General features: G+C 41.7%; 2 protein-coding genes and 1 long non-coding RNA gene across 10 annotated transcripts; 2 read left to right on the top strand and 1 right to left on the bottom strand.

Annotated features, from left to right (window-relative positions):
* Window positions 1-8527: 8527 nt before the first annotated feature.
* Window positions 8528-16370, top strand: FAM217A (family with sequence similarity 217 member A). Its single transcript, XM_060023820.1, is given in 7 exon segments — window positions 8528-8537; window positions 8861-9033; window positions 11292-11376; window positions 11544-11557; window positions 12186-12260; window positions 12357-12424; window positions 14786-16370. Coding segments are annotated over 7 exon segments (1641 nt in total). The 3' UTR covers window positions 16002-16370.
* Window positions 16371-20103: 3733 nt separating this feature from the next.
* Window positions 20104-61296, bottom strand: PRP4K (pre-mRNA processing factor kinase PRP4K). 8 transcript variants are annotated; one of them, XR_009521017.1, is made up of 19 exons: window positions 60677-61296; window positions 52311-53510; window positions 49431-49607; window positions 40957-41112; window positions 39552-39633; window positions 38028-38238; window positions 34925-34998; window positions 33615-33705; window positions 32748-32895; window positions 30912-31049; window positions 30136-30289; window positions 27538-27652; window positions 26831-26982; window positions 25451-25537; window positions 24014-24145; window positions 23455-23500; window positions 22851-22937; window positions 22024-22068; window positions 20105-20341 (listed from the first exon to the last, which is right to left on the bottom strand). XR_009521017.1 is itself a non-coding variant. In XM_060023710.1 (16 exons), exons 1-15 carry the CDS (start codon window positions 60901-60903, stop codon window positions 24047-24049), a joined length of 3111 nt encoding a protein of 1036 aa, XP_059879693.1. In that variant the 5' UTR covers window positions 60904-61296; the 3' UTR covers window positions 23249-23500; window positions 24014-24046. The 8 variants fall into 8 exon arrangements, 3 of the variants coding, with proteins under 3 accessions (XP_059879693.1, XP_059879692.1, XP_059879690.1); XR_009521015.2 differs by having other exon boundaries at window positions 20104-20341; window positions 22024-22593; window positions 23455-24752; window positions 60677-61294; XR_009521018.2 differs by lacking the exon at window positions 23455-23500.
* A 2095-nt stretch (window positions 61297-63391) lies between these two features.
* LOC138414193 (uncharacterized) lies at window positions 63392-84967 on the top strand. The gene is made up of 3 exons (XR_011246630.1): window positions 63392-63500; window positions 77628-77726; window positions 84776-84967. It is a non-coding gene; the product is annotated as an uncharacterized lncRNA (long non-coding RNA).
* Window positions 84968-103127: the final 18160 nt, after the last annotated feature.

The raw sequence follows: 103127 nt of genomic DNA, 5'->3' as shown, positions 1-103127 counted from the left end.
CAGCCTATAGTCTCAACCTAAGCAGGTTGATTACTTGCTAAAACAAAACCATCAACATTCTCCAGATAATTCAACAAAACTCAGGCTCCAGGCAACATAATATTCAGTGTCCATGATACAATCCAAAATTACCGACATACAAAAGACCATGAACATGTGGACACTAAGGTGAAAAAAGACAACACACGTCAATCCCGAGATGACCTAGATGTTGGAATTGTCCCACAAAGACTTTAAAGCAGTTCTCATAACTGTGCTCCACAAGGTAAAGAAAAACACACTTGAAATGATTAAAACTACATGAATTCTCATCAGAGAAACAAACTACACACAAAAAAAAGAACCAAATAAAATATTTAGAACTGAAAATCTGAAATTTAAAAATAATTCTCTAGGGAATCCCATGGTATTCCAGTGGTTAGGATTCAGCACTTTCACTGTGGTGGCCCGGGTTTGATCCCACAAGCTGCATGATGTGGCAAAAAAAAAAAAAAAAATTCTCTGGAGGGACTCTAGCAGAATGTAGATGACAAAGGAGTCAAAGAACCTAGAAGATAAATCAACAGAAACTAAGCAATGTGAAGTACAGAGAGAAAAAAATACTAGGAAAAATAAATAATCAAGAGTGACATCAGCAAGATGTTGGAAGTTTCAGGTCCTCATCGCCCAACAGAAACATCAAATAATCAACTACAGAAACCCGTCAGACATCTACAGCAAACAAGTGAATGTCCAATCAAGAAATAAGTTACATTAAAAATGATAGGAGATTTTGTGACATTTTTACTCACTCTTGCCCCACCTACTCCCCTGCATGATGTGGTTGGAAGGAATTAGTCTGCTTCCCACCTCCTTCTCTTGGGATGGAAGGAACAGACTGGAACTTGTTTGCAACATGCTGGCCTGTCTGGGTTGCCTGAGGGATTGGTTGCTGTCTTGCCTGACTCAAAGTTCAGACGGAAACATTGGCATAGTTTGGGTCCTGGGCTAGAAGCCACAGAAGGCACTGAAACACGTGAAAAGTACAAGCTGATTGCACACCTGTGGATGCAGAGAAAGAGATTACAAGCAGAGGAAGACAATAGAGCATTTAAGACCCTGAGAAGAAGCTGGAATGAGACTCTTTGGGAAGACATTTAAAAGCAGTTGGGGGGTGGGGGGGCAGGATTAAAAAAAACAAAACCAAAAATTAAACCTATACACAGGCTCAGACAGGAATCATGCCCAGTTAAACCTGAAAAGGCCTGGGCTGGTCTCAAGACTCATGGGCCCACCATTTCAAGGTCTTGCACAGCGGTGTGCAAGCACTGGGAGAGGTGGCTGTTCTTTCAAATGCAGTTTTCAAGAAAAGGTCATAAGGCATGCCAAGAAACAGGGAAACGTGACCCATTCAAAGGAACAAAATCTCCACAAATAGTCCATGAAGAAACACAGGCATGAGACTTCCGAGAAAAGGACTTTAAAACAACTGTCAAATATGTTCAAAAGAGCTAAAGGAAAACACGGGCAAAGAGCTAAAGGAAATCAGGAAAACACTGTGTGACAAAATAATACTAACAAAGAGATGGAAATTATTTTTTTTAATTAATTTTGAAGATGAAAATTACAAGAACTGAATTGAAAAATTCACTAGAGGGGTTCACCAGCAGACTCAAACAGGAAAAAGAAAGCATCAGCACACTTAAAGACATTTGAAATTATTGAGTTTGAGGAGCAAAAAGAAGAAAGAACAAAAGTGAGCAGAGACTAAGGGACTTATGGGGCACCGTCAAGCGACCAGTGTGCACACAATGGGAATTCCAGGAGGAGGAGAGACAGCGGGACAGAGCAATATATTTGAAGAAATAATGGCTAAAAACATAACACAGTTTGAGGAAAGACATGATATACAATGCAAAAAGCTCAATGAACTGTAAGTAGGATAAACACAAGGAGACCCGCACTGAGACACATTATAATCAAACCTGTCAAAGACAAAGCATGAATCTTGAAAGCAGAAAGAGAAAAGCAACTCATCACACACAAGGGATCCCCAATGAGATGAGCAGATTTCTCAGCAGCCAGGAGGGAACGGAATGATGTGTTGAAAGTGCTGAAAGAACAAAAACAATTGTCACCTGCTAACTCTACATCTGGCAAATAGTGTTCTTCAAAAATGAGGGAGAAATTTCAGACATTCCTACACAAAATCTGGGGGAGTTCATTACCACTAGATGTGCCCTGCAAGAAATGCTAAAGGGAGTCCAAGTTGAAATGAAAGGATGCTAGATACTAAGTCAAAGCCACATGAAAATATAAAGTTCTCCAGCAAAGGTAAATACATGCACACAAATATAAAACTATTATTGTAATTTTGCTTTGTAACCTCACTTTTTATTTTCTACAGGATTTAAAAGACAAATGCTTAAGATATAATTATAAATCTATGTTAATGGGTATATAATATATAAAGATGTAATCTGTGACATCAATAACAAATGGAAAGGGCTTCCCTGGTGGCGCAGTGGTTGGGAGTCCGCCTGCCGATGCAGGGGACACGGGTTCGTGCCCCGGTCCAGGAGGATCCCGCATGCCACGGAGCGGCTGGGCCCGTGGGCCGTGGCCGCTGAGCCTGCGCATCCGGAGCCTGTGCTCCGCAACGGGAGAGGCCACAGCAGTGAGAGGTCCGCGTACGGCAAAAAAATTAAAAAAAATAACAAATGGAGATGCAGAGCTGTAAATCAGTAGTTTTTGTATGCAGTTAAGTTGGTAAAAGTTTAAGACAGATCATCATGATTTTAGGATGTTGTCTGTAACCCCCATGGTAACCACAAAGAAAATATCCATAGAAAATACCCAAAAAGAAATGAGGAGGGAATCAAAATGTGTCAACACAAAAATATCAACTCAACTCAAAGGAAAGTAGTAATGGAGGAAATGAGGGACAAAAAAGTGATATAAGACATACGGGAAACAAGATGGCAAAAGTAAGTGCTTCCCTATTGATAATTAAATATATTAAACTCTCCAATCAAAAAACACAGATTGACAGGATTAAAAAATCAAGGTTCAACTATATGCTGCCTATAAGAGTCTCACTTTAGATCTAGCGACATGCATAAGTTAAAAGTGAAAGGATGAAAAAAAGATATTCTATACAAATAGTAACCAAAAGAGAGGAGGATGGCTCTTATTTTAGACAAAATAGACTCAAAAGCTGTTATAAGATATGGACATAATATCATGATAAAAGGGTCAAGACAGCAAGAAGATATAACAATTATAAACATTTACACACTAATATTAGAACTCCAATATATATAAGGAAACTGACAGAATTGAAGGGAGAAACAGCCTACAATAATAGTAGGAGACTTCAATACCCCACTTTCAATAGTGGATAGAAAATCAGACAGAAGATCAATAAGGAAATAGAGAACTTGGACAACACCATAGATCCCTTGGACCTAACCGATGTGTACAGAACACTCCACCCAACTACAACAGAATACACATTTTTCTCAAGTGCACATGGAACATTAACCAGGAAAGATCATATGTTTGGCCACAGAACAAGTGTTAATAAATTTTTTTTTTTTTTTGCGGTACGCGGGCCTCTCACTGCTGTGGCCTCTCCCGTTGCGGAGCACAGGCTCCGGACGCGCAGGCTCAGCGGCCATGGCTCACGGGCCCAGCCGCTCTGCGACACGTGGGATCTTCCCGGACTGGGACACGAACCCGTGTGCCCCGCATCGTCAGGCGGACTCTCAACCACTGCGCCACCAGGGAAGCCCTAAATTTAAAAAGAGTAAAATCATATATCTTTTTCCAATTACAATGGAATTAAACTAGAAATCAACAGCAGAAGGAAAACTGGAAAATCCACAAATATACGGCAATTAAACAACACACCTTTAAACCACCAATGAGTCAAAGGGGAAATTAGAATATATCGTGAAACAAATGAAATAAAAACACAACATACCAAAACTTGTGGGATAAAGTCAAATCAGTGCTAAGTGGAAATTTTATAGCTGTACGTGCTTACGTTTAAAAGAAGAAATCTTGTAGACTAGGTGTAAAGCCGAAGTTCTGCCACTCATATGATACCATCCTAGGTCCTGGTCATGCTTGGGGTGGGCTGGTGCTTCCCAACTCATGCAGCATAAAAGCCCTACAGCTCGGTGGTTGGGTCCCTAAGAATTCCTCTCCAGCCCTGCTAGGTCTCTGCTCACTGACCTGGAATGCGATGGCCCGTGGGGAACCCACGCACCTGCTCCAGTCTCCATGAGTTTTCTCCCAATGAGGGCTCTTGCAAACACGGGGAGGTGTGCAAACGGGACTCATGTGCTTTTATACAGAGCAATGCTTGTTTTCACACTCACCGTATATGCCAAAGACAACATTAAGTCATTTTTTAGCTTTTTAAGGCATAAAGAGGGTTTGTGGTCACCCTATCCATCTCTAAATATGCCTGCATAGGACAAAAATTAGGCACCTACCTGACAACTTGGTTGACACTGGAGGCTCCTTTGTGTTTTTATTCCACACATGGCATTTCTTCCACCCCTGATTTGCATTGTTGTTGACTTTTCTTCTCCACAGGGGCATACTGCTTGGTTTGGGGGTCAGATTAATCTCTTTGGGAAATCGATGTCTTTCTAAGATCCTTTCTAAGCCAGAGAATTCAGAATTCTCACCTAGTAGTAGAACAATCATTAATACAATTCAATGTTCCTTTCCATCTTTGCACAGCAAAGATGCCATTAATTTGAGAAAGACTGTTTGTGCCACTTAATTGCTATTGAGGTCTCTGCCATTTCTTCATTCCAAAAATATCAGTGAGCAACATTTAGACCGTAGCCTGGTTCTAGACATCTAATAGATGCACAGCAAGAAATGAGTGAATGAACGAACAAAGCAGGTGTGCTCGTACTACCACAGGTACTGAAGGTCATTGGTGTAATCTCTGCATGATTCTCAAACGAATGGTAAGTAACTGGACTACTATTTTTATCTTCAGCGATATTAACCACACTCTGCATTGACATCACATCCACTGCTTCACACTGACCTCAGTTGGCCCCTAACCAAATCGCCCTTCCGTAGTGACCCAAAGAGCTTGTGCCAGGATGTAGTCCAGTACTCTACTTCCTTCCTTCATTAAAACCATCTTCTCCAAAAAGAAGAAAGGGAGGGAGGGAAGGAGAAAGAGGGAGACAGAGAGAAGGAGATAGGAAGGGAAGGAGGAAGGGAGGGAGGGAAGGAGAAGGGGAGTCAGTTGAACCACGCAGGGTGTTTAGTGACATAGCTGAGTTATCTTGTAGTGTAAGCTTGTTATCTCTTTGCCAACTGGTGACAATTTGAGAAGCGAAAGCCAGTTTGCAGGCAGTGCTATGAGCATCTCTGCAATCCATTTGGGTGCATAGAAAATAAGCTGTTACACACCTACCGTAGGAAGAGAAGCTGAGTCTCAGAGAGACTCAGGGGGACCCTGCATTGGATTAGGAATTAGATCAGTGCTTGTCCGGCCCCCATTATTTCTCAGGCTGAATCCCTGAAGGTCCCTCCTAGGTAGGGTAATTGACAGAGACCTAAGGGACAAAGAATTGGCTCAAGGGACCATAGGCATTCGGACTAAATGGTTTAATGACTTGATGAATAGATTGATCCTTAGAGGCCAGAAAAACCACTCCAAGTGAGCCAAGGGCAGGCCTGGAGTATGGAGCTCCTGCCCAGTGGGTGAAGGCCAGGGCTCTTGGTAGCAGTTTATTAGCTCAGTGACCACACAGCTGGGCTGCCCAGCAGCTCCCACAGGCTTGCCCGAACAATAGGAAGAGCATAGGGTTTGCTTTGGTTGTCAGAACTTCACATCTAATGAAATGGACAGCAGTCTACACGGCAGGAACACTACCAGTTGCTAAAGACGTATCAATATTCGTGTCTACACTGGGAGGCTAAGAGAACAAACTCTAAATCAACATTTAACTGGAATATCACTGGGAAATCAAAACCCAATTCTCCAACCTCACATAAATGCACACTGTATTTTCGATTTTAAAATTGCATTTTAGTTACAAAAATTAAAGACACATGAAAAGATTTCCACTGGAATAAATAAAATCAAACTTAAAGAAGTAGACATAGTGTAAAAAATTAATGAACAGAAGCCTCAGTTAAATAGAGCCGAGAGACCAGCAGGGGGAGCTCTCACCCCTGCATTCAGAGCTGAGCCCAACCAGAAAGAAGAAAGATTCCCTTCTTTCCTGCTAGGACTCAACCACAGACTCTTTGTTTACTATTTTTGTTGCCCTCCTAACTTCTTCTCCCCTCTATAAGATGTTATCCTTCCCATGCCATGTGGAGACTTGCCGGTGGTTCACCAAGGTTGCAGGCCCCAAATTGCGGTTCTCTTCTGATCCTGAATAAACCCGTCTTTGCTGGAGAAATCCCAGGCGGTCCTTTGGGTTCAAGTCAACAGCAGAGGGAACATCTTCCTCCCTCCCCTCTCTGGCCTTCCTCAGAGGTAGGCACCACCCTGAATTTGCTGTGTCTCCTTCTGGAGCTCTTTTCTATGCATTTATATACGTATTTGTATTTACATAGTCTTCTTTTGGCAAAAATGGAATCATTGTTCCTTATTCTGCAGCTTATTAAAACTCTGTAGTGTGTTTTACAGATATTTTAATGTCAACTTTCTTTTTTTTTTTTTTGCGGTACCCGGGCCTCTCACTATTGTGGCCTCTCCCGTTGCGGAGCACAGGCTCCGGACGCGCAGGCTCAGCGGCCATGGCTCACGGGCCCAGCCGCTCCGCGGCATGTGGGATCCTCCCGGACTGGGGCACGAACCCGCATCCCCTGCATCGGCAGGCGGACTCTCAACCACTGCGCCACCAGGGAAGCCCCCTGCTTCATCTTTTTAGCCTTGCCACCAGCATCAGCCTTCTTGGCTGCAGGTTTTTTCTCCTTAGTATCTGGCTTCTCAGCCTTTTCACCCGCCATCTTGCAAGATGGAACAGAGCCCAGCACAGTTTTAAAGTGACGGGGATACAGCAGTGAACGAGACGCGCAGGCCCCTGCCCTCATGGAGTCATATTCTGCTGGGAAGAGACAGACAACAAAGAAGCAAACAAGATGGTGAGGAGTCCAGGGAAGAAAGAAAGATGGGGGTTCTGAAATGCAGTAAAGTGCATGGGAAGGGCTTCTTTATTTTTTTGTGTTTTACCCACATAATTTTATTTCAAATATTTATAAATTTGAAGAGCACTGCTTAAGGGCTTCTTTAAAGTGGAGTCAGGGAAGGCTTTTCTGAGAAGAAAATGGAAATGGGGGACACACTTAGGGGCTGGGGGTGGAGGCGGGAGTCAGAGATCTGAGAAACCCTTGAAATGGTGGTGAGCATCTGGTGCATCTGCATTTTTCTCCAAGGATCCCTCCCCCCAGATATTAAGAACCAGTGCATTCAGCTGCTTAATGAGGCTTTAGGGGGTTGAGTCCAGAGCTGGGTGTTACACGCACAGAATGCATTAGTACCACCCCCATTTCTGGCTCAAATGTCAGTGCTTTGTCGTATAATCGAATCTGGACTCATGAGGACCCGCCCAGAGGCGGGCTTGCGCTCAGCTGGGACACCTTCCTGCTCTCACGTCAGTTATGGGGACACTGCATGTTGGCAGCGTGGACAGCACTGGACACACAGCCCGGCCTGATGGCGCGGGGGCGGAATCGGGATCAGGGTCGTGGCCCGGCGTAGTCAGGGCCGGGGTCGGGGGCGAGGTTGGGCTCAAGGTCGGGGACAGGGCCGGAGTCTAGGACCCGGGTACGGCGAGGGGGCGGGGGCGGGGCCAGGGGCGGGGGGTCAGGGGACGGGCTAGGGGCGGGGCCGTGGGTGGGGTCGAGGTCGGGGGTCAGAGGTCGGGGATCAGGGGTCGGGGTCGCGGCCCCGCCGGCCGCGTTCCGCCCTGTGTCCTTTCTGCAGGCGGGCCGAGTCGGAGGCTGTGCACGCGGAGCGGCCGGGGCCTCGGGGCAGCAGCGCCCGCGGAGACGCCGCCGTGGACGAGCCGGTGGCCAGCGGCGCCGAGCGGTAAGAGGCCGAGCGGTAAGAGGCGGCCCGGCCCGCACCTGCGGGACGCCCACCCCCCAGCCCCGCCCCGGGTCCCCGTCACAGAGGCCGGGCCACGCACTCACCCCGCACACCCCGCGGCGCCGCCGCATCCCCAGCGCCCGCGCGCGCCTCCCTCCCGGTCCTTCCGCCCGGGCGCGGCGCAGGTGGATCGGTTCTTACTGATGCAGAGCGTCCCTGAGCTGCGTTCTCCGCGTCTTCAGGACCCACCCTTCCTCTAGGGGACAAACAGTTGTAAACGACTAGGAAAGACACTGAGTACTGCGGTGGCTTCAGTTTGTGGTTTTTTTGCAGATACCCATGCCCTAAGCAATAACTTAATCCGTTTAAGCAACGCCTTAAAGATTGCTTCACTTGTTTTATGACACTGTAGTTCTCGGAGACTTATGCCTTAAACAGGAGCGGGCCTTTTGGTACCTCTGAGGCATGTGGGAGTGTCGGCTGTGCCCGTGTGTAAGCTTAATCCTGCTTTCAAACGGAGCACCTGGCTTAAATCATTAAAAGCAGAGTTCGTGACCCCGTGTTTTAATTCCAGATAATTCATACTTTTTCTAATTTGTGTTTTATCGTCCTGTCTGAAAATGTCTCCCTTCTCACTTCAGACCTTCACTTCCTCCTCTTCTGTCATTTAGACCTTCCTCCTTGCGTTTTCTGTGGCCCCGTATTTGTCTGATCGCCTCTGGCTTCCAGTTAATTTCCTGTTGCTACCCCGCCTCGCCCCACAGGCCCTCTCTCCCGCGTTCTGAGCTTTCTCCTGAGCTCCTTTGCATGCGGAGCCCAAGTTCACGCGCTCTTTGAAATCAGCCTCGTGCCGTACCCTCAGCCTGCCTGTCCCACACCTGTGCAGGATTGTGAGGAAACAGAGAAGCGGGACGGGGGGAAGAAATGGTGAGGACAGCGGCCCCAGGCTGCGCGCGTCCGTCTCCCGAGAGGTACGGCAGCTGCCCGGGAAGCAGCGTCGGAGGATACCGAATGGAAATTTTTCTTTTTTTTTTTATTTTAAATTTTTATCCTATATTGGAGTATAGTTGGTTGACAATGTTGTGTTAGTTTCAGGTGTACAGCAGAGTGACTCAGTTATACATAAACATCTTTTCTTTTTCAAATTCTTTTCCCATTTAGGTTATTACTGAGTGTTGAGTAGAGTTCCCTGAAAATTTTTATGTCTTTTAACAAAGGAAAAGCTAACCAGCTTCTTTGTAAATCTCCAAACATTTCTCTTTTTAAAAAAATTTATTTATTTATTTATTTTTGGCTGCGTTGGGTCTTCGTTGCTGCGCGCGGGCTTTCTCTAGTTGTGGCGATGGGTGGCTGCTCTTCGTTGCGGCGCGCAGGCTTCTCATTGCGGTGACTTCTCTTGTTGCGGAGCACGGGCTCTAGGCGCTCAGGCTTCAGTAGTTGTGGCACACGGGCTCAGTAGTTGTGGCATACGGGTTCAGTAGTTGTGGCACATGGGCTTAGTTGCTCCGCGGCATGTGGGATCTTCCTGGCCCAGGGCTCGAACCGTGTCCCCTGCATCGGCGGGTGGATTCTTAACCACTGCGCCACCAGGGAAGTCCTCCAAGCATTTCTAATTGCAGTTGGATTTGGTGAAACATGCCACCTTGAACCGTCGGGCAATGCTCACCTTTTAAATTTTCTCACACGTGTTTTGTGAAAAATATTGGTAAGGCAGGTGGATATCAAATAGTAGAACCAATGCCCACCCTGTAGGCAGTTTGCAGTCTGGCTGACTTCATGGACTACTGACAGCCTTCCTTACTGGCTGACGAATTTCGTTACTTTTATTCTATGACCTCAACAGCATGGTTTTCATCACCTCCCCTTTATTATGTTAAGGTAAGGCTATTTCTCTCACAGGTTATTTTGTACCTTAGGGAACCAGGATTACAGAGCTGAGAGAAGCTTGAGAATCTGTCAGGAGGCTTTAAAAATACAAATATCTGGGGCTTCCCTGGTGGCGCAGTGGTTGAGAGTCTGTCTGCCGATGCAGGGGACACGGGTTCGTGCCCCGGTCCGGGAAGATCCCACATGCCTCAGAGCGGCTGGGCCCGTGAGCCATGGCCACTGAGCCTGCGCGTCTGGAGCCTGTGCTCCGCAACGGGAGAGGCCACAACAGTGAGAGGCCCGCGTACCGCAAAAAAAAAAACCCACAAATATCTGGCCTCATCTTACTGAATCAGAATCTGTGTCAGTTTCTTCAACTATTATTTTTAAAGAGCTCCCTTGGCAATTCTCAAGCAGAGACTAGATCCAATGCATGTTATCTCAGAGAGCAGAGAATTTTATTAATTTTATTTTTCATGAAAACCTCCAGAGAAAGATAATCTGCAGCCCACATTGCAATGTTCAGCTCTCCTTCCTGTCGAGAGATGACTTCCCTGTGGATCAATTAAATCCTCCTCCTGTACTTAAGCTTATTTGTCCCTGTTTCTCCTTAGTGCAGAGATAATACCTAGTACTACCTGCTTGGAGTTTGGTTTGCAAAGGATTTTCTCATTTGAGATTTAAAAAAAAAAAAAACTGAGTTCATCCCTCAAAGATCACTTTTTAAAATTAACTGCTCACCTTTTCACTTTCCCTTTCCAGGATAAATGATCACATCCCTCTCCCGCACGCACCCCACGCTTCTCCCGCATACCACTCAGCACAGTGTCTGGAACATAAATCCTCAATAGGTCCTGTACCTGTCCTTATTCATTTTTTGCCTTAAAAAATATTTCCTAAGTGTTTCTCAGCATCTGGAGTCTAGAATGAGAGGTGGGCTGGTCAGTGTTGAGTATGTGAGAATCTTGTTCGGTTGATGGAAAGACTTTTATACTCTTTCAGGTCTGATACTCAGACATATGAACTCTGGTGACTGTGCCCTTGTGACCTGGACATTTCATCATACTTTTTAAATCACAAGTTTTGAAAACTTGTGTGCCATTATTTTAACAAAATGTGAATGAAATCATAAATTCTTATAAAAGCCTTTCATTTCCTAAGAGGTGTTATCCAGCTGATGATAGTTGGATGAGAACATTGCCCACTCCTCACAAATGCTGAGTGTCCTTTATAGGAGGGAGGGGGCCGGTCATGGAACTTTGTGCCTTTTGTTATATTTTAACCAAGGGACTTGTACAATTATGTATTTGAGCTTTTAAATTTTTCTTACATTAAGTGTATCCTAAAACAAATATTGTTTTAGAACTTATCTCACTGGAATTTGGATACAGAAGTACCTGTTCCTGAAAATAAAAATCTCCCACCTGGAAGGGATGGTGCCACAGGTGGTAAGAAATCCTCGATGTGTCTATTTATATTTATACTTATAAATATATGAAAATTTATATTCTAATTTATAATATGAACAACCACTCATATTAAAGGGGGCTTGTTTTGAATATCACCAGTTTTATGTACCTATTAATTGTCTTTTTTTTCATACACATTCTTTCAGACAAAATGAACAAGGTAAGGATAGGTATTTGGTTTTAAGTAATTCACAAAACATTATTTTAACATTACCATGTATGCTCCTTAAATAAAATTTCTTTCCTCAAAGTTAAACTTTAAATTTTTATTTCTATAAAGTTCTTCAAACAAGTCAAAGCCTTTATTTACTATTTTACAAGGCTGCAAATTGGTCATTAAATATCTTACTATATTACTTTTTTTCAACATAACAGTGTTATAAATGGAAATTAACATTGTAGCGAAGATAATGCTTTCCAGTCACTGCCAAAAGGGAAGTGGTCTCAGCCCTTAAGATATCTTGAAGCAGCTGAAATGGTTATATTTTGTTTTGAAGTAGTGAAAAAAATGAATCTTTCGTTTACTTTTTTTGATCAAAAATAAAACAGTTAATAAAATAAAGACAATCTTAATGATAGTCAAGGCTTATTAGTTAACACTGTTTAGTTGATGTTTATAAACAGATTATACTAATTCCTACTGAGGTCAGTAAAAACCGTTTATATGGATATGAGGGAGTATTATAGGACTTTACTATATATTGCTTGGTTAGAACAAGAACTATACATTCTTAGAACAAGAGTCGGGAACAGAGATGTCATGTGTTTAAAAGTCTGCTGCTTTATAGAACCAGTTGGAAGTTCCAGTAGAGCAACTTATGCTGGAACTTACTTTGTCAGAGCATGCTCCCAAAAGAACACAGGTAGGGTTTTATTCATCACACTCTGAAAGTATTATTTTTTTTAAAAAGTCATGCAGTTACTGACTAAAATGTTGTCCGTAGTTTTCCTGTTCTTAGAATAGTAAACAAGGGATATTCCAGGTATGGCGTTATCCTCTCAACAAAGGAAGTGCTACGGAGAACACGTGAGAGAGCATTTCTGTTTGTAAACCCCTAAATGACTGAGATAAATCCAAGTACAGATGAGTTAACTGCTCAGCTGAAGTACGAGGCCAAAAAACAAACAGAAGGAAAGAAGCATTGTGTGCAAGTAGTGGGAAGTTATAGCGACGCTCCCTAAAATAGGACTTGGCTGGCAGACAGCACAGTATGTGGTGAAGAGGTGACTGGGCCTTTACCAGGAGGGTCTAGATGGAGAGAGCTTGGACTTCCCGTTCGAGTGAAAAGGAACCGTAATAGGAAAGTAATAATTCACGTGCCAGGAATGATTTTCGTTCCTTACGCGTATTAACTCATTTAACCCTCAGGACAGTCCCGCAAGGGAGGTGCCGTTGTCATTGTCCCTGTTTTACGGGTGAGGACATGGAAGCAGGTGACAGGTACCAGATGGTTGGACCAGAATGTGAAGGCTTGGTTCACGCTCTCACACCCCCTTCCCTGCTTCAGTCCCTTCCTGGGATTTGAATTCTTACTTTTTGCTCTTAAACTTTGGTGTGTGTGAGAACCAGCTAGAAGCCTTCTTCAAAACGCAGGTTACTGTTATTGGGAAATTAACATGTATGGAGCACCGCCGAAATTAACATGTATCGAGCACCGCCGGATGTTGCTTTTACATAGCGTATTATTTAATGGGGATGCTGAGTTGCGTTCCTCTCTTTTGTCAACACAGTTTTAACAACCGTGTGGCTCCCTTGACAGCCGCTGTCTCTTCAGCTGAGGATTCTCCCCTGTGTGGCTCGGGACACAGCTCACCTAGCGCTAGCATTGAGGGGAGAACCAAGAGGCGCGAAGGGGACTGTAGTGACTCATGTCCTGGGGATGCGGGTGGTGATGGGGGGAGGAAGCCTGCTTTAAGAGAAGGAACTCAAAGGAAGAGGTCAAGGGACGTGAGAGGACGTAAATGAGTCGGCAGAGCGCAGGGGTTGGAGACGTGAATGTGGGACCCAATGCCAGGGTTTAATCCCAGCTCCACCACCTACGAGATGAGCGACCTCAGCCAGTCTGGGCCTCAGTTCCCTCATCTGTCAAAGGTAGAGAATGAAACTGCCGACCTCATGGGGCTGTTGTCAGGACTAAACAGAATCACGCGTTTGGGGGGTGTTCGTGATTGATACTGGGGAGGCCTGGTGATGGTGCAGAGTTGGAAGCTTGGGGTCAGTGAGACATTTTACTACTGAGATGTTTCTCCTCAATATGCTGTCAACAAGGAAAGGATAAAAGTCACCATAGCTTTCATTTAGTGTTTAACAATTTGCAAAGTACATTCATATAATTGTCTGCTTCTTAGAGCACCTCCAGGGTGGGTGTTATAATTTCCATTTTGTTCGTTGGTGGCAAAGCGGTTCAAGCCTACGTCTTCCGCATCCAGATTCCAAGCTGTTTGTTTTTAACTGTGCTACATGGATTGTGTCTGTTATCAATTATAGATTTAAGGTGATTTTCCTGTGATTTTCAGAGGCAAGTCAGTAAAGCTGTAGTATTTATTAGCTAACTAAATAAATTTTTATTATTTTCTGTACTTTTCAAAATCCTTCAAGGCTGCTTTGTTGTCTTTAGTGTAAATTGGCTTTAAAAGCAGCAGGAAGATAATGGGGCTATAAATATGTCAGTTAACGCATCAGATCTTTCCATGGCAGTATTTCTAGTAAGCTTTAAACAAATACTAACTGTAAACTCAGTATTCTGTGGCCTGGCGTTTTTGCAGTTTTCATTTGAATATAATACCTAGAAGTATTAGTCCTAAAATAAAAGAGCACAATCAGATGAAAATTCCAATAGACTCTCTCTGGGATCATTTTTGTTTGATAGACATTGGTTTGCTTCCTTTTTTGATAGAATAATTTTTTAAAAACCACAGTGGCTAAAGTAGAAGCCCTTCTTAAGTAACCGAACTAAGAAGTTTCCTTTTATCTGATTCTGGGTAAATAAACATTTCACTATAATTTCAGTTGGAGTTGGATAGCCTCCTTTTCAGGCATCATAGTTGAACGTACAATATATCACAGGCAAATAGCTATAATTAGACACTTTCAGCCTAGTGGCCATTCATAGCCAGTTAGCCATTTGTAGGTATAATGATCTAGTCACCTGTGCATGTACAAAGGGATGCCCAGTTACTGTTTTAATCTGTACTTTAAAAAATGTATATAGCTGTATATAATTAGAGCATATTTGAAAATTAACATGTTTCTGTTATAGATAGATACGCATATGCCATTGGGAACCAGACATTAGCTAGTCTTCGATAAGGTTTCTTATTCATTATCATTTTAATAGCATTTTAATTCTAGACAACCAACCATTCATTAAATAAATCATTTTTTAAGGGATTTCAAAAAATCTTCAGTGGAAACTGGCTGTAATGTGACCAGTAATCGCATAAGGCTCTTCGCTGTGAACCACTCACTAACAAGTGCTTCAGTGGACAAGCCAGTTGGCTCCTACCCTGCCCTGCAGACGCCATTAAGTCACTGCTGGCCTTATGCTGATGGAGACTTTTTTAAGGACAGAAATGAGCCTCATATTAATTTATGCTCAACTCTAGGAAACAACAGTGGCGAACTTTTAACTGCGCCAAATTGGAATCTGAAGTATGGAAACAGCAGTGTGGAAGAAAATTTAACAGATGAAAGTGATTTATCAGAAAATGAAAAAGCAAACGATACTTTACTCAGCTATTTTAAAAAGATGGACCTGAACTTAAAGCCAGAAACAATAGAAAATGTTGAAGACTCTTTCACAGAAGAACCAAGTGAAGTATTTCCATATCCTGATTTTCTTCCCCCTCCGTTCAATACCCTGGACTTGCACAAATTAGCCATCTCAAAATCTGAAAATTGGAAAATGACAGTGGAGCCTCTAGACAGCTCTCTGGAACATTTGGTAGCTTGTTTACTGGACTTAGAGAGATTGCAGCGCATGACTATTCAAAGAGAACGGCCGAGACTGCAGACTTCCTTCTGTGCTCCCTTAGCCACCGAACGACCCTCTTCCTCCAAAGCTGTACCCAGAATGAGACAGCCCAGACCTTCCGACTCTGGGGGTCTTCAGACAACTTGTGTAGAGAAAAGTCACGAGGAAAGGAAAACCAATTCTGGTTCTTGCAAGCTTGGATACAATGCTCCCAAGTGGAATTGCAGCCGTGCTGGGAAATACAAGTGGAACTCTAGACCAGCTCTGAAAACCTCACCCGCCACAAAACAGGTGATTGCAGCTTACGACGACTTTAAGAACCCCAAGGTCTCCATTTTAAACCCACGCGGAGAACTGTCAGAAGAGCCTGCTCCTGCCGAGACAGCTCGGGTGCTGGTCAAAATGCTCTCAACCAGATGCCTGCCACCAAAGTCTCCTACACCAGTCTCACCTGTACCTCTGTCTTTTCCTGAAAATCAGAGGGAAGAAATTAAGGCACCACCAAGGACCGGAAAGAAACTTTACCGAAAAGACATGGTACCGAACAGACCATTCTATATTCAGAAGCTAAACTGTTAATCACCTTCGTTGATAGCTAAGGATAAATGCTCACCCATCGACCAAAAATAACTTTTCTTTCCTGCATCTCAACGTGAGCAAGTCTATTCCAAGAAGCCTGGCAAAAATATGGTTCCTCATTCCGAGGTACAGGTGTTACACACACACACACACACACACACAATTCCTGAATGTGCTGTGGAGTGGAACTTGTGACAGTCGCAGCTGAGATGTCTACATATAAACCAGGGGCTTCCCTGATGACATATTTGAGTCTCTTACATGTTATGTTTCAAAGGAATGTTTCACTTGGAAAACCATTCTATTCAAGATGGTTCTTTTGTTGTGATTGTTTCCCAGTGTGATTCCATCATCAATAAATGGCATAATAGACTTATCGCTGGTACAATTATTCTTTTATTCTGTTCTATTAAACAATCATAAGAGTCAGTGATTTTTTTCTTTTTTTAATTGAAGTAGAGTTGATTTACCGTGTTGTGTTAGTCTCAGGTGCACAGGAAAGTGATTCAGTTATATATGTATATTTTTTTCAGATTCTTTTCCATTATTACAAGATATTGAATATAGTTCCCTGTGCTATACATTAGGTCTTTGTTGTGTATCTGTTTTATATATAGTAGTGTGTATCTGTTAATCCCAAACTCCTAATTTATCCCTTCCCCTTTGGTAAACCATAAGTTTGTTTTCTGTGTCTGTTTATGTTTTGCAAATAAGTTCATTTGCATCATTTTTTAAGATTCCACATATAAGTAACATCATGTAGTATTTGTCTCTCTCAGTGATTTTGTTTTCCTCCACTGGTACCCTTTCTTCTTTCCCTTCCCATCTCGACAAATCTCCTTTGTCTGTCATTTTGAGCTAAACTTTGGGTATTTGCTTGGCCATTAAAAGCTAAAGAAGTTGCTATTTTGTTAAATTAACGTACAAGATCCTCTAGGTCCTCCCATGAATCCTTAGAAACTTTCCCTTCCCCAGGCCCTTTGTCATATACAGGAAAGCAAGATCATTTCTCTTTGGGGCCTAGCTACAGGTTCAGGCTTGAAACAACCCGCTTCCCTCAGATCTAATAGTTTTAGGATATTGAAGAAAAATGGGAGAAGGCCACTGTCCACAGAGCAGCCCAAATCCCTCAGTTCGTGGGATTTTTCCCCAAGGCTCTTTGTTGCTGGAAGTGTTCATCTTGGTTAGATAAAGCTCAGACAGCCAGAGCTTAACTCATTAACCGGTGAAAAAGGGAAACCATGCAGCTGACACACTTCACTGTACTTAAGAGTCAGGGAAACAAAAAAGGAGAGTCCTGGTTTCTCCCGGAGGCCTACGGAAACAGATCTTTGGGAGTCGGGCCCAGGGATCCACTTTGCAGAAGAAGGCATCTCAGGTGATCTTATTGCAGGTGGTTCTTGGAACGACATACTTGAAAAACACTGTAAAGGGGAAAACGCGATGTAACACGCATGGATCAGAGTTTGGATATTTTGGGGGGTAGTGGGCTTTGGTTTTGGTGGATGGTTAGTGAGTTCAAATTAGTTTTTATTTAACGTTAAAACACACACACACATGATTAAAACTTCAAACATTACCAAAAGGGAAAGGCTTCTTCCCACCCCCAAACTCCTCCCCGGCACTAAGGCAGTCAGTATTAAGCTTCTGTATATCATCCCCCGAAATAAGATGGAATATTCGAGTTAGGGATGGGTGAGATGATTTAAGGGACCATTGAAATAAATGTTGAAGAGGCAACTTGTTTGAAACAAGAGGTAGCTTGTTTCCTCTATTCTGTCGTTAGGAAAAGAACAAGGCTCAAATAGTATTTAGAGGCAGGGGTCAGAGTATGCTTAGCTTTTAGGTTAATTTCAAAGAAATAGTATTTAGAGGCAGGGGTCAGAGTATGCTTAGCTTTTAGGTTAATTTCAAAGAACGTTCTGGAACCTCATCAACAGCAGTAACAAATAAACTTAGTTGTTCAGGATCCCTTATTATAATAGACTTTTACCTAAATCCCATATAATGAGCGTCTTTAGCCAAATGGCCTAACATCCCATTCACAGACTGTAACACAGACATGGACTTGTACTTCCACTCAGTTCCAACCTGCAATGACCTTCCTCGTTTCCTCCACCAGCTCTCTTTACTCCTGCCTACAGTTCTGAGTCCTGAACCTTACGTACCAGCCCTTTGTATCCATTCTCATTTTCTTCTTTCTTTACGTGTTTCGATTTTTAGCCCCTCACCTGTAGAGCTGGAATGAGCTAATTCTTCCTTGTAATCCCTTCAGGAAGGGACATGCATTTTGTCCACTGCTGCAGCCCGGTCACTGCTTGGCAGGTGGTAGACATCCTTTAAGGCGTTTGACTGGAGTGGACTTCACCCATCACAGAGGACTGTGACGTTCGCAAAGCAGCTTCAAGCACTCGCTCCCAGGCTCCGCCGCCGCTAACAGCCCCAGCTCCTCAGGCAGGTTCCCTAACCTCTCTGTTCTTCACTTACCCAATTTGTAAAGCGAGTAGGATACCTTTTATCTCATATAATCACGTGAGATCAAGTGAATTAAGTGCCTGGCAAACTCAGGCACGTCATCAGGGAGAGTAGGAAGGGCACAGGAGGGCAGAGCAGTTGGAGTGGGCTGCCCCGGCACTGGACTGTCACCAGATTAAGTGACAGCTCACGATAGACCGTCAGCGTCCCACTTCTCGGGAGGCACGTGCCGGGCACTGGGGACCTGTAATGTCTTAGAGGTAGGTAATGGCAAATTTCTCATTGGGAACATAACCAGACTGTTTTATTTAGGATGCCATTGGACCTAAAAAAATAAAAAGAAAGTAACAACTGAAACACCTACCAGATAGCTTTCAGTTAAGAGTCCCAAATTGCTCTAAATGTAGTTATGTAAAAGCTGTTAGCAGCACGGCTAAGACTTCAATTATGCGGCAAAGGGACTAGTAATTATATAACATGTCTGGAGCACTTGGTTAAAACAGAGTTGCTGGGATTGGATTCTCTTTCCGGTGTTTAAACCGAGGCCCTAGAACGAGGCACCGCGTACAACGATGGGGGAAAACAGGCAACACATAGAAACCGGTGAGGAGAAAAACTCACCACGGAGCGGGGGGGTTGATGTGTAGTTATCAACAAATTCAAGACATTTTGCTACTTCCCAGACCTGCTGGAAGTCAACTTCTACCACTGTTTTTGCAGAAACAGTTGGCAGTTTGCAACAGACATGTACAAAGTAACCCTGCTCAGGAAATTCTAGTTAACTCTGGCTTTCTGGCTTGCTCGTGGATCCCACGTTCAGCCTCCAGCACTGACACTTCTTGGCTCCTTTCCGGGTCTTAACTGAGGTAGAGTCTGAGTTTCTCATCCGTAGACGAAAGCCCGTGCTGAAAGTTGCCATCAACCTAAATCCACCCTGCATACTACTTCCCCTGATAAAAACAGGATCTCATGACCCCTGCCCATCACTTTGGATAGATGACTACGTAGCTCTTCGTCCTGTACCAGGCCGCACAGGAAACACACCCGGGGCTTTGACAAGAAGGCTCTCCAGAGCCGCTGCCACTCAGCCCATCACTCCAACCACCACGACCTGGCCAGCCACCGCTGGCAGGGGCTCCAGCTGGATCGGACGTGCTCTACAAAGCCAGCCTGGGCCTCTGGCCTCCGCCCTCCGGTCCTGTTTTGCGTGTGCCGAAGGTTCACACGACCTCCCTGTTCCTCTTAAGTATTTCATCACTGTTCTGTTTAAAGAAAATAAAGAATGGGCAGAAGCGGACAGGGGTCCAATACTCGTCAGGCTTCCCTGCCTGCAATGAACTGACTGATTTAAGTCATTACAGGAAGGGGTCATCCCGTTACGCATCGTTTCTATCCCTAGGAAAAGGGAAGCATGTGTAGCGGGAACGAGAACACAGCACCTCTGGCGTGTGCTCTGCGCTCAGCGGCTTGCAGGCTGTCTCCGGGCTGCAGGTTCTGAGCGCAGGTCCGCTCGCTCGGCGGGACCTCCTCCCCACCCTCCCCTGCGTGAGACTCACAAAGCCTGCTGGATGTCTTCCGACAACTTTCCCTAACCTGGCGGTTCCCAGTCATATCTGAGCACAAAACACTTCGCAAAGCACATCTATGAAGATCAGGTAAGAAAGAGTGTTTCTGACCTAAAGCTAAATGTAAGATACCAAACTCGAGCAATGAAAACTCAGGAGGCAGTATGGTAACAAGAGGCACATTTTATTACATTTTCCTAATAAGTCAACTGGGAACATTGCTGCTGAAATGCAACTTACAATTCAAATGACACTGGGAATAATTAGGATACATGTCAAGTATTTTCAGAGATGAGCTTCCATATCTTGATCACTAAATGGAAAGATTCTTCAGAAGAACAGTCCCTTACCCTACACATAGGAGAAGAAAAATTAAAGATACCATGATGATATCTATCAAAATAACTGGAAAGCATTTAAAAAGTCAATTTAGTGTACATTAATTGACATGTAAAACACATGAATTTGTAGTGAACATTTCTATAAGGACATTTCGTCTCAGAAAAGAATGATAAAATTTACGTTAAATATACGCCTGAACTAGGATGCTATGAAAAAGCAAGCACTTTATGAGGCCCAATTTCTGACAATGTCATGATAACTAACATAAAGTAACTGCACATTTGATATCTGGCTTCTTTCCTATCTCGACATTTAAAAGGGGATTCCCTCAACTGCTCGGCCTAAATCTGAAGACATGTGATGCCCGTTTCAGAGATTCTCCTTCTCCCCGGCCAGCTACAGAAGTCCAGGTGAAGGGGAGGGGGAAGAATGCAAAAAGGGACAAACCTGAGAACTTTGCACCTCACTGCCTCCACCACATACCCAAAACACTGTGACTGTAAAAATGTCCTGAGTATTTGTTTTAGTCAAGAAAAGAAAGTGGTAATTATAATGGCAAAAAACAATTTTTTTTTAAACACAAAATTATTTTGAGAAAAAGTAGAGTGGAATGAAACAGGCACTGGGGAATAAAGAAACAGGACGCTATTAATAAGGACGTGAAGGTGAGGGTGAATACAAATGCTGGGAGGGTCTTAAGATTTATGACAAGACACTCCCTTCAAAACCCTGACATTGCAGCCTAATTTCTGATAACCTTCGAGAACAGGTCTACCCAGAGAACGGTGTCTAAAATGTGGAAGCTCAACTATCCCCCCAACTACAGAGAGAACTACGCCATCTTTGTGGGTTATGTCCTAGGACTTATGGACCCTGAAGTCTCACAATCACTTGGCATCATTTTTGCCATAAAGTGGAATACAGCAAGACCTTTGTGAGAGTAACTACACAGCAGCTGACCGCGCGTCTGTGGAGGATGGTCCATGCCCTGGGCCCACCTAGCAGAGGGCTTGCGGAGCTCCACGTCTCTCTGCCTTAGAACATTACAGACTCCAATACAATTACGTGTGTGTGGATAAACACTGCTTACAGGGTTCCTTTCAAGTAGATAAATCAAGGAATGCTGAGTTCGGGAATTTCAAAGATCTACGGAACGTGCCCTCGCCATTTCCCTTAGGAAGGAACGCTGGCAGTGCTCTGGGTATCTGGTCTACTTCAAGACCGCGCCCGGAGCAGTGGCTGAACACAGACACTGCGGGCGAGCTGGAGAAGAGGGCGCCCCAGGCGCTGAGCAGCGCTCGCTCTCAGGGCTCCTTCCGACCCTTTGCACCAGCCAAGGAGACGTGGCACCGCACGTGGGCGGCTACCTTCAGACGGATGCTCTTCCGGTGGCTACTGTCTTTCTAATAATCCTTAGGGACCAATCTTGACAACCACGTGTGATGTGGAACCTCACCACCCACACGGCCAACATCACTAGATCTGACCACTACTCTCATCCTGGGGGGGGGGGGGGAAGCGGGGGAGAGGCAGGAAGCGTGATAAAGCGAAAACTTTACAATGATCACAGGAGCGCCACTCTAAGCCCCCAACAGTAATGCACCCCAAATCATAATGCTGAAAACTAAAAAACTGGACAAAAATTAAATGGAGGATTCTTTTTTTTTTTTAATCTTTTATAGGACAGAAACCTTAGCTCATGTCTTCTGGTGTCATCATCTTCCACTGAGCTGCACCTAGAACACAAAGAACAAGTAACAAGCAACTTTGTTTTTTAAAGAACACGTAACAGTTTTGAAGGCATAAGATGAACTGTCTCTAAGTGGAAGTTAACTTACTTAAATAAGTATATAAAATGAAGCCATGAAAATCACCAGAAACATACAAACGCTAACTATCAATATTCTGAGTGAAAATGCCTAGGAGAGACTTGGCCATGCAGCATATTACCACCAAAGTAAACAGCGGTGGGAAAATCACTACCCGTTTCACTCAGGTAGGAGAGCTGCACCTGTGGCGCCCTGTTTACAAGGCGCCACCACCTGAGGATGAGAACCACCTGGCGTTTATGTCAGTTTACGTCTGAACCACGAGGAGACGGGGGTGCAGCGTCAGAGCTGGCCTATCGTATCACCTATCACCTTCCTGGCTGTAGTGCATCTCATGCCTTTAAATGGAGTAAACCCACCAGAAGAATGCTGCTACTCTGATTTTCCATTCTTGAATGCACCAAAACGTGCATGCTTGTTGTAATTAGGTGCCTGGGTGAATAAAAAAATCCCATTTACAATTTAAAAATATTATTTAAACCCCTAAAATCTGATGATTTTCCACATTCCTCAGGGAGACAAGCATTAATTTTACCACCCAAACAGAAAAGATTACATACATTTCTGAAAATTCTCTGCTATCATGTTAAAAAATACTAATTTCTTCGTGTTGCAAAGCCAAACCGATTTACATGATTTTGTTTTAAATTGTTGCTAAATGTTTATCTACACATGCTGTCAGAAATAACCTTGTTAAGAAGGTGAAGCTGGTGTCTCAGCAAATCAGACCCCTTGGAGAAGGCGGTGAGTGGCCTGTGCCCCGTTTTCCTTTTTCTCTTTCCGCACCATCAGAAGGAAAAGTGAGAAAATAGCAGAAACATTAGTTAAATCCTGAATTATACCCCATAACCTACAGGAATTACCTCACTACACTGAAAGCTGACAATACTGGTAGAATTTTTTGATGAAATAATTAGGATCCTAATTATTAATAAAATGATAAACTTCTGGCTAGGTTTACATCTTTAACAAATAATTCTTTCAGTTAAAGACTTAAAGGAAGAAACGCAAGGTTGCTTTTAACTCTATATCGTTTACCTGACTTACCAGCACTGAAGACAAAAACTTTTAAAAATGGCTACAAATGCCTTGTTCACAAAAGACTTTATTACCTAGTGATGCATACTGAGAACATACAGAAATCTGCATGGTCCACCGTCACATGCAGTAGAACAATCTTCACTTTACAATAAGTGAGTGTCAACTGTTTTATGCAATAGACAACACTGTAAAGTCACATCCTTAAAGAAAAGCTTCATTTACAAAAGAAATAAAAGGTAAAGAAGCAATTACCGCTTTTAAAAAGCAGCTGCTTTGTTCAAGAGTGGAAGGTTTATGCCTGTATTGAAAGACAACATGATCACAAATAATGAAAACAATGAACAAATGAAAAACACTTTTACCATAAAGCAGTACACTTTCAAAATGACGTACAAATAGTTAAAAACTTCACTATGTTGTCTGTCTAACTTTTAAACGTGAGGACTTGCGGAATTAGGCCCCAACGTCTGTTACTAGGAAATGAAAGCTACACATTGTTTCTATGTCACTAGGAACTGTATTTAAACAAAATGTATATAAAGTCTATAGCAAGTTGATTTAAAAAAATTAAAGTTAATAAGAAACAGTACACTGAAGGCGCTCTATCCATCAAGCGCATACTCTTCAAATTTTAAATGTGATGAACAGAACAGAAATTGTAACTATGCCACAGTTGCAATGCCAAAAAATAAAACAAGATCAGTTATCACACATGCAGGGAATTCTGCCACAAAGCTAATATCCCTCATTTGTCAATTGTTCCAATAAAATAACATCTTAAAACACCAGTGATGTTGATGGTTTAGCTTACCTTCAGTGTACTGAATGTTGTACACAACCTGCTTTAAAAGAGGAGACCATCCCTGCAGGCAGGCTCAAGAAGGAACAGGCCCCTTCGGCACTGACTACCCAGGGCATGCTGCTGTGGCCTGCACACACACACCTAGGAAAACGTGAATATAAACAGCATTTACGCTGGCCTTTTTACCTGGAGACCAAAACGAAGCCAAGTTTGCTAAAAATAAATCAACCACCCAGTATTACTGCTCGCTTTATAACAGATGCTTCTGTCTTTTATGTGAACTGCAACCATTTACATTAGCACTGTAATTCTGTGCAGTCTTGGCAATTAAAACATTTCTACAGTGAAATTTCACATAAGACACAAAACAGATTAACTAACATTTCTAAAAGAAATATCACCCTTGGTGTTAATTCAAATATATCATGCTTCCTCAAATTTGCAGGAGAAATATTTATAAGTTTATATACATTAATAAACTGCTGTGAAATTTCTTCAGTCTTTGTATTTAATTACTCAAACCCTTGGAGCTTCTTCATCTCGCTTAAATCTTCTCCTGGATGAAGGCATGCTGTAGGGCCTGGTTGATGCTAATCCGTTTAGCTGGGTCCAACATTAGGATCTGGTCCAACAAGTCCTTCAGCTGGTGCACTTTTTTACGCTGGTCTTCAGGAAGTCGCTGGCACCCAATCAAGTCAGCCAACAGGTCCTTAGTTGGATTAATGGTGCTCATGACAGTAACTTTCTCCTACAAATAATGTTTTAAATGTGTATCTCTAAATAAATTACTAAACATACATAACCTGAACACTTGAATGAAAAGGTCAACCCCAAGTTAGCTACGACAGTTTAAACATCATTCTGTAATTTAACTTTATGAACAGATCAGAATGACAGCAGAAAGGAATTCTGAGAATTCAAAAACATAGTTAAGTGATTAGGGTCAGGATGGGGTGTGAACAAAGGCATGGAGGTCTGGAACAAGCAGCGTGCCCGCTGGCCTACTGCCAGGTGTGGGATGGTGGGGTCCATGGAGTCGTGAGGAGGGGGAACGGCTGAGGACCGCAGTCTTTCTGAGGAGTTAAATACATTATCTTATAGGTAAGAGGGCGCCAAGGAAGAATCTTTAAGCAGGGAGAGTAACACGCTCGGATTTGTTTTCAAAAAGATCACTGGCAGCAGTACGGAAGCTGGATGGGAAGCCAGACCAAGAGAGGGACCCAAGGAGAGAGAAAAGGGCCTGAATACGATAAAAATAAACTCATTGTACTAGGCAAACATTTTAAAATCTTTTCCATAACCTGACGTGTCTTATTCAGGAATTGGCCAACTGCAACAGGAATTATTTTTATTGTTTTAAAATACTCGCATCTCCTAGAACCACCCGGCACGCAATCCGTTAACGTAAGATAATCATCTAATGTAGCACACCTAAAGGACACTTACCCTCTCTGTTACTTTATCAACTTCTATGTACATGAAGTTGAGGTTTTGATCAAAATGTTGGTCTTTAAATACGCCTTTCCGAATCATCTGGCAATAAAACAGAACAGTTGGATTTTGAGCTCTTAGACAACACTGGTAGTCTGGTCTACCGATGACCCCAGTACACAAGTCACACAAGTGTTCCTGTTTAGTGTCTCTGGGTTTGCTTCCTTATTTGAGAATGATCTCCGATTCCTTGTTCTCGAGAGAATAACACCTTTGGAAAAGCTCAGACAAATGCTGTACCTAAGACTACTTAACAACATGAAGTTATATTTTCCCGGGCAGTGACTTAAACCAATTACAATAAATATCATGTTGTGCTTTCACTATTCAACACTGAAGACTAAGTGAGCAGAGACTTACATCAGTGGTTCTTAGGAAAAATACTACACAAGTGGGGCCTTCTCTCTTGGCAGTTAAGAAACCTAAGGACGTTTAAAAAATTATGTTCTAACAGCCCGAAAGTGATAGCAGGTCAGGCCTCGTTAAAACAAGTACCAACGTAGCTAATTTCTGTGTATCTGTCTAAACGAGTCCAACGTAACAGAATTTGGACAGAACTTAAAAAACATAATGGCTTCTGACCTACAGGGAGAAAAATCTGTAAATCTCTCAGAAAGTCAGCACATAAGCTGAAATCATAAAAGCCTAAGATACGGTCTTTAGACATTTGCCTATAAAGTTCTTGATTTGTGTTAATCAAACAAACTAATATTACAGCTCAAGCATTAAGGGTGAGTTTCACGTTAAAAAGATGTCATTTGCCGTGAGTTTTCTCGGTACCTTCTTCCTCTCCCAGCAGCTTCCAACCTCTATAAACGGACTGCCGCCAAGTCCCCCGCTCATTCTCTGATGACTGAGTCCTTCCCTCCACCATCTGCCTACCTGGACCTGCATCTTTTCTCACTGCAGCTGTTACCAATACAGGTGTGCTCCCAGGAACCCTCCTGCTGCTCTGCCCATCACTGAATGACAACCAGTGGAACAAGGGAAGGACAGAGATGTGAAAACAGTCGCATGTATCCTCTCTCCCTCAGTTCCAATTCTACCTTAAACTATGGGCCCTACGCTTCTGCTTAATTCAGGAGAGCAAAGAAAAGCACAAAGACAGACTTTAGACAAGAAAAGGAAAATGGATCCTCTTATTCTCTCTTGACAGCTCTTGGCCGGTTAGAACCACTAATTTAAACACCAGAAATGAGAAGAGCTAAGGAATCAGAGTAGCCACGTGCCCACCTCTCAGAAACTGTTTTATAGCCACGAGAGATGAGTGTCAGCAACCACGAATCTGCCGGAGGCGCCACAAGACCTCGGAAACAAGCTCCCACTAACTCCTACCTTATTTGGCATCTTTCCTTTGAGATCCATGGCGAGCTTCAACATATGGTTATTGGTTTTGCCAGGAAATAAAATCTTTCCAGTGTAGAGTTCATACAAGGTGCAGCCTACGGACCACATATCTATACCATAGTCATAGCTTTTACCTATAACTGAAAACATAATACAAATTTTAACGTATGACGATAAAAACAATCAACTACTGTTTACTTCCATTAACAGGGGAATCAACTTAGCTCGGACTATGTAACCACAGTCTGAGTACCTCACTTTCACATTAGCTTCATATTCTTTCCCACTAATTCTTAATAGGGACTCTTCAACTTAGAAACCTTAAAAAAATGAGGGCGTGGGGAAGCAGTGAAGGGGCAGAAGGAAAGGTGCATCTCTTCTATCCTTTCGTTTCACCTTTGGTGGAGGGCTAGCCAGCCTCAGCCAAGGCCGAGGAAGGAGAAGAACACAGGACCCAGACGGTCCACAGTGTGACAGGCCCTGAGGAAGTGAGAGCAGTCGCCCGAAGCCGAGGGCTTTCCACACCTGCCACAACCACGGCCATCCCACCTGAGGAGCATGAACTGGCTACGGTTCCCTTCCTCACGAATGACTCAAGCAGCTGCCGCAGCGCCGGAAAACACTGCTTAGACCGTCAGCGTGCCGCTCCCACTGCGCACGGCGGCCCAGGTCGAGGAGCGCTGGAAGGAACTTACTGATTTCGGGGGCGCGATAAAATCTACTGACAAGGTAAGGCGTTATGTCATTATCCGCCACATGTGATGCCGACCCGAAGTCGCAGAGCTTTAGAATAGTTTTTGATTCATTAACCTGCAAAACATTTTATAATTGAAGTTTAACTCACGCCGGGAGAAATTAAGACACATGATCAGATTAAAAAAAACGGCTCTGAGAAGTTATTCCCAATACTGAGAACAAAGTCACTCACTTGAAAATTCCTTTTCTAATTATTTTATAATTCAACTTCCTAATTGTGAAGAATTAAGAGCTCTCAAATATTTGATCATAAATTAGTAAAAGAACTTTCTTCAGTGAGGAAATAAGAGATAATGCCAGGTAAATTTAACCAAAGCTATTTAGGAAAGGGTGGAATAGTAACAGAAGGCACTGAAGCAAAGCATCTTCTAAAAACCCCCAGGAAACCCGAACCAATCAAGTTACTGCCTAAAGGAACACGAAGACGGTCACTGGGAAGAAATCAGACTTAGATTAACTTACAACTGACTTAAGTTAACTTTCGTTTGCCAGAAAATTACGATGGCAATGAAAGCAGAAGAATGATTCAGATTCAATTTGGACAAAAAGAGAATAAAAACAATTCTTCATCCGAAGCTGCTAGACCTTCCCAAATTTAGCACTCCCTTCGAGTCTAAAAAACATTAAATCCCTTAAATGTAAAGAAAGTATTAGGAAAATGTTAAATATATTTGGCAAGACGGATAAACAGGAACACTGTATTGGTCATTTGTCTCTTTTCTCCTTTGTCAACACTTCCACATTCACAGCGACAGTGGCACCTTCTGAGAGAGGCTGGAGATGCTCCCATGGCTACTGCCACACTCATGAGTCGGAGCATGTTCAGGGTTAACAAGTGAAGGTAATCCACATTCCAGAGTCCCCGCCCCCCTTCAAAAGAGACACGCACAAATTCTGAGTTGGGACTTGAACTTGGCCTACTGTTCCCACCCCAAAGACACGTAACACTTTAAATAAGCAGCCCTGGGCAGTCTCTCCTGGGATACCATAAAGCCTGGTCAGCGCTACAGACTGGTCCACTACAGACGACATCCACGGAATTAAGATAATACAGGAAAAGTACTTTTAAAGTTTTTAAATATAAACTGCATTCAGCCGCTTAAGGGTGCAGCTGCAGTAACCAGAGAAAACCCCGGGGCCCCTTTAACATCTGAGTCTGCCAGGGGAGTGCTCGGGCTGGGTGACATGCCCTCAGCAGCAGCGCCGCGTGGTTGAGGATGTCTGTCTGTTCCTTTCTCAGGAAGAAGGCCAAACTGTCTGAAACCCATGTGAAAACCTATACTAGTTTAGCACTAACTCAAAGAAAAATGAAGTTTTAAAAACAAGAGCTTCTAAGATGCTAACAAATGTCTTATTACTTCACCTCCATGGTGGTTACACAGATGTTCAGGGCATAGTTGCCTTTACCTTATACATAGTTTATACATTCTTTGATATGGATGGTGTACTTCACAATTCAAAAAAGAGAAAAACTGAGGTAAAGATCAACTATGAAGTGGACCGTGCAGCCTACAGCTGACACTGTGGCGCCAGTTCACTGGAGTTACTCAGCCACTCTCACCTCAAGCAACATCAGAGATGCAGTACCTGCCTTTGAAGCCCAGACCAAACGTACAAAATGGAACGCCTCATTAACGTGGTGGTCTGGAAGGAGATATTTTAAGATTTTAAAAAAGAAGAGAAAGCGAAATCTGAACTAAGAGCTAAGTTACTGACAAGGAGTCCAAAACAAACTTTAATGGGATTGTATCTTTCTTAAAAACATGTGGAACATGTTATGGGCAGACGAGCCAGAATCCCCCAGCTGTGAACAGCCCCGACTCTGACAGCATGACAGAGAAAGGGCTGGGGAGGGAAGGGGCGCATACACACCCATCACTCCACTGTAATGAGATGTGTTTCTAAGTTTCAAAAACATAAGCACTGGGAAGTCTGCATCTACCACACCAGAAGGCACGAGCTAGGAGAGGTCAAGACTGGGAAAGGCTCCCTTCCATACAAGGCCCAAGAACGACCGAGCTTTCCTGGGTGTGGCCGCCAGAAGCCACAGCTTCTAAAGCATGAAGAATAAATGAAAAAGAATTATTCCTGGACACCCTAAACTCAACCCCATGCATCTACTTCAGAGAGGGTAACTCCCTTAAACGTCCCTCGCTCTGTCAGTCTATAAAACTAGAGAACAAAAGACTGTGAACACTCCTTATTTCAAAACAGCAACACTGCAGCATTTCTCCAGGTACCCGAGGAAGCCCATCGTTACTACATCAACGCATTCTGGGGGTCTGTGTGCACTCATCAAATCCATCAATCAACAGGAAAAAACTGGGACAGCAGCCTACTTCCTCTCTCTTCATACTTTACTATAAAATTTCATGGCCCAATTTCTAGAAGAGTAAACACTGGCCAAGTCATCTGTAACGGGTAACGGGTAACGCACTGAATTATTCTTCAAAGGCGTCATTTCTAGAACACAGTGGCGATCACATTATAGTAGAAGTTACATGGATCTAACAAGGCAGCCTGATCGTTTGACTTACCAAGATATTGTCTGGCTTGATATCTGCATGGAGGATATTGCATCTTTTAAGGAGTTTTAGTGCCAAGAACAACTGCTGACTATAGGATCGTACAGCCTTAATATGAAGGCCAACATCCTTACCATATTTTTTTAACACCTCTCGTAAATTCATACTTTTAGGAAAGAAAAAAACAAATAAAATTAGGGTTAAAATGCAAAGTGGAAATTAAGGAAGGCAAAACCATTTTCAAGCATAAAGTAAAATCAAGTTCAAAGCATGAATTACAATGAAAACACTCTGTTCAAGAACCCCCTCCCACGGCCCAAACGTTTGATAAATTATCCTACATTGAAATGAGAGCACATGAAACTGTGTGTACACAACACAATTTTCAAAATGAAGAGAAGGGAAGGTATGCACTGCTAAAATTCCTACTGATGTGGAATGGGCTTCCGCTGGAAAGCATAAACATGAAGCCACAATTCTGAAGGGGGATGTCATATTCCTCCTCCACTATTCCCATTTCTTTTCACTGTGGCTTAATCCTTTCTTGAAGTACTTAATTTTCAGAGAACTCTCTGCTGAGCTGAAGGCCACACGAGGTGAGCATGTGACACACAGTACACAGCCAATCACTGTTTACACATTAACAACTGTCAAGAAGCTAGGTCTTCACCAATAGTTAAAAACACATCAAATACCCAGAACATTTATCACGGCATCTATCTGAACTGAGGTTGGCAACGGTGAAGAGGCTGAGTTTTCAGGGTAATGTACAGGTTTTGACACTGTACCTCAGAGGCTCAAACACGAGGCAGAGATGCTGTTTGTGATAAAAGTGTCTGAAGAGTCGCAAACAATGAAATTTGTCATCAGGATCAGCATCGTTCAATTTTTTCAAGAATTCTAGTTCTTTTAAACCAGTTTTTTGCCTGAAATGAAAAAGAAAATTAGGTCAAAATTGGATACATCAAGAATTTAGGAAAACGATGCAAACAATAAATGCTGGAGAGGGTGTGGAGGAAAGGGAACCCTCTTGCACTGTTGGTGGGAATGTAAATTGATACAGCCACTACGGAGAGCAGTATGGAGGTTCCTTTAAAAGCAGAACCTACCATATGACCCAGCAATCCCACTACTGGGCATATACCCTGAGAAAACCATAATTCAAAAGAGTCATGTATCAAAATGTTCATTGCAGCTCTATTTACAATAGCCAGGCCATGGAAGCAACCTAAGTGTCCAGTGACAGATGAATGGATACAGAAGATGTGGCACATAAATACAATAGAGCGTTACTCAGCCATAAAAAGAAACAAAATGGAGTTATTTGTAGAGACGTGGGTGAACCCAGAGACTGTCATACAGAGTGAAGCAAGTCAGAAAGAGAAAAACAAGTATCATGTTAACGCATATACGTGGAATCTAGAAAATGGTACAGATGAACCGGTCTGCAGGGCAGAAATAGATACTGAGAACAAACGTATGGACACCCGGGGGGGAGAGCCAGGGTGGGTGTGTGGGGTGGGATGAATTGGGCGATTGGTATTGACATATATGCCCTACTATGTATAAAAGAGATAACTAATAAGAACCTGCTGTATAGCACAGGGAGCTCCACTTCGCTGTCCAGGAGAAACTAACACAGCGCTGTAAAACAACTGCACCCCAGTTAAAAGAAAGAACTTAGGGAAACTAAATAATATGTATTTATTTAGTGATGTGTTTAGTCTGTTTTTTTTTTTTAAGTACTAATAACAGAACTGTTGAGGAACACAAGTCTCTATATCATTCACACAATACTTTACTCTTAGCCAAATACTGTTTTCATGGAGTTAATTTCCAAAATAATCAATGAACAAAACAGAAACATAGAGGAATAAACCCACCTTGCTTGAACGGAAATCAATCTTGCACATTTTATCTCAAGATGTCTTGATGTAAATATTATCCTCTGAAATTCTAGTTATAATTTGTCAATAGACTACAGTTTAAAATTAGTGTCTATAATACAGAAGTTGGGGACTTCCATCAAACAAACTTTCTAAGCCTAGGCAACCTAAGACTTCAGTATAAACCTAAACACTTCTTTCTTGCGTTTCCAAACCAGTGCCAAGTTGACTTTAATGCCAGCTCAGTGTGTGGCATAGATTATGCATTAAAGCACATGGGTATGCAATCACCTCCCTGCTCATAAGGAGAGGAGGCAACAGACAAAGATACAGATAATTCCCAGAACTATCTGATTTTACGCCTTTTGCAGGCCACCGTATGCTCAGTGACACCTGATCAATCTGACCTTTTGATTTCTCACCTTTCGGCTTGAGCTTAAGCTATTCACAGCAAAGGATGGTCGTAAGACAAGCGGTAGGCGGAAGGAGTCTGAGCTGACATCAGTGCACAAAGCAAGTGCTGAAATGCACTGAAATGAATTAAATACAATCAGCCTACGGCTTGAGAGCTTCTCACAGAACAACACGTGACGATCAATCAAATACCCAGAGCTGCTCTGTCGCTTTATAAGCCCAATACCTGTCCTACACAGACTGTGGTCACTATTTAAAAACAGGCTTATTTGTGAACACCCGCAAAGGTGTCGGTGAAGGTTTTGTTCTGTGTCCTGAACTTACATGAGCTCGTTGTTCCGAATGATCTTCACGGCCACCTCCTGGTTGGCCCTCGCATTATCCCTGGCTCGGACCACGTTACTGAACACGCCTTGACCCGTGTAGCCATACACGTTATAACGCTTATCCAGGACTTCACCTATGTTCACACCTGAAAAGGTAAGCTAAAAGATTAGAATTCTGACCATAATAGACTACTGCACAAAACTGTGAGATACACATCAGGAAAGTCGAAAAGTAGGATACACAGTGCAGTCACTTAAAAACTGTCAAATCTCTGCTGCGTGCTTGGCTTCCTGGACACCATGCAGACTCAAGGCCTCGCCCCCGTCGTGACCCTCTTGCGTAATGTGGTTAAAGCTGCCGGCTGCCAACCGCTGCAGGAAGACTTTCTGCTCTCCTAGCAACTGCTGACGGTCCTAACACCGAGGAAGGAAGAACTGTGCTCACTGCAGGGTCTCCAGCTGCAGTCTGCGTGGCTGGCACCCCTTCCCTCTGGAGGATGATCTCATGGCTGAAAATAACTCTGAACAGATTTAAGCTGCACATCAAGTCTTCACCTCACATCAATTTGTGATGCTTCCGGGCTGTAACATGGGTTCATGAAGCTGCTAGACGTGCCACACTTTTGAAGTGACGGCACTGTGATGTGACTTTCAGAGTCCTCCCAAGTGTGAAGGCACTAGGCCACGTACTTTTACAAGCTGTTACAATGAACTCTAAAATTAATAAGAACTGTATTGAAAAAGGATAGATACATGTATAACTGAGTCACTCCGCCATACACCTGAAACTATCACATTGTTAACAACCATGCTCCAATAGAAAATAAAAAGTTAAAAAAACAAAAACAAAAAACTGTGATCTTACGATAATAGCCTTCTGCATCAGTCCAGTTATCCCTGAGGTTGGGATTCTCTTTGAAATCTTTTCCAATGCCAGCAGCCCGCAGACGCGCACTCTGAAATTAAGGCAGCAACATGAGCTATTTAGCCACCAAACGGGCAGACATTTAAAGCACTTCCTTTAAAAGAAAAACAGGTAGAACCAGCTAAAATTTGATAACATTTTATGCCAACTTAAATAAACTCTTACTATGACTTGTGTAAATGCAACACAGCAGAAACATGATTAAGTCTCTTGAATCAAAATAATGCTCAAGAAAAAAAGTAACAAGTTATCTTCACATTTCTTTTACTGCCCTAGTCACGCAACACCCCCTCCCTGTCTCCTCCCATCTATGGGTGAAATGTCACTGGCTGTGTTAGAAGATGAGTTTAAGAATATCTGGTACTTCTGAAGTGTCTTCACTACACGTCACTCACATCACTCTCCGTGACACCCAGAAAGCCCTTCAACATCGTCCAGGTGGATGATGGGTGCCAATACTTTAACTGGCTCAAAATCATCTCCGCTTTCTTAACCCGTCTCTCTTGCGTGCTCCTGTGGCAGCACACCACACACGGGACACGTTACTTAAGCCAATCACCGGTGTCTTCAGGGTCCTGGACATCACTGCTTTATCCTAGTCCATTTTTAATCTCCCTGTCACATGTTTATCTCTCCCACCTCCCTTCACCAAAGCCTCTGTATTTCTCACGTTCTTTTAAATTTATGATGGAAATGGTCTGCTACTTTTGAGACCATTTTTCAAGAAAATCTTTTCAAGAAAAACCACTGATAAAGTGGCTAACGGTACAAAATTTCTCAACCCACTCCTTGTAACATTTCCAACTCTTCCATGACTTCTATTAGGCTCCAAATCCTTAAGTTCCCAATCGCCTGCAATGCAGAGGCCCAAAGTGGACTCTAGGCCTGAAAATTACTGACGTCACCTGGTCTCCCCTGACTGCAGCACACACACACAGAGGCTTGTAAAGCCAAGCAGCAAGCTGTTGAAAGAAAATACCTACACGTTCAAGTCATCTGCTGTTTAACTGTATGAAGCCCTCAGACTGCTCTGCTGTACTTGTTTTAAAATTTGATTTAATTTCAGACAGAGAAAAGTTGCCAAACTAGTACAAAGAGATTCTAGATACACTTCACCCAGACCGTCCAAATGTTAGCATTAGTTTGCTTTATCCTTCTCTCTCTCTCTATGTATATACCACTGAAATACATATTTGTTATATACCCTTTTCTGATTAACAGTTGTGTTTTTATGACTTAAAATTACTCACGTCAAAATACGCAGCAAACATATCATCAGATTCTGTGAACATGTCGGGCGCCAACAGCTTCTTCTGAGATGAACCTTAATGGAAATTAGCATTAATATTTGAAAAATGAAGAGATGCAAATGGAAACACAAATAATATATCAATGGAAAATCACTAACAGCAATTCTAACTTCTTTTTCCTCTTGCACATCCGTTTTTCACCAATATCCAGCTTACAATCACCCTGTGACACTAAGGCATACGCAGCTATCACTTTTTACTGAGCGTGCACTTCAGGAAGCTGGAAGGCCTAAGAGCGGTGCTTCCACTAACGCTGAATTAATATGCTAATAACTAAGCAACGATTAGGTATTACGAGGGACGCTCCTCTCTAAACTGCAATTTCTCTCAGAAGGTTAGCACCCCGCACTATGAATACAGATCTGCGTATTTCTCTCCTAAAACGCCTAATGGCCCCATTAGAACACTGGGCAAAAAAATAAATGTAAGGAAAAAAGAATGCAACAGCCTTAACCATACGAACACATGCCCGACCTCATACGCCCAACTCAAACGCAAATTGAAATCACAATGAAATACCATCCTATGAGACTGGCTACAAATCTAAAAGTATGACAACATTCTGTTAACAAGGCCCTGGATAAAAAGCCCTCAGACATGGCTTGTGGGATGGCAAAACTGTATAACCTTTACAGAGGGGAGTCTGGAAGTATAGAGCAAAATGACATATTCATTCAGACCCAGAAATCCCACTTCTATGAAACCATTCCAAAGACACAGTAACAAGCAGAAAAAAACGACTTAATGCACAACGCTATTATCATTGATGCTCCAATCAACAGCCAAACATCTACCATTAGAAGACTAACTGAATAAACTACGGCACATTCATCACACTGTGGGAACACGCAGCTGTAAAAGGAATGAAGGTCATTTCATACAGATGAGTATGTATAATATTTTGTGTGCATGTGTAGACAGAATATAAACACACGCATATATGAAAGATGTTTTAGTGATTTTTTAAAAACTCAAAAATATTCCTAAAAATCAAAAGCAAATGAAAATAAGCCTAAACCAAATCAAACTGGTGGTATAACCGCACAGAGGAGAACGATTTCAAAAACCTTTAGAACAACACAGGTTTGTATACATCTTGAAATATATCCTAAGGACAAAACCATTACATTTTCAAACTGCATGCAGTACATTTAATACTGACAATCGCAGTGATAACTCTGCGTATGAAAGTTTCAAAATAACCTAAGTACCTGTGCTTATTAGGAACCAAGTTTTTCTACTGTAAAAGAGAAATACAAAGTCAAGAAAGTTAATAAAAACCCTGTAATCTCGAATTTGAATTGGCAAATCAGTAGGAACTCCTCCTTTCCAAAAACGTATGTATTTCCTAGTTTGGTCCACTGAAAAGGCCCACCAGTAATGGGCATCCCTAAGTGCCCTGTAGTCTCCAAGTGGGATTTCCTACCAAGTGGAACCAAGGATCCCTGGAATAAGTGATTCTGCTCTGGGGCAAGATACACCCAAGGTGAGCCTATGACGTCTTACTGCCTTGGAACAGGAGTCAGCAAACTACAGACTGGGCCGAATTTGGCCCCTTGCTTGTTCCTGTATGGCCCTGACACGTGAACACCTCGTGAACTTCAGTCCATCAAGTGTTTTGGGAACGTGGCCATGCTCATCCATCTGTGCTGGCCCAGCCGCTCTGCACCACGAGAGCAGAGCTCAGTAGCTGGAACAGAGAAAAAAGTCTAAAATAATTACAAAAGCCTAAAATATTGGATATTTTACAGAAAGCCCCTGTCCCAGAAAGTAAAGCAGCCATGTTAAATAAATACTGCAGGGTTTGCCTCAAAAAGACACCAGAAACCCATTTACAAGGGGCTCCCTCCTCGTGCGAAGAGAGAGCAATCTAAGCTTCAAAAAGAAAACGGCAGCAGTGGATCCAAACACAAGAGCATAATGACACCAAACAGTAAAACCCAACAAAATACCCAAAACCTCACTGCTCACCTCTGGAGGCTGCCGGGGCACCAGCTCTATGCCATGCTAAAAACTGGTCAATAGCGAAAATAATCAAGCATTTAACCTGCCTTTCCTGTACGAACTAGATTTTGGGGTAACCAAAGAATGGAAACCTCTTCTTTTACAGAATTAGAGCTAATAATTCAACAGGAATGATATTTTGAAAATCACCACTTTGGAAACCCTGCCGCCCCCGATGAAATAATGGATCTAAGTAGGAACCATCGATGGCTGCTAAAAGCGTGAGGCAAACAGCTGAACAGAAACTTCAGTGGAATATCTTAGCCAAACACACCACCTCAGCGCCACTAAAAACAGGGGCAGCCACACCACACCTACGGGCCACCAGATGTGCTATGGAAGTACATACCGCCAGGTAATGAAGCATTCCTGCCCAAAAAATTAAGCCGGCACCTATTCAAGTCTCTAACGCTAACTACTAGTTTTCAAGAAATACGGAGAGCGGAAATAAATGACACAAGAACGTGGCCAGACAAAATCAGAGTAGAAAAGTTCACAGGACACAGGCCCTAGCACCTTCACAAGTAAAGGGGGGCGTCGGGGGGCGGGGGACAGACCACACCACAATGAGAAAACTATTAAAAAAGAGACTTCAGAGATGTATACCCCAAACATAATGTGTATCTTATTTGGATTTTGACTCAAACCAACCAACTTTAGACATCAGATATTTACAAATTATCAACTTTATCAAGTGTAAGTAATGTTTTTTAAAAGGTCCTTATCTAGCAGATACAAACTGAAGTATTCCCAGATGAAATCAAATCATGGCTGGGATGTGCCTGAAAATAGCCTAGCAAGCCAGAGCGAAGGCGGCGAGCACGCGCGTGGGGTTCAGGGCGACACTCAGGTCACGCCTGCTCACGGGGAGCAGTCACTGAGGCGCCCAGGGCCCTGCCGTCCTCTGCAGTTTGTTGCAGAAGCAGCATTCCTAGTCCCCCATCCCACCCCCATCCCCAAATAACCTCCCTCCTTAGGAAGTAACAGGGCTGCAAATTCAGAGAAAAGCATGGTTGAAACAAAACTGTAACTGACTCACCATTATTCTGTTCGACTGTCATGAGATTATGCTTGGCCTTGACTGAGGCCTCAAACGTATCAACGTTCTCCCGTTCATACTCCTTGACGTCGGCAGCGACGCGTTCCAGGACGTCCTCCGGGGAGGGAGAGCGGGTACGGGTGCTGCTCTGGGGGCTGCTGGGCTCAGATGGCGCGGACATGTTGCTGTCCTCAGCAAGGTATTTGTATTTCTGCGGTAACGACACAGAGTGTTACTGTCACAACATCTGGTGCTAAGAGGGCCTGAACTGAAAAGTTAAGTGTCAAGTAATGCTAAAAAAGTTTTAAAGGTATTGAAGTCTTAACTGAATTAGATCCACAATCCCTTATATGTAATTCCAAATCCACAAAACTCTGAAAGCTTTGCTATGTCTGGTGCACATTCATTAGGTGGCAAAACCTGCGCTGCAGAGATGTGATGCTCTGAACAGGCTCACCTTCCCCAGTGTGAACACGATACGCCTCACTCACTGCAAAACTCTCCTAGTGGCTGATAATGGGGTGCTGTGCTAGACCCCATTGATGGGGCAAAGGAATATACATATATGCACCATATTACCTTTCTAACATTCACATATTTCTGAGTTCTGAAGCACATCTGGCCCCAAAGGTTGGAGATAAGGGATTGTGGACCTGGGTAAGAACAAAAAAAGATTCAACCAAGTCTTTAGGGATATCAGTTTAATAACAGTTTCATCAGTGCCCCACAAAGGTAAGTTTCCTCTGGAATTCTAGTTATGCCCTATGTACTCAGGTGATTCAAATTCTTCCCCTCACTCTGAAATGCTGTGGTTGCTCTCTCTGTTTACACAAGCTGCTACGACTGTCCTTTCCTTGTCTGCTGTCCTCCTAACAGCACCCAAGTATGTTTCATATGTTCCAGAATTCTTCCTCTCAGCTCCATCACTCACCCCCATCACATGATGGTGAGAGAAGGCGCTTTACAGGGACCACCGTCCTCCAAGGCTGGAGTAGCCAGGCCTCATCTCAGGATGGCAGGGAGAACCGGCAGCCTTCCCAGGCAGCTCACCTTACCATTAGGCCTGAGTTTGACACCCTTTCCCACCCAATCCCTGCATCGCTCGGCTCTCAAGGAGTCTTACAATTATTGAGATGTTCCATTTAAACGTTCACAACTGCATTAGAAAATGTGCCATTTTATTAGGCATTAAAAAACCTTTCCCACATATTAACAGGCTATTTATAAGTTTGAGCTAAAGGAAATTCCTCCAATTTATACTCACTTATGAGGGTTTTCTTGTTCATCAACTTAAAGAAAAAAAAAAGAAAGCAAACTCCAAATTTTGTCTTATAAAAGAGGTTTATATCAGAATCCCAAGTATAACAAAAAAGATTAACTGTTTCAATTTTATTAAGGAACCACCTTCCTTTCAAGACCTATTCAATTGCTACTATTGTCACTGCATTGTCAAAGTAAAAATCCTTAATTTTGTTACAATAGTGGTGAAGGAGTGTTGATCAACATGTTCCTGAAACCACGCACCTGAACAATGGCCTGCCTTTGTATTCTTCTCTGTTCTATCAAGGCTTCTTCATCTTCCTCCTCAACATCGAAGTCTTCAAGGCTTAGAAAAAATTACACACATCCGTGTAATTAACTTCAAACACAGAGACTCCAAAAGCATTACGTTTATACATTTTAAAAAAATAAAAGCTGGAAAATGTAGGTCATCGGTACATTGAGCAAAAATCTTAAGCCAGCCCACTCCATCCTTGCTTTCGAACTGTCCTGGTTTGGAATCCTGGCAAGTAACTTAACCTTCTGCGTCTCATTTTCCTCCTCACCTGTTTCATAGCACAAAGACTGGGAACAAAAGAAAGATGCCTAAGTTTAAAAGGCATCACTAGCTGTGCCTTGTAGTAAAGTCATTTCATCTCCGCAGCCCTCGTTTCCACACCTATACAACAAGAGGGGGGCTGGGATACACAAGTAAACTGCTACCTTTTCTGGGTCGCAGAAGCCTTTGAGAGCTATAGATCCTTTCCCCACCCAAAATGCACAGGTAGACATTTGCACACAATCTGAAGGGAAAGTGGCTCTCCCTGCAAACACTGCCCCGAGCGGTTCAGATGGTCCCCCAAGAACCCCGCACTCTTCATGATCGCTCCTAGCGCAGCCCTTTCTACGACCTGCTGGGTGTTCACTGCAGAGGTGTAAGCGACCTGCACTTGGAAGGTACCAGGTCTGCGCAGGACACTTTCCCTCCACTCAGCCCTCTTCTCTCCCAGCTCCAACCAGGGCTCCTCGGCTCAAGCGCTGCTAACACGAGGACGGTTCTGTGCGGTGGGGCACATCCTATGCACCGGAGGATGCAGAACAGTGTCCCTGGCCTCCCGCTACTAGATGACAACTAAACAGGTCTTCAGGCATCACCAAACATCCCAGGGAGGCAAAGCTCCCCCCGCTGAGAACCACTGCTCTGAATTCGTCTCACTTGTTTTTGAGATGTGCCATTTAGACAACGAAGTTTGCATTAAAAACTGTCCCCGCGAGTTTATTAGGCTGAACATTTCTGCATTTTCCACACTATAACAGGCACAGCAAGTGTGTACCGTTTACACAAAATGCGAAGTCTACACTTAGTAAAAAAAATCCCCCCACCAAAACTGGTAACTGAGATTGGCAGGATACCTCTATGGTTCCTAATGAAAATATAAAAGGAAAGGCTCGTGATAAAGTGACGGCCCATATTCACCCCAGCCAAACCCAAATTCAGACAACCATGACCTCTGTCACATAACCTATAAAACCTGCACAGAAGATGAACTTGAACAGGGTCAAATTAATGTATTTGCTTAAAATATTCAGAAGGAAATTAAAGATTTACAAGTCAAACAGTGTTTCTCTGATTTGGAAAAAGGAAATTATAGGAAAGTTCCGTTCTTACTTATCATCAGATGAAGATTCCTGCTCAACTTTCATTCCTTCAGAAAGACTTCCTTTAAATTTATCTTCCTTTACTTTGCTTCTGCTCCTACGTCTACGACCACCCCGTGACCGAGACCGCCTTCTCAGGCGTGATCTGCTCCTTCGACCTCTGTCCCTGTTTGAGGAGAAGAAGAAGACATATTTTAAAGGTCAATTAAAGTTGAGGAGGCTGTGAGTTTGCTGGGCGTAGGGGTAGTACAGGGACTCTCTGTACCTTTCAAAAGTTCAGCTCTGTTGTGAATCCAAAAGCGTTCTAAAAGTCAAGTCTTTAAAAACAGTTGAAATTTTTAAACAAAATTAACACACCATCAGTAAGATATGGATACCCAGCCTAACTGACGACAACTAAACCACAGCTACTCTTCTTATCAACTACAAAGGGGCGCGAGGGAACTGTCGGGCTCTGTACCTCGATGGCAGCTGTGCAACCACACATCTGTCGAAGCTCACAACTTTACAACAAAAAGGGTGAATTTTACTTTATGTAAATAACATATCTTGATAAACTTGATTTTTAAAAAGATCACTGCTGAATAAAGTACGGGAAAGACAAAGGTGACAGAAATTATACGTCTAGTTAATATGACCCTCAGACATTGTTATAAATGCCCTGTTAACCAAACAGAAAGTGACTTCAGAGTGCAAGTATGAAGGTGGAAGTCTGTGTGAGACAGTGCTGTGGGGCCCCCAAGAGAAGGCTGTGAGTCTACAAAGGGCTGATAAACTATGTTCGTGTCACATCGGACCATGTTTATCTCAGATTTCTTCTGAAAACTTACTAAAACAACATTAAAAGGAACAATGACAAAATAAAACCTTCAGTCAAAGACAATGTGAAGAGATGTGACAACAGATACCAATAAAAGCTTGAAACATGCAAAGTGGACAGAAAAGCAGCAGCAGATCAATCTAAATCTTAGTCCAATAGGGACGCACAGGGTAAATAAGAAACAAGTCAGGGCCTGCCACAAAGCCCCAGAAAGTCTCAAGATCTGGAGATACTGTATCCTCTGAAGGACGGAGTACAAGGGAGAAGCTAAAGAGAATTGGCTGAAATCCTTTAGGAGCAGTGTGACTTGGTATATTCCCCTTTCTGACTCAGTGGAGAATGCCACCGGCCGCCCCTCCCCACACTATCGCAGGAAACTTAATATTCACTTTACAGAGAGGTAGTGGTGGTTGTGAAAACTGGCCCACGGTACTGGAGGGCACTGCACTGGGAAGAGAAGGGTTAAGGGGGGACCCACATTATTTAGGACCAGAACTCTACTGGCAGCCATGTCTTACTCTCCAGCAGATGAGGAGATTCTGGAAAACTCACAAGCCCAAAAGGAAAGATCTACAGTCACTGATACACTAATCCGCCACCAAACCACAAGTTCCAGGTTGTCCGAATGGAAGAAAGCTTCCATCTAGCGTTCTAAACCAGAATAGAAAAATAAATAAATAAACAGTCATCTGCGACTCTCCTGGCAGTCCAGTGGTTAGGACTCTGTACTTCCACGTCAGGGGGACCAGGTTCCATCCCTGGTCAGAGACCTAAGATCCTACTCTCATGGAGACGATAGGCAGATGAATCAGAATAGGCAGCAAGGGAGGATCCACCTGGTGGAGGAAAGTCCTCAAATGAAAAGGCAAACAAGCAGCCAAAGAAATCTGGGTAGAAACAATACACAGGGAAGAGGAGAGACTACAGAGAAGAAAAGCGCCACAAAATAGACTCATTATCATCTATGACATAAAGATGCTACTTCCATAAAATGAGAGTAAAATGTTATTAAAAAACAGCCAACAAGGTCTTGGAAATTTAAAAAATTATGAGTGTGCAGAAGGGAGAAAAACAAAATCAACAGAAAGGTAAGAAGGCAGATTGAGAAAGCTTCTCAAGACTGAAAGTAGAACAAAAGGACAAATATAAAAGATGAGCGAGAAACACATTCACAGAAAGAGAGACAAAATGAAAAGGCAGAGACTTCGTACCAGATGAAGGAACAACATAAAACCCCAGAAGAACAACTAAATGAAGGAGAGATAGGCAACCATCCAGAAAAAGAATTCCAAATAATGACAGTGAAGATGATCCAGGATGTTGGAAAAAGAATGGAGGCAAAGATCGAGAAAATGCAAGAAATGTTTAACAAAGGCCTAGAAGAATTAAAGAACAAACAAACAGAGATGAACAATACAATACCTGAAATGAAAACTACACTAGCAGGAATCAATAGCAGAATAACTGAGGCAGAACAACGGATAAGTGACAAGGAAGACAGAATGGAGGAATTCACTGCTGTGGAACAGAATAAAGAAAAAAGAATGAAAAGAAATGAAGACAGCCTAAGAGACCTCTGGGATAACATTAAACACAACAACATTTGCATTATAGGGGTCCCAGAAGGAGAAGAGAGAGAGAAATGACCCGAGAAAATATCTGAAGAGGTTATAGTCAAAAATTTCCCTAACATGGGAAAGGAAATAGCCACCCAAGTCCAGGAAGCACAGAGTCCCAGGCAGGATAAACCCAAGGAGAAACAAACATTATTGAAATCAACAAGGGAAAAATGACAAATAACATACAAGGGAACTCTCATAAGGTTAACAGCTGATTTCTCAGCAGAAACTCTACAAGCCAGAAGGGAGTAGCACGATATATTCAAAGTGATGAAAGGGAAGAACCTACGATCAATATTACTCTACCCAGCAAAGATCTCATTCAGATTCGATGGAGAAATCAAAAGCTTTACAGACAAGCAAAAGCTAAGAGAATTCAGCACCACCAAACCAGCTCTACAACAAATGCTAAAGGGACTTCTCTAAGTGGGAAACACAAGAGAAGAAGAGGACCTACAAAAACAAACCCATAACAATTAAGAAAACGGTAATAGGAAGACAAATATCGATAATTACCTTAAACGTGAAAGGATTAAATGCTCCCACCAAAAGACACAGTCTTGCTGAATGGATACAAAGACAAGACCCATATATATGCTGTCTACAAGAGACCCACTTCAGACCTAGGGACACATACAGACTGAAAGTGAGGGGATGGAAAAAGATACTCTATGCAAATGGAAATCAAAAGAAAGCTGGAGTAGCTATACTCACATCAGGTAAAACAGACTTAAAAATAAAGACTGTTACAAGAGACAAGGAAGGACACTACATAATGGTCAAGGGATCACTCTGAGAAAACAATTATAAATATTCACGCACCCAACATAGCAGCACCTCAATACATAAGACAACTGTTAATAGCTATAAAAGAGGAAATTGACAGTAACACAGTAATAGTGGGGGACTTAAACACCTCACTTACACCAATGGACAGATCATCCAGACAGAAAATTAATAAGGAAACACAAACTTTAAATGACACAAGAGACCAGATAGATTTAATTGATATTTAAAGGACATTCCATCCCAAAACAGCAGATTACACTTTCTTCTCAAGTGCACACAGAACATTCTCCAGGATTGATCAAAACTTGGGTCACAAATCAAACCTCAGTAAATTTAAGAAAATTGAAATCACAACAAGCATCATTTCCGACCACAATGCTATGAGATTAGAAATCAATTACAGGGAAAAGAACGTAAAAAACACAGACACATGGAGGGTAAACAATACGCTACTAAATAACCAAGAGAGTCACTGAAGAAATCAAAGAGGAAGTCTAACAATACCTGGAGACTAATGACAATGAAAACACGACGATCCAAAACCTATGGGATGCAGCAAAAGCAGTTCTAAGAGGGAAATTTATAGTAATACAAGCCTACCTCAAGAAACAAGAAAAATCTCAAATAAACAATCTAACCTTGCACCTAAAGGAACTAGAGAAAGAAGAACAAACAAAACCCAAAGTTAGTAGAAGGAAAGAAATCATAAAGATCAGAGCAGAAATAAATGAAATAGAAACAAAGAAAACAATAGCAAAGATCAATAAAACTAAAAGCTGGTTCTTTGAGAAGATAAACAAAATTGATAAACCTTTAGCCAGACTCATCAAGAAAAAGAGGAAGAGGACTCAAATCAATAAAATTAGAAATGAAAAGGAGAAGTTACAATGGACACCACAGAAATACAAAGCATCGTAAGAGACTACTACAAGCAACTCTATGCCAATAAAATGGACAACCTGGAAGAAATGGGCAAGTTCTTAGAAAGGTATAACCTTCTAAGAATGAACTAGGAAGAAACAGAAAATATGAACAGACCAATCACAAGTAATGAAATTGAAACTGTGATCAAAAATCTTCCAACAAACAAAAGTCCAGGACCAGATGGCTTCACAGGTGAATTCTATCAAACATTTAGAGAAGAGCTAACACCCATCCTTCTCAAACTCTTCCAAAAAACTGCGGAGGAAGGAACACTCCCAAACTCATTCTATGAGGCCACCATCACCCTGATACCAAAACCAGACAAAGAAACTACATAAAAAAATATTACAGACCAAAATCACTGATGAATACAGATGCAAAAATCCTCAACAAAATACTAGCAAATGGAATCCAACAACACATTAAAAGGATCATACACCATGATCAAGTGGGATTTATCCTAGGGATGAAAGGATTCTTCAATATACGCAAATCAATCAATGTGATACACCATACTAACAAACTGAAGGAGAAAAACCATATGATCACCTCAATAGATGCAGAAAAAGCTTCTGACAAAGTTCAACACCCATTTATGATAAAAACTCTGTAGAAAGTGGGCATAGAGGGAACCAACCTCAACATAATAACGGCCATATATGACAAACCCACAGCAAACATCATTCTCAATGGTGAAAAACTGAAAGCATTTCCTCTAAGATCAGGAACAAAACAAGGATGTCCACTCTCACCACTATTATTCAAAATAGTTTTGGAAGTCCTAGCCACGGCAATCAGAGAAGAAAAAGAAATAAAAAGAATACAAATTGGAAAAGAAGAAGTAAAATTGTCACTGTCTGCAGATGACATGATACTATACACAGATAATCCTAAAGATGCCACCAGAAAACTACTAGAGCTAATCAATGCATTTGGTAAAGTTGCAGGATACAAAATTAATGCACCGAAATCTCTTGCATTCCTATACACTAACAACTAAATATCAGAAAGAGAAATTAAGGAAACAATTCCATTCACCATTGCAACAAAAAGAATAAAATACCTAGGAATAAACCTACCTAAGGAGATAAAAGACCTGTACTCAGAAAACTATAAGACACTGATGAAAGGAATCAAAAATGACACAAACAGATGGAAACATATACCATGTTCTTGGATGGAAGAATCAATATTGCGAAAATTTCTACATTACCCAAAGCAATCTAGAGATTCAATGCAATCCCTATCAAATTACCAGTGGCACTTTTTACAGAACTAGAACAAAAAATCTTAAAATCTGTATGGAGACACAAAAGACCCAGAATAGCCAAAGCAGTCTTGAGGGAAAAACACGGAGATGGAGGAATCAGACTATATTACAAAGCTACAGTAATCAAGACAATATGGTACTGGCACAGAAACAGAAATATAGATCAATGGAACAGGATATAAAGCCCAGAGATAAACCGACACACCTATGGTGAACTAATCAATGGCAAAGGAGGCAAGGATATACAATGCAGAAAAGACAGTCTCTTCAATAAGTGGTGCTGGGAAAACTGGACAGCTACATGTAAAAGAATGAAATTAGAACACTCCCTAACACCATACACAAAAATAAACTCAAAATGGATTAGAGACCTAAATGTAAGACCAGACACTATAAAACTCTTAGAGGAAAACATAAGCAAAACACTCTATGACATAAATCACAGCAAGATCTTTTTTGATCCACCTCCTAGAGTAATGGGAATAAAAACAAAAATAAACAAATGGGACCTAATGAAACTTCAAGGCTTTTGCACAGCAAAGGAAACCATAAACAAAACGAAAAAACAACCCTCAGAATGGGAGAATATATTTGCAAACTAATCAACAAAGGATTAATCTCCAAAATATATAAAAAACTCATGCAGCTCAATATTAAAAAAACAAACAACCCAATCCAAAAATGGGCAGAAGACCTAAATAGACATTTCTCCAAAGACATACAGATGGCCGAGAAGCACGTGAAAAGCTGCTCAACATCACTAATTATTAGTGAAATGCAAATCAAAACTACAATGAAGTATCACCTCACACCAGTTAGAATGGGCATCATCAGAAAATCTACAAACAACAAATGCTGGAGAGGGTGTGGAGAAAAGGGAACCCTCTTGCACTGTTGGTGGGAATGTAAATTAATACAATCACTATGGAGAACAGTATGGAGGTTCCTTAAAAAACTAAAAATAGAATTACCATATGACCCAGCAATCCCACTACTGGGCATATACCCAAGAAAACCATAATTCAAAAAGACATGTGCACCCCAATGTTCATTGCAGCAGTACCTACAATAGCCAGGTCATGGAAGCAACCTAAATGTCCATCGACAGACGAATGGATAAAGAAGATGTGGTACATATATACAATGGAAATATTACTCAGCCATAAAAAATAATGAAATTGGGTCATTTATAGAGACGTGGATGGATCTAGAGACTGTCATACAGAGTGAAGTAAGTCAGAAAGAGATAAACAAATATCGTATATTAACGCATATATGTGGAACCTAGAAAAATGGTACAGATGAACTGGTCTGAAGGGCAGAAATAGAGACACATATGTAGAGAACAAACGTATGGACAACAGAGGGGAAAGCGGTGGGGGGCAGTGGTGGTGGAGTTTGGGAATGACATAAAAGAACCTGCTGTATAAAAATAAAATAAAATAAATTTAAAAAAAAAAGATGAGAGAGGGGGAAGTCAGTGTAACAATTTATAGGGTCTAATTGGAAAAAATCCAGAAAATAATGGGGGAGAAAGCAAACAAAAACATGAGAAAATTTCCCAGTACAGGCAGCCATAATCTCCCTGCTTTAAAGGGCCTATCTAGTGCCCCGCAAAATAAGTGGAAAAGAAGGAGCTGCTCATCAAGGCATTATTACAGTGAAATTTCGGAACACAGGACATTTCTTATAAAAAGAGAAAGAAAAAAGCAAGTCCTATAACGAAACGCCCTCTTATCAGAGGAGGACTTCTGAATAGCAATAAGGGAAGCTAGAAATCAGTGGAATAACAGTTTAAAAATTCTTAAGAAAATGATCTCAAACTAGAATTCTATTCCTTGATAAATCAGCAATGAGAATAACAGGCATTTTTTAGAGACACAGTTCCCCAAAATTGTCCTTTATGTTCACTTTCCTCAAAAAGCTATTGGAGATGCATTAGCAAACAAGGAGGTAAAGCAAGAAACTGGATACAGGAAACGGAATCACAACGTCAGAGAAGAACAAGGGACTCTGGAAAAGGGAAGCAAATCCTACGCAAACTACCGTCAGCTTGGAGCCAGAAGGCTGGGAGCATGAGAGTCCTCTCTTCCCCTCTCCCACCGACTGCTTGCTCTGGAATGAACGGTATGTATACGATCACAATGATTACATTAACCTCGACCATGTCCATCTGCAAGAAATGTGATGAAACTGGGCAGAACAGAAACGTGTGAGGAACAGTATTAAAAAAACTAATGAAACCAAAACATATGGCAATAACTTAAAAAAATTTAGACAAACACACTATCAAGGCATTTCCACTTCTGAGAATCTAGTACACAAAAACATTCAAAGAGGGCTTCCCTGGTGGCGCAGTGGTTGAGAGTACACCTGCCGATGCAGGGGACGCAGGTTCGTGCCCCGGTCCGGGAAGATCCCACATGCTGTGGAGCGGCTGGGCCTGTGAGCCATGGCCGTTGAGCCTGCGCGTCCGGAGCCTGTGCTCCGCAACAGGGGAGGCCACAACAGTGAGAGGACCACATACCGCCAAAAAAAAAAAAAAAAAAAAAAAAAAAAATCAAAGATACATACATAAAGACTGGTTTCTACTGCTGTGAGTTAAAAGAGATCTTCACCCAAAGAGTCTTTCACGTCTACTGAGGACATCGTCTCCAAGTCGTGTTCTTAAGAGGACCAAATACAAGTTCACAGAAAAATAAATACAGAGCTGCAACTATGGAATGACAGGATACTTATTTATTACTGTGATCTAGCCTGCTAGTTAAAAGAAAAATCATAAGCCTAGTTCATTTAGTATTTATCTCTCTTTAAAACAGAGGAAAAAAAATGTCCTACTTAAAAAAAAAAAAGATTGTGTTTTTAACGAACATGGATTTATATAAATTTGAAGGAAAACTCTATTAAAGAAAAATCAGTGTGTGTGAAACATCACACGTTGGTAATAGAAAACTATATGGCGTCACAGCTACAATTTTTCAGAGAAAACTGTTTGTTAAGAAAACCTACCAACTGAGCTTCAAAAACAGTCAGAATTTGACGGATCAAACGGGTATCTTTACCTTCTCCGAGGAGACCGGCTTCTTCTTCTGGGAGATCGGCTCCGTCTGAGGGGGGAGCGGGACCTCCTCCTAACAGGAGATCTACTGGCTCTTCTTCGGGCTGGAGACCACCTACTGATTGGGCTGGCATCTTTTGACCTTTCCCGCCTACTGAGGATGTCATCTCGAGGTCGTGTTCTTAAGGGGACCAAATACAAGTTCAAAGAAGAATAAATCAAATCAGAATAAATGAATTTCTTCTGCATGTAAAGAACACTTGAAGAAAGGGCACATTAACCTAAAGGCAGTAAACACAGATTAATAAGTTTTATAACAAAAATTCAGATGATCACAGTGACATCTGGTGTTACGGCAGACACACAATAGAAGGTCTATTTCCTCTGGTCTCACAATTTGAAGAATTATTAAAGATTATTCATATTGTTAAAGCCACTGATTTTAATTTCAGATAAACAAATAAAACTTGCCCAAGTGAGTAATAATATTCCATTCCCTTGGTTTGAATACTGTTTTCTTTTTAAATTTTTGACATTTTTGCAATTAAGAGCCTTATTTTTAATGTATCAGTTAAGAATAAAACCCCCCTTAAAAGTCAACATTAACCTCAGAAGAGGAAATACAGGTAAGAGTTTAGGGAAAAGGACAGTCCACCTAGTCATCGAAGTAAATATTGGTATAACTTATCTGGAAGGAAATGTGGCAGTTAACTTTCTAAAATGTAAATGTACATAATCTCAGACTGCAAATCCACTTCTATGAATCTATTCTAAAAGAAACGTAACACAGAACCAATGGATGTCTTTGCAAACAATCATGAAAAACTGGACCCAACCTCAACTTTCGTCAGTTTCAACAAGGGAATGGTTAAATATATTATGGTACATCTACGCTGTGAAATACCATGTTGCTATTCTTGATATATGAAGAATTAAAAACGATCCTTATGTATTGTCACAGAAGTGTTTCATGAAAAAAGAAAATCACTGTTAACATAAATAGTATGAATCCTATTTTTAAGAAAAAACGCATACATACAATTGTATGTGCATAGTAAAGGGGCTAGAAAGAGACAGTCTTCTTTGGAGTGGCAGCAGAGGAGGGATGGAAAAAGTGAATTTACAGGCTTCCAGCACAATTTAAATTTCTCTTTAATTAGCATGTATCTCTTCTGCAACTAAAAATAAAAATTTGTTTCAAATATTCAACTCTAGTCCTTGATAAACTCCTCCTCAGAATTTCCTTTTCAAACTGAAAGCAACAGAAAGAGAACAGGACCTTAAGAACGACGTCAGATAACACCAGCAACACTGTCTCCACAGAGCTGCAGGCAGAGCCATTGCATTACACTGCTTAGAAGAGTCAACAGGATCTCTTAAGATACAGCACTTTGAAAATAGCATTCTTGAAGCTTCTCAAAACATAGGATGATTTATTTAAACTTCAAGGCCAGTTCAGATTTATACCCATACACAGGAAACATTAACATGCAACAGTAGATGGCTAGGAATTCAGAGTTATCTTTGCATGGTATAAGCCGACATTCTTTTAGAAACTTGGTTGGTAATTTCTCATGTCTAATTACTGAATATAAAGACATTAAAAAATCAGTTTCTAAAGTAGCTTTTGGACTAATCTAAACAACACCCTCCCCTCTCCGCCAAAATCCCTTCTGTGCCTTTACTCATCAGTTCTATGACCCTAGGTAAGTTAGATAACCTCTCAATCTATTTTCTCAATTATAAATTAAGTATGACTTACTTCACTCTGTATTGTCAGAAAGAGAAAAACGAATACCGTATGCTAACAACTATATACGGAAACTAAAAAAGCAGTACTGATGAACCTAGTGGCAGGATAGGAATAAAGACGCAGATGTGGAGAACGGACTTGAGGACTCGGGGAGGGGGAAGGGCAAGCTGGGACGAAGTGAGAGAGTGGCATGGACATATATACACTACCAAACGTAAAATAGATAGCTAGTGGGAAGCAGCCGCATAGCACAGGGAGATCAGCTCGGTGCTCTGTGACCACCTAGAAGGGTGGGATAGGGAGGGTGGGAGGGAGGCTCAAGAGGGAGGGGATATGGGGATATATGTATACATATAGTTGATTCAATTTGTTGTACAGCAGAAACTAACACAACATTGTAAAGCAATTATACTCCAATAAAGATGTGAAAAAAAAATGATGACCAAAAAAAAATTAAGTATGAGGATCACTCCACTTCATGAGAGACAATCATGAGAACTTATGAGAAAAGAATTGATGGACCAAATGTATATGAAATATTTTCATTATTATTGATAAAAAATAAAATCACTTTACACTATTCTTCCTAAACTTAAGAGGTACTATTTATTTTTTTCAATGAGATTACAAGTATATGAATTAGTAACAGAAAAAAACTTCCAGTTTTAATTTAATTATATTTTGGGGACCAAAAAAGACAACTGTAGTTCCAATCATATTGTCAGAATTCAAAATCATGTCAATTCAAAAGAATGGACAGATCACAATCCTTAAACTGATACCTCCATTTTTTAAATTGTCAGCCCATACTGTTCAAAGAAGAATCCCTACTCTGGAACTATACAATCTCCTTACCCATAAAATGGGCACACATAGACTTATCAGCCAAATTACTTGGATTTAAAGGAGTGATTCTGCACGTCAAATACTAAATTAAGAACTTTTAAAATGTCAATAAAATTAAAAATCACCTAGAGTCAAGATACTGACAAAAAAGTGCAAACATTAATATAGTTAGTGGACAGGGTTATACATAACACTATAAAACTCATTACCATCTCATTTTTATTGTCCACAAGTTCTAGTTTCTCCTCTGAAATCTGCTGCAATACAGCTTTGCAGTCAAGTTACCTTGGCGAAGAAAGGCGTCTCCGTTCAGGCTCCCTGCGTTTTCTTTCCAAGGATCGGCTCTTGGCTCTCCTACCAGGAGACAGAGTTCGAGAAGGTGACTTGCTTTGCTTAGACCTTCTATCGTTTAAGAGTGGAGATCGACTTCTTCTTGACTTATCACGTTGTTTCGGAGACAAGCTTCTTCTTTTGGGACTACGACCAGGTCTTCTACTGGGGGACCTATTTTCTTTCCCAGAGGAAGCATCTTTAGAGGGAGATTTAATTGGCTTCTTCTCTTTATCAGTTTCAGACCTTTTCGATTTTCTCTCTTTGGACCGTGACCTTCTGTCTTTGGATTTACCTCTCAAGTCAATTGGGGATCTAGATTTTTTGCCTCGATCACGACTTCTACTTTCATTTATAATTGGGGATTTTTTCCTATCTTTTGACTTACTTTTATCTTCAATTTTCACCTTGTCATCGGCAGGAGATCTGGCCTTCCCAATCTTCTCTTGAGAGCGCCTTCTAAGGGTAGGAGACTTGGACTTTCTTGCCTGATCTTGAGACTTGCTTCGTTTGGAGGGACTTTTGGACTTTTTCCTCTCCTTTGACTTGCTCCTCGTCGCCTTCTCTTTAACTATTTCCACACCTCCCTTACTTTTCTTTTTATCAGACCTATGTCTAGTCCGTTCTTTGGATCTGCTTTTACTTCGTTTTTTTGTACTATTTTTATTGTCCATAAGTTCAAGTTTCCCCTTCGTACTTGAAGATCTAGTACTAGACCTATTTCCATTTCGTGCCTTTTCATGAATCTCCCCCTCCTCTTCAGAGCCAGACTCATAGCCTTGTAATATGAGCCCCATGCCAGACTGGACCTTTCCTTCCATTAACTCATTATCAAGTTCAGCTTTAATCAAGGCCCTCTGTTTCTCCAAGTCTTCCAGCAAAGCTAAATCATCAAGTTTAGTTCTTTTTGCTGGAGACATACCTTCTTTGTCAGAAGCATCAATAACCTCTTTTCTTTTGTGTTTCTTATGTTTATGCTTATGTTTATGTTTTTTATCCTTGTCTTCTTCTGAAGAATGTTTATGTTTCTTATGTTTACTTCTGTGTTTATGCTTCTTTTTTTTGTGACGACTGTGCTTATTTTGAGATTGGTCTTCCGATACTTCTCCATTTTCTTCATTTACACTCTTTTCAGAATTATCAGCATCTTCCATCCTATAAATGTATCAAACACATTTAAAAGTCACATCATTTATCAAGCATTCAGAATCATAACAAAATAATAGCAATGATAAAAAATACATCTCAATGGGATACAAGAAGTTAGTCACTGAAATATTTTATTTCAAAGGTATATGGCAAGAACTGAGTTGAACAGTGATTTAACTTTCATTTGTTTCTAATGGTTGAACTCAAATACCAAAAGTATTACAGGAAATACATAATGGGGGAGGTTAACATAATTATACTTAATAGAATAAGGAAGGGAATCCAAACCAGGTGCAACAAATTGTTAATGCTGACTTCCTTAAACAGTCACTCAAGTAACTTGGTTTTTAAACCAGCATTTCCCACACAACTCAACACCAAAGGAACCCCCCCTCCCATTTTCTTTTTCCGTAAAACATTAGTAATGACATATATTGGGACACTCATCTCCTTCTCCACTTGGATTCAGAAATATACATGTATTTAAATCTCTAGCGCCAATACAGAGCTGCACCCAAAAGCAGCAGTCCCTTCATGTGCACAGGCGGCTGCTGGCTGATGCTGATATTGTAAACACATCCCCAGGGTTAAAAACTTCAAAGTTGGGCTTCCCTGGTGGTGCAGTGGTTGAGAGTCCGCCTGCCGATGCAGGGGACACGGGTTCGTGCCCCGGTCCGGGAGGATCCCACGTGCCGCGGAGCGGCTGGGCCCATGAGCCATGGCCGCTAAGCCTGTGCGTCTGGAGCCTGTGCTCCGCAACGGGAGAGGCCACAGCAGTGAGAGGCCCATGTACCGCAAAAAAAAAAAAAAAAAAAAAAAAGGGTGAGTAACACTGTCCTAAAGAATGAGTAAGAAATTAACCACAAGGGTTAAGGGGTACTTTAGATATAGGAAAAAAGATCAGTGTTACCAGCGCGTCAAACTTGTGGAAGAGACTGGTCTAACGGAGGTTAAGATCTCAAGTGGACCAATTCCAGATGAAAAGATATAGTATGGGATTCTGGAAGCACACGGTTGAGACAGTCAGAGGCTCAGGAACTGCAAGGTTAAGCTACTGGATGGATGGTCTGTAATGATACTGCTGTTACGGTCCTCCAGCCAGGTCTCAGTCTTCAGTACACTTGGGGGATGAGGGGCGGGGCGAGCAGCACAACACAGCACAGCATGCTTGTGAAGCTACTCGCTCACAACAATGAGGGGGTGTGGAGAACATGGAGAACATACAACTACCACATGGCACGAACTTTGAATTTGGGGTGCCAGACTGCCAATGTCCGTTTCTGGCACTATGCACTGTGGGAAAGGAGAAAGTATTAAACGATGCTGCAGAGGAAGCCGTGTCTGCAGCTGAGTCAGGTTTCAGTCTGGCCTGACTTCTCTCAGATGTGGTATAAGAAGACACAGGATAGATGAAGTAGTGTTCTGGGATCTCAGAGATTTGGAAAAGGAAAGTGTAATTTTTGTGTTTAAAAAAGAAAAAACCAACATGGCTTTATCAAGGAGGGGGGAAAAATCACAGATTTAGGGTGAAGATACAAAGACATTTCAACTTTGATCCTTGTATAGACTACAACCTCATACAGGTAACCACCTCCCTTCCCCAGAATCTCCCAGCCCACAGTCTAGAAGGTGAGCTATGTGTCGGTTTTTCTGAACCTTGAGTTACAGAGAGAAAAGCTTGAGAAAAACAGAACTAGGCTAATTCAAGATACAGAAGTAGGTACGGAGAACCTTTTTAAGGTCGGGAAGGGTTTTCAGGTATATAAAATCTCAGTGTCCGAAGTACAAAATTCTAGTCAATAAGCTAAAACCCAAACAATGTAGGGCAGCGGTCCCCAACCTTTTTGGCACCAGGGACCGGTTTCATGGAAGACAGGTTTTCCACGGACGGGGTAGCGGGGGATGGTTCAGGCAGAAACACGAGCGACGGGGAGCCACGGGGAGCCATGCGGAGCGGCAGATGAAGCTTCGCTCGCTCACCTCCTGCTGTGCGGCCCGGTTCCTAACAGGCCACGCACCGGCGCACCAGTAACGGTCCGCAGCCGGGGAGTTGGGGACCCCTGATCTAGGGAATTCCCTGGTGGTCCAGTGGTTAGGACTCCATGCTCTCACGGCCAAGGGCCTGGGTTCAATCCCTGGTTGGGGACCTAAAATCCCAGAAGCTGCACAGTGCAGCAAAAAAACAAACTCAAACCATCTGAAGACCCTCTAAGTATCCTCAAGAAAAAGGAGAGTTGGGTGGTAAGGTCTCCAGAGCCAGACTACCTGGGCTCAGTTCCTGGTCTCACTACTTACTAGTCGTGTGGCCTTAGGTGAGTTTAAGCTTGATGGAGAAAGGAGCAGTACCCACCTCAAGGCACGCGGTAAGGACAGCACAGTGCTGGTTAACAGACATCAAGGATAGCGAGGCCTAGCACAACCCTAGGGCCCCAAAAGTAAGTTGTTCTTATTGTTCAGACACTGGATAAATGTGCTCCCCACCGTGGATACTGTGCAGCTGCAGACAGACACTAAGGGTGTTACTTTAAGGAATCCTGGCGGGAGCGAGGATCCCCAAGTCAAACGGCCTTGTTCCAACGCTGCCTGCAATGGGACACCTCTAATGTGACCTTAGACAAGCTACTCCCCTGTGCCTCAGTTTCCTCCACTGTAAAAACGGGCGACATAACAGTACTGGCAAATCACAGGTTTGTCGCAGCAATGAGTTCACACAAATTAAACTGTCACACAAAGTGCTCAAGAAGTACTGCCTCTGCCTATGTCCCCAGGACAGATGAGACTTCACATTCAAGGAGGTGGACGGGACTCGCCTAAGGGCAGGTGTATCTTAAGCTGGTGAGAAGGCTGGTATTACATTCAAAGTCAGAGCTCTTGCATTTGCTCAAAGATGCTTTTAAAATGTCAGGTCATGTCACCACTCTGAGTGAAAACTGACTACTGTTTCCTACCTTATTCAGAGCAAAAACTTAAACTCTCTCTGAGTCCTATACTGTCAGTCCAACCCGTCCACCACCCTGAACCCCTCGTTCCCTCCCACCCTCACTGCTCTCCTCCCACAGCAGGGGCTCTCCCACCAAAGGGCCTGGCACGCTTCCCCCAGACACAGCGCTGCTGCCCCTGGCCCACCTCAGGCCTTTGCTCAAATTACACTTCCTCAGCCAGGCCTCCGGGCCAGTTCCTTTTAACTGCTACCCCACCCTAGCCCACACAGATGCGCTTTCTCTGCTTAACTGCCCTCCACTTAATAGAATTCTTATTCATCTCTCCCTATTGTAACACAAGCCCTAAGAGGGCAGGATCTGAATCTGTTTAGCTCGATGCTCTATCCCCGAGGCCCATAAGATGATCTAAGCTAGAGCAGGTACTCAGTATTTGTTGTGTCAAAGAAACGATCTACATGGAGTAACATACAGAAACGGTATCACTGACTACAGCTGGTTTACACTGTCTGCACCCGCACTCGCAGCTCTTGACGGTGAACGCTTTTCACTCACTCACACCCCCAGTGCCCCATACAGTGCACGTGCCTATTTCTTGACGGCAAGACCCTCAAACGATTTAAATTTAACCACCTCCCGCAGAAAAATCTGCTCTTTTAACCCTTTTCCAATGCTTCCTATAATTTACAAGTCTTCCAAGGAGTTTCAATCAAAATTCTTAAGAGTTTACCCACAGGGGGCTTCCCTGGTGGTGCAGTGGTTGAGAGTCCGCCTGCCGATGCAGGGGACACGGGTTCGGGCCCCGGTCCGGGAAGATCCCACATGCCACGTAGCGGCTGGGCCCGTGAGCCATGGCCACTGAGCCTGCGCGTCCAGAGCCTGTGCTCCGCAACGGGAGAGGCCCGCGTACCGCAAAAAAAAAAAAAAAAAAAGAGTTTACCCACAGAGGAAGTAATTTCCTTCAAAAGAAAATCAAGCTCCTAAAGCCTCTGAGAATGAAGACTGACATCGCGGTTCCCAATGTTACTAAACAGTCATTCCCATGAGTGACCCCAGTTTTCCTTGTAACTTAATGAATGTAATTCAAGAAATAATGACTAGGCTGCTAATGAAACGCTACCAGTGCCTTAGGGCCAGCGAGGTTAACCTTAGTAACTAACCCCAGAGTCCTCCTACACTGGGGTTAGGCAGAGAGCAGACCTTCAGCCTCTTCCGTTGATCTCTCAAGGCAAATTTCAAAGAAAATAACGAGTGAAGTCTGACTAGGTAAATCAGGGAAAGTTGAACTCAACGAGTAAGTGAACTCGTAACATACCACATATAATGCACGAGCTTGTGCTAGGTCAGCTAATTGAGGTTCATTATCAACAACGCTCTTCTAAAGCTTTAGGAAAAGGCTTCTTGTAAAGAAACCTGATCATCTTCCTGGATGGTTCATATTAACAATAAACACACATATACAAACTCCATATACATGACTTTATACTTTAACATTTACATCTTGCAACCTAACACTGCACATTTAGCAGGTATATGTCTACACTCAACTGGTCTACAACAGGTTTGTCCTAAACCAGTACGTACTGAGAGCTGAGTAACATCCTTCAAATCTCACTTGGAAACAAAGCTGAATTCAAAGTGCAGACAGTATGGAAGTGTTAAGCAGTATTCATTCACGTGTCTGGTTAAATACATTGTACAAGTTTCACCCTTCAAACAACCCAGGGTCTTGGGGCATCTGGCACAATGAAAATAGCCATGGAACAACTTTAAAATAGTGACCAGTTACCAACCTCTAGCGTTATTCTAACTTCCTCTTTCACATATTTTTTTCAAAGAATATTCTTAATAACATCTTATTCGGGAAGCATTCAATTCATGCTTTGCAGTTGGGGGCAAGGGGGAGCAAAATGAATGCCACTGCATTTTATAAGGAAAATAATTAAGCCTGTTTCTCTATGTAGATGTAAAAATAAAAATGGATTCAAAAGACCAACTAGTCTTAAAACGAACCTTCCTCTGCCCCACCTTCTCCAAGTGGGATATTAAGTTTCAAAGAGTTAGAACTGTCATATCATGAAAACGGACCTTTCTAGGACACTGGAAATAAATAAAAATGATTTCAAATGTTAAAGGCTATTTTTAAAAGGAGCCACACTGTATAGCGAGGGACCAGACAGTACAGAAGTCAGGAGCAGGGCTCTAGAACTAGACTGCCTGGGTTTCAATCCTGCATCTGTCACTTAGTGTGACCTTGGGCAAGCTAACTTAATTTCTCCATACTTCCGTTTCCTCATCTGTAAAATGTGGGAAATAACAGTATCCACCTCCGTCGGGTTGTTAGAAGGATTGACTGAGGTGATATTTGTTCAGTACCTGGTCTTGGTAAGTGCAAGTAAGTCAATGCATATAAAAATTTAAATGCTTAAAACCATCGAAAAAGGCTGAACTAAAGAGACTGACAAATGTAAAAGCCACTAAAAGGCCTTCAGGGAGCTTAAAACTATTTTATACGTTTACCTTTTCTAAATGTTCCACTTGGAATAGACTCCATGTAACTGTGAACTCCTCACTGTGTCCTCAAAAAAAAACTATTAAGACACTACATTCCAGCATTCACTGCGGGCAGCCAACAGGGTACCTGCTTTCTTAGCAAACTGTTATTTTCTATGGCAAAACATTTTCAAATAAGTGAAAGTGGGACACACACAGGCCACACATTCCATGCAAAACAAGTGTCGAGGAGGGGGGAGGTGGAATTAAAGACTATCTCAGGGTCATTCATACTGCAGGGGCCAAAATAAATATTATTAAATCTAGTGTTATTTGAATATGTAAATAAACATGGCTGAGCCACTCCTCAAAAGGAATCTGAACTGTCCCTGAAATCAAATAAATGGACATACTATAGAACTTTAAACAGATTACTAGAAAAATCAGCTGCGTTGCCTAAGGTTTGGACCATCTTGTCATGAAGACTGGAACTGGGCCTCACTGTGAACTTGAGGAGAAACAAAAAGAGGCAAAGTCTACCCAGAACTTCGGAATCCATTTGCCCTCTTTTAAGTCAAATTGAAGTGAAGATAATAAAGCAGCTTTCAGAGGCCTCTAATGAAAAACTTCGTAAATACCTCTGTCTAGCTGAGTAAAACAAATGACTGAGCAGTCCAGAACTGGACGCACAGCAACGAAGCGATGGGCTGGCTGGTGGCAAAGATTTCTCCTCTCTCTCAGTCCAAAGTTGCTGGGAGAATGTATCTACCTCTTTCCTAAGACGTCAGGAAACAAATCAGATAATGCGAATGCAAAAACAAAGGTCGCTACAGGAATACTGTTTTAAAATCCATTCTCTTCTAGGTTCTTGAGTTTTCCTAACAAACACACGAAAAACAAGATACTGCTTTTAGTTAAGCAACGGTCACCCCTGCAGCATGTACAAGTCTGTTTTCGCTCGGCCGCATCGATCCTTATATTAGCTTAATTACAGACATGAAGTGCTTGGGTTTGGAAGTAGCTAACAATTTCTACTTCTTCCACTCGTACTCCCAAAGAAGCACTATAAACTCAGGCCAAAAATGCTAGGCCTCAAAACCGAGGACTTGATCTTACTTTGTCTCAAGTTTGCAAGTTGGCAAATTGCAGTAATAGGCCGGGGGGGGAGGGGAAGGGGGGATATCGGGTGGATGCTGGAGTAGATACAGGGTGGCAGGAGAAAGCACCCCGCCAGCCGCAAACTACAGCTCTGGGGTGGTCAAGGAGCACGGCCCCGGCACCCCTTCTCCTCCCTGCTTTCAGGTCCCAAGACTGACAAGGGCAGCAGAAGCACCGGGGGAACCGCCTGCGGAGGGAAGGTCTCAGGGCTCGCCCGCGCCGCCCTGCTGCTCGGGGGCCCGCACCGAGGCCGCCGGGAGCCCCGCTCGTCCCCGCGGACTGCAGGCGGGCAGGCGCGCCCCCGCTGGAGCCGCGCGCTCGGGACCTGTAGAGGCCGCTCGCGCCCACGCCTCCCGGGGCAACGACGCGGCAGGCCCGGCCGCCCTCCACCCAGCAGCCGCGGCCTCCCGGCGAGCGGAGCGCGCAGGCCGCCCGCCCGCGCCCCACGACGCCTCGCGGGAGGCAAAGTTTGGCCACGGCCCCAGGGCCCGAACTTTCCCGCCCGCCCGCCCGGGCAGCTCTCCACCCGTTCCCCCTCGGCCGACCCCGGGCTCCGGCCTTCCGCGCTCCTAGACTACTTACTCTGGCTGTTCCCGCAGCGACTGAGCCTCCGCGGCGGCCATCTTGAACTTCCTGACTCCTGGGCGGCGGTGGCGGTGGCTGCCCGGACGGTGGAAGCCACTGGAGGAGGAGGAAGAGGGAGCAGGGCCGTCGCGCATGTGCCGACAGCGTCGGGAACCGTGGAACTCAGAATTGCTCGGAGAATCCGGATATAAAATGCATCCGGGGACAGGGCGCACTAGCGTCATGACGCACTTCCGCGACGGGGCGGGGCTGCGGCGGCGAGGGCTGGGGCTTTAAAGGCACGCGTTGATTGGGTTAGAACCGACGTTACGTTCTAGGACCCCGGTGGAAAAAGGGGGTGTCCGCCTTGCGGGCGCGGTTCCGAGAACTAGTTACATTGTGGGGCCCACGGTTGGGTTAAAATTCTCAAACTGGGGCAAGCAAGATGACTTTGCTTTTAAATGCCTTTTACTGTCTAGATAAGTCAGTGTGAAGCGGCATTAAAGCAAACTGTAGAAAGGCAGGAGTACTGGAAACCTAGGACTGTGCCTAGAACATAGGGAACTATTTTTATTGATACACTTCTTTGAAACTTTTGAACTTTGTTTAGCTTTTGCTAAGTACAGGGGTAACGATTCAGGAATCCGTTACTCCAGTTTAGTTTCGCTGGTTCTGTAATTGGTCCGAATAACTTTGTAACTTTGTTTTTCTATAATGAATTTACAGTAACGAGATTAAATGAAATATTGTGTGAGAAAACATTTACTGTCTCTTGGAGAGCTTTCAATACCATGGAAGTTTTTACATTCTCTGTCTCTCAAAAGAGACATATCTTTCTCCATACTCTGGAACCTGAAAGCAGGGTGATGATCACTTTTATTCTTATAATCCACTGAGTTTGGGTTTGACCTAGAAATTTGAGTTCGGAATATCTGAGCTTCTTATATATCTCTTGATTTTCAGAGAGGAAGAGTTACAAATACTCTTACAAAGTAAGTCCTTCGTTGGCTGGAATTCCAAATGTGTTAAAATGTTAAGCATTTTCCCCTCATAGACTTTATTAACATGGAACACTAAATCAATCCCTGGATATTTATTGATTTTTGTGGGTTCCCCCCACACATACCTATTGTTGCATTTCTTTATATGGTCCTTAATTATATTGTTTTCCTTATGAAGGATTTCTCTTTCTCCTTAATAATAAAATCCAGGTATAATAACTTAGAAGGCTTCTTTCAAAGGAAATAGTTTTCAGAAATATGTTAAGAATGGTTTATATTTTCAACCATATATTTATCTATGTACGAATAGTGTGTAGGTTGGGATTTCAGAGTTCCACTAATTGTTCCTACCTCTAGATTCTCATCCCTGTATATCTTTTCAAAGGTATTTTGTATATGGCAGCCTTGTATTTACAGTTTATTATATTCTCTGTCCCACGAAGGCAAGGCCATGTGTCATTGTGTTAAGAATAGCTCAAATATGTTATTAAAATAACAGAAAATTAGTACATTATTTTTAAATAAATAATTTTAAAATGAAAATAAACAGAGTGTAACAGACTTATTACAGATCTCTTCTTGGAATTGAGGGCAAGCCTGTAAGAGATCTCACCTTGGATATAAAGTAGAATAATATACTTTAAGGCAAAGAAGCCTAGCAAACTGGCACTCAGAGGTAAGGTGACTTGCTTGTGATGACTCAGTTCCTAGGTGCCAAGACACGGTTTGAACTGAAATTTCTCGTCTGTGCTCTTCCTTCTTACTGTGCTGCTTCCCACAGAAATGTCATTGGTTTAGCATCCCCTTATTGAGCACCCACCCACACAGCTCTTTGGTTTTCAAACTCCTTTCGAATAAAAGTAACGGAAAGAGCACTGGATTGGCACCCAGAAATTCCTTATTTTCTCTGTGTCCGTAAGCTGTAGTCTCTTCCTTGTTGCTGATTCGTGGAACTCTTATAAACCAATCTTTCCTCAGTCATAACGTGATCTCCCTGACCTCCCTCGCCCCGCCCCCGCCCCCCCCCCCCCCCCCCCCCCGCTCCGCGTTTCTTTGCAGCAGCTTTCATGTGGACATTAAAGTAAGCATACCGAGTGTGGCGAAGGATAGGTGGGGAACACAGGAAGTAAGGTTCAGGCTTGAAGCCTGATTATGACTGGCTCAAGTTTAGACTTGGACAAACCAAGTTTTTCAACAAAAGCATAGTAAAAATCAAGTTTCAGAAAATGATGCTGGCAAACACTTTTCTCTCGCTCGGTACTACTCTCGGAGGGTGCACTAGGACAGGATTTGTCAAGGACTCAGTCCGAACTATACTGCCGTTGAAGTTTTGGGAAAAACGGGGTTCTCTGAAGGCGAAGTTAAAGCAAACATCCACTTATTACTTTAATCATTCAGCAAACGTTTACTAGGCGGCAAACTTAAGCCCAACTTTTCATTTTTAAACTTGAAGCCCATCCTCTCAGCCTCGCTACTGTTTCCTGTCCTAGTTCGGGAACCTTTGCACCGGAAAGCAGCCGCAGTAGCACCCGCTGGGTCGATCCCGCGCCGGGAGCGAGCTCAGGGGCTGACCCCGCCCACCGGAAGTCCCTGGAGGGGCGGGGCCTCGGCGAGCGCGCGTTTCTCGGCCCAAGGAGGCGCGTGCGTGCGTCCTTGCGTGCGTGCGCCTGGGAAAGAGTGGGCGGGGCTGAGGAGAGCGGCAGCCCCGCCCCGCCCCGCCCTTCGGAGTCCAGCCAGCCTCGCGCCTGCGAGCGGACCCGTGAGGGTTGCTCGGAGCTGCTGACGGATCTCGGGGACCGCAGCGCCCGGACGCCGGACACACTCTCCGGCCCGAGGACAAGGTTTGGGGGACAAGCATGCATTTTCGCACACTGGACTTTTTCTTACCGTTTTCCAAGTATTAGTGGTTTCCTGCAAGACGCACCTTCCCGAAATAGTGCGGTGCTTTAGCGTGACGTTCCTCCCGTCCCGTTTAATACATGCCAAGCGATGTATTAAACTTGGACCTTCTAAGCTACCCCGTTCTTGATCGCGCCAAGCTCTTCATAGGCTCGTTATACCGTGGCTCGTTAGCAGACAAACAAACAGCTATCCTAAGTCCTTTGAGGAAAACTGGCCCGCGCAGACTCCCCAGATGTCAATTCGAAGAATGTCGACCACCTTTTAGGTAACACGTAAGGTTTGACTCAGTTTAGATCTAGACTTGGGATTTGTAGATGCTTGGGAAGACACTGGGTTGAGTTTTTCCTTTATTACAAAACAAAAACTTTTCCCTTTGTTCCATGAAAATAGTTTTTTGTTCTTTGTTTTAAAGCAGCTCCAATGCATTCACGAATATCTGGAAAATACAAGAGAGCAAAAGAAAACGAAACGAAAACCACCCAGAGTTCCATTACCCAAACTGAACCAAAATTCATGTACGGGCCTATTGGGGCCTATTTCCACGTGAAATATTTCTTGTACTGCTGTATGGAATGTGATAGTTTGCTTTTCCATGTAACATGCCTATCAATTTTTTTTTTTTTTTTTTTTTTTGGCGGTACGCGGGCCTCTCACTGTTGCGGCCTCTCCCGTTGCGGAGCACAGGCTCCGGACGCACAGGCTCAGCGGCCATGGCTCACGGGCCCAGCCGCTCCGCGGCATGTGGGATCTTCCCAGACTGGGGCACGAACCCGCGTCCCCTGCATCGGCAGGCGGACTCTCAACCACTGCGCCACCAGGGAAGCCCCATGCCTATCACTTTTTACATAATTCTAGCTTTAGTAAATATCTTCGTAACTACACGATGGCCCTTTTCTTTGTTACTGGGTGTCCAGTAGGGTCAGTGTTACTCTGTTGTGTGTGACTCTGATGAGGCAGTGTCTCCAGTGGTGTTCAGAACGTGACCATTCAGGTCAGGAAGACCTGGGCTTCACCACGTGTTTAACCTTTGGAGCCTCACTTTACACCTCAGTAACGTGAGGGTAATAGTTCCCATCATGTCGGATTATTACAAGAATTAAATGAAATAATGAGTGAAAGTCCCTGGAGCATGTATTGATAAATACTAGCTATTTCTATAGGCAAGGTTTTTTTTTTTTTAGTTTGTTTCTTTTGTTCTGATTTTTTTGTTTAGTTCCAGATTTTGTATGTAGTTACATACAATTGCTACACTGGGTGTAAGGGGTTTTATACACAGCTTTTCATAATTTTATTACGTAAGTAACACATAAATTAGAAGCACTTTTTGCAGTAAGAAAAAATGAAAATTGTAATCCTACTCCCTGTAGATAATTATTATTCACATTTTATAATAGGGCTAGCTAGCCTTTCTCACTTTTTTATACTTGTATTCGTATATTAATGACATTTTAAAAACTGCAATTGCATTATGAACGCAGTCTCATAACGGGCCAAGAATAGCGAAGAGGCCAGTGTGGAGAGAGTGCAGTGATTACAGGAGTAGGAAGTAAAGCTGGAAAGGGAGTTTGTAGGATTTGGATTTCACTTAAAATTTATTGGACAGAGTAAGTGCAGGGTTGAAGAATGGCATAATTTATTTTAGAATGTTTTCTTGGCTGCTCCAAGGAGCTAGACAGCCGGGGACCTGGGGAGGAAAGGTGGAATCCAGTTAAGAGTGTAACTCAGTAATCCTGGTGAGTGGAGGTGGTGGCTTAGAACAGGGTGAAAGCGGGAAAAAGTGATTGAATTCTGGAAATATTTTGAAAGGACAAGCTGTAGAATTCACTGATCGATTGGATGTGGGGTGTGAGAGACGGTGACTTAAAGGTATTTTGGCTTGAGCAGATATAATGCAATTGCCACTTAGAGCAGATTTAATTGGTGGGGATTGGGGGCAAATGAAGAGTTCTGTTTCAGTCATATTATGATTTCAGAGTCTATTAGATGTCTAATTGTAAGTGGGGTCTTAAAGACTTCAATTATTGTTGTCCATTTTCCCCTTCATTTCTGTCAGTTTCTGCTACATGTATTTTGGTTCTTTGTTATTAGGTTCACGCATGTTTATAAACATTATATCCTATTGGATTGACACTTTTATCATTACAAAATGTCCCTCTTTTTCTGTAGTATTTTGTCTGACATTAGCACAGTCATTCCCACTTTCTGTGGTTGCTGCTTGCATGATTTTTACTATGAAATCAAGTATATCTCTGTAGACAGCATGTAGTTGGGTCTTGTTTTTTAAAATCTATTCTAATCTCTGCCTTTTGATTAGAGATTGTTTAATCCACTCACATTCAATGTTATTGACATAGTTGGATTTATGTCTATGATTTTACTTTTCTGTACGTCTCATGTCTTATTGTTCCTTTGTCCCTCCTTTACTGTCTTCTTTTGAATCAAGTGAATATTTTCTAATGTAGCAGTTTAATCTCTAAGTGATTTTTTTCCCACTATTTTAGTTATTTCCTTTGTGGTTGCTCTAGGGCTTACCACATACATCTTAACTTACCAGAATTAGCTCCAAATTTGTACTAACGTAATTCCAATGAAATTAAAAACCTTACTCCAGCATAGGTTTGTTCTATTTGCCTATTTTTTGTGGCATAATTATTATATATATATTGTATCTATAAATGTTACAAACCCAACAGTACCTTATTATGATGATTACTTTATATCTTTTAAGGAAACTGAGAGAAGAAAGGAAAGCAATACATATTTACAGTTGACCTTGAACAACACTGTGGATCCACTTATACGTGGGTTGTTTTCAATAAATACTGCAGTACTACGTGATCCGTGCTTGGTTGAATTCACGGGTGCAGTACCTTGGACATGGAGGGCCAGCTGTAAAGTTATAACACGTTTTCAACTGCGAGGGGGGTCAGTGCCCTTAATACCACGTTGCTCAAGGGTTGACTGTATAGCTTTTATTATGTATGGCCTTCTTATTTATCATTTCTGGTTCTCTTTATTTCTTGTTTTTATGGATCCAAGTTACCACCTGGAGTAATTTCTTTAGCTCAGTACAGCCTTGCTTCTACCCACCTCCTTTGTACTGCTGTGAGCAAATATGTTACATTTCTATTCTATACGTTATAGACCCAACAATACATTTTATTATTTATACACATAAAATGTATTGTTTTATACAATTGCTTTTTTTCACGTGTGCATCTTAAAAACAACTTTAGGGAGGTATGATTTGCATATCCTAAAATCACCCATTTTAGGTGCACACTTCAGTGATTCTTAGCAAATTTCCATAATTGTGAACCATCACCATAATCCAGTTTCAGAACATTTTCATCACCCCTGTGGTATTTCCTCATGCCCACTGGCAGTCACTCGCCATTCCCACCCCTGCTCCCAAGCGACCATTAATATACTTTCTTCCTCTATGGATTTGTGTTTTCTCGGCAATCATTGTATTTTTCTTTTTCAATTTTATAGTACATTCTCAATTTTGTACAACTACTACCTCTGTCTAGTCCCAAATATTTTCATCACTCCAGAATAAAACCTGTACCCAATAAGCTGTTTGTCCCCATTCCCCTATCCACCCAGCCCCTGGCAACCACCAGTCCGTATCCTGTTGCTATGGATTCATCTATTTTGGGTATTTTATCTATATGGAATAATATATTATGTGACCAGTTGTATCTGTCTTCTTTTGCTTGTTTTAGAGGTTGATTCACATTGTAGTATGTATCAGTACTTCATTTCTTTCTATGGAGGAATAATATTCGATTGTATGAATATATACAATTGTTTTTTAAATCTCTTAAGAGAAGAAACAAAAAGGCATTTATGCTGTCTTTTGTAATTACCTAATTACCAGTGCTGTTTGTTTTTATGTGTTGATTCAGATTACTGTCTGTGGTCACTTTCTTTTAGCCTAAAGAACTTCCTTTAGTATTTCTTGTCGGGTGGGACTTCCAGCAGCAAATTCTCAGTTCTTGTTTATCTGGAAGTTTCTTTATTTCATCTTCATTTTTGAAAGATAACTTTTTAGATATACTATTATTGGTTGACAGGTTTTTATTTGACCCTTTTTTTTAAATTTGTTTATTTTATTTTTGGCTGTGTTGGGTCTTCGTTGCTGCGTACAGGCTTTCTCTAGTTGTGGTGAAGGTGGGCTACTCTTCATTGCAGTGCGCAGGCTTCTCACCATGGTGGCCTCTCCCGTTGTGGAGCACGGGCTCTAGGCGCACGGGTCTCAATAGCTGTGGCACTTGGGCTCAGTAGTTGTGGCACGTGGGCTCAGTAGTTGTGGCTCACAGGCTCAGTAGTTGGGGCTCATGGGCTCTAGAGCGCAGGCTCAGTAGTTGTGACGCACAGGCCCAGTTGCTCTGCGGCATGTGGGATCCTCCCGGACCAGGCCTTGAACCCGTGTCCCCTGCATTGGCAGGCGGATTCTTAACCACTGCACCACCAGGGAAGCCTGTTTGACCCTTTTGAATATGTTATTACTCTGCCTCCTGCCTTCCATTGTTTCTGCTGAGAAACCTGCTGTTAATCTCATTGAGGTTAACTTTTTTTTGGGCCACACCGCATCTTAGTTCCCCAACCAGGGATCAAACCCGTGCCCGCTGCAATGGAATCTTGGAGTCCTAACCACTGAACCACCAGGGAAGTCCCAGTGTCCCCTTTAAATGATGAATTGTTTTTCTCTTGCTGCTTTGAAGATTTTCTCCTCGTGTTTGGCTTTCAGCAATTTTACTGTGATGTGTTTATATGTGGATTTCTTTTGCGTTTATTCTACTTGGAGTTCTTTGTTCTATGGCTTTTCCATAAATTTGGGAAGCTTCCAGCCATTATTTCTTCAAATATTTTTCTGCTCCTTTTCTTCTCTCTCTGGCCATCTCATTACATGTATGTTGGTGTGCTCTAGAGTGTCGCACAGTCCTAAGGCTCTGTTCATTCTTTCAAAAATTCTTTTTTCTCTCTGTTTTCTGATTGCATAATTTCTATTGATCTATTGTCAAGTTTACTAATTTTTTTTTTCTGCCAGTTCCAATCTACTGTTGAGCCCCTCTAATGAAGTTTTCATTTCAATTATTGTATTTTTCAACTCCGGAATTCCCACTTGTTTTTTAAAAATAAATTCTCTTTATTGATATTCTGTATTCGATGTGACATTGTCATCAGACCTTACTTCTTTAACCACGTTTCCTTTAGTTCTTTGAACATGTTTACAGGGGCAACTTTGAAAGCCACTGTTAAGTCCAGCATCTAGTTACTCTCACAGGCGTTTTCTATTGCCTGCTTTTTTCCCATGGTATGAGGTCATACTTTCCTGTTTCTTTGCATGCCTTGTAATCTTTTGCTGGAAGTTGGCATGTTTTAGCAACTCTGGTTACTGGTTTCCACCCTTCTCCAGTCTTGTTATTATTATATGCTTCTTCATTTGTTTAGTGACTCAGTTATTCTAGTGAAGTCTATTCCTTCCTCACCCCATGCTGTGTGAAGTCTCTGGTGTTGCTCCTGAGGGAGTGCAGCCTTGCGGACTTCTACAGTCGCTCTGGGATGACAGTGGTTTTGGAAAGGTTCCCTTTGCCTGTTTCTTGTACTGGCCACACCCCGGTGTGTTAAGCTCCACTAGGTGCTGGCTGACTGCTGTATTGTTTTCAACATTACCCTGGGGCATAAATTGGTCCACAGACTAAACCAATCAAATTCAGGGACATTTAACAGGATACTTTCTAAGGTCACTGTCTGAGATTTGACTGAGATCTGACTCAAGGTGGGTTCCTACCACCAGTCTCTATCCCTGGTTCTCTGTTACAAACGGCTGGCCTACAGTTTAACCTCCATATGCAATGATTCTACCAATCTCCTCCGGGTTGTCTTTCCCCACATCCTCCACTGTTCTGAGAGCATCTGGAAGCTCGAACTTCCCTCCTCTGTTGCAGATGAAGCCAGTTCCTTTGGGAGGAGATGACAAGCTGTCTGTTTTACAGCCTCCTGTAGCCTCCTGGCAAAGTCTCTGATCCAGGACTCTGGAGCTGGGAGTGGGGCAGCGACACGCCTCTCTCTGAGTGACACTGTGTTAGGGGCTGGGCGCTCGGCGGAAGGGGATGACGGTAGCCACAGGTCCTCTCCTTCTCCCAGTGCCTCTGCCTTGGGACCATAGCAAAGGCAGTCAGGGCCCCAGTATTCTCAGTGGTGCCACACTTGAGGTGTAAAGCCTTCAGTCCACAAACGGGAGCTGGGCAGAAGAAAGTCCTCTCCTCTTGGCTGCATCTCCTGGAACTTAGCCTGAGGAACAGGGAGCTGGGGGCAGAATGAGAAAGGCTGGCAGCTCCAGAAGATGGCCCTCTGCCTGGGAGCTGGGGGACAGGGAGCCCCGTGTTTTGGGTGACACCAGGCTGGGGTGGAGTTTCTGTCTCTCTGATTTGGGAGGGTGTGAAGGAGGGAGCAGGTGTTGGTTCAAATACCACAAACTCTCGCTGATTTTACCAAATTATAGTAGATTTTCTTTTTTTTTTTTAAAGATGTTGGGGGTAGGAGTTTATTTATTTTTGCTGTGTTGGGTCTTTGTTTCTGTGCGAGGGCTTTCTCTAGTTGTGGCGAGCGGGGGCCACTGTTCATCGCGGTGCGCGGGCTTCTCACTATCGCGGCCTCTCTTGTTGTGGAGCACAGGCTCCAGACGCGCGGGCTCAGTAGTTGTGGCTCACGGGCCTAGTTGCTCCGCGGCATGTGGGATCCTCCCAGACCAGGGCTCGAACCCGTGTCCCCTGCATTAGCAGGCAGATTCTCAACCACAGCGCCACCAGGGAAGCCCCTAGTAGATTTTCTTGAATGAGTGTTTCTTCATTTGCTGCATGCCCTTAGGATAATTTCCAGAGACTATAAGTGATTGTTTTAAATACCTTTTATCAGGTTTGCTGGGGAGTGGGTTCATGGAACTCCTCACACTGCAATGCCAGTTAAATGTCTAATTGTAGATGTGAAGTAGGCAGTGGATAGACAGGTCTGGAGTTCAAGGGTGAAAGTAGAGCCGGAGATAGACGTTCTGGAGACGTGGCGTGTGCATGCATTTTAAGAATGAGATTGACCAAGCTCACTTAGGTTCTGGGCAAGAAGGTAGATGGAGAAGAGTGTCGGCAAGGTTTTAAAGGCCATGCTTATTTAGGGTGATTGGCAGTAAGCGTTATCACTTAGGTGCCATTAGAGAAAAAACGTTAAGTTCACATAAAGAGTTAGGAGACATTTAACAATTTCCTTAACTGCTCTGCAGCTAAGTAATAGCGTGTGGCCTTGAGTGAGTTGTATAATCTCAGTTTCCTCGACTAAAATGAAGGAGTGGAGCTAGGTGATGATGAGAGCCTCATTGTACCTTCCAACTGCAGCCTATTATTCTTTAAAATTGGATAACTACACATTCTTGCTTTCTCAAATTCCAGGTACTTATATAAATTCCTGTACTCAGTGCTGGCAAGAGTTTGGTAAAATGGGCTTGCTTGTACACTGCTGGCGGGAATGAATTTAGTAACGTGCTTCAAGATCCTTACAAATGTCAATGCCATTTGCCCCAGTAACTCCTCTTTCAGGGCTTCCCTGGTGGTCCAGTGGCTAAGACTCCACGCTCCCAATGCAGGGGGCCCAGGTTCGATCCCTGGTCAGAGAATTAGATCCCACATGCCACAACTAAGAGTTCACATGCCGCAACTAAAAAAAAAAAAAAAAAAAAGATGCCACATGTTGCAGTTAAGACCCGGCATAGCCAAATAAATAAATAAATACCAGGCCAAAAAAATCTCCCTCAACTTTACATTTTGTTACAAAGTACTCTATCAGATGCGCTCCAGACTTTTTAATATTCACTGTAGGTCTTTACGTGACTGATCAAACTAGAATTTTGATGTATATGTCACTTCTCAGTGACTTCAGAACCTTTTTGAAGTTTAGGGAAAGATGATTTAATTTTTCAGATAAAATTACCTTCTAAGATCTAGGTAAGATCTGCCTAGAAGTCAAAACATTTTGTATTAAAAAATTTTTTTTTACGTTGCAGTTGCAAGCACAGCAATTTGTGCAGTAGCTCTCTGTATGCTATGTTCTTCAGTAAGTGAATGGATAAACAAACCGTTGTACATCAGTACAATAGAATACTATTCCAGGATAGTGAGAAATGAACTATCGTGCCACAAAAAGACATGGAGGGTTCTTAAATGCACGTAGCTAAGTAAAAGAAGTCTGAAAAGGCTGAATAGTGTATGATTCCAGCTATATGACGTTCTGTAAAAGGCAAAACTATGGAGACAGTGGTTGCCAGGGGCCCAAGGGGAGGGAGAGATGAACAGGATGAACACAGAGGATTTTACGAGAGTGATACTATAATGGTGGATACGTGTCATTGTACATTTGTCCGAACCCATAGAACACACAACACCAAAAGTGAACCCTAAAGTAAACTGTGCACTTTAGTTAATAATGTATCAACATTGGTCCATTAATTGTAATGAATGTGGCACACCTATTTAGGACATTAATAGTAGGGGAAACTGAGATGGGGAGAGAGGAGTATACGATAACATTCTGTACTCTCTGCTCCGTTGTATGTAAACCTAAAACTCTAATAAAGTCTAGTTCTTAAAAAGCTCAGCTGTCAATTTGTGAGGTACACCTCTGTATGTTTTGAGTGTGTGGGGGAGGTGTCTTTGTGTACGGGGTGGAGTCACAGATAACTAGATGTCATTTCAGCAACATTTTCCCCTCCACATTTACAATAGATTGGTTTTTTGGTTTTTTTTTGCAGTACGCGGGCCTCTCACTGTTGTGGCCTCTCCCGTTGCGGAGCACAGGCTCCGGACGCGCAGGCTCAGCGGCCATGGCTCATGGGCCCAGCCGCTCCACGGCATGTGGGATCTTCCCGGACCGGGGCACGAACCCGTGTCCCCTGCATCGGCAGGCGGACTCTCAACCGCTGCGCCACCAGGGAAGCCCCACAATAGATTGTTTTTAAAATTGTGTGCCTTGTAGTGAAAATTTAACAGCCAACTGTATGTCAGTCATATCTCAATAAAACTGGGGGAAAAAAGGATTTAACACCAGCCTTTTAAAATGCCTTCTTATACGTTCTTTTCTCTTTTTTTTTTTTCTATTCATAGGTAGGTCTGTGTTGTTAAATTAATGAATCTGAATTTACATTCCAGTACGTTTCCTGTGATCCTGACATTTACCAGAGGAAAGCATTATGTCCAAATCCTTTTTCCTAGGGTTCCTAGGGGAAGACTTTGAAGCTCAAGTTGCAAGCTTGGGAGAAATACTTTCCTTAGAGACGTGTGGGTGCAAGGTTTGCCAGGTCACGAGCAACACAAAGGACGCCTCCGGAGCCACGTCTTAATTTCCTGTTGAATGATAGGTGGCAGTACGGTTTTGAACCAGAAATGAAAATCGACTCAGATGAAAACTTCAAGTTTTAGAATGCAGATTAGTCAGAAAACAAACAGAATCTGGAAACGATGCCTCTTCTGTTACCAACGTACGTGCTCCCAGACCTAAATTCTGTGTCAGGTCCTAACCCCGGGTGGTCACAGCGACAGTCTTCATGGGCCCGTGAATCACACTGAAGAAGCTGGACAGTTCCTGCTCATGGGCCTTTCTCTCCTGTGGCTGATGTCCTCTGAGCTAAAATCAGGTAGGTAACATAGAAAGACCCGGCCTGAGTGCTTTAGAGCTGTTGGCTTATGCTGCATTTCTACTATACAATCTCAGAACCTGGGGAGAATTCAGTGTCCAAAGTTGTTTCAAAATGAGAACTGATAAAAGTCAGAAAAGAAGGAAGAAACGACAATCGAGCTTACCTCTTAAAATGCTGTGATGAAAGAAGCCTTCTGTGTAGCCTATTTTAGACCACAGTTGTACTAACTTATGTTGTAAATGTCAATAGAGACCTTTCGGATTTACACGTTTCCATTGTAACTGAGATCTAAGTAGAACTTAATGGGAAGACAATTTTCACAGTTTTTCACATGCTGCGAAAAGTAATCATCAGCGCTTGATAGGGAAAAAGTTTTCTTGACACAAAGTGATCGGGGGAAACATAGGAATCAGTCATCACAGAAAGGAGTCAGTCATCAGTGTTTTTTAAATTGTCCATAGTGTTTGGCTTTCTGTGAAGCTGAACATGTTAGAAATCTCAGGAGACTTCTCGTTATGATAACTTAAGTCTCTGAACAGTCATTTTTCTGGAAAGTTTAGAGCATTTCTTTTTGGCTGTTGCTGTTCTTATTCACTCAGATGAAATTCAGAAAATCGTATTTTGGATGTGAACAGTCACGGCGCCTGTGTTTCCTAGTGCAGCTGGTTACTATTAGCCCTTTGCAGCTTGCAAAATTTCAGGCAGTTTGATATAATTCAGTATAATCAAAGAGTGTTGGAATAGAAAATGGTTTTCTAGTATATGCATTATATTGTCTCCTCTTAATGTCTGTTTGAATATATGTCCATAATTTTGAAGAGTTAAAAACTTTTCTACGTATCTTGACAAGCCTGCAGTCTATTAGCCATGAGGGCACAGTGGTGAAGAATACAGTTTGGTGCCACTGCCTTGATGGGTACTAGGGTGCCAGCAGTTTTACCACCTTTGATTTTGTACCATCAGTACAGCATCGACACAGCCAAAAACGCAGACAGCATCTCAGTGTTGTTATGAAAGTAGTTTTGACATTGTAGACCCTATGAAAGGCGTCTGGAAACCCCCAATGATTTGTGGACCATACTTGGAGAACTGCGACGGTAGTTAGAAAAGTTAGTTAAATAGACAGAATAGGGAGGGATGACACCGTGCATCGGCTGACACTGCCAGGGGAGGGTTCCAGCCCCCGGAGGGCAGCGAAACTCATCACTGGTATCAGAGTCGCCAAGGAAAACACAGCGCGGGCTAGCGCTGGATGGACCAACACTTTTACTCGTGTGGAGAAGAGACAGAGGAAGATCAGCTCCAGTAAACAGTGTGTGTTGCTCTCCCACGGCCAACAGTTCCCCACCCCAGCCGAGGCAGGACGAACGGCCTGCACGCATCTCTCTTGTGCTGCAGCAGAAGGACCCGGTCCCTCCCCGAGGAGTCTGAAATACTGAAAAGTCTGCGGGTTATCCAGACACCCACTGGAGCGGAGCAAAGGAGCCCACAGTGAGCCTGAAACGGGGAAATACATCCCACACAAGGCCGTAAAAGACCAGGCTGTGTGGGCTCTTTCCCTTGGTGAGGAAGTATCCAGGGAGCGAGCGAGGTCGAAGGGCCTTGCTTGGGCAGGAGATTGCCTTTCCCGGCAATTACGTGTGATCTGTTCCCACTCCAGTCTTACCTACTGCTTCTCTTTATCTAACCTCATCCAGTTGCTTTCCTTCCTTTTTTTGGTCAAATTATTTTGCCTTCATGTGTTCTGTAATGTTTTCTCGTTGAAAATTATTATAAAATTTAATCGTGGGGTTCCCTGGTGGCACAGTGGTTGAGAGTCCGCCTGCCGATGCAGGGGACACGGGTTCGTGCCCCGGTCCGGGAAGATCCCACATGCCGCGGAGCGGCTGGGCCCGTGAGCCATGGCCACTGAGCCTGCGCGTCCGGAGCCTGTGCTCCGCAACGGGAGAGGCCACAACAGTGAGAGACCCGCGTACCGAAAAAAAAAAAAAATTAATCGTATAGATGTTTGCTTTTAAAAATTAATAGTGAAGGAAATGAGGCCTCATTTAAAAATTATAACCAACTAGCAGTCAATCCAAAGTAGTAAGTAAGTGCTGGATAGCTACCTATTACAAGTGTCCTCAAGACTGAAGAAAGGATAAAATCAAAACTTCTGGGACTCATGCCATCTTCATATGTGGGGGGCATGTCGTCGCTTCCAGTCACTGCCCCCTCCTCTTATTTTCTGCCTACTTAGAGCCTTTCGCCACTTTCACAAACTATTTGGCATAAACAATGCTGAATCCTGCCTACTTTGGGTGCTTGTTAAACTGATGACCGACTTCCTGCTGTCGATAGGATTATCAATAGAGAATGTAAAAGGCAGAGACATCCGCTACAGAATTGGATTATTTCTCCACTATTTCTACATGGGGAATATTCCTGTGTTTTTCTCATTCCTGAAAGAGACAACGGCTACTAGACTCGCCCTTTTCACTTCACTGGAGGGACGTTCTCACCTCTCTTGAGGGTACCTCTGGTGTACCCTGCTAGAAGGAAGTCACCTGTTTCCTCTGGTCGGTGGGCACTGCCTCAAGTTATAAGTTCTAGGTAGTATTCTGGGGAGAATTTGAATTGCTTTGGATTAACTGTCCTAATGTGTAAGAATGGCTTGTAAACTCTGAAATGGTATACACTGGAGAGATGCCAGCGAGACGATTTCTAATTTTTGACTACACGTAAGTTCATTCATCTTGCCAGGGACGAAACTTACAGATGTCAGATTATAAATATTGCTGCGACAAGAAACCATCTATAGACTATCTGAAACATTCTGCTGCCTTACTCATCTTATTTGGATAACATGAGTGGTTTCCCTAAATACACAAGTCATGTGAAAAGTACTTTGCAATCTGTAAGTGTATGTACAAATAATAGTTACTGGAAGGTAATAAAGTAAGAGGAAGACATGAGAACAAGGGTGAAACACTTGCAAGAAAGAGGAGGCTGCCTAACACACAGACATGAGGGTGATGTGACTATGCAAGGGGACTTTGATCTTCAAGACAGGATTTCCATCTTTCAGTGTTGCTCCCTTTTATAAACTGTAACTTGGTTCTTGTGCTTTTTTCATCCATACAGGACTTAGTTTTGATAGGATATATATGAATCTGTAAATATATAGGTACAGATTTATATTGTATCTGTACTAACTACAATTCATAGAGTTAAATGAGTATTTCTGATTGGTTTTCATTATCATTTTGAAGATTACAGATCCTCTAAATATACTATATATATTCCTGAGCTTTTTTTTTTGACAGATAAAAATTTGCCTGAGATTCCCAAGCATCTCAATGCCCATACCCACAATTCCTACTCACATTTGTCCAATGAATGTGAAGAAAACGAAACAAAATAACGACAGCAACAAGATTGCATCAATATGCAAGTGACTTGCTGTTAATAGGTAAACTAGAAACCATGGAAAACTATAAAGTGAAAAATAAGTTATCTATGATCCTACCACCAAGAAACAGTCCCTATATTAACATTTTGATATTTCCTTCCAGTCCCTCTTTTTCTGGCTTTTTCCTTAAAAACAGTGTTTTGGGTTTTTTTAGATCTAAAGTGACACGTAGGTTGTTTTTAGTCAGTTAAGATTTAGGTAGAACCAGTGAAGGAGGGCAAAACTTAATGGATGAAATAAAAAAGCTTTAAAACTTTTTAATTAAAATATTCTGTATTACTATTTAAAAAACAGACCTTGAATTTAGACATAGAAGTACAGAACCACACTCCCCCCAACCGTATACTTTCTTGCCTTTTAATCAGTGTACTTTATGAATATACCGACAACATCCTGAGGTGTATGAAAATACAGAAACTCAGACCCTGCTACAGTTGATCCTCTGTGTCTGCAGGTTCTGCATCCATGAAGATTCAACAATATTTGGGGGGGAAATTCCAGAATGTTCCAAAAAGCCATACTTGAATTTGCTGCACATTGGCAACTATTTACAAAGCCTTTACATTGTGTTAGGTATTATAAGTAATTTAGAGACGATTTAAAGTATACTGGAGGATGTGCATAGGTTATATGCAAATACCATGCCATTTTATATAAGTTACTTGAGCTTCCATGGATTTTGGTATCTGAGGGGGCCCTGGAACCAATCCCCTGCAGATACCAAGGGACGGTTATAATTATTTTTCACTTTATTGCTACTAACATATTTTAGAAGGTTTTGACATACTATAATAGTTGTTTTTCAGCTATTCATAAACATATTTTACACAATAATATGTGTCTTTCACAGAAGCTTTCAGTTTACTTCTTGGTGTTCTCATAACATTCTTCAACCCTTTCTATATAATTTTTTGTTTGGATTAGCTCCTCTCTTTGGAAAACCTTGCAACAGAAGGAGGATGGACCCCACCCAGAAACTGGTTCTGATGTTGAGACGGATGACACCACCATCACGCCAAGTGGGTATGGAAAAGCTTATTTACTGAAACTGTCTATAAAACAGAAAATCAGGGACATAGAAAATAGACTGGTGGTTGCCAAGGGGGAGGGGGTGGGGGAGGGTAGGAGTGGGAGTTTAGGATTAGCAGATGCAAACTGGTATATATAGAATGGATAAACAAGGTTCTACTGTATAGCACAAGCAACTATATTCAATATCCTGCGATAAACCATAATGAACAAGACTATGAGAAAGAATGTATATATATATATATATATATGCGCATAACTGAGTCACTTTGCTATACAGCAGTAATTAACACAACATTGTAACTATACTTCAGTAAAAAATAAATTAAAAAAAAGTTTATTTACATAGTCAGGTTTTCTGGGGCGAGCTGCCGCTGGCTCCCAGCCTGGTTTGAAAGTGGCTCAAGAGAGCAGGGGAGGGCGACTGCCTTGGTTTGGCGTAGGGTCCCCACGACCCAGCCTGGGCTTGTGTGGTTTGAACTTGCACCAAAGTAGGAGCCTTCGATGCTCTCATCAGCTTGCTCAGATGTGGGGCACAGGGGAGGGATATGGGAGGGGGGCTTGGACACTGTCTGTAGTCAAACATGGAAATTGGAATCAGACTGTGTATGCCAAATCTACCTTCCTGACCATTTGTGTAAATAGTTTTGAGGAATCTATTTTCTGTAGCATAGTTTAGGAGAATGATACCAATGTAATAGTGATGGTAGCTGACATGTATACTTACTGTGTGCCAGACACTGTAATCACTGCTTTACACATATTAGTTCATTTAATCTTATAATCAGTCTATGCAGTAGGCAATAGTATCTTCATTCTACAGATGAAAAATCTGCAAACAGAGAGGTTAGGTGATTTTCCTAAGCTCACATAGCTAGTGAGTGGCAGAGACGGGATTTGAAAACAAGTAAAAACAAATTACCTTTAATTCTTTTTTCTTTCTGATTGTTTGCACTGGCCTCCAATATTCCATGTTAATTAAAAAGATTTTAAGAATAATAAACTTTGAATCACTTCCAATTTGTCTGTGTGAATTCGAGCAAATTTTGGGTCCTGGGAAATGCTCTTCCAAGGGAACATGTATTTCTGCTTCTTTAATTTAAAAACTTTGCAACATACCATTCCTACTGAATGATCCCGCACAGTTATAATTTTGTCCCTTTTTCATTGTGTTAGGATATTATATACATCTCTCTATTTTTTTAATAAAGTTAGATTTCAGAAAACATGAAAGAGGGAATACAGCTGCCCACATCTTTAATTAATTTGTACTGTCCTTGAGTTGGTAATTTATGGAGGAAAAAACTGGTACAGACTTTTATCTTCTTAGTGATGTGACTTTTTCTCACTAATCTCCTTAACGATTTTTTTTCTGCTCTTTTAAATGTTTAGCTAATTGCTATCTAAATATCACTCGTGGGAAGTTTGTTACTTTTAGCTCTGGGACTTAAGATACAATATTTGGTTAGAAAGGTGGTTGATAATAGTTTTTAGGTAAATACATATCTAGTAGAGACTTTTAAAATAATAATTTAACTTTTCTAAACTTTGTATAAAAATAAATCCAATCATGAAGTGCTTTGAGAACTTAAAAAGCATTACTGAATACAGCTGACTGCTTTTAGGAGAGCATCTTATTTTAACTGTTCAGGCTACTTTGAGACATTTTTTATTTCAATGCCCTTCTAAAGTCAATATTAACTATATGCGACTAATTGCATTTTTCTTGAAATCTGTTATAAAACAATTTCTTGCATAGGAAATGTACTTTCAGTAAAGGGAACAGTTTTTTTCTTTGATGTTTTGTTTTAGACATTGAGTGGTTTTAGCTTGTCCGGGGGATTTTTTTCATTATGGTGTGAGATAAGAGTCAAGAGTCCTTTTTTCTTTTTAAAGTCTATCACATGGATTTCCAGTTGTTCCAACACCATTAAGCTACCTTTGTCTTTGTGCTGAGAAATCAAATGGCCGTATATGCATGGGTATAGTTTTGAACTGCCTGTTCTTTTCCATCGGTCAACATTTCTATTCCTACACCAATTCTGCACTGCCTTAATTACTGTATCTTTGCAGCAAGTTTTGACATTAGGTGGTATAAGATGTCCAACTTTGTTATTTTTCAAAATTGCTTGGCTATTCTAGGTCCTTTCCATTTCCACTCCCACATAAATTTTAGAATCTGTCAATTTTTACTTGTCTGAGAAACTGTTTACTTCTCCTTCCCTTTTTTAAAAGAGTTTTTAAAAATTGTGGTAAAATATACGTACCTTTTATCATCTTAACTGTTCATAAGTGTAAATTCAGTGGCGTCACTTACATCCACAGTCCTGTGTACTCATCCCCACTATCTGCACCCAACATAGACTCTGTCATCATCCCCAACATAGACTCTCTTCCCAGGAAATACCAACTCCTCCTTTTCTCCTCCCCACCCCCCTGGCAACCTCTCTTCTGATCTGTGTCTGTGAATTGCCTATTCTAGCTACCTCGTCTCAATGGAATCATACAGTATCTGTCCTTCTGTGTCTGGCTTATATCACTTAGTGAGACCTCATGGATATCTTCAAGGTCCATCCATGTTGTAGCATATATAAGCATTTAATTCCTTTTTATGGCTGAATAGTATCCCTTTGTGTAATATATACACCACACTTTGTTTATCCATTCGTTTGTCGATGGACACGGTTGTTTCCACCATTGAGAATAGTGCTGCTGTGAACATGGGTGTGGAGATGCCTGTTTGAATCCCTGCTTTCAATCGTTTTGGATATACAGTTGACCCTTGAATGCAGGAGTTAGGGGTGCTGACCCTCCTACAGTTGAAAATCAGCATCTGACTTTTATTTTTTTTTAAATAGGTGCAAAGTTTATTTTATATTTTTCAATATATTATTTTTTTTAATATTTTATTTTATATTGGAGTATAGCCGATTAACAATGTTGTGATAGTTTCAGGTGCACAGCAAAGGGACTCAGCCATAAATATACATGTATCCATTCTCTCCCTAACTCCCCTCCCATCTATTTTTTAAAAAATATTTATTTATTTATTTGGCTGCGTTGGGTCTTAGTTGCAACATGCGGGCTCTTTGTTGGGGCGTGCGGGCTTCTCTCTAGTTGTGGCTCCCGGGCTCTAGCGCGCATGGGCTTAGTTGCCCAGCGGCACGTGGGATCTTAGTTCCCCAACCAGGGAGCAAACCTGCGTCCCCTGCATTGGAAGGCGGATTCTTAACCACTGGACCACCAGGGAAGTCCCAGCTTCTAACTTTATAGTCAGCTCTCCATATGAGTGATTCTATATCCTTGAATTCGACCAACGATGGATCGTGTAGTACTGTAGTATGTATTTATCGAAAAAAATAAATTTCAATTTATTATACTCCACACGTAAGTGGACCCTTGCAGTTCAAACCTGTGTTGTTCAAGGGTCAACTGTATACCTAGGAGCAGCATTCCTGGGTCATATGGTAATTCTATGTTTAATTTTTTGTGGAACTGCCAAGCAATTTTCACAATGACTGCACCTTTTTCCTTCATTTTTTTTTTGGTAGCACCGCATCTTAGTTGCAACAGGCAGACTCCTTAGTTGCAGCACGTCCTTCGCTTTTTTTTTCTTAAAGCTAGATTTATTCTATTTTAAATGCTATCCTTTATTATATTCCGTACTTCTTATTTTATTTTTTATTTTATTTTTTTACATCTTTACTGGAGTATATTTGCTTTACAATGGTGTGTTAGTTTCTGCTTTATAACAAAGAGAATCAGTTATACATATACATATGTTCCCATATCTCTTCCCTCTTGCGTCTCCCTCCCTCCCACCCTCCCTATCCCACCCCTCTAGGTGGTCACAAAGCACCGAACTGATCTCCCTGTGCTATGCGGCTGCTTCCCACTAGCTATCTATTTGACGTTTGGTAGTGTATTGCATGTCTTTCTTTCTCTCTCCCACCCTCCCTCCCTCCCTTCCTTTCTCCCTCTGAGGCTTGCGGGATCTTAGTTCCCCGACTATCTGGGATCGAACCCGCCACGCCTGCAGTGGAAGCTCGGAGTCCTAACCACTGGACCTCCAGGGAATTCCCTTGCATGTCTTTCTTGTTTAAACCTAGCAAACTCCACTTAGTTGTAGGATAACTTGTCATATTAAGCAAAATTAAATTCTAGCATAAAAGTAAATAGAACAGAGAAAAGTCAGACTATTTTAGGTTTGAAAGGGTGGGTAATTACAATGGACATAAGAAGCTAATTTAATTTGTCTAACTAATCCTTTAAAGAAATTTGGAAAAAAGAAGAAAGGGAAAATAAAACAAAACAAGTCTTGTCACCCCAAATTCTAACCTTAATGCTCTGTCTTCTCCAGTGTCTTTTTACGTACTTAGCTTGGCACCCACACCCAAGGGCACGCACTGGACCTGCTTCTCTCCCAAACTCAGTAATTCAAACACCCTCTCCCAACCACAACCGCTATGAGCATTTTCAGTCTCAGTGTGATCAGTGGGAGAAACCACTGACTTCTCCGTTTCCTCTTTCCTTTCTGCTCCTCTCCTGCCTGGTGTAGATTCCATGTTACATTATTTCATTTGCTCTTTCTTGATTATGTGGGCCACTCCCTTTTCTCTCTGTCTTTCCCAGCTCCCATCTCCTAAAATCCTCACCCAGAAGAAACTTTGTAATTACCATCCCTGGTAGTTACATTCTGGGTTGGTGCTTTTTTTTCCTGCAACACTTAAAATATTTCATTCCACTGTTTTCATGCTTGCATGGTTTCTGGTGAGAAATCTGATATAATTCATATCCTTATTTTGCTATGGGTAAAGTGTTCTTTTTCTCTGGCTTCTTTCAAGATGTTTTCTTTGTCTTTGATCTTCTGCAGTTTGAATATGATATGCCGAGGTGTTTTGGTATTTATCCTGCCTCCTGTTGTCTGCGATTCCTGGATCTGTGGTTTGGTGTATGTCATTGATTTTGGAAAAGTGTCAGCTGTTATGACTTTGAATATTTCTTCTGTTCCTTCTTCTCTTTCTTTTCTTCCTGGCAGTTCCGTTACACTACGTTATACCTTTTGCAGTGGTCTCATATTTTGTGGATATTCTATTTCATTTTTTTCCATTCCTTTTTCTCCTTGCATTTTAGTTTTTTAAGTTTCTATTGATTGGTTTTCAACCTCTGATTCTTTCCTTGTCCATTCTGTCTACAGGCCCATCCATTCTTCACTTCTGTTACAGTGTTTTTGATTTCTAGACTTTCTTTTTGATTCTTTCTTAGTGTTTCCATCTTCCTACATACACTACCTATCCTTACATGTTGTCTACTTTTCTCATTATTAGCGTATTAATCATAGTTATTTAAAATTCTTTTTTTTTTGTTGTTGTTGTTGTTGTTGTACGCGGGCCTCTCACTGCTGTGGCCTCTCCCGTTGCGGAGCACAGGCTCCGGACGCGCAGGCTCAGCGGCCATGGCTCACGGGCCTAGCTGCTCCGCGGCATGTGGGATCTTCCAGGATTGGGGCATGAACCGGTGTGCCCTGCATCGGCAGGCGGACTCTCAACCACTGCGCCACCAGGGAAGCCCTATTTAAAATTCTTGATCTAATAATTCCAAATTTCCTGCCATATCTGAGTTGGCTTCTGATGCGTGCTTTACCTCCTCACGCTGCATTTTTTCCTTTCAGCATGCCTTAAAATTTTTTGTTGAAAGCTATATATGATGAAATGAGATAGATATGCCTTTAATGAGATTTTATGTTTATCTGGCTTAGAGTTAGGCTGTGTTTACTGTTGGCTGCAGCTGTGGTGTCAGAGGTTAAAATCTCCTCTAGTGGCCTCGTTTTTGTGTCCCCTATTGTCTCCGGTATTCCTAGAGACTCCTTAAAGAAGTTCTGACGCTTGCTGTTAATTTAGCTGTAATCCCCTGGGATTATAGAGGAGCTCTGTTGATTTTGTGGTAAGGTATGTGGGGGGAGAAGCAATCTATTGTCCGTATTTGCCTTTGCCCACTTTGAAGGCTACAGGAGGACGGAGCTGTTTCCCTGCCCTTTGGCCAGTTAGGCGAAGGTAGAACCCCAGCCAGTAGGCTCTGGTAAAACAGTTTCCCTTGTTAACAAGAACAGAATACTCTGGGTGCACTTTTATGTGGTTCATTTCCCAATCCCCTCCTGGAAGCACAAAAGGATTTTTGTCTGACCTTTTCAGTGGTAGGATTCCAGGAGGTAAAACTCATGTAAGTATGGGATCCCCCCGCCCCAAGAGTGGGCTCTCTTAGGATATTTTAACTCTCAAGCTTCTCCGCACTAAGCCTCCAGCAATTCATCAATTAGAGTTTAAAGTGTTCTTTCCAGTACTGGCACCAGCTGCCAGCTTCTGCTCCTAGGTATTTGTTCCCAGTAAGTGGTGATTCTTTGTATCTCAGATTCTTTGTATCCTGTCTGTTTCCCCAGCTTTGGGGGCAGCAGTTTTCCCTGTGACCTCAATTCTCTGATGTATCAAAGAAGAATTAGTGATTTTCAGTTTGTTTAGACTTTTTCTTGTAAGAATGGAAGTGACAACGTAAAACCATTTTACATGTCAGCCCAGAAACCACAGAAGTGTGCTTGTTGATTTTTCAAAAGATCCTGCTATGATATTGATTGGAATTTGTGCTGAATCTGTAGTTCAGTTTAGAAAGAATTAACATGTTAACAATATTGAGTCTTTTGATCCATGAACATTGTATACATCTCCATTTATTTAGATATTTAAAAATTTCTCTGAGCAGCATTTTCTAGTTTTCAGTATATAGGTCTTAACACATATTTTGTTAAATTTATCCTTACATGTTTCACATTTCTTGCTGCCATGGTATCTGTTCAATGTCAATTGTCATTTGTTTACTGCTATATATAGAATATAAATAATTTTTGTATATTGACTATGTATCTCACAACTTTGTTAAACTCGTTATTTCTAGTGGTTTTTGTGCAGATCTGTTAGGATTCCTTATATATACATATATATATATATTTGCGGTACGCAGTCCTCTCACTGTCGTGGCCTCTCCCGTTGCAGAGCACAGGCTCCGGACGCGCAGACTCAGTGGCCATGGTTCACAGGCCCAGCCGCTCCACGGCATGTGGGATCTTCCCAGACCGGGGCACGAACCCGTGTCCCCTGCATCGGCAGGCGGACTCTCAACCACTGCGCCATCAGGGAAGCCCACGATTTCTTATATATTAATCACTTGTTTGCAAATAAAGACACTTTAACGTCTTCCTTTCCAAGTCATATGATTTCTTAAAATTAATAGATGTTATTTTCCCTTAGCTTTGGTTTTTTCCTTTTCTTTTGGCTGCATGGCATGCATGATCTTAGTTCACTGACCGGGGATCAAACCCATGCCCCTGCAGTGGAAGCATGGTGTCTTAACCATTGGACCACCAGGGAAATCCAATAGATGTTAATTTTTAGAACAGTTTTAAATTTACAGAAAAATTGAATAGGCAGTACAAAGGGTTTCTATATTCTTCTCCTACCTCCACCCCTGCAATTTCTGCTGTTAACATCTTGCATTAGTGTGGTACATTTGTTATAATTAATAAATCAATATCGATACATTATTATTAACTGAGGTCCATAGTTCAATTAAGGTTCACTCTTTAAAATACACTTTTGTTTTTGGCTGCACCACAAATCATGTGGGATCTTAGCTCCCCAACCAGGGATTGAATCCATGCCCCCTGCATTGGAAGTCTTAACCACTGGACTACCAGGGAAGTCCCAAGATTCACTATTGCATCTTACAGTTCTATGGGTTTTGACAAATGTATAATATAATGTCATGCATCCACTATTACAGTATCATACAGAATAGTGTCATTGCCCTAAAAATCTCCCGTGCTCCACCCATTCATCCCTCCTTTCCTCCCCCTGAATCCCTGACAACCACTGATCTTTTTACTGTTTCCATAATTTTGTCTTTTCTGAATATCATATACCTGGAATTATACAGTACGTAGTCTTTTCAGATTTGCTTCTTTTGTTTAGCAATATGTATTTACATTTCCTATGTGTCTTTTTAGGGGGAGGGGGTGCTTGATAATTCATTTATTTTTGTTGCTGAATAAAATTCCTTTGTCTGAATATACCACAGTTTATCCATTCACTTATTGAGCTAGGCTTCCTCATTAGGAGAAGAGTGATATTGCCAAGTGTGACCTAAGGGAAGAAAGTAGCAGTGCAGCATGAAAGCTCAGTGTGTCCTCAGGACTAGAAGAAAGATAAGACACCAACAACGGATTCAGAATTCTAGAATACATATCGCTTTTATCCGATGCAGGTCTATTTTTAATATTATATTTTCCAAGCCATGAAGAGCAGGGATGCCCTAGGCTTACTGGAAAATTATTATATATTTCTTTTCTTTATTCCCCACATTTGTGGAGTCCCTACTGTGTTTTAAGCACTATTCTAGGCGTTGGGGAAATGATGGTGAACTCAGGATGTATAAGGCCCTCGCTCTTGCATTCTTGTAGGTAGGAAACATATAATAGTAAGTGCAGTGAAAAAATAAAGCAGAATGACAGGGTAGAAGAAAGCTACTTAGGGGATAGTCATCAAAGCTTCTCTGAGGAAGTGACATTTGAACTGAGACTTGAATAATATGAAAGGGGAGCCATTAGGGGAAGAGTGTTCCAAACACCAGCAAGTGTGAAGACCCTGAGATAGGAATACATTTGATGTGTTCAAAATACAGGAAGGAGGCCCACGTTCCCACTGAAAACCATTTACCCCATTTTATGATGAGATCACAATGCTAGGGGGTGAACTTCTACAATATGCTGGTTTCGAGCATTTAATTCTTCTATAAGACCTTTGTAAGCAATTGGTCAAATTGGACTTCCCTCGTGGTGCAGTGGTTAAGAATCCGATTGCTAATGAAGGGGACATGGGTTCGAGCTCTGGTCTGGGAAGATCCCACATGCCGCCGGGCAACTAAGCCCATGCGCCACAACTACTGAGCCTGCGCTTTAGAGCCCACAAGCCACAACTACTGAGCCCATGTGCCACAACTACTGAAGCCCGCGCGCCTAGAGCCTGTGTTCCACAACAAGAAAAGCCACTGCAATGAGAAGTCTGCTCACCGTGACGGAGAGCAGACCCCGCTCGCGGCAACTAGAGAAAGCCCGCATGCAGCAACGAAGACCCAACACAGACAAAAATAAATAAATAAAATAAATAAATTTATTTTTAAAAAAGAAATTGGTCAAATGGACTAACCTGCTATTCATATGTTCTTTTAACAGCTCCAATTACTAAACTTAAAGTTAGGTGGGATAGCATTCCCCAGACTTTCCTCCTCTCTGGGTCTTTGGGGCTCTTCCTCTTTATCCTCCCCTATGGCTTAGTCTTGAGTCTTGTTTCTTCTCACCCTGCTATCTGCTTAAGTGAGCTCATCCATTTCCATTATTTGTCATTTATGGACTGGCTACTTGACAGATTTACTTGGATATCTCTCAGAAATCTCCCCCCACCTGCCTCAACTGGCTCCTTGGTCTTCCTTACCTCAGTATATGAGATACCTCCATTCAAACCAGTCTACATCTAGTCCATCATCAAGTTCTATTAATTTTACCTTAAAACATCTATGAAATTCTCTGTGTTCTTTCTAATTCTGTTGTCACCACCGTAGTCCAAGCTTCCATCTTGTTGGAACTCCTGCAGTTGCCTCCTTTATTTCTCTATGATTTCTCCACTCTTGCCTTTGCTGTGCTCCAAACCATCTTCTAACCAGAAACTGGAGTAAGCTTTTAAAAGCGTGAATTAGGTTCTCATTGCTTTCCTGCTCCAAACCATTCAATAGTACTGTGGTTCTTTGAATGAAATCAAACTCCTTCAATGGCCTGTAAAGCCTTGATAATTGAGGCTCTATTTTCCAGTCTCATCTCTGAGCCTCACTGGCCTTATGTTAATCCTAAAGCATGCCGTGCTCTTTCTTATCTTAAGGCTTAGGGTTTTTGCTCTTTCTTCTGCCTGGATTTCTCCTTTCTCACTCTTCACCTAGACTACTACAACTTATCCTTCAGGTGTTGGCTTAAATGTCAATTGCATAGAGGGCTCTTCTCCAAACGACATTAAAGTGGTGCAGCCACTCTGGAAAACAGTATGGAGTTTCCTCGAAAAGCTAAAAATAGAACTACCGTGATTCACATGATTCAGCAATTTCACTCCGGGTTATTTATCTGAAGAAAGCAAAAACACTAATTCAAAAAGATACATGCACCCCAATGCTCATAGCAGCATGATTTACGACTGCAGAGATATGGAAGCAACCTAAGTGTCCATCAACAGACAAATGGATAAAGAAGATTTGGTACATATATACAATGGAATATTACTCAGCCATAAAAAATAATGAAATTCTGTCGTTTGCAAAAACATGGATGGACCTAGAGAGTATTACGCTTAGTGAAATAAGTCAGACAAAGACAAATATTCTATATCATCACTTATATGTGGAATCTAAAAAATAAAACAAACAAATGTATGTAGCAAAAACAGAAACAGACTCACAGATATAAGAACAAACTAGTGGTTACCAGTGGGGAGAGGAAAGGGAGGAGGGGCAAGTTAGGAGCAGGGGATTAAGAGAAAAAATACTACATATAAAATAGACAAGCAACAAGGATGTATTATACAGAACAGGGAATATAGCCATTGTTTTATAATAACTTTAAATGGGGTATGATCTATAAAAATATTGAATCACTGTGTTTTACAACTGAAACTAAAATTAATAATGTAAATCAAATATACTTCAATTTTAAGAAAGGAAGCAAAGGTGCTTGAAACATATTTTTAGATTATGATTTTATTTTGTAAATTTTATGATTTTATTTATTTATTGTGAATAAATTGGCTACATGATGCAATTTTATAATTTTAAATAAACATAATATATGCCAGTCTGTATACCATAAAGATTATATTGGAAGGTGTTTAGTCTTAAAACTAAATAAATAATTTATCATAGGATTCTTATAAAATCTAACTCCTAGTACATATCAGAGATTCAGTGGATAAAACTTTCAGTTCAATTCCACAAATATTCATCGGGTACCTCTTATGTACTAGTTGCATCGTACTAGAAACTCATCTATCATTTAAAGCTGGGTACACCTGAAATAATTTAGTTATGACAAAGTGACACTGCAGTTACTGGCTGGGGATTTTTGTGTGTCTGTGGACATCTTCCATGAGGGGGCAGCAAAGGACCATTCTCATTTTGTTCTTATGTATGAAGTCTTAGACCTTACACATTGAAAACTGAAATATCAGGAATCTTCCAAGAGTAAGGGAAGACAGAGGGCATGGTTATAGCTTCACTTTGTTTCTAGGTTATCTTCTATATGGTCTCATGTGGTTTTTATACTGCAGAGTGGATTATCACACGCGGCCTGTGGTTTCAGTGACAGCTTTGTAATTGAATGCTGGCCGTGGGGTCAGCCCCTGGGGTCTGAATGCTGGAAGCGTGGCTTCCCAGCTGTGTGGCCTGCAGAGACTACTTCACCTTTCCGAGCCTGTTTCCCCATCTAATAAAAAAAGGGAGTGGGTAGAATGGCAATGCCTCCTTCGCATGGTTTTAATAAACACAAGAGAATTTCTATATCCTGGAGAGGCTGAGAACAATTAAAAGATAGAGCTAGAGAAGACTAACCCAATAGCCTACTGTCTTGGCAGTACCTGTTAAGGGTCTGAAAAAGGAAAGTATAGGCCATTACAGAGGTAGCTATATTTTTAAATTAATGAACATAATATTTATGTAACTTGTAAAGCCAATTAAATGCATGTGAATATTATGTTAAAATCTTTCACTATCGCAAATGGCTTATCTTTTTTTTTTTCTGGCCGCTCCATGAAACTTGCAGGGATCTTAGTTCCCTGATCAGGGATCAAACCTGGGCCCCAGCAGTGAAATTCCTCAAATGGCCTATCTTAATTTGGTAACTCCAGTTTTTTATCTTCTAAGTAAGTAAATAAAATAAGATTTGAGGCACCGAGCTTGTTTCATCCTCACTTAATTCTCACAAATTTATTGTAATAATTATGTTTCTTCTTATTTCTGACATTTTTAACGGCTTTCATTTGTTAAGATTTCCTGATTATTTCTTTTTTCTCCTTTGCCTGTAAAACTTCATTGATGATGGTTTTGTTTTTTTATCTCTTGTGTTTAAATTTTTACTAGCTGTATTTGAAATATCTTTCTATCAATGCTGAGAATTAATCAGTATCTAACCTCCAACTTTCAAATAAAAGACATTTAGCCTGATTTCTTTTTCCATTTCTCCCTTGTGACATGCCTATATTTTGAGAAATAATCTAAAGTTTTAATCTGAGAATATTATTATTTTGGTTGTTTCATTTTGTGTCTTTTCAAATGGACCTCAAATGGTGCACAGAAATAGATGAATAATAATTTCTGGTTCATGACATGTTCTTACTACTGATCCATGCAAGGTCCTCATTTATTTTTTCCTTATTTTTAATATTGATTAAGCATCCATGAAGTTGCCATCCAATTCAACAGCCAGAGCCTTGATATTAACCTACAACTAGCTCTGTAGTACACGCCCCTCTTGTTCCGGGTCTCCCTGCATTTGAGGTATCCATCATTCCCTTGTCTTTTTGCCCGTTAGTCCTTTGCTTTACATGGCTTTATCTATATATTTCCTTAAAATATTATCTAATACACTTGTTTTTAACTAAAAAATAATTATATCCATACTATATGGAATTTTTCAAAATTATATGGAGTCTTCTGACACCATCCCACTATATGTATATACCAGAGCTTGTTTTCCATTCTTCTATTGATAGACAGTTAGGTTGTTTCAAGGTTTTTCCTACTTTTTATTGTACTTAAGCAATAACTTCTTTGGGGCTTAAACCAAAGGGTAGAATTTCTGTTAATGTTTAGCTCAACAAATAGCACCGAGCACTTTCCAAAGTGGTTGTATGCAATAGACCGAACGTTTGCGTCCCCCTGAAATTCATATGTTGAGATCCTAACCTCCAGTGTGACGGTCTTAGGAGGTGGGGCCGTTAAGAGGTGATTAGGTCCTCTTTTGTGTGGAATTTGTGTGGAATTTGTGTCCTTGTCGAAGGGATTCTAGAGCGCTCTCTCGTCTCTCTGCCTTGTGAGGATACACTCGCCTTCTGCAACCTGGAAGAGGGTTCTCGCCAGAAGTCGGGCATGCTGACACCCTGATCTTAGGGTCCCCAGCCTCCAGAACCAGAAGAAATAAATTTCCATTGTTGATAGCCACCCAGTCTATGGTATTCTGCTACAGCAGCCTGAACAGACTAAGATGTACCAATTTAGAGTCCCATGGAATGGATATGAGCCTAATCAGCCTTTTCTCTAACACTTCTCTATTTCTTCCTTTTTTTTTTTAAGATTTTTTTGATGTGGACTGTTTTTAAAGTCTTTATTGCATTTGTTACAATATTGCTTCTGTTTTATGTTTTTTGGCCCCCGAGGCATGTGGGATCTTACCTCCCAGAGGAGGGATTGAACCCACACCCCCTGCACTGAAGTCTTAACCCTTGGACCGCCAGGGAAGTCCCAGGACTTCTCAGTTCAAAGGAAGATGGGAGACTTGGTGCCCTGCGTTGCCCAGCAGCACCTCTGCTTCCAGCGTGTCAGCATCCTGGAAGCCAGTTGTTTTCAGCTTCTCTGCCTGCCTTTATCATGCTCCTCAGAGGTGGCAGGGATTTCATCTCTTTTGTTTATTTGCGAACTTTCAGGGCCTCGAAGAGTACATAAAAATGGTTAGTTCTTTAAACCATCATAACCATAAAAAGGTCATAACTATAAAACAAGTTACAGTCTATAACTAAAAAAACTAACCCTCCAAATTATAGTCTATTTTAATTTTATAGTAATATTAAGAATACATTACAATTGCAATTTTAAAGAGGTTTGCAGATTAAGAACTCTTTTGTTGTAACTTCTATGTTTGATAAATGAGGGTTTTTTTGGTTTGTTTTTGCGGTACGCGGGCCTCTCACTGTTGTGGCCTCTCCCGTTGCGGAGCACAGGCTCTGGACGCGCAAGCTCAGTGGCCATGGCTCACGGGCCCAGCCACTCCGCGGCATGTGGGATCTTCCCGGACCGGGGCACGAACCTGCGTCCCCTGCATCGGCAGGCGGACTCTCAACCACTGCACCACCAGGGAGCCCCCAAATGAGGTTTTTTAAATAGCCAGTGGTTTCTGGATTTTGATTACTTGTATAAAAATGATTACGCAAACTGGTGGTCACAGAGTTTCTCCCCAGGGATCTCCACTCGTGTGTTTACCAGCACATTGAACATACCAGAAGTTGTCAAGCTCTGCTGTCTCAAACTCAGTTTAAACTTGGCTGTCGATTTGAAATTTAGAGACAGAACTTTTCATTCGATTACTCTCAATGCTGTAATCCATACTTTAAACAAACTGGATCTAGTATATCTTTCTTTGCCTTCAGGCTTTCCAAAGGGGAAAAGTACATGGAAAAGCCATTAACCATTACAGATGGCCACTTCAGTTATGATGGTTATTTCTTTGTATTCTAAAACATCTGCTTATTTTATATTTGTAAGGTGGTAAAATCAGTTGATTCAACTAGCTCTCTCAAGAACAGCAAGTAATAAAATAAGAAGAAAAGATGCTTTTCCTCTGATCATTTTTGTGTTCTTTGTGGCTCATGGAATAGATCTGTTGCCTTCCTTTGTATCTGCCACGTTTGCTGGGCAGGAAAGAAAAAGTAGGGGGAGGGAGGGAGAGAGAGGGAGGGAGAAATGAACTCTCCATTTTCTGCACTTTTCTGAGCAGCTTTTTTGTTTTTATTTGTGTAATTGCATCTTAGCGCTGCCACCAGCCCCACCCCATTCCAAGGAAGTCCTGAAACAGATATGAAGCTCATCTCCAAATGCATTGACTATAAGTAGTTACTTATTTCCTTTTGCTTTTCAAAAATATGAGTCAGCATTGGATAAGTAGGAAAACTACCTTCTTTTCATTGGAAAGAAAGAAAGAGAGGGTCTGTGTGGTCAGGATCTATTTCTTCACAGGGGAAAAGGTGTTCAAAGTGATTTATGTACATTTAGTCCTCAAAACGGTCTAGGAAGTGGGTATTATTATTGCCCTCATTTTATAGTTGAGAGCCGACTGCCCATGGCCACATGGTTGGTGACTAGCAGAGCTGCAGGTTTCATGCTCTGATCCAATGTGCTCTTATCAAAGGCACCACCTAAGGTTAGTCCACAAAATACAGATCATGAGGTAGCCTCAGAGCTTCCCAGATGTCAAAGAAAAAAGGAAGCCAGGTTATTTGCAAGACTTCCGGATATGATAAACGCAAAGCAATTGCTCAGAGGAAGCGCAGCTTTCCCAGGTAGTGGGGCCTGGGAAAGAGTTCTTCTTTGGATATTTATGAAGTTGATGCCATAGGATGTTGTGAACAAGATTTGTTGTAACACTCCCACAGCAATAGTGTGAGGCTTTTTTTTTGTCATGACAAATCAAGGAGGAACCACTATCTTATGATTCTGATGTGTGACTCTTCCGTCGTGTGGCATGATCCAAGGAGGTATGACACACTGATTAGGTGAACAGATGGATCCCACGTCTTCTGAGCAACCCTCCAGAAATGTGTGTTTCGAGGCTAAACTTTTGATAAACATAGAATAGCAAAGAATTTGATTTTATCCTTTCCTTCAGGAACCTAGAGTGGATATATTATGTTGTCAAGGTACATCCTTGGATTTTAACCAACCCAGCAGAGAGTAGGATTAATATGTTTCCAAGTCTGCCCGACCTCAACACAGAGGATGTGATCTTCTAAGGATACTTTTTGCTATAAAATCCCATGATTCTATGGAAGTGAAATAAAGCTTCAGATAAATAGAATTCCAGTTTTCAGATCCTAGAGTCTTAATCAATTGATTTAAGAGTACAGTGCTATATTTCTAATATAGTGTTATATTTCTAATACTGTGTTATTCTTTTTTTTTAATTGAAGTATAGTTGATTTACAATGTTGTGTTAGTTTCACGTGTACAGCAAAGTGATTCAGTTATTTATATATATATATATATATATAAAAATTCTTTTTCAGATTCTTTTCCATTGTAGGTTATCACAAGATATTTTAAAATTTTAATTAATTAATTTATTTAGTTTTGGTTGCGTTGGATCTTCGTTGCCGCATGCCGGCTTTCTCTAGTTGCGGCGAGCGGGGGCTACTCTTCGTTGCGGTGTGCGGGCTTCTCACTGCGGTGGCTTCTCTAGTTGCGGAGCACAGGCTCTAGGCGCGCAGGCTTCAGTAGTTGTAGCACAAGGGCTCAGTAGTTGTGGCTCGCAGGCTCTAGGTGCGCAGGCTCAGTAGTTGTGGTGCTCGGGCTTAGTTGCTCCGTGGCACGTGGGATCTTCCCGGACCAGGGCTTGAACCCATGTCCGCTGCATTGGCAGGTGGATTCTTAACCACTGCACCACCAGGGAAACCCTATCACAAGATATTGACCATAGTTCCTGTGCTATACAGTAGGTCCTTGTTGTTTATTTTATGTATAAGACGGTGTCATTCTTGGTAATAGTAAAAGGAGGAAATAAGGAGAACAATTGTGGATTGCAGCTTTCTTTGGTTGGACCAGAGCTTCTTCACTCATACATACTCTGCCTTTCCACTTTTCTTTACCAATCATTATAACTTTCAAAATAGTGTAATTTTATATTCTAAGCATACTATTTTAACTTGTATTTATTTTTATCATAGGACATTTACAAAATAAGAATAAGCATGAAGAAAAAAATCACCCACAGTCCTACTTGAGTCTATAAATCTTTTTGGTCCTGTCTGTCCATCCCCACACACACATGCCCACTTACATGAAGGGTCAGAACACGCTCACTGTGTGTAACCTACTTTATTCATGTAGTAAGGCATCACGGCACGGCTCTCAATGTCATGAAATATTGATGTGTGGAGTGGCTGCAGAGGACAGTGTTATGTAGACTGCTCAGGAATGATGCTCTACTGGTACTTACCTCACAGCAGGGACAGCCATACTGGTTGTTAAAATATGAAAAGACCTCCTTACTGGTGGGTAAGGGGTGCTTCCCCGAGTCCTCATTGTGGCTTCCCACTGAATCTCTCCAGCAGCGAGAGGGCAAATGGATGGCCCATTAGGGGCCTCCTGGGTCCTGCTCTGGTGCTCGGCCAGCCCGATTTCTGAATAGTAAATGCCCACACCAGTGGTTTTGGGTATCCTTGAATGTATCATGATGTACCCTCTTGTTGGTAATATTTAATCTGTTTTTAGGAAAGTATTTTTCCCTTAAATATATATTTTTAAAGTCTTCTGACAGATTTCATTGAAATGTTATGATATCTTGAGGAATCCATGGGTTTTCATGGGAAATTGGTGTCTAAAATTATCACAATTATTATTATTACAATTAATGTAATAATATATAACTGATTGGAACAGAGGTTTGGGCATATAAAAATCCAATTTACACACAGAGTATACCTGAGCCTAGACTTTATTTCCTTCTCTATAGAGCAGAAACCACGGCATCTGAGTGGAATTCATTGTTTTTATGTTACTTTAAATTCACACCTTCAATGCATTTCTCTTTGGAGTATGATTTTTTTTACTGTGATAATATATTACACTTCAGTGTCCTCCAATACTGTTCTAGCTTATTCTTCTTTATTTTCTTTCCTCACTTATTCATTCTTAACACACTCATACATATTTTTTTCAGATACCTTTTATATTTTCCCGGTCTTGATTAGAATTTCACATTTCATATTATTTGGTTAATTTTTTATAATCTGACCTCTGCATTTGTCCTCATACTGATAACAGTAAGTTACCAGCTTTTATCTGTTTTAAATAAGCAACTTTGTTATCAGGCTTATTTTAAAAAAGAAAGAAACTTGCAAATTTTTATTTACCCAAATCTTCAGAATGTGTTTTTGATTTGTTTGTTTGTTTTTTAAGCCATTTATGAAATGGCTATAACTTTTTATGGCAAATTTCCAAGTTGTCTCTTTTTGGCCCTAGGAGGAGAATTTTTCTTTAATTCTCAGATGATGAGACCTGTCTGAGGTCAGCCCACACCTGCTCCTGCAATGACATTCTTTTCCTTGATTAATTAATTTAGGTAAGGGGAAGGCAAGTCCCTGCCCATTGGCCTTACTGTGAAAGATGTTGCAAGATTTTGTCTTGTCTTCATCTCCATTTCTGTCACCCTCATCTAAGCCACTGAAGTGTCTCACCTGGTCTCTGCTTCTATTCCTTCTTCCCCGAAGCAGCAGAGTGATGTTTCAGAACGTTAATCAGAGCAAAAATCCATCAGTGTTTTCTCCTTGTGCATCAAATAAAATTCATTCTGCTCCCCATGGTCTGTAAGCCCCTATGCGTTCGGCCCTCCCTACAGTTCCCCTTGAGCTCTTTAAGCCCCAGGCACACCTTCTTTTCCTCTATTTTAACTCTCTGAGCTTTTTCCGGGTGTCGTTCCTCTGCTGAGACCGCTTTTCCTCTTCCTCTGGACGTGTTCACTCTTCCTGGCTTCTCAGTCTTGGCTGCAAGGTCATGTTTTCAATATTTCTCGGTCTCAAGTAGCCTCTCACCCTAACTCACCACTTTTATTTCCTTCTCACGATTTAAGACTATGTGCCGTCGTCCCTTCTACTTTATTCAATAATTGTTCGCTCAGTGAGATGTAAGTTCTGTCAGATTCGGGACCCTGTCTGTTTTGTCAGCAGCTGTTTGCCCAGCACAGACAGTGTTTACCGTATGATAGACGTATGACAAACACGTGTTGGTAGTCCATACTCTAGCCTCTTTGGCAAAAGAGGGTTTATTACCTTTATACGAATTTGTCCAAGGTTTAGTTGTTTCCAGTTAAGTTTATACCAAGAGGGATCCATGTGCCCCCAAGTACTACCTCATTTCAACCAGTACATGAGGAATATCCAGCCTTACTTTAGGATCTAAATGCCACACCACAATTATCTATAGAAAGTGGCCGAATCTAGCTACTGAATAATGATCCTTCTTAGGAAAAAATTTTAGACACGTACTTTATTTCTGTAGTTTCTGACAAGTGTTTTATTTTACAGAATAAAAGGCATCTTGCCTAGGGTAAAAGCAAAGGGCCCCTTCTTTGTAGGACTTTCCTTTCTGTTGTGGAAAGGATTTTCTTAGTTTCTCTGTGTCATGGTAATGTTGAATTCTCTGTTGGAAGGCCAGGGCTTTTGGTTTCCTTGATGTTCCTAGGCTCTGGGCTTTTGTTTAAGATTTGTGTTTTAGTTGGGAACATTTCCATGGTTACACCCGTTCCTTTACCATCCTTGAAAAAAAAACGGTGACAAGTAGAGTGATCTGATTCCTGGATTACTACACAGATGTCTTTTGTATCTGCCTACATATGAAGCTCTTGGGCAACTTCCATTTCCGTGCATTCATTCCCTTGAACGCTTTTTTTAAATGAAGCGTGTTTTAAGATTAGGAATAAACGGCTTGGATTGGCAAGTTAAACAAGGATGGCCTATGTTATGTTAATGGTCTAAACTCAATGTAAGATGAATTTAAAGGTAAGTATATGAAGGGAGAGATTGTTTCAGAGGCGAAACTAAAGAGCAGCGTCAGGCAGTATCACACACGTGTGAAGAATCCATGCCGCATTCAGAAAGACTTTGTGTTCAGAAAGAGTGTTCAGTTTTTTTAAATATAATGTTTCACGTCAAAATACTATAAGAAACCTCTGCACTTTTACTGACATGGAGCAGTAAAGCTCACCTTTCCTCAGGGCAGTCTGTATGCTTGTTATTCCGCTCAGGCCCGGTCCAGCTGCACACAACCCAGCACTTTTCCGAGCGTTGAAAGCGTTTGTTTGCACAGATGCGTTTGAATCTACACTCATGAGATAATTTCCAGTGAGATGAGGGAGCCAGAGAAAGACCTTCTCAGAATTAATGCAAAATCTAAATTGTGGAAAAGCAGTGCAGCTTTTTTTCATGTTAAAGTGGTGGTTAACTTATACTGTATTTCTCAGTGAATAGATGAGAAATTTAATTTGAATATTAACTGTTGTGTGCAGACTGCTTGGCTGGTGGTTCATTATGAAGCATTCAGTGACTTTTACCATCTGGTGTCGCCCCCATTTTGCCTGACCCTTGCAGCCTGTCTTTCCCTCCTGAGAGACTTCCTCTTATACTTTGGTGTCTACTCTCCTCCCGTGGCCTATTTCAATTATAAATTATTACTAATATATAATTATTATTAATTTATAAATGCTTGTGGTTTAAACATAAACATAACACTAAAAGGGAAAACTCTATTGTCTTAACCTCTGGAGATATTTTATGAGTATATTAACATATATGTTATAATTTCTTTTTTTCTTACTAAATGGGGATCATGCTATATGAATTATTGTATAATTTTTTGTATACATCTTGAATTTACAGTGCTAGTATTTATAGATATTCTTCATTATTTGTAGTTGTTTTTGTAGATAACGTATGTTTTGCTTCCTTGAATAAGTGTTTCAGTAGCTAAATTCCTGGAAGTGGGACTGTGAGAGGGCAAACAGGTATGAATATTTAAATTCAATAAACACCAACGAATTACCTTAAAAAGTACACCAATTTATACTCCCAATAAAACGTAAGAGAGTGATTTTTTTTTTTTTTTACTACATTCTTACTAGCTCAGGACATTATCTTTTTTTAAAAAAAAATCTCTGCTAGTCTGATATGTACTGATGGGGTTCAGGACATACTACCCCATGGTATGGCATCTTGGCATATTGAATATTTTAAGCTGAAGGAGTTTGAGAAAATGACAGGCCTTTTGTCCCAACACCTTTTTAAAAAAATTTTTGTATTGAAGTGTAGTTGATTTACAATGTTGTGTTAATTTTTGCTGTACAGCAAAGTGACTCAGTTATACATACATATATGTTTTTTCATATTCTTTCCCATTATGGTTTCTCACAGGATATTGAATATAGTTAATCACTGTGCTATACAGTAGGACCTTGTTGTTTATCCGCTCTATATATAATAGTTTCAATCTGCTAACCCCAAACTCCCAGTCCAGCCCTCTCCCCGCCCTCCCCCTTGGCAACCACGAGGCTGTTCTCTATGACTGTGAGTCTGTTTCTGTTTCATAGCTATGTTCATTTGTGTCCTATTTTAGATTCCACATATAAGTGATATCAAATGGTATTTGTCTTTCTCTTTCCCAGCACCTTTATTGACCAGTCTTTCCCCCATGATCCCCCATAATCTTTCCCCCATGGTTCACTTTTATCATAGACAACATGGCCTATATATCTGAGTCTGTATCTGGACTCTCTCTTCTGGTATAAAGAAGTGCGGTCGACTTTTGTATGAAAATTTTACACCTGTCCGCCTCATTAAGCTATCTTACTATTTCTAACACCGTGTCTGTTGATTCTTAGTGATTTTCTTTTGAAATTATCATGTCATTCTGTAAGATCATCTTCAATCCTTTTCAATCTTCCTAATCCTTTGATTCAATTTATCTTTCTTATGAGCTATTAGGTCCTTCAAGTCAATGTTGTTTACTTTTTAATTTTTTAAAAAAATTTAAAACATACACACAAAATAAATAAATATAAAAACACCCAAAACCAAAAATAATCCTCTTCTATGTTTTAACCCTAAGGCTAAAGTAGCTGAAAACTAAACTCAAAATTTGAAACTTAGGGCTGCTGAATCACTCTATCAGTTAAAGTCACCGTTCATGTAAGTAAAAGTTAGAACACAGAATTAGAGAAAACCAAGACTCCGTGAACTTGAACGGGGATGCTTGAGACGGTTTAGAGAACTCCATGGAGAACATACAGCTGACTAACAATCACAACAAACATTTGATTAAAAGATGGGCAAAGGAACTAAATAGACGTTTTTGCAAAGAACAAGTTTCACTTCATCTGAATCAATCAGCGAAGGAAAACACGACTGCTTTTCCTAAAGACACGAGGGATAAAGCTAGTGGCTAAAGGAGGGCATCGTTCAGCGTCTCACTTGCAGACTGTCTCCAGGTTAGATTACTGGCACGTTAGGGACAATTACGGGTATAGAACATGTTCTGATTTTTATGTGTTAACGTTCCAGCTGGTAGGTAATAATCCCTTGATGAAGTTGTTAAATTATGTCAGGTTCGAAGCTGGATGCAACTAAAACATGTTTGCTTCATGACTAACTTCTATGTCCATGGACATTATCCAGTGAGTGAGCGACAGGGCCCTTCTTTCGTGCTCCTGCTTCCTCTTTTCCAGTACATCTATCCTGTTATTTTGTTCTCATATAGCCTACTTCTTTTAGGCTCAGGAAAGAATCTCTATGCAGGGCTGAACCCAACAAAGCGTGGCCCCAGCAGGGCTGGCACAAAATCAAGGGGAAGTTTGTAAAAGAGAGCTGCCTGGATTAACTGTTTAGTGCTTTCCTCACTGACCACACTTGGGTTGTACAGAGTGGGACGACCCTGCTGAACTATGTGCCTTGTCCACTCGCGGGCAATTTCCTTACTGTATAAGCTGAATGCTGCACCTAACGTCGTGCTGTCTTTCCTTTAGAACCAAAAGACGAGGGACATATGCCCTTTAAATTTATCTGTATTCACATTTTCTAAAACTATCAGTCTACTTTTTAAATGAATGTAATAACGTTTATATACCTGGAAGGAATCTTCTGCCTCAGGAAGACATTGGCCAACATATTAATACTAAAAAAATGCCGACTGGAAATTAACTTTTTTAAAAAATATTCTGAAATTTCTGAAACATTTAGTGCTTCTTTTTTAAGAATTGCCTTCAGAACTTTAAGCGTATTTTTACAAATATTGTCAATGGTGATAGATCTTCATCCACCAACATGGGATGTGATTATTGCGAATAGTCAAAAAGTCGTTGAGAGCGAACGCTGATGTATAATGCACGTGATTAAGCTAGGTAATGCCAACTTTTTATTTTTAAGAAAGAGATGTGGCTGTAACATAAGTGACTAGATTTTGGTTTGTGGTGGATAAATTCACTTGTAATCTGCTCCGGCGGATTACTTTACATAAAAGCATTGTCATCATAAGGATTATTGAACAATGAATGTAATATGTTCTGCTGTTGTGTGTGTTTATAAATTTTTTGAAAATTTCTTTACCTCATTGACCCCTTTTGTAGATACTGTGTAGCAAATATAATATTTATGGTTATTATTTTATTATCAGCAGTAGGATTTACTTAGGAACATTGTCTTTTTCCCAGGAATGCTGATTCTAAATTAAATTATGTAAACTTCAAGCAACATGATACTGAACATTAGAATAGTGAGAGGCGAAGGATGTAAATATAAACAAATTTTAAAATTCTTATATTTTAGTCAAATTATAGAGAAATAATCACTTAAAAATAACATAAAAGAAAAATGGGACTTCCCTGGTGGCACAGTGGTTAAGAATCCACCTGCCAGTGTAGGGGACACGGGTTCAAACCCTGGTCGGGAAGATGCCACATGCTGCGGAGCAACTAAACCCGTGCGCCACAACTACTGAGCCTGCACTCTAGAGCCCATGAGCCACAACTACTGAGCCCACGCACCACAACTACTGAGCCCATGTGCCACAACTATTGAAGCCTGCATGCCACAACTACTGAGCCTGTGCTCTAGAGCTCACAAGCCACAACTACTGAGCCCATGTGCCACAACTATGGAAGCCTGCGTGCCACAACTACTGAACCTGTTCTCTAGAGCCCACGAGCCACAACGACTGAGCCCACGCACAACTACTGAGCCCACGTGCCACAACTACTGAAGCCTGCGTGCCACAACTACTGAGCCTGTGCGCCTACAGCCCGTGCTCCACAACAAGAGAAGCCACCACAATGAGAAGCCATGCACCGCAACAAAGAGTAGCCCCCGCTTGCCGCAACTAGAGAAAGCCCGCATGCAGCAATGAAGACCCAATGCCGCCATAAATAAATAAATAAATAAATAGACAAATAAATAAAATAAAAAAGAAAAATGCCCCAAATTACCTTTTTAATAAACTTTATTTTTTTAAATCTGTTTAATGCTTTTATGGTATATGGTATTTGTCGTATCTTTTTCTATAACAATAAGATAGATATCACTAAACCCATTTAAAGAGGAGAGTTTCATAGAGGTAAATCACCTTGCTCAAGATCATACAGCAATAAGTGTTAAAATTGGGGAAAGAACGTAGGTTCTCTGACTCGAAACCCTATGTTTCAAAGGGTAGTTTACATGGGAACACCTTGCAGGGGGAAAATGGAGTGTAAGTGAAGGGCATTAGATAGTCCTGCCTGTGTCCTTAACTAGCTGTGTGATTTAAGGTCAGTTTATTTCACCTCTTTGGGACTTAGTGTAGTCATTTGTCAAATGAGGGTGTTTCTTTTCCCCCCTGAATTATCGGCTAACTTCAGAGACTCTGTAAGGGAATACCGTCAATGTTATTTAAAAGGGCAGAGTGGGGAGAGGGTTACAAATATTACAAAGTCAGTCAGCTTTACGAAGCCAACTTCATATGATAACCACTAAGGATTAACACAAGTTCCATTGAATAGCAATGAATGTTTAAAAACACATGAACCACTATAGAATCACAAAAGCTGATAAAAAATTTTGTGATTGTTTTATTAACTTAGTCAAATTCAACAAACTCCCTGTGGGTGTTGGCTTATTACGAGACTAGCTCAGAGAATATACAGAGGTGACAATATCTTTAATTTAAGGGGAGAACACAGATGCATCTGAGGAGGGAAACAGAGTTGCTGTAACTGTACCCCAGCCCCCATTTCTAGGATTCACATCTGTATAGTTTGAGGCCTCAGTTTACCTTTTAACACCCTCATTGCTCTAGCTGCAAATATAACATGATTATGCTGAGCTTACAGTTTCCTGGGGCCACCATAACAGAGTACCACAATTGGGTGACTTAGAACAACAGGAACTTATTGTCTCACAGTTCTGGAGGCTGGAAGTCCAAAACCAAGGTGTCTGCAGGGCCGTGTTTCCTCTGAAAGCTGTAGGGGAAGAGTACTTTCTTGACTCTTCCAGCTTCCTGTAGTCCTACGTGTTCTTTGACTGTGGTAGTTTATCTCCAATCTTCACATGGAGTTCTCCTTGAGTCTCTTAACATAGTCTTCCTTCTGTGCATGTCTATCTGTGTTTCCAAATTTCCCCTTTTCCTAAGGACACACATCCTTTTGGATTAGGGCCCACCCAAATCCTCATTTTAACTTGACTACCTCTGTAAATACCCTATTTTCAAATAAAGTCACATCCTGAGCTACTAAGAGTTCAGACTTCAGCATATCTTTTT

This window comes from Delphinus delphis, chromosome 10 (assembly GCF_949987515.2).
Source record: "Delphinus delphis chromosome 10, mDelDel1.2, whole genome shotgun sequence".
Classification (NCBI taxonomy): domain Eukaryota; kingdom Metazoa; phylum Chordata; class Mammalia; order Artiodactyla; family Delphinidae; genus Delphinus; species Delphinus delphis.
This window is presented reverse-complemented; position numbering and strand designations above follow the sequence as displayed.

Bases quoted from the DNA above. Each gene is read 5' to 3' on its own strand.
- PRP4K (XM_060023707.2), bottom strand. From the start codon at position 60,903: ATGACGCTAGTGCGCCCTGTCCCCGGATGCATTTTATATCCGGATTCT. The intron at 53,511-60,676 runs GTAAGTAGTCTA...ATACATTTATAG, and splicing joins TCGCTGCGGGAACAGCCAGA to GATGGAAGATGCTGATAATT. The intron at 41,113-49,430 runs GTAAAGATACCC...CTCCTCAAACAG, and splicing joins AGCCGGTCTCCTCGGAGAAG to GGACAGAGGTCGAAGGAGCA.